The 142,082-nt window shown below is 46.2% G+C and overlaps 6 protein-coding genes across 12 annotated transcripts in view; 3 read left to right on the forward strand and 3 right to left on the reverse strand.

The window, feature by feature from the left end:
• Nucleotides 1-14,379, reverse strand: part of LOC308661406 (DDB1- and CUL4-associated factor 12-like) — a gene marked incomplete at its 3' end in the record, with an annotated part of 19,769 nt that extends 5,390 nt beyond the window's left edge. Inside the window, exons 1-4 of the mRNA XM_081316328.1 lie at nucleotides 14,220-14,379; nucleotides 9,134-9,388; nucleotides 3,995-4,201; nucleotides 2,842-2,902 (exon numbers count right to left, since the gene is read on the reverse strand). Of these exons, the coding sequence (XP_081172454.1) occupies nucleotides 2,842-2,902; nucleotides 3,995-4,201; nucleotides 9,134-9,388; nucleotides 14,220-14,288 (592 nt within the window). The 5' untranslated portion in view covers nucleotides 14,289-14,379. The remainder of the gene's footprint in view (nucleotides 1-2,841; nucleotides 2,903-3,994; nucleotides 4,202-9,133; nucleotides 9,389-14,219) is intronic.
• An 18,698-nt stretch (nucleotides 14,380-33,077) lies between these two features.
• On the forward strand, nucleotides 33,078-66,596 carry UBAP1 (ubiquitin associated protein 1). Of its 4 annotated transcripts, none has more exons than XM_081319231.1 (7): nucleotides 33,078-33,247; nucleotides 48,901-48,941; nucleotides 51,710-51,834; nucleotides 53,372-54,268; nucleotides 61,826-62,029; nucleotides 63,661-63,762; nucleotides 65,347-66,596. In XM_081319231.1, exons 2-7 carry the CDS (start codon nucleotides 48,908-48,910, stop codon nucleotides 65,485-65,487), a joined length of 1,503 nt encoding a protein of 500 aa, XP_081175357.1. In that variant the 5' UTR covers nucleotides 33,078-33,247; nucleotides 48,901-48,907; the 3' UTR covers nucleotides 65,488-66,596. The 4 variants fall into 4 exon arrangements, with proteins under 4 accessions (XP_081175357.1, XP_081175360.1, XP_081175359.1 ...); XM_081319233.1 differs by lacking the exon at nucleotides 33,078-33,247 and adding an exon at nucleotides 33,282-33,298; XM_081319232.1 differs by lacking the exon at nucleotides 33,078-33,247 and adding an exon at nucleotides 42,598-42,619.
• A 4,297-nt stretch (nucleotides 66,597-70,893) lies between these two features.
• On the reverse strand, nucleotides 70,894-99,193 carry KIF24 (kinesin family member 24). The gene is made up of 12 exons (XM_081316210.1): nucleotides 98,164-99,193; nucleotides 95,278-95,467; nucleotides 94,376-94,473; nucleotides 91,215-91,430; nucleotides 88,942-89,029; nucleotides 85,529-85,650; nucleotides 84,916-85,021; nucleotides 81,455-81,526; nucleotides 80,189-80,298; nucleotides 74,957-77,119; nucleotides 73,534-73,627; nucleotides 70,894-71,561 (listed from the first exon to the last, which is right to left on the reverse strand). The coding sequence occupies exons 1-12, from the start codon at nucleotides 98,730-98,732 to the stop codon at nucleotides 71,421-71,423; spliced, it is 3,969 nt and encodes a 1,322-aa protein (XP_081172336.1). The 5' UTR covers nucleotides 98,733-99,193; the 3' UTR covers nucleotides 70,894-71,420.
• Nucleotides 99,194-113,250: 14,057 nt separating this feature from the next.
• NUDT2 (nudix hydrolase 2) lies at nucleotides 113,251-117,639 on the forward strand. Of its 3 annotated transcripts, none has more exons than XM_081316927.1 (4): nucleotides 113,297-113,357; nucleotides 114,134-114,279; nucleotides 115,794-115,988; nucleotides 117,037-117,639. In XM_081316927.1, the coding sequence occupies exons 3-4, from the start codon at nucleotides 115,853-115,855 to the stop codon at nucleotides 117,348-117,350; spliced, it is 450 nt and encodes a 149-aa protein (XP_081173053.1). In that variant the 5' UTR covers nucleotides 113,297-113,357; nucleotides 114,134-114,279; nucleotides 115,794-115,852; the 3' UTR covers nucleotides 117,351-117,639. The 3 variants fall into 3 exon arrangements, with proteins under 3 accessions (XP_081173052.1, XP_081173053.1, XP_081173054.1); XM_081316928.1 differs by having other exon boundaries at nucleotides 113,353-113,423; XM_081316926.1 differs by lacking the exon at nucleotides 114,134-114,279 and having other exon boundaries at nucleotides 113,251-113,357.
• A 16,110-nt stretch (nucleotides 117,640-133,749) lies between these two features.
• Nucleotides 133,750-135,863, forward strand: LOC308660852 (myogenesis-regulating glycosidase-like; the record flags this gene model as incomplete). Its single annotated transcript, XM_081315477.1, has 1 exon — nucleotides 133,750-135,863. Exon 1 carries the CDS (start codon nucleotides 133,803-133,805, stop codon nucleotides 135,861-135,863), a length of 2,061 nt encoding a protein of 686 aa, XP_081171603.1. The 5' UTR covers nucleotides 133,750-133,802.
• A 4,686-nt stretch (nucleotides 135,864-140,549) lies between these two features.
• The window catches only part of LOC308663097 (myogenesis-regulating glycosidase-like), a 43,657-nt gene continuing 42,124 nt past the window's right edge, over nucleotides 140,550-142,082 (reverse strand). For both annotated transcript variants that reach the window (XR_014025285.1, XR_014025286.1), the window contains exon 2: nucleotides 140,550-142,082. This exon is cut by the window's right edge and continues 2,537 nt beyond it. The gene's annotated coding sequence lies outside the window, so the exon portion shown is untranslated.

Consider the following 142,082-nt stretch of genomic DNA (forward strand, 5'->3'; position numbering starts at 1 on the left):
GGAAACCACCAAGCCCACGTCACCCTGCGCTACCAACATTCTCTTCTAATTTCCTCCTTCTCTTGCAACTTCTGCCTGGTTTACAATACCCACAGTCCGTGCAGAAGCAGGCAGGAAGTTTCAAGGCCCAGGTGGGTCGCAAGCAGGCTGGCAGGGAGCTTAAGTGGTCACGGCGAGTTGGCTATGGTGAGTTGCCGCAGGCCCAGTGGCTGCTACCGGGTGAGAGAAACTAAACCAGGCAATATGAATCCTGCTCTCTGCAGATCAGCACCCCAGACTGCAATTCTAATTACAGGAAGTCCTCGACTTACAGCCGTTCATTTAGGGTAGGGGTCTTCAAACTTGGCCCTTTTCTGACTTGTGGACTTCAACTCCCAGAATTCCTCAGCCAGCCATGCCTGGCTGAGGAATTCTGGAAGTTGAAGTCCACAAAAGTCAGAAAAGGGCCAAGTTTGAAGACCCCTGATTTAGTGACCCTTCAAAGTTACACCACCACTGGGAAAAAGTGACTTATGACCGGTTTTCACGTTTACAACTGTTGCAGCATCCCCATGGTAGCCTGATCAAAATGTGAACCCTTGGCCACTGGCATGTAATTTATATGTCAGTTGCACAGTCCTGGGGTCATGTGATCACCCCTTTGTAACTTTCCCAGCTGGCTTCCGACAAGCAGTCAACAGGAGAAGTCAAGTTTCACTTCACAAACCGCATTCCTCGCTTAAAAACTGCGGGGATTCACTGAACAAGTGCCACAAGAAAGGCTGTAAAATGGGGCGCACGGCTCACTTAACAACTGAACTTGCTTAGCAACAGAAATGTGGGGCTCAATTGTGGTCGTACGTCGAGGACTGCCTGTATACAGTACTTAATTTCTGTTTAATATTTAATCCATCGAGAGCACTTGCCTGTAACGTCACACAGCTGAATGGTTAAAAAGAACAATGCTGCTATGTGTGTACCTCTTTGTTTTTCTTAGGCTTGCCAACCTCCCAGAATCACTTAAGAGGGAGATGGGAGACATACTGTAAATTTAATAAATCAATACCTAAAGAGGCCAGCCGTATGTCCTGATTCATCAGTCCCTGGCCGTTTGAAAATGCCACATCAGGACATCAAAAAGAGAAAAGGAAGCGAATGAGATGGTACAATACTGTACAGAGGGGGGGGCATCCAGCTTTCCTGCTCTGCAGACACTGAGCGGCATTTAAAGGAGAAATGCTAAAAGCTATATTTATTTGTTTTATTTATTTTATTTTATTAGTTTTATATACCGCCCTATTCCCGAAGGACTCAGGGCGGTTTACAGGGCAAAGTTAAAAGACAAAATAAGAGTTGAAATAGAATTAAAATAAGATTAAATAACAATTAGTAGCCCAAAGTTTAAAAATTTAAAAAGTTCAAAAATTCAAACCCCTCACTCCAGGCCAGATAAATCAAATAACCAAGTTTTTAGGTCCCGGCGAAACGAAAGAAGGTCGGGGGCGGTCCGGAGTTCCACAGGCAGATAGTTCCACAGGGCAGGCGCGCCCACAGAGAACGCCCTTCCCCTGGGGATCACCTGCCAGCACTCACTGACCGGCGGTACCCTAAGGAGGCCCTCCCTGTGGGAGTGCACAGGACGATGGGACGATGCTGGCAGCAGGTGGTCCCTAAGATAATCCGGACCCATGCCATTTAGGGCTTTATAGGTCATCACCAGCACCTTGAATCTCACCCAGAGGGCAGTTCTTAGTTTCATATACAATTAAAAACGATTAAAACTAAGATTAAATTAATCCCTGAACTTAACTAAAACCCCATTAATTAAAAATTAAAACCCCTCAGTCTGGGCCAGACAACTCAAAAAACCAAGTTTTCAAGTCCCTACGAAATGAGCAAAGGTCGGGGGCGGTCCTAAGCTCCGTGGGAAGCTGGTTCCAAAAGGCCGGCGCGCCCACAGAAAACGCCCTTCCCCTGGGGATAACCCGCCGGCATTCCTTAACCGGCGGTACCCTAAGAAGGCCCTCCCTGTGGGAGCGCACAGGACGATGGGAAGTTGATGCCGGCAGCAGGTGTTCCCTTAGATAATCCGGACCCAAGCCATTTAGAGCTTTATAGGTCATTACCAGCATATAGTTCCCTCAATACTGTATATAAGGATAGACCTTTATACACCCTGACTTGAAGGAAGTTCCAGGCATTTATTTAATGCTATTATTCTCAGACAGGGACTGAAAAATAAGTTGTTCCGTTCTATGCAACTATTTGTACGATACACTGCATAATTTCTTAGGACTGAAACTTCTTTTAAAGTATTTTATTGGGGTTTATTTTAGTAACTATGCTCTTTTAATTATTTGTAGACTCCATTATACTTGTTTTTCTTTTATACACATATATGTATATATACACATACACACAAACACACACACATAAATAAATATATATATATATATATATATATATATATATATATATATATATATATATATATATATATATATATATATATATATATATATATATATATATATATATATATATATATATATATATATATATATATATATATATATATATATATATATATATATATATATATATATATATATATATATATATATATATATATATATATATATGGGGGAAAACAGGAGTCTCCAACCGTGGCAACTTGACAACTTCTGGAGTTCAACTCCCAAAATTTCAGAAGTCTTAAAGTTGCCACAGTTGGAGACCTCTGATAGAGAAGGTTGCAATATTTTTATTCAATCTTTTTGCTTAGAACTGGCTGCAATGAATAAATCCAAACACATCTCCTATAAAAATTATGATTTGAAAAAATAAAAGTTTGAGTGTTACCCGAAACAGCCATCGTATCACTGATCCATGCAATAGAAAATATCCAATCTTTGTGCCCATCCTAAAAAAGGGAAAGAAAGAAAGAATAACATGGGAGGCAAAAAATAAAAAATCAGGTTTCTGTAATGCTGTCAGTTCGACCGTTGAGGAAATTTTAACATTATTTTTACAGTACTTGAGCACAGGCAGTCCTCGACTTACAACAGTTGGGACCAGAATTTCCGTTGCTAAGCAAGGCATTAGTTAAGTGAGTCACATCTGATTTTACGACCTTTTCTGGCACTGGTTGTTAAACAAATCACTGCGGTTGTTAAGTGAATCACATGGTCATTACGCGAATCCGGCTTCCCCCATTGGCTTTGCTTGTCGGAAGCTGGCTGGGAAGGTCACAAACGGTGATCACGTGACCTGGGGGGGCAGTGCTATTGTCACAAACACACGTCACATGCCAAGCACCCAAATTATGATCACGTGACTATGGGGGGGGGGAAGGACGCTGCAACGGTCGTAAGTATGAAAAATGATCGTGGGTCACTTTTTTCAGTGCTGTTGTGACTTTGAGCAGTCACTAAATGAACTTGTATAAATCGAGGACCAACTGCAGAATCCAAAAGAGAGGAAGCTGACTCAATCCATTACCTTTCAATGCCTCAACAATTTGGAAGGATTTTAACCGACAAGTTACTTAAGTTGGCAGGAGAATAGTCCTCGACTTATGATCACAGCCGAGCCCCAAATTTCTGTTGTTAAGTGAGGTACGGGTTACGGGAATTTTGCCCTGCTTCATCGACTTGCCTCCCTTGTTTAAGGGCATCCCTGCAGTCGATGAGTTAGTGACCCGGTTAAGTGAATCCAGCTTCCGCATTGACTTTGCTGGTCAGAAGGTCACAAAGGGGGAAATCACGTGACCTCGGGACGCAGCGACCTTCATAAATGTGGGCCTGTTGCCAAGCAACCAAATTTTCATCACATGACCCGGGGGGGGGGGGTGCAGCAAAGGTCATTAAGTGCGAAACACGGTCCAAGGTCACTTTTTTTCAGCGCCGTTGTGACTTCGAACGGTCGCTAAACACACTGTCGTAACTCGAGGACTATCTAACCTCTGACAGCTAATATCAAACCTGTCCCACCGTTGCCGTTTGCAGAAACTTACGTCTCCCACACAGACGGGATCAAGGGTCGGCAGGCGATAAACTGCAAGGCTGTTTGGGTTGTCCCCTCCGGTGGCCAAGAGGGTTCTGGAAGGGTTGAGTTCGATGGCATGAATGCCGCAGCCCTGCTGGTTGACTATGTGGGGTTCCCGATCCTTCAGGATGGGAATCTTGGTGATCTGCCCAGTCTGGACATCAACGACGAACAACTGCAAGACACAGAGAGTGGAACGTGTCAGGTAGAGGTTATATGTTAAGAGAGCTACATGAAAAAAGAAGAAAGACAGGGTCTTTTCGTAGCTCAGGGTTGAATAGTGGGGTCCTTAACACTCTCTGAGCTGGGTGGTTTTCTGGCAGTTTTATGCCGTAACTAAGTAACATCATCAATGCTAGAAGGGAGGGGTTTGCAGAGAGGAGAATATTCTGAGAAGATATTATACGTTAGAAATCTTCTAATATAGAGGAGAAGGGGGGGCGACTATGAGGTCCTTGGTGCTTTATGAGCTGGGTGGTTTTCTCGCAGACGTTTCATGACCCAACTAGGTAATGTCATCAGTGCTAGAATGGAGAGGAATTTGCAGAGTGGAGGAGGAAGATTGAGGGATCCTTGGTGCTCTCTGCGCTGGGTGGTTTTCTCGCAGACGTTTCATGACCCAACTAGGTAATGTCATCAGTGCTATAAGGGAGGAGGGCGAAGGAGGGGAGGAAGAGGAGGAGGAAGAGGAGGAGGATTGAGGGATCCTTGGTGCTCTCTGCGCTGGGTGGTTTTCTCGCAGACGTTTCATGACCCAACTAGGTAATGTCATCAGTGCTATGAGGGAGGAGGGCGAAGGAGGGGAGGAAGAGGAGGAGGATTGAGGGGTCCTTGGTGCTCTCTGAGCTTGGTGGTTTTCTCGCAGACATTTCATGACCCAACTAGAAAGGAGAGGAGTTTGCGGAGTGGAGGAGGAAGATTGAGGGATCCTTGGTGCCCTCTGAGCTTGGTGGTTTTCTTGCAGACCTTTCACATCCCAACTAGGTAACATCATCAGGGCTTGACGGGAAAGGGGTTTGTAGAGTGGAGGAGGAAGAGGAGGGTGACAACTGTGGGGTCCTTGGTGCCCTCTGAGCTTGTTTTCTTGCAGACGTTTCACTACCCAACTAGGTAAGACCATCAATGCTAGAAGGGAGTGGGGCTGCTCTTCACCAAGAATACTCCCTGCCAGCAATAACAGGGCAAGCCACTAGTATATAATGGGGAAATTAATTGCCCACCCCTGTTCTAAGGTAGGTACAGCTTTCCCCTTCGTGCGTTATAAGGATGATGGTGCCCACTTCTGCACGGTGCGCATCGTCTCCCAAGAAACCACATTATTCATGTACAAAATACAGCAAATGAAATTCAGGAGCGCCCAACCTATGTTTAAGCACCCTGAGGCAGAAACCCAGATGGACGTTTCCGATTGTTCTAAAGGAAGTCAATAACAACAAGTCAGGTGTTGTAGTCAACAAGGCACCATAAAAACTTAAGCTTCATACAGCCCGAACCTGTTAAGCTGCATTTTCTCCAGCCCTGCTCAGGAACAGTCAACAAGAAGGAACACACCTGTTGTGTTTACAGGGCAGACCAATTCATCTGAGCTCCTCTACGACGACGCAAGCAAGATGCAGAAAGAGAGGAATTGCAAAAACAACCAGGACGGGGTGGCAAAGTAAGGACAATTCTGCAAGGCTTCTGCCCCCCCCCCTTTCGGACAAGTTGCTCAGACGCCGCAATTGCAGGTACTCCTTGACTTATATTCATTCACTTGGGCTATATCTGGCGTACAGGAAGTCCTCAAATTACAGCCACAGTTGAGCCCAAAATTGTTGTTGCTAAGCGAGGCAGTTGTTAAGTGAGACTTGCCCCATTTTACAACCTTTCTTGACACAGTGGTTAAGCGAATGATTGTGGTGGTTAAGTGAGTAACACGGTCGTTCAGTGGACCTGTGCTTCCCCCTGGACCTTACTTGTCAGGAGGTCGCAAGAGGGGATTCACATGACCCCGGGACACTGCGACCGTCATAAATACGAGTCAGTGGCCGAGCGTCTGGATTTTGATCACGTGACCCTGGGGATGCTGTGAGGGTCGTACCTGTGAAAAAGGGTCACAGGTTGCTTTTTTCAGTGCCGTTGCAACTTTGAACAGTCACTAAACAGACGGTTGTTAAGTCAAGGACTATAAAAGACTTTATAATCGGTATAATTTTAGGCCAAAGTAGTACAGGTAGTCCTTGACTTACAACCATTCATTCAGTGACCAAAGCTACAATGGCAGTGGGGGGGGGAAAAAGTGAATTACGACCCTTTTTCACACTTGCAATTGTTGCAGCGTCCCCAGGGTCACGTGATCAAAATTCAGATCTTTGGCATCCGGTTCATCTGTATGACGGCTACAGTGTCCTGGGATCAGGTGATAACTTTGGCAACCTCCTGACAAACGAAGTCAATGGGGAAGCCAGATTCACTTAAGAACCTTGTGACTAACTTAACTATGGCAAAAAAAGTCCTAAAATGTGGCAAAATCACTTAACAACTCTCACTTAGCAACCAAAATGTTGGGCTCAATTGTGGTCATAAGTTGAGGATTACCTGTAAACACCATTGCGACATTACTAAAACAAGGCAATAGTTGTCAGCTTTGCAGAACAGTCTCTCTCTCTTTCTCTCACACACACACAAGCACACAATGTAGAAACCAAATGTCCCCAGCCTACATGAGACCCAGACAGCACATATACTGTGATTAATCATTAATCATGCTTCCCAACTGCAACAGCTGGCTTCACAACAAATGCTAAACCTAAAATAAATCAGGCATGTTATGACTAGGAATCTCAGAACTGCTCCTTCTTATTTTTTTAATAAAAAGTAAAAAAAATAAAAAAATAAAGTCCATTACTGGGCAGACAAATTTCATTTACCACTTTAATAAAAGAGCCTTGGTGGAGCAGTGGGCTAATGCCTCCTTAAGTAACACCAGCTGCCTGCAATTAGTGCAGGTTCGCATCCCACCAGGCTCAAGGTTGACTCAGCCTTCCATCCTTCTGAGGTAGGTAAAATGAGGACCCAGATTGTTGGGGGCAATTATAAGCTGACTTTGTAATAATGCCGCTTGGGGGTGTGTGTGAAAGCCCTAATAAGCAGGCATATACATAGAATGAAGGCTACTGCTAAGCTTGTAAGCCGCCCTGAGTCTTCGGAGAAGGGCGGGATATAAATGGAATTAAAATAAAATAAATAAAAAATAAAATACAAGGGTTAGAAAATGAGCTACTGAAGAATTTACAGAGTTAAACCACAGTTGGTTAAATTAATCAACTCACCAAGCCAACTTCAAGCAAGCCAGAATCCATTTGATTTGGGCAGGCAATCAATTTAAATCATAATTTGAAAAAGAAAAGGGACATGGCTAGAATATTTGAAGGGCAGAGGAGAAGAAGAAGCACTGAAATTAGTATATCAGGAAGGCTTACTGACTACTGGGCAGACCAAACTGGCTTACGAGAAAGACCAAATGAAGAACAAAATGGAAGAATGGGAAGACAAAGTATTACAGGGCCTCTCCATTAAAAAATGGAGAGGAAAGCAGGTAACAAGACCTGCCAATAGCCTAAGAGCAGAAAAGTGAAAAAACAGACCGAGGGACTAATACTGGCTGCACAAGACCAAGTCTTGAGGACAAATGCATGCAAAGCCAGAATTGAGAAGACAGCAACCGACAGCAAGTGCCACCTCTGCAAAGAAGCTGAAGAAACAGTGGATCACCTACTAAGACGATCACCCAGACTGACTACAAGCAGCGGCATGACAAAGTAGCAACAATGGTGCATTGGAGGATCTGCAAGAAATATCATTTGCCAGCAAGCAAGAACTGGTGGGACCATAAAATAGAGAAAGTCATAGAAAATGGAAGAAGTTAAATTGCTTTGGGACCTTAGAATTCAAACAGGCAAGCACCTGCCACACAACACCCCGGACTTAACAATTGTTGAGAAGCAAGACCAAAAAGTCTGGATAGTGGATGCGGCAAGTGCCTGGAGACAGCAGAATAGAAGAGCAAGAACTGGAGAAGGCCATAAGATGCAAAGACTGCAAAGAGAAGTAGAACGATTGTGGCAAAAGGAAGCAAAGGTAATAAACTAGTCCTAGACACCTTGGCTGCAATCCCAAAACTGGAGCACCGCTACAGCACCATCAGCATGGACAAAATCCCCGCCAGCCAATTGCAAAAGGCAACTTGACTCAACAGTTTACATCAGACATGTCAAACACAAGGCCCGGCGGCCGGATGCGGCCCGCAAAATGGTTTCATGCGGCCCGCGAAGCCATCCTGGAAACAGGGAGGGAACGGCCCCCACTGCCTTGGCCCTGGCCCAGAGACCCTCCTCCTGCCAGAGACCCTCAGATCTGTCCCACTCCTGCCCAGGCCCCCATAGGCACCCTTGATGCCAACGATGTAGAGCTGGCCATGCCCACCCAGTAGGCCATACGCACTCTAGCCACGCCCACCCAGTAGGCCACGCCCACCCTGGCCATACCCACCCGGCCCCCTGAGGGAAACCGCAATGCTGATGCGGCCCTCAGTGAAATTGAGTTTGACACCCCTGGTTTACATCCTGCAACGACCCCTTTTAACATCACAAAACATCAGCATCTGCCTATCCAGGTCCTTGGGAAGGATTCAACACGTGGATAAAATTGCCAAATCCTGTTTGAACATCTGGTGGGCTGTGATGAGCCATAATTTACAATTAAAACAGGAGGAGGAAGGGAGCAAGATGCACAGAGGGAGAGAGGGGTCTTCTCTTAATCCAGTGGTCTTCAATCCTGGCAAGTATAAGGCTTGTGGACTTCAACTGTCAGAATTCCTCAGCCAGCCACGCTGGCTGGGGAATTCTGGGAGTCGAAGTCCACAAGTCTTAAAAGTTGCCAAGTTTGCAGATCCCTGTCTCATTCCTATAGCCACCTCCAGCCACCACTATAATCCGGAGTGATTTACAAATTCGCAGCTTCAGAATGTTACCATTTTTCCTCTCGCCCTTCTGCCTCCTTCACCTCGGAGGATTAACATCGGGCGTTAGGTTTCATACCATCCGACCCCCGGGGAGCGCGCACTTACCGTATTGCATTTTGTCCCGCACACCACTTGCCGGTGGTTCAACCACTGCGACGCAAAGACCTTATTAAGAGTTCCCAGGTGAAATTCTCTTTCCTTCAGCAAACCGGGCAGCTGCTGAGCTGCGTACGCGTGCAACAAGCGATGGTAGCTGGACTCGTTGGAAAGTCGCACCTCGCGCCCTTTCAGGTAACACACCAACGACCGCTTCACCGGCGGAAGCCTCTTCCTTTTGTGAACCGAGTGGTCCCAGCCGTACTGCGGGAAAAAGGACCGACAAGACATCTCTAAGCAGCGTTTCTCAACCTTGGCCATTTTAAAGGCACGTGGGCTTCCACCCTCACAATTCCGCAGCCAGCATGTTAATCCCATTTATATCCCGCCCTTCTCCGAAGACTCAGGGCGGCTTACAATTTAAAGCACAAATCAATGTGCTTAGCCATAGCCTTCATTCTATGTAAATGCCTGCTTATTAGGGCTTTCGCCCCCCCCCCCAGTGGCATTATTACAAAGTCAGCTTATTGCCCCCAACAATCTGGGTCCACGTCCACGTGTCTTAAAGTTGGCTGAGAAAAACTGCTCTATGGGGTTGAAGTTAGGACTGTTTGATTAGATCAGGGGTCTTCAAACTTGGCCCTTTTATGACTTGTGGACTTCAACTCCCAGAATTCCTCAGCCAGCATGGCTGGCTGAGGAATTCTGGGAGTTGAAGTCCACAAGTCATAAAAGGGCCAAGTTTGAAGACCCCTGGATTAGATCCAGAGGAAAGATCTGCTTTCTAGGCTCTATGGTACATTTGCCCCACAGGAACCCCCCCTCCCCCCGGAGATCCATTTGTCCCCTTAATGGACAATAAGCTTGAAAAATAAAAATCGGAACTCTGATGTTATAATGTGCTGACGGCAGCAAGAAGGATCGATGCACAAAAATGGAAAGATACAGTCAGTCCTCAGCTTACGACCACAATGGAGCCCCAAATTTGTGTTGCTAAGCGAGACGTTCGTTAGGTGAGCTGTACCCCATTTTACCACCTTTCTTGCCACAGTTGTTAAGTGAATCACTGCAGTCGTTAAGTTAGTCGCAGGGCTGTTAAGGGAACCTGGCTTCCCCATTGACTCTGCTCGTCAGAAGGACGCAAAAGGGGAATCACGTGATCTTGGGACACTGCTGCGACCGTCATAAATCTGAGTCAGTTGCCAAACCTCCGAATTTTGATCCCGTGACCATGGGGATGCTGCATCAGTCGAAAGTGTGAAAAATGGTCCTAAGCCACTTTTTCCAGTGATGTTATAACTTTGGGGGGGTCCCTAAATGAACGCTGGTAAGCTGATTCCCACAATGGCTGCAAAAACTGGTGGAGTAAGCAGAGATGGCTAAATCGACTGCTTTAATTTTTAAAAAAAGAGTATCACTTGACTTTGTTTTTACTTGGAAACCGCTTCTGGACTCTGTGCTTGAGGTGGAAAATTAAACTTGGGTTTTATCGATTGGAGAAGTTTGTTGTTATAGAAATGGTTTGTACATATTATAAGGCCAAAGTAAAAACTTAAAGAGTGAAAAGTCTATCCTTTTTTTTCTAGTTTTCTTGAATGGTTTTAACAGTTTGCCCAGAGCTACCTGTTGATCAGATCAGGTCAGAAATATAGATAGTCCTCCAGTTACGACCACAATTGAGCCCAATTTTTTCTCTTCCTAAGCAAGACAAGAGTTAACTGTATTTTGCCTCACCGCCCTGAGTCCTTCGGGAGAAGGGCGGTATACAAATGAAATTATTATATTATTATATTATATTATTTTTACGATCTTTCTTGCCACCGTTGTTAAGCAAATCACTGCAGCTGTCAAGAGTCATACGGTTGTGAAGTGAAACTGGCTTCCCCACTAACTTTGCTTCTCAAAAGGTCGCAAAAGGGGATCGCGTGACAGTGGGACACTACAACTGTCACATATATGCGTCAGTTGCCAAGTGTCCAAATTTTGATCACGTGACCCTGGGGATGCCGCAAGAGTCGTAAGGGTGAAAAATGGTCTTAAGTCACTTTTCTCAGGGCCGTTGCAACCCCAAATGGGCACTAAACAAACTGTTGTAAGTCGAGGACTACTTATAGATAGCAGAAAATAAATAAAAATATAACAGAACAAGCCAGTGCAGAAATTAACTGACTCTAAAACTATTATGTTTTATAACTAAAACTAATGTTTGCAAGCTGCTCAGTCTCTCTAGATGAGAAGAGCGGTATATACATCTAATTTATTATTTACTATTATTTAGTTATTATTAAATTTATTGGCCACCCATCTTACCCAAGGTAACTGTGGGCGATTTACAATATTAAAAAAAAGATAATTTTACAAAAACTAGGCACAATACAAACTAAATAATATCAAAAGATAAAATACTCAATTAACTCAGACAGAATTTTTTTTTTAAAAAAAAGAATAAAAATAAAACATGGAAGGGGCCAAGCCAAGATGGCTGGCTGTAGCTTAGATCAAGCCAAACTCTCCTGTGCTTCCTGCAACAGGGCTTTGGCTAAACCAGCATTGCTCAACCTTGGACAGCTTTCAGATGGAGTAGGGGACTCCAACTCCCAGAATTCCTCAGCCACCTTTGCTTACCAAGTCCATTTGTTTTAGGGCAGGGCTATCCAACCTTGACAACTTTTAAGTCTCATGGACTCCAACTCCCAGAATTCCTCAGCCACCTTTGCTTACCAAGTCCATTTTTTTTAGGGCAGGGCTATCCAACCTTGGCAACTTTTAAGTCTCATGGACTTCAACTCCCAGAATTCCTCACCCAGCCATGCTGGCCAGGGAATTCGGGGAATTGGAGTCCACCGAGGTTGAGCAATGCAGAGCTAAACCAGAGCTAAGCTATAATTAACTCAGGAGCTCATTAAATTAGCCCAACTCTTCTAGCCCCGCCTCCTCACCAAAAGAGGCGTTAACCCTTTCCTGCTACTCTGTTTGATTTGTTTGGTCCAGACCAGGGGTCTTCCAACTTGGCCCTTTTATGACTTGTGGACTTCAACTCCCAGAATTCCTCAGCCAGGCACGCTGGCTGAGGAATTCTGGGAGTTGAAGTCCACAAGTTACAAAAGGGCCAAGTTTGAATGAAGACCCCTGGTCCAGACTGTGGGGTTGTTAATTTAACTGGGTTTTAGATTTACTCTTGGGGCTTGAATTTAATCGTTTTAATTGTTTTTATTTTTTTTTTGTATTTCATGGTTTTTAAGTGCCCTGTAAACCGCCCTGAGTCCTACGGGAATAGGGCGGTATACAAATTCAATAAAATAAATAAATAAATAAATAAATAAATAAATAAATAAATACATACATACATACATACATACATACATACATACATACATACATACATACATACTCCCTCCAGGCACCCGGAATAGACAAGACCGGCATTCACACGACCACAGCCCTAACCCGGCGCCCCAGAGCGGTGCAAGAACTCCTTCCCCGTAAAAGGAGCCCCGCCGAGCCGGGCTCCAAGGGCCGCCCACCTTCCCCCGGGCCGGGGCGCTCGATCCCCGCCGCCGGCACGGTTCCCTCCGCCGCCAGCCGCCGCCGCCGCCGCCCCGAAGCATCGTCGCCTGGTCGGTTACGGGGCTCCGAACGCCGAACCCGCCCGCGGCGGACCCCGCGCCGCCGGCCCCCAACGGGGTCGCCGGGCGATGGGCGCTGTAGTCTCGGCTGGGATTCCCCTCTCCCGGTTGGGAGCGATGGGGAAGGGGTCCAGAAGGCCACCGCCCGCGGGAAGGATGGGAGCCGCAGTCCTGCGGCCCCCACCAACACGGTTAGGAAGAGGGGAGGGGCCGATGGGCGCTGTAGTCATCCCATTCACTTGAACGGGAGCGATGGAGTCTGTAGTCCGCGGAATCCCCCTCCCTGGTAGGAGTGAGGGGAACCACCCCAGAGCCAATCCCCCACCCCCCAGCAGCGAGCGATGGGAAAGGCTGGGAGCGATGGGCCAGGGGTTCGGAAGATCACCGCCCGCCGGGAGGATGGGAGCTGCAGCCCTGCGAGCGCAGACTCGGTTAGGAGGAGGAAGGGAATGATGGGGGCTGTAGTTGTTCCATCCCCTTGAATGGGAGCGATGGACGCTGTAGTCCCCTCTGGGAGCCGCAGGCAAGGGGTTCGGAAGACCATCGCCTGCGGGGGAGGATGGGAGCTGCAGCCCTGCGGACCCCCCCCCCCTCAACGCGGTTAGGAAGAGGGGAGGAAGTGATGGGGGCTGTAGTCATCCCCTTGAATGGGAACAATAGGCGCGGTAGTGCCGACTGGGATTTCCCCCTCCAGGCTGGGAGCGATGGGGAAGGGGTCTGGAAGACCAGCGCCCGCAGGGAGCAGTATTGCCACCCATCGCTGTTAGGGGGAGAGGAGGGAGCGATGGAGACTGTAGTCCCAGCCGGGAGTGGTGGGAAAGAGGCCGGTGGCCCCTCCCCGCGGGGTGCATGGAAGCTGTAGCTCCGAGACCCCCAGATGCGGTTAGAAGAGGGGAGGAGCGATGGGAGCCCTAGTCATCCCACCCCTTTGAATGGGAGCCATGGGCGCTGTAGTTCCGACTTGAATTTCCCCCTCCTCCCGGCTGGGAGCGATGGGGAAGGGGGTCTGCAAGACCACCGGCCGCGGGGAGCATGGGACGTGCACTCCTGCGACCCAGACACGCTTAGAAGAGGGGAGGGAGCGACGGGGGAATGTAGTCATCCCGTCGAATGGGAACGATGGGCAATGTAATCCCGGCTAGGTAGGATTGCCCTTCCGGCTGGGAGCGATGGCAACGACGGTTCAGTACCCCTCCCTTCCCGCGAATGTCCTTAGCAGAGCGAGGGGCCCAATGGACGCTGCAGTCATCCCATCCACTTGAACGGGAACGATGGAGTCTGTAGTCCGCGGAGGACTCCTCCCAGCTGGCAGCGAAGAGAGCTGCTACCCCGAAGCCATGGGAAAAGGTACCCCGGCGACAACACAACCCGCCGAGAAGCTCATGGGACCTGTAGTCCCGCGACCCTCGGAGCACAGAGCCGGGGCCGATGGAGCTGTAGTTCCGCAGAAGCCAAGCCCCGCAACCCACCTGCTCTCCGCCGGGCCCCGACGCGGGGGCGGCCGCTCTCCTCTTCCTGCTAACTGTCTTCCTGGCCATAACGGGCGGGGAACACTCGGGCGCGGCCCCGGCCCGGGCCCCGCATGAAGGGGGAGGGGAAGGACAGGGACGCCCGCCGCCGCCGCCGCCGCCGCCGCCACCGACGGAGCATGGGAGGCCGCCGGTCTCCACCCGCCCGCGGTCGCTCCCGCGCCGTCGACCAGCCGGATGCGACTCACGACATTTCGCGCCCGCCCGCGGCGGGAGGGCAGCAGAGCAGGTCGACGGCGTCGCACTTTACGGCAGCCCGGCTGGGAGAGTCTGCGCAGGCGCCAAGCGGCCACGCTTCGGTTGCTCGGCAACGAATGCTGCTCTCCGGGCCCGAGTTGCTTCCGCCTCAGGGCTACAGTCCCGCACTGAGCAAGCGCGGGAGAGCGAGCTGGGTTCGACCGCGGAGTCGTCTCTGATTGGTCAAAGCGCGCGTTGGGGGGGGGACGCGCCATTGTTTTGTTATGGCGCCTCCTATGCTCGTCAGGCGGTATCCAACGGCGGAGGCCCAGTCAGGATTTGCTGAAGTTCAATGATTAGCAACAGCGGTTGTTAGACTTGTATACCGCTTCACAGTGCTTTACAGCCCTCTCTAACCTGTTTACAATCATATTGTCCCCAACTGAGTCCTCATGAAGAAACACATTACTCATTAATTAATTAACCATTAACACACACTCTAATTAAGAAACACCAAGCGAGGAAAGCCATGGCAAATCTAGACAGCACACTAAAAAGCAGAGACATCACCCTGTCAACAAAAGTGCGTATAGTCAAGGCTATGGTCTTCCCAGTTGCAATGTATGGCTGTGAAAGCTGGACCATAAGAAAGGCTGAGCGCCAAAGAATTGAGGCCTTTGAACTATGGTGCTGGAGAAGACTCCTGCGAGTCCCTTGGACTGCAAGGCGATCAAACCGGTCAGTCCTAGAGGAGATCAACCCTGACTGCTCTTTAGAAGGCCAGATCCTGAAGCTAAAACTCAAATACTTTGGCCACCTAATGAGAAGGAAGGACTCACTGGAGAAGAGCCTAATGCTGGGAAAGATTGAGGGCAATAGAAGAAGGGGACGACAGAGAATGAGGTGGCTGGATGGAGTCACTGAAGCAGTAGGCATGAGCTTAAATGGACTCCAGAAGATGGTAGAGGACAGGAAGGCCTGGAGGAACATTGTCCATAGGGTCGCGATGGGTCGGACACGACTTCGCAACTAACAACAACAACAACAAGCGAGTTGCATATTTGTTACTGCAGTTATAAGCATCTCAAATCACTCGTGAAGCGTTCATTGGTCCCAGCCAAAGACCCTGCAAAGCTTTGCCATATCAATTTATTATCTTCCACTCCTCTCCCTATAGATCTTACAGCTGAATTCCCATGTTTTAAAACAGGATACATTTATGGTTTCTGGAAAAACTCCCAAGTGGACCACATTATATGGATTAGCAGGCAGACTCCATGCAGCCAACCTTAAGAGTGGCATCTCTCTTCCCTTCCTGATTAAGAAATGGGGGTTCTTGCAAACCTCTCCCCACTTCTGCACCTATGGGATAGATCCAAAGATTGGAAAGCACTGATCTGCTTCATCCTTTTTCTTTAAATTGTTTTAGGGGAAAAGTTGTGTTGCAGGATGTTCAGCTAAAGGAGGAAAAATCTTCAATTTGTCCTCATGCGCTAAGTCAGTCAGGCAGACCCTTAATATCAAGTACAGGTAGCTAGTCCTCGACTTACAACCACAATTGAACCCAAACTACTTTGCTAAGCAAAGTAGTTGAGTTTTGCCCCATTAAAATTACTATTGTAATTTCAGTCACTAAATGAATGGTTGTAAGTCAGGGACTACATGTGTGTTCTTTACATACAAATTCTGATCATGTGACCAAGGGGATGCTGCAATGCTCTGAAAAATGGTCAAAAGTCACTTTTTACAGTGCCATTGCAACTTTTAGCAGTCACTAAGTGAACTTTGCAAGTTCTAACCTTTGTTAGAAATGTGCAGACAAGCCCATGTAATCAGGAACAAGCAAAATATAACAAAAGCCATTGGTTATTAATACAAAAAAGGAACTCAGTGTTTGCACAGAATTCTAAACAAAATAACCAACTTTACTATACATTATAGTTTGGTGCATGCTATGGATCTGGGCTGCCTGATTAATTCTGCAGCATTTTGCAATCCCAGAAAATCATTGACCAAATTATTCTTGGGTTAATCATGGTAAGTATGTCATACAAGACAGCTAGCAAGTGGCTGAGTGGGACCTACTTTCCGCTGAGCTAATTAGAAAAAAATTAGGTTACTGACAAAAAAAAGGATTTCCAAAAGCATAATTTACATAGCAGTGAATTATATTCTTTTTGAAACATTAGGTTGAAATTGTAAGAGATGTTTTGGTCCACATGGAAATATAAATCCATCACCTGCTTGTGACTCATTTACTGGTATTTGTTTGCTGAATTTAGAGAGTGCGGCAACTTGAAACTCAGGGTGCTTCCTAACACTTATAATGCATAGCAATAAAATGGCTGTGGCAAATTAAATTCAAATGAAGTTGAATTAAAATTTAAAGCAAACAACACTGACACAATTAGTCCATCAAGAATAAATCGGTTTTAAGGAATTCCTGGAAGGTTAATTGATGGAGTTGATTGAAGAGGTATGTGGTCTTCGGTGGTCTCTGATCTTGGTTGTTACCTTGCAGACATTTTATAACCCAAGTAGGTAACATCATCAGTGCTAGAAGGGAGTGGGGTTTGTGGAATGGAAGAACAAGGGGCAGGAAAGGGAGCAGGAGAAGGAGGACGACTGTGGGGTCTTGATGTTCTCTGTAGACCAGGGGTGTCAAACTCAATTTCATTGAGGGCCGCATCAGCATTGCGGTTGCCCTCAAGGGGCCGGGTGGGTATGGCCAGGGTGGGTGTGGCCTACTGGGTGGGCGTGGCTAGAGTGCGTGTGGCCTACTGGGTGGGCGTGGCCAGCTCTACATCGTTCACATCAAGGGTGCCTATGAGGGCCTGGGCAGGAGTGGGACAGATCTGAGGGTCTCTGGCAGAAGGAGGGTCTCTGGGCCAGGGCCAAGGCAGTGGGGGCCGTTCCCTCACTGTTTCCAGGATGGCTTCGCGGGCCACATCCGGCCCCCGGGCCTTGTGTTTGACATGTCTGCTGTAGACGATTCATGACCCAGCTGGGTAATATCATCAGTGATAGAAGGGAATAGGGATTGTGGAGTGGAAGGAGGGGGGGGAGGAGGGGGAGGACTGAGGGGTCCTTGACGCTCTCAGATGTTTCATCATTGCACTAGGTAACATCATCAGTGCAAGAAGGGAGGGAGGTTGCTCTCTGTATACAATCAAAACAAGAGCTGGAAGAGACCTTGGAGGTCTCCTAGTCCAACCCCTTGCTCCAGCAGGAGACTCTATACCAGGGGTCTTCAAACTTGGCCCTTTTATGACTTGTGGACTTCAACTCCCAGAATTCCTCAGTCAGGCATGCTGGCTGAGGAATTCTGGGAGTTGAAGTCCAAAGGTCATAAAAGGGCCAAGTTTGAAGATCTCTGCTCTATACCATTTCAGACTGGTGGCTGTCCAGTCTTTTCTTAAAAGCCTCCAGTGATGAAGCACTCACAACTTCTGAAGGCAAACTGTTCCATCAGTTAATTGTCCTGTCAGGATGTGTCTCCTTGATTCCAGGTCACATCGCTCCTTCATTAGTTTCTATCCATTGTTTCTTGTCTTGCCTTCTGGTGCTTTGAAAAATAAGTTCACCCCCTCTTCTTTGTGGCAGCCCGTCAAATACTGGAATACTGCTATTGGGTCTCCCCTAGTCCTTCTTTTCTCTAGACTATGTTTTTGTCTCCAGACCCTTAATCATCTTAGTTGCTCTTCTTTGCACTTTTTCCAAAGTCTCAACATCTTTTTTTTTAATGTAGTGACCACAACTGGATGCAGTATTCCAGGTGTGGCGTTACTAAGGCGGCACTAATACTTCACGTGATTTTGATTCTATGCTTCTGTTTATACAACCAAAGATTGTATTAACTTCTTTTGGCTGCCGCCACACACTGCTGACTCATGTTTAAGTGACTGTCCATTAAGACTCCAAGGTCCCTCTCACAGTTACTGGTTTTGAGCCAGGTTTTGCCTAATCTGTACTTGTACCTTTGGTTTTTTCCTGCCTAGGTGTAAAACCTTGTTTTTCTCCACATTAAATTTCATTTTGTTAAATAGGGCCCATTGTTCAAGACTGTCAATGTGAGGTGTTCTCACGAGTGAATCGTTAAAGGAGCTTCCAAGCAAAAAGCATCACGCAGAGATGCAATCATATTAGCTTTATTCATGATAGATCAAAGAGAAAGAAATACTTGGCATGAAAGCATTCATGCCTGCATGTGAGAGAGAAATAAAATAAAAGAAAACAAGCTAGCATTACATGACTAAAATAGAGGTTAGGAGTAGAGATAGAACTAGAAGCAAGAAGGCTAGAACAAAGAGCAGCCCCTCGTGCAGAGGTATTTATGGGGGGTCTTGGTCCCTCCCTAACCATAAAACTCTCTCACCAATGGGGCTGTCGGGTCAGGGACCCTTGGCTCATCAGTGGAAGCAAAGAAGCCTCTTTGCCTCCATCTGATGACCTTTTTGGGGAACTGCCAATGGCTGGCACTAAACATCTAACAATTCCCCTTCTTGCCAGCCAATGACAGGGACCAGTGAATGTATGTGAGGGGTGAGCAGGTGTCATAGACATGCATAAAAACATTCAGAAGGCCAAACACAAACGCTTACACAGAAGGTTGTGCCGGTCAATGGGAACAGGTTTGGTGAACAGATCAGCTATCTGGTCAGCTGTGTTACAGTGCTCAACATGTATAAAACCCTTTTTGGTAAGCTGCCTGACATTTTTATAGCGTATGTCTATATGGCGAGATCTGGAGCCTACTGCATAAGCCTCCGAGATTGCAATTGCGGCAGTGTTGTCCTCTAGAATTTGGATGGGCAGAGGGGGAGATGCCCAGATGCTTGTTATCAGTTCATTGAACCAAGTCAAATCGTTGGCCGTGTCTGACAGGCTGGCATATTCAGCCTCGGCCGTGGAGCAAGAAATAAATTTTTGCTGCCTAACATGCCAATGTATTGGGCAGCCATTTAGCAATATGATGAAACCAGAAGTGCTCCATCTAGTTTTGGTGTCGCCAGCCCAGTCTGCGTCTGAGTAAGCGGAGAGCTGGGCCGTCTTCCCCTTCTCTGGTTCTAGCATAAGGAGAGCATCAGCTGTGCCCTTTAGGTATCTAAGCACCCTTTTAACAGCAGTCCAGTGGAATTCCTTTGGGTGTTCCACGTGCCTGGACAATAGATTCACAGCTAAAGCTATGTCAGGTCTGCTCCAATTGCTGATGTATAGCAAGGAGCCAATCACAGATCTGTAAAGCGTGTTATCTGTGAACTCAGGACCGTCCTTATGGGTGTGGTTGTAAAAGTCGCTTTGCATTGGGCTATGCGTAGGATTAGATTCTGTCATTTTGCATTTGGCCAGTAATTCCTCTATCTTTTCTTTTTGAGATAGAGCGAACCCCCCCTTAGTGGCCAAAATATGCACACCCAAGTACTTGTCAACCCGCCCCAAAGACTTCAGAGTAAACTTTTCTTCCAGGGCCTTGGCAAATTCATCACACCTTTCCTTGTTAGGCCCTACATATAATAGGTCGTCCACATAAACTAACACCCGTTCTGTGGTTCCCTTGGAATTGCGTGTGAAAACACATTGATCTGCATGAGATTCTGAGAAACCAACTCGTTCTAAACTCTTTCTAAGACAGTCATACCATAATTTCCCTGACTGCTTAAGACCATATAACCCTTTGTGAAGCAACCATGTATTTCCCCCTTCTTGCTGGTAGCCAGGAGGAGCTCTCACGTAGATCTGCCGGTCCAAGTTGGCATGGAGGTAAGCCGTCAGGATGTCAAATTGGAAGACTTCTTCTCCCAGGGTGGCTGCAGTCACGAGGGCGGCCTTGACGCTCTCTGCCCGGACGGTTGGAGAGTAAGTCTCCGAGTAGTCCTCCATGTAAAGCTGAGCGAAGCCCTGGGCTACCAAACGGGCCTTGTATAGGTAGAGGCCATTGGCAAGTGGTTTGGCTTTGTAAACCCACCTTGTGCCAATGACTTTCCTCTCCTTTGGAGGTTGCTGGGGGGTGAAGACCTTGAGTTGTTTTAAGCTCTGCATTTCCTTCTCCATCGCGAGCTGCCATTTTTCCTGCTCTTCGATGGGCAGCTCCTGGATGTCAGAGAAGGATTTTAGGGTGACCACAACGCTGTTGACAGACGCGATGTGGCCAATGTCAATTCTCTTTGGCGGGACCCCTTTGTTGGACTGCTTTGACCTCCTTACCTTCTGCCACTCACCGCTCTTTTCTTCCGCGGGTCTCTGAGGTGTCGCTGGGGGTGAAGACGGCGTGTCTTCCTCCATGGGACTGGACGCATCTTCGTCTTGTTCCTCACTTTCGTCGGTGGCAGGGTATGTGGTCATCTCAGGTGATGTCGTGGTCGGTGTGCCTCTGCTGGGTCGGTTGGCATATGGGCTCAGATCATTTGAGTGGATCTGGGTCCAATTGGAATCCTCTTCGAAAGAGGCAGATTGGGAAGTCACAGGCCTGCCCCCTTCTCCCAGGAAACGATAGGCCTTGGAGCCAGGAGCATAGCCCAAGAACCTTAGTCTCTGGGAAACAGATCTCCCCTTCTTCCGCAGCTGCTTGGGGATGTGCACCCATGCATAGGAACCAAACACACGCAAATGTGCCAGATTTGGTTTCCTGCCGTGAACCAGGAAATATGGGGTCTGGTTCACAACACTGCTCCAGGTGCGGTTTAAGGTGTAATTGGCATAATGGACCGCCTCTCCCCAGTATGATTCTGCGACATCTGCGTCTGCAATCAGACTACGCATCATGGTTTGCAGGATTCCATTTCTTTTCTCAGCTACACCATTTTGCGAAGGCGTGAATGGTGCAGTTAGAAAATGGCGGATGCCCTTACGCCTTACCCAGTCCTGGAACTTCTGAGACATGAACTCAGCCCTGCGATCGCTCTGCAATTGTGCGATCTTGGTCTTGTACTGGGTCTCTACGAAGTTGTACAGTGACTTTATGGCGTCAAAGGCTTCAGATTTTTCTGTGAGAGTATACACATGCCCGTATCGTGAAAAATCATCAATGGCAGTGAGGAAATACTTTTTCTTTCCTAGGGATGGTATGAAAGGCCCAACCAAATCAACATGTACTAGTTGGTATGGATATAGAGACTTACGTAGTGACACCTTTGAGATAGGTGCAGCCTTCCTCTTTGTTTTCTTGCAAATGGCACAGTCCAGAAACACGTCACAGTCCTTGAGCTGGACTCCCTCAGCAAATTCTCCCATCTTTTTAACTACAGGGAAGCTTGCATGACCCAGCCTTCTGTGCAATAAGTGGGCGCACTTATCATGAAGCCGCTTCCCCACTGACACCCTCTTGGCTCTAGTTGCTTTGAGTGGTGCTGTAGGTGCCTGCTGAGATTCAGGCTCCTTGCCCACACTGCCCTTGGAAAGCCTTGGGGCAGGCTGTGGTGGCTTGGGAGAAAAATATGGTAAGCCGTTTATGTAATATTTCCAATGACCCTCTGGTCTCTGGTGACATGACCTCCCCCCTTGCGAAATAAAACTTCCACTTTGTCATCGTCACACAATTTGGTAATGCTTAATAGGTTGTTGGCTATGGAGGGAGCGTGCAAGACACCTTCGACTTTCCCAAGACCAGGTACAGAAACAAACCCCTCCCCAACAACTGAAGCAGTATCTCCATTTGCCACTTTGACAGATGAGTTAATTTTCTTTAACCTTTTAAAACCTTGACTCATATTAGTAATGTGAGAAGAAGCTCCAGAGTCCAGTAACCATAAGTCAGTGGAGCTATCAGCCTTTGTTGTGGGGGTGAGGGAACAAGTATGCAGAGAATTTCCCTTGCCCCTGCCACGCCCCCTTCCTTGCCCCTTGCCTCTTACTTGATTGGGACCACGTTTAGGGGCTTGATGTTGATGGGGGCAGTCTTTCTTGAGGTGCTCCTCAGAGCCACAGATGAAACACTTAAGCAGAGCATTAATTTGCTCTGAGTTGTGGCGCCCCTTTCTGGCTTGCTGAGTGGTGACTCTGGCGTATTCTCCGGCATCTCTTCTCCTTCTATCCTCTTCGATCAGTCTTCCTGTGAGGTAGGACAGATTTATGTTTTCCCTCTTGACCGCTTCGAGTGAAACAATGAAATTGCTCCAACTCCTGTCTAGGGAAGCGAAAATGATCGCAACCATGCTCACATCATTTACAGGAAAGTCTCTGGATATCAATTCTGACCTGAGTGCCTTTAATTTTGCAAGATGTTCAGGCATGCTGGCACCAAACCTCAGTCTGGTTGTATAAAGCTCAGTTGTAAGTCTGGTGATGGAACCAATGGTATCGCTGTTAAATAAATTGTATAATAGGCGCCACACTTCATCAGCTCTGAGCCCCGCTGGTATGCTGGAGAACAGGTTATTATCCAGGGAACTGAGCAGGGTCGAGTAAGCCTGCAAATGTCGCCACTCTTCTTGACGTCCCCATGGGGGAGGGGGTGGTTTCTGAACCATTTGTAGAGTCCCATTCTTTAAGAGATATAGCTGTATATCTTTACTCCAACTGCTATAATTTTCCCCTCCCAGTTGTAGTTTTTTAAAATCGTTTGGCAGATTGGCTGCCGGAATATAGTCCTTATCAGACCCACTTTCAAAAAATTTTGAAATGTCCATTGACATAAATGGGAGAGGGAAAGTGGTTCCTACAGTGAAAGGGGTCCCTCTAGTGGTCGAGGAGGGAATCCTTTCTTGACTATTTAGTAACTCCAGATGGGCATGCCCGGAAACCATGTGATCCGGGGGAGGGCGTTGTTCAGGATTTCTCCCTTCTTCCCATGAGGCATTGGGGGGGGCGGAGCCCAGATTTGCCGGCTCGGAGTTGCTTCAATGAATCCTCCCGAGAATTCCAACAACATGGATTTTCATCATTGCCTGTTTTGCCCTGAGGAGCCCATTGCTGGTCCTGAAGACCTGGAGAGAAGGTGGGAGGCCGCGGGGGTTGATTGTTGGGAGGCTGCAGGCTGGATTCCCCCTGGCAGTTGGGCCCTGGGGAGAGGATGGGAGGCCTTGGGGGGGGTGGGCACCCCCGACGTCTGCTTGGCCCCCAGGGCCGTAGTCAGGACTTGGATGGCCGTTTTAATTGCATTTGTATTTGTATTAGTATCGGCTGGGCAGATCTCATCGCCATCATAGGGCTTTAGGTTTTGTGGTGGGGAGAACTCAGGAATATGCATGCTGCCTTGGTCGGATGCCAGGAATTGCATGTCATTTCTGCTGTATGCCAGGGACTGCTGGCTTTCCAGGCTTAAAAAGTCTTTGTCTCTGTTAGACCGTGTGGGGTTATAGGGGGCCGCCATCTTGTTTCCTGTGCCAGACCACGTGGGCGGAGCAATCTTGTTTCCGCTTGCCCCAGGAAGCTGTAGCTCACAGCTGGGAGGGCGGGTTCACGCCAAAAGCCCTGGGGTCCCGGGGTCACTAAGGGTGAAAGGCGCCATATTTGGAGGCCTCGTGGCCGCTAGGGAAAGACTCACCGTGTGTTCGGAGGCTTCCTGCGCGGTTTCCTGGGCTGCCCCCCCTTCTCCTGCATTGCAAAGATCTCTTTAAGCAGCTCTTCACGTTCCTGTGCAGTCAGCTTACTCACGCAGCGTTTGGTTTCAGCCAGGTCCGTCTCTGCAGCATCTGAGCAGCCTTGGGCAGTCTGCAAACCTTCTATGCTCTCCTCTGTGGCGTTCAGTTGTAGAGAGACATGTGAAGGGGTCCTAGACGCTCTGCTGGATCCTCCGACGGGATGAAGGCCATTTGAGTTCTCATCTGCAGCTGAGGTTGCATCAGGGGCTGTTGATCTTGATTGAAGACTCCTGGTCACAATCTGGGATCTCCGGCCATCCATTTCAGTTTCAAATCTTCTGCAAGCTTGGAAGCTTTCCTTTAAACCATCCTCTGGCTACCAACTTGTGAGGTGTTCTCACGAGTGAATCGTTAAAGGAGCTTCCAAGCAAAAAGCATCACGCAGAGATGCAATCATATTAGCTTTATTCATGATAGATCAAAGAGAAAGAAATACTTGGCATGAAAGCATTCATGCCTGCATGTGAGAGAGAAATAAAATAAAAGAAAACAAGCTAGCATTACATGACTAAAATAGAGGTTAGGAGTAGAGATAGAACTAGAAGCAAGAAGGCTAGAACAAAGAGCAGCCCCTCGTGCAGAGGTATTTATGGGGGGTCTTGGTCCCTCCCTAACCATAAAACTCTCTCACCAATGGGGCTGTCGGGTCAGGGACCCTTGGCTCATCAGTGGAAGCAAAGAAGCCTCTTTGCCTCCATCTGATGACCTTTTTGGGGAACTGCCAATGGCTGGCACTAAACATCTAACAGTCAAGATGTTTCTGGATCTTGAGCTTGTCTTCTGGGGTGTTGGCTATTCCTACCAGCTTAGTGTCATCTGCAGATTTGATGAGTTCACCTCTAGATTCTAAGTCATTTATGAAGATATTGAAGAGTACTGGGCCTAAGATGGAATCTTGTGGTACCCCACTGCTTACTTCCCTCCATGTTGATGTAGTACCATTAAGGACGACTCATTGAATACGGTTTGTCATCCAGTTACAAATCTATCTGGTGGTGATGCTGTCTATCCTGCATTTTTCTAGCTTACCAAGAAATAAGTTGTGGCCTGCTTTGTCAAATGCCTTGCTGAAATTTAAGTATACCATGTCCACAGCATTTCACCAGTGTACTAATTTTGTCAAAGAATGAAGTAAGATTAGTTTGGCGCAATCTGTTTTTAACAAACCTGTGCTGGCGACTTCCGGTGGCGGCGCGGCGCTGGAGACAGCCGTTTCGGGCTGCCCGCTGCTCAGCTGAGTTGTTTTCACCCGAAACAGCGCCGATCAGCTGTTCGGGTGGATTTGAAGCCCCCTCCTCGGGAGAAGAGGAGGGGGTGAGGCCCCAGGTAGGGGTTGAGTTCTCCGGGGCCGCCTGAGCTCAAAGCTTGGGCGGCTGAAGGATTGAACTCCCCCGTAGCCTGGGTTGCTCCCAGCTGTCCAGCGTCTCTGCTCCGGGATTTTTGGAGCAGAGCCAGGCGTTTGCGACCACCCCTGCCAGAAGGAAAGACCTTGGAATAAAAGGAGCAGGCAGAGCGGTACAGGAGGTTAAGGTGAAGAGGACTTTTATTTTTACTCTCTAGCTTAATGGACTTTATAAACTTAAAGTGAAAGTGCGCAACAAGTGAAAGTGAAAAGATGGCGGCTAAACCTCCCTCAAAAACTCTTCGGAGTGCGGGAACTTCCCCGGTGCAACAGACATCGTTGCAAGCTTTGCTTCCTCCTGCTGCACTGACATCGAAGGATTTAGAAGATGCTTTGGAAAAACAATCCCAGGTAATATCAGAAATGCTGGGTGACAAGTTGGCAAAGGTGGAGGAGAAATTGGAGAAATTGGAGGAGAGGATAGAAGAGAAGTTTAGTGCGATGAGGGTAGACATTTTGTCTACAGTGCAAAGCGTGGCTGAATGTGTGCAAAGTTTGGACGAAAAAGTGGAGGATCTGAGTCAAAAGAATGCTATATTAGAAGTAAAGGTACTGGAGAATGAAGATTTAAGGGATAGAATGGACGGAGAATTGAGTCTTGTCCAGTATCACCAGATGCAGTATGCTATTAGAATCAGGGGCTTAAAAGAGAATCCTAAAGAAGACCTAAAGCAGCTGATTTCTGAGGCTTTGGAAGAAGTATTGGGTCAGCCAGCATCTGAAATAAAGGGATGCATGGATAAAGTCTTTCGTGTAAACTCATGGATTGCTAGACAGAGAAAGCTACCTTTGTGGTGGTTTATTTTACAAAGAGAGAAACCAGAGATGAAGTTATTCAAGCCGCTTATGATACTAAAGTTGTGATTGCTGACCAAGAAGTTTTGGTTTTAAAAGAAATTCCTCCAAAGATTTTAAGGAGAAGGAAGGATTTTGCATTTCTTGTGCAAGAACTTAAGCAACGTGAAATAAAGTTTAGATGGGAGATTCCTGTTGGATTGGTGGTGATGTATGAAGGTAAAAGATACCGTCTGGTTACTGTGACACAGGCACGTGACTTCTACAATAATGTTTTAAAAGCGACCCCACTATCACTTCTGGAAGCTGCAAAGGGATTTGGAGAAGGGAAATCCCAAGAGGCTGAAGGTGGACAGAAAGAGGAGAATGGTGCTGGAGGGGATCAAATTATAGCCTCGTTGGCTGTTGCTGGAGAGCAGAGGGTGACACGTGCCGCTTTAAAACGAGCAAAACAAATAATAGAGCAAGACCAACAGAAGCTTATGGAACTTTCAAAGCGTACTTACAGTGAAGCAGTGGGAGGAGCGCGGCCCAAAGAAGACAGAGGGGCTATTAAAGATGTGCTCCAACAGCTTCGGGATGCCACGCATGGCGACTAAATTTCTAACCTGGAATGTTAATGGACTAAATTCACCACAGAAGAGAAAGAAAGTTTTTCAATATTTAAAACAATTCAAGATTGATGTTATATGTTTGCAAGAAACGCATATTAGGGCTATGGACCAAAAGTATTTATCGAACTCAAGATTGGGCACGCAATTTGTTGCATCTGCGATGAATAAGAAAAATGGAGTGGTTGTTTATGTTAAAAGCGCTTTATCAGCGGAATTAATTGAAGCAGATAAGCATGGAAGATATGTTATGATAGATTTGCTGCTTGAAGGCAAAAAAACGCTTTTAGTTGGACTGTATGCTCCTAATCAACAGCAAGCTGATTTTTTTAGTTCACTTCATACAAAGCTTACTCAATTGGATTACAAATCGTTTATTTTTATGGGGGATTGGAATGGTGTTTTGGATGTACAGATGGATAAGGCTGGTTCTTTTAAGCGCTCTCCGAGTCATGCCAGATTGCCTAAATCTTTTTTTGAAATGAAGGATGATCTGGAACTGCGAGATATTTGGCGTGACACTCACCTGCATGAAAAGGATTACACTTTTTTTTCTGATAGACATCAATCTTTTTCCAGGATTGATTTTATTTTGCTGACTAATGATTTTTTTTCTAGGATTAAGAAGGTAAAGATCTGTGCAAGAGCTATTTCTGACCATAGTCCAGTTTGGTTAGAGATCAATAAGGACAATAGAGATAGGCGCTCGTGGCGCGTAAATGAGAACTTGTTTAGAAATCAGAGAAATGTGGAAGAATGTAAACAGCGGATGAAGGATTTTTTTGAAATTAATATGAATAAGGATACTTCTATGGATATGGTTTGGGATGCTAGCAAGGCCTATATGAGAGGGGTGTTGATATATATGAATAACAAACACAGACGTACTTTGGAAGCCAGAAGGAAAGAATTGGAGAACGAAATTAGGGAAAAAGAAAAGGCCTTGATCTTGAACCCATTGGATGTGAAGGCTAAGGAGGTTATTAAGCTATTAAGAGGACAATTTGACAAATTAATGGCTGACCAAGTGGCAACCAATTTGCGGTTTGCTAGGCATAATACTTTTTGCAATGCTAATAAGCCAGGTAGATGGCTAGCTTATAGACTTAGGAAAAAGCAAAGGGCTTCTAATATAGACAAAATTGAACATAAGGGAAAGGTGGTGTTTCAACAGGATCTCATTAAGGAAGCCTTTCTGGACTTTTATTCTAAGTTATATGCTAAGGAGAAGATTAATGAAAAGGATATTGATGTATATTTGGAGAATGCTAGCATCCCGGTTCTTACGCAGGCACAAAAAGAGATTAACCAATGAATAACAGAAGAAGAAATTCTTACAGCAATTAAGGAATTGAAGTTGGATAAAGCACCAGGTACGGATGGTTTGACTGAGGTTTATTACAGAAATTTACAAATGGAGTTGATAAAGCCATTAAAGGAACTGTTTCAGATAATTCAGAGAGGGGGAAAGGTGCCTCCGTCTTGGAGAACTGCTTTTATTTCTTTGATTCCGAAGGAAGATCAAGATGTTACTCAAGTAAAAAATTACAGACCGATATCACTTTTAAATACAGATTATAAGATATTTGCTAAGGTGTTGGCTAATAGACTGATGAGGGTTCTGCAACAGGTGATTCATGGGGATCAAACTGGGTTTATCAGTGGTAGGCAAATGAAAAATAATGTGAGGCATATAGTTGATGTGTTAGAGTTTTTGGAAAGGAATAACCAGATCCCTGCGGCGCTAATTTTTTTAGATGCGGAAAAAGCTTTTGATCAATTGAATTGGCAATTTTTGATGAAAGTTTTAGATAAAATGAATTTTGGGGATAAATTTTTGCAACCAATTAGGGCATTATATCAAAAACAAACTGCCCAAATAATAGTTAACAATAGTTTGACTGAAGCATGTAATATTGAGAAGGGCACAAGGCAAGGGTGTCCGTTATCGCCTTTACTATTTGTGTTAACATTGGAGATATTACTAGTAAAAATACGGAGTTCGGAAAGAATTAAGGGTATACAAATTAGAGATCAGGATTATAGATTGAGGGCGTTCGCAGACGATCTGGTTGTTACAGTGACCCAGCCAGAGAACTCTGTTGTGGACCTGATGGAGATAATAATGCAATATGGGAAGGTTTCTGGATTTAAAGTTAATGTACAAAAAACTAAAATTCTGGCCAAAAATATGACAGTATCGCAAAAGGCCCTTTTAGAAGGACTAACTGGATTTGAGATTGTTAAAAGGGTCAAATATTTGGGGGTGTTTTGTCACCCTCTAATACAAAGTTATATAAAAATAACTATGAAAGATTGTGGGGAAAAATCCAAAAAGAAATGGAGAGCTGGGAAAAATTGCAATTGTCTTTGTTGGGGCGAATTGCAGCAGTGAAAATGAATGTCCTGCCTAAATTTTTATTCTTATTTCAAATGATACCGGTTCTTAAGAAAGATTCTAATCTGGAGGAATGGCAGCGAGGTATCAATAAATTTGTTTGGGCAGGGAAAAAGCCACGAGTTAAACTTAAGATTATGCAGGATACTCGTGAAAGAGGTGGTCTTAAAATGCCCAATCTTAAATTATATTATGAAGCTGCTGCGTTAGCAGGAATAAGTGATTGGATTAATTTGACACAAGAGAGATTATTAAATCTTGAGGGCCATGACTAGTTGTTTGGCTGGCATGCATATTTGTTGTATGATAAAAAGGTAGATAATGTGTTTAAAGCGCATATTTTAAGACAAGCATTGTTGAGAGTTTGGAAGAAGTACAGACATAAGTTAGGTTGTAAGATACCATTGTGGGCAATCCCAAAACACGCAATAGAAAATATAAATGTTGGTTTCAAACATGATGTGACTACGTATAAGGAGATTCTAAGTTTGGAAAGAAATGTTTGGTGTCTGAAACCGTATAGTCTCTTGCGAGATGAGAAGATTGTTCAAACTTGGTTCCAATATATTCAGCTACGGGCCAGGTGGAAAGAAGATCAGAAAACTGGTTTTACAATGACTGATGAAAATCTGATAAAGCAAATTAGAAAGCAGGGTCCAGCACATATTAAACGGATATATCTTGCATTGATAGAAATTGACTCAGAAACAGAACTTGTTAAAGATTGTATGATAAAATGGGCCCAAAACATTCAAGAAGTTATTACAATGGACACGTGGGAAAAGATCTGGGTGAGGAACGTAAAATTTACACAAGCTCAAAACTTAAGAGAGAACTTTTATAAAATGTTTTATAGATGGCATCTAGATCCTAAAAAGCTTGCAAGTATGTATCCGAATTATCAGCCCAAGTGCTGGAGGTGTGGCGATGAAGATGCAACATATTTTCACATATGGTGGATTTGTAAAAAGGTTAAGGCCTTTTGGATAAAAATTTGGTGGAACATGCAGAAGATTTTCAAGCAAAGGATAAAGTTTTGCCCGCAATTTTTTTTGTTAGGTATAATTACAGATGCTGCGGTTGTGGACACTAAGTTGATGTTGAATTTAACTACGGCAGCAAGACTCTTAATAGGTCAATATTGGAAGAAGGAGGAACTGCCGACTATAGAAGAATGGACTTTAAAGGTTTCTGACCTGGCAGAGATGGCAAAGATTTCGGCTTATTTGAAAGATCACTCGCAAGAACGTTACATTATGGAGTGGAGAAAATGGATTGAGTATATCCAGAACAAATATGGGATTAAAAAGTTTCATGTAGCATTTGAATAAGTCTTCCTTTCTTTTCTTTTTTCTTTTTTTATATTTAGTAGTAATAGTGTTTGTAGTTATCCTATATGAGCTAGAGAGTGATAGATTTTAGAGTTTATGGTTGTTAGCATTTGGATGTTTATGAGTGTTTTTTTTCTTTTTTATACCCTGTACTTAGCTCTGGGAAGTCGGGGGGGGGGGAGGGGGGAGGGGTAGGGAGGGATGGGTATGGGAGGGGGAGGGGGGACTGTTAAAGATAAAATGTATGTTAAAACTTTTTAATAAAAACAAAAAAAAACAAACCTGTGCTGGCTACTAGATATAATTTTGTTTCTAGATGTTTGCAGATGTTTTTTTATTTTTTCTAGTATCTTCCCAGGCATTGATGTCAGGTTGATCAGTCTGTACTTTCCTGGGTCTCCCCCCCACCTTTTTTTTTTTTGAAGATGAGAACCACATCAGCTCCTACCAGCTCCTCTGGTATTTTTCCAGTGTTCCAGGATTTTTGAAAGATATACAGTGGTTCTGAGATAACATCTGCCAACCCCATGAGAACTCTGGGATGTTATCCATCAGGTCCCAATGATTTATATTGAAGATCAGACAGTGTTCTCTTACCATTTTCTTGGTTATCTTTGTTATGTACTGGGCTCTTAAAGAATACCAGCTAACGGCTCTCCAGCAACCCAGACTACAAGTCTCCTGTGCTGCAATTGGCTATCTCCAGGAGGCAATGGTTGATTCAAACGTATTGGCTGCCACCTAGGGGCTAGACTATATATTGCAGCTAGTTGCAGCCTTTTCCCCAGTACAGTTTCTGCACGAAATAAACTGTGAGTTACCTTGTACTCACCTTCACGTCTTCATTCCTGCTCCAAAGAACCCGCTATTTAACAATCTTAATTTTTATTTCTAGTCTTTTACAGTTATGTTTTTGGTTTGTTGGGCTATAGTTTCTTTTTGTATGAAGGCTGATGGAAAGAATGAGTTAAGCAGTTCTACTTTCTCTCTACTGCCTGTTACTTCCTTGCCATCTTTTCTCTTTAGTGGACCAATTGTTTCCTTCACTTTTTTTCTTGTTATTTATATGTTGAAAGAAACTTTTTAAATTATCTTTGACATTTGTTGTCAATCTTTGTTCATTCTGAGACTTTGCTTTCCTGACTTCATCTTTGCAGATTCGGGCTATTTGCTGATATTCTGCCTTAGTTATGTGTCCCTCTTTCCCTTTTTTGTACTTATCCTTTTCATCTTCCAGTTTATCAGAGATATCTTTGTGCAACCATGCTGGCTTTTTCTTGGATTTCTTGTTTTTCTACAAATGGCTTGTCGGTATTAATGGAAGTGTTCTTTGTATTTCCTTGAATATGGTGCCGTTTAATGCTTGTTTGTTTGAGTTAGTCGTTTCTTGATCAGGGTGTCATTTACTGCTTTGTTGATTGTTGGTATTAATCCTGATGTTAATCCCTAATTATCTGACAGTTGATTATTGGCAAGGAGCTGTTTTGGTCTTTTTGTTTCCATTTTAAATTTAAGAGGACTAGTAATCTCCATGATTCATCCTGTCCAATGTTTTGTTTGTTTGTTTGTTTGTTGGGTGCCTTCATGTCAGTTTTGACTCCTAGCAATTATCTGAATAAATCCTTTCAGTTTTCTTGGCAAGTTTTCACAAGTGCTTTGCCCTAGCTTTCTTTTTCCATGGCTGAAAGTAACGGACTGACACAAGATCATACAGCTTTGGGCCTCAGGTGGGATGCCAACCCCAATCTCCCTACTCCAAGTCGACTACTACAGGTGGTCCTGAATTTACAACCATTTATTTAGTGACCGTTCAAAGTTCCAACAACACTGAAAAAAGTGACTTATGACCAGGGCTTTTTTTCCTCATAGAACGCTCAGAACGGAGTTCCGGCACCTTTTTTGGATAGAACCTTGTAGGGTAGGCAAGGCGGGTTGTATGACACGTGTGAGTTCCGGCACCTTTTTCTTTTACAAAAAAAGCACTGCTTATGACCATTTTTCACATTAACGACCGTTGGAGCATCCCCGGGGTCAAATGATCAAAATTTGGATGCTGGGGATGCTGCAACGGTTGTAAGTGTGAAAAATGGTCATAAATCACCTTTTCAGTGATGTAAATTTGAATAGTCACTTACAAACGGTTGTAAGTCAAGGACTATCTGTACATCTTTATATTAACCAATAGAATAAATAAATATAATATATATACAATAATAATTATTTTAAATCCCAAAACCCAACAAATTCCCCCCCCCATCAGGGAAAAAAAAACCCTAAAGGAGTTTCCCCAGCGCCTCGTAAAAAGGTTGAACCACATTTCCCATCATCCCCTGCGAACGATGGGCGTTCCCCGCCGGCAACGCCACTCCGGCTGAAGAACACGCCTCCTTCCTCCCTTGCTCTCCCCTCTCTTATTGGCTCCCTCCTTCCGCGTCGCGCGACCGAGGTGGTGACGCAACGCGGCGCCGTTGGAAGGCGGAAGCGGAAGAGGCGGGGCGCGGTTGGACCGGAGAGACAAGATGGCGTCGCCCCATTACCGAGGAGCGTCGGGAGGAGGGAGCCGGTGGGCCGTCGCCGTCGTCGGTCGCGAGTTATAACTCGGAGACGCCGCGCGGGGCGAGGAGAAGGAGGAGGAGGAGGAAGAGCCACCGCAAGGTCCGAGGCAGAGCCGCCGAAGTGAGTAGGCCTCAGCCGCGGCGTTCTTTTCACTTCTCGGGCGGTGCTGAGGTGAAAGGCCGTTTTCTCCTCAGGGAAGGGGGAAAGCGCGGAGTCTGCGCAGGCGCAGTGCACCCGGGGAGGTGTGACGCCGCCTTGCTCGTCGCCCGGGGTCGTGAGAATCCGGTTCCTCCGGCTTTTCCTTCGGCCCAGCCCTGCCGGAGCGCCCGGCCAGGCTCCCCCGGTCGTTCCCCGGCCCCCTGGATCCGCCCTCCGCGTTGAGATTGGACTCCTCCGGCCCTTGAATGGGCCTCCTGCCTCCCTCTCGGCCCGTCGCAGCCGGATCCGCCCCGCTGAGAAGGTGGCTCCCCTTTGCCTCGCTGCCTTTCTCGAGCCGTATTTGGGGGCGGAGGGGGGGGGGGGCTGCCCGGCCTTCTGTTTCGGGGTGGGGGGAAAAGAGGTTTGGGGTTTCTAAAACACACCTGTTCCACCAGGCTGACCTAGACTGACAGGCATTTTAATTAATTTATATTTAGTATTTTTAATTCATTTTTTAAATTCTCTAATTTTAATTTACTGCACTAATGTTCTCAATTTCATTTTTATCTTGATTTCTGTACTTATTATATGTTTTGTTGTTAGCCGCCCTGAGTCCTTCGGGAGATAGGGCGGGATATAAATCCCATCAATAAATAAATAAATAAATAAATAAAGCCTGACCTTGGCGTGTGTGTGTGTGTGTGTGTGTGTGTGTGTGTGTGTGGATGGGGGCTAGGCAGAGAAGCGGGCAGGTTACTTCCTGGTTTGTGGTTGCTGCTTACTGAAAGGTTTGCGTGGCCTGATTGGTGGCAGGATTCCCCCCCCTACCCCACAATAGTTGGTCTTAAGGAGGCCCCAGCCTTGGATCTGGCTTGGTGCTTGTGGGTGACACTAGCGATCTACTTGCAGGGCCTGGAAATCGGGAAACGGATAGTACGCTTAGGATCAGCCCTGAAGGTTATTAATCAAAAGGGAATGCGGTACTCACAGCTCAGGCCTGGAATGTGCAGTCCTTGGTGCTCTCTGGGCTTGGTTGGTTTTCTTGCAGACGTTTCATGACCCAGCTAGGTAGCATCATCAGGGTTAGAAGGGGTTTGTGGGGAGGAGGAGGAGGAGGAGGGGGGAGATGGGAGGAGGAGGACTGAGGGGTCCTTGGTGCTTTCTGAGCTTGGTGGTTTTCTTGCAGACGTTTCATGACCTGACTAGGTAGCATCATCAGTGCTAGAAGGGAGTGAGGTGTGTGGAGAGGAGGAGTAGGAGGAAAACTGTGGGATCCTTGATGGTCTCTGAGTTTGGTTGTTTTCTTGCAGACATTGCATGACCCAACTAGGTAACCTCATCAGTGCTAGAAGGGAGGAGGAGGCCTGTGTAGTCTTTGTTGCTCTTTGAACTTGGTTGTTTTCTTTCAGTCATTTCATGACCCAATTAGGTAACATCTTCAGCGTGAGAAGGAAGTAGGGTTTGCTGTCTGTTTATATACAAGGGGTTCGCCTGGTCAGCAAATTTATATACAAGTATTTAGCCCTTCCACTCCTGGAGGATATCAAGTTGGAAACCATTTTGACCAGTACAAAAGAATATTTGTAGATCAAAGTTGAACTGTGGGGTCCTTGGTGCTCTCTGAGCTTGGTGGTTTTGTTGCAGGTGTTTCATGATCCAACTACTAGGAAATGTCATCAGTGCTAGACGGGAGTGTCATTTGATCCTTGTTTATGCAGACCAAGATACAGCTATCCTTGACTTAAGACCTCAATTGAGCCCAAAATTTCTGTTGCTAAGCGAGACATTTGTTAAGTGAGTTTTGCCCCATTTTACGACCTTTCTTGCCACAGTTGTTAAGTTAATCACTGCAGTTGTTAAGTTAGTAACATGGTTGTTAATTGAATCTGGCTTCCCTATTGATTTTGCTTATTAGAAGGTCACAAAACGGGATCACCTCAGGACACTGTGACCATCATAAATATGAGTCAGTTGCTAAGCATCTGAAATATTGGAAGATTATAGGAAATGTTGACATTCAAAACTGGCATAATAAATACCTTGAATGCATAAATCTATTTTAATTTATACTATTTTTATATCATATTTTATGTTGCCCTGTAAACCGCCCTGAGTCCTTCGGGAATAGGGCGGTATAAAAATTTAATTAAATAAAAATAAATAAATAAATAATAAAGATGAATTCTATTCTTTAAATTCAGAGGTGAAAAATCTTGCTGTCTTGTGACAGATTTCAGGAACTGTTATGAAAGCTTTTAAATGTTATAATTTATCTGTGGGATGATCCTTGGAAAAGTTAGAAATTGGGGGATATTCATATTATAATATATTCATATTATAATATAATATGAATATTGGAATATGAATAGTACATTCCTTTTGACGTATGTCTGACTGATTTTATTCAGTCCTTCAGTTATTGAGTAACTGCAGATAAGATATTTAAATTTTCCTAAACAACTTGAGCACGGACACTTTTTATAGTACCATACATTATTTCCAATGTAAAGGTGTCTGCATTAACATGCTTCAGGTTCCATTTGACTATTCTGGTTTATATTGCTGCTTACACGTTTATGTATTTTCTACCCCCTTAATTATAGATTAAAAGATCTATATAAATCAGTGTGCTTTTAGGTTTCTGCTAAAGTTTTATTTGCTTGAAACTTCCCTTTAAATTAAGCCATAGTCCACAAACCTATATGTAATACAATTTGTTTAAAGTACAGGTAGTTCTGGACTTAGAATTACATTTGGGATGTACAATTACATTTGGGACCAGAATGCCAGTTGTTGAGTGAAGCAGTTGTTAAGCGAGATGTCACATGACTGACCCTTTATCACAAGTCTGCCATACCTCATTACAGTTTTTTAAGCAATCTTGCCTGTTATTAAGCAGACAGATACTCAGGTAAGGAATGGGAATTGCCTCAGGGAGGTGGGGGAGACCTGCCAGAGACTATTTTGGAATGTCCCTCCGCTGAGCAGCTGAAAATATTCACTGTTGAAAACAGGATTTTCCAGCCTTTGAGAAGAGAGTTACTTTTGTGTGATCTACACTGGAACTTACCACCACCATCCACACACACACACACCTCCAGACATCCTGCGCTCCTTATTTATTGTACTGCCTTTCTGTTGAACAGCTTAAAATCCTACTTGGATTTCAACTCCCTCTGGCCTCTGCGGCTAGCTAAATTCCCTGCTAAAGGAATTCAGCTCTACACCTGCTTGGATTTCAGCAGAAAACTCTTCAGCCAGAGCTGAAAGAGGTCTTTGACAAAATCCAAACAGGCACAGAGAGTTCTTTTAATCAGCCCCCAGAGGCAAGAGGGAGTCCTCTCTGCAGGCAGCAGCAGCTTGCAACTTTTCCTGTCTGCTTCCCCTATGACTTTCTGGGCCAACCGGCAGAGAAAATTCCAAAACGCGATCACATGATTGCAGGGCACTTGGCTACCTATGGCAAATGGGAATAGGTTGCCAAGCACTCAGATCGCAGTCACGAGGTGTTTGTGTGTAATGTTTTGTAATAGCTGGAAGTTCTTTACGGGCCATAAAGCACCTTTTCCGAGGCTGTCTTTCATTTGAACTATGGTTAAGTAAAGTCAGAAGGCAAGGCCTGTCTTTATTGCACAAGACCTTGTTGTCACAGCTGGAATTATTTTTTTACGGTTCTTTTTATTTTTCTATTGGTTAGAATAGGAAAACTAGACTTCCAAAATGCTTACTACAAGAGATTTAAGAGACTTAAAAAGGTAGATTGTGTAACAGTTACAACACACAACAGGTTTTGGAAGTTTGTGATAAATTCTCACTGTGATACGTAAGCTGAACGGCAAATATCCCGGGGTTTACCAAACGGAAGTTTGTTCTCAGTACAAATTTGCTAGGGTAAGCATTAATCGGTAAAATAAAGTAGTCACCTTTTGAAGCCTGACACCTAGTAATCATTCTCAGTCATGAAGATTTCTGAAGACAGATGTGATGCCAGATCTGACTGAAACTTTCCAGGAAAGTTAAGATTGCTAATTAGCAGTGTCAAAAAGTATTTTCAATTTGAATTTGAAACACTTAACTTTAAACGCGAAAAAGAATGTTTTGATCCTTTTGGAAACGTCTTATGCTGAAAGTAGTATTTTGAGCTTCAACGTCTTCCAAAATGATCTATCAGTAAGTCTTGAGAGGAAAAACATTAGTTTTTTATTCAAAATGGGCTGTTTGCCATGCTCTGTGCTGTTTTGGAAAATAATAACAACAGCAATAATTGGGTGGCCTTGGTAGGAACAGCTTCCATCCTGCAATGATATGTGTAGTACCATCAAACATCCACATCTGCCTATCCTAGGTCCTTGGTAAGGACTCAATAGGTAGAGAAAAATGCCAAATCCGAACATCTGGCTGACTGTGCGATGATCAACAATATAATAATGTATTTGCCACCTATTTCTCTGTGGCGCTACTGTAGGCAGCTGGCAACCATAAAAAAAAGAAGAAATAAAAGTTTAAAAAGCAAAAGTAGAATAATAGAATAATAAACAATGCTGTGATTAAGGACTGAGTCATTGCTGCCACGGTTTTCCCCTGGTTATTGTTCCAGTTATAAAATGGATAATTTTGTAAAGTATTTTCTCAAAAGGGCAGAGGTTTTCTTTCTGTGTTTTTTTTTAAAAATTCTTGGCTTTTAGCTTTGCATGAAAGAGATGTCGTAACAGTTTGTCACGTTTCTGGGGATTAAGGATTGTTCAGCATTATGTTCTTGCTGATTAGACCAAATTTGAGATTTATCTTCACCTTTTAATGGGGATAAAGATCACAGTCTTTGATGTTCCCACATTTATCATAACATATGTTATACTAATTCAGTTGCTTAAGGTTAATATCAGATTGGCTAATTCACCCTTCCCGTTTGCAGTTTGAATGCTACAGGTTTTTTTTACCTTTGCTTTGATCTGAAGCATCCCAGTTCAGATTTTTTTTTAACCTCTCTTTCATATAACTGGCACAGTTCCCAATGTTGTCCTCTATGTCAGGGGTGTCAAACTCAATTTCATTGAGGGCCGCATCAGCATTGCAATTGCCCTCAGGGGGCCGGGTGGGTATGGCCAGGGTGGGCGTGGCCTACTGGGTGGGCGTGGCCAGCTCTACATCGTTCGCATCAAGGGTGCCTATGGAGGCCTGGGCAGGAGTGGGACAGATCTGAGGGTCTCTGGCAGAAGGAGGGTCTCTGGGCCAGGGCCAAGGCAGTGGGGGCCGTTCCCTCACTGTTTCCAGGATGGCTTCGCGGGCTGCATGAAACCACTTTGCGGGCCGGATCCGGCCCCCGGGCCTTGTGTTTGACATGTCTGCTCTATGTAGATAGAATTGCTTGTATGCCCTTTTTAATAGTAAGTGCTTTAGGAGCAGCTATTCGATGCTGTGTAAATAAGAGATTCTTACACCCACCCAGAAATAAATTTGGCTAAACATAGACACTGGTTTCAGTTATTTGCCCTTTTAATATGAAAGTACATGGCAAAATAGTACAGAGTTGAAACACCAAATTATTCAATTATTTCTCATTGGCGATTGTTTAGCTAACCAAGTAGAATCCAGTTATCCCTTTTATCCTTGGTTCAAGTCTGTGAGTGTAAATATATGTGGACTGTATGCATCAGAGAAGTTAAATTCCTTGAGCATGATTTTCTTGTATCTTTTCTTGAACGTACATACACCCCTGTATGCTCATAAAGTACTATTTTCTTATAGTACAGTGTCATTTCTGTTCAGTGCTGTAATCACAGCATGGCGTACGATGGGATAAAGCTACATTTTAATGAGCTGGAAAATAGTTGCATAGATTAGAAAATTGATTTTATTACAGGTTGTCTAGCCTAATTTTCCTGTGATAACTTTTTATCAAGACAGTGTAGTGACAGTCGAGCTGGGTGTGTATCAATGCAAGGAATACAGGTGGTCCTCGATTTACAACGGTTTGTTTAGTGACTGAGGTTACAACGGCACTGAAAAAAAGGGACTTATGACCCATTTCTCACACTTGTGACCATTATAGCATCCTCATGGTTACGTGATTTACATTTGTATGCTTGACAGCTGTCTCATATTTGTGACAGTTTCATTTTAATTCCATTTATATCCCGCCCTTCTCCGAAGACTCAGGGCGGCTTACAAGCTTAGCAGTAGCCTTCATTCTATGTATATGCCTGCTTATTAGGGCTTTCACACCCACCCCAAGCGGCATTATTACAAAGTCAGCTTAATTGCCCCCAACAATCTGGGTCCTCATTTTACCTACCTCGGAAGGATGGAAGGCTGAGTCAACCCGACCTCCTGACAAGCAAAGTCAATGGGGAAGCCAGATTCACTTAACAACCGTGTTACTAATTGCTAGGTGCAAAATTCACCTAGCAAAATTTCTCACCACATAAATTCTGGGCTCAGTTGTCATAAGGACTAACTATACTGCGTGCCTTTAAATTTGCTTTACACCGGGTGTAATTTCCTATTTTGAACTCTCTGTTTTCTATCTGTATGAGTGATCATAGAGTAGATAGAGTTCAGCTCCTTATATGGAGATATTGTCTGTCTCTAGGAGGTTAGGGTTTGCATAGAGGTTATGTGAGAGTGGGCACATAGGTTTCTCCATAGTTTTTAGTTTGGATTTTCTACTTTTTAAAGCCAGGTTCTTCGGTTCATGAGATAAGGAGGTCTTTCATTAGCTCCCTTTATTCCACTATAGTCATGGTGAGATAAGCGTTGAAATAAAATGCAGGTAGTCCCCAGGTAGTCCCCAATCACAGTAGGGACCTGCAACTCAGTTGTTAAGTGAAGGGGTACCTAAGCCAGCCTCCCACAGTGTTTATGTTCTTACTCCAGCCCTCCTTGGCTTTACAGACCTGCCATGGTAAATGCAGGGGGTGGTCACAGTTACTTTTTCATACCCATCGTCACTGCAAACAATTGCTAAATGAGGACTCTCTGTAGTTGGTTTTACAAGGAAAGCAGGCATGGGCAGAATAGTTTCTATTTTGCTCCGTATTCCACATTTTCGTCATAGAATCGTAAGCCTAATAGTTTCTCATCCACTGTCACTTATAAGTCAAGTTTACGTTTATCAAGATGTAACCTGAAGATGCAGTACGACTTGCTAATAAGCTTAGGGTTGAACTATAGAGTCATTGATGTCCTCTGAGCTTGTTTGTTTGGAGAGATAGGTAGACTTCGACAATGGCCAGAATTGAGCCCAAACGTTTTGTTGCCAAGCGAGGCAGTTAAGATAGTTTTGCCCCATTTCCCAACCTTTCCTGTCACAGTTGCTAAATGAATCACGCAGGTGGTACGTCAGTGACATGGTTGTTAAGTGAATCTGGTTTCCCCATTGACTTTGCTTGTCAGAAGGTCGCAAAAGGGGATCACGTGACCCTCGGGACACCGCAACTGTCATACATATGAGTCAGTTGCTAAGCATCTGGATTTTGATCTCATGACCATTGGGATGCTGCCAAGGTTGTGAGTGTGAAAAACAAGTGCTGTTGTAACTTCAAACAGTCATTAAACCAGGTTCAGGGTGCTAGTTCTTACCTATAAAGCCCTACATGGCCTAGGCCCGGGATACTTACAGGACCGTCTGCTGCCAGGAACGACTTCCCTCCGCCCTGTGCGCTCACACAGAGAGGGTCTCCTCAGGGTGCCGTCGGCTAGACAGTGTCAGCTGGCGACCCCCAGGGGGAGGGCCTTCTCTTTTGGGGCGCCGGCCCTTTGGAATCAGCTCCCCCGAGAACTTCGGATGTCCCCAGATCTCCGGTCCTTTCGTCGCGACCTAAAGACGTATCTTTTCCAACTGGTCGACCTGGACTGAGGATGGGGGTTTTTAATATTGTTTTAATTTATTGGTTTTAGTAATTAATTATGGGGCTTTGTAATTTAATTCTTTTTTAAATATTTGTATTACTGTTTTTTTATAGCTGTTTTATTGTGAGCCGCCCTGAGTCCTTTGGGAGATAGGGCGGCATATAAGTCCCATAAATAAATAATAAATAAATAAATGGACTGTTGTAAGATGAAGACTACCAGTATTTCACATCCAAGTAGGGTAATGTCATCAGTATGGGGTTTTTCCCCCTACTGATATACACTAGCTTGCACTGCCAGTGGTGATGGTTTTCTCCTTGGTAGCTCTAAGATTAGGTTATTGTTTTCTGCTTGTTTATCAGGTATTAATCCCTGCTTATCTAAGTGTTGGTTCCTGGAGAGTGTGTGTTCTGGTCTCTTTGTTTCCTACTTAGCTTTTTTATTAGCTCATATGAACAGTGTGTAAGTGTGATTTATTTCCAAGTGTCAATTGTTGGCCAGTTTGTCTGAATGCCAAGCTTCTAGGAATTCCGTAACATTTTGGGATTTAGCTTGGTTTAGAATGCTCACAGTTTACAGTTGAAACTATGGTTGAAACTGTCCATTTGTTGTGAGATTTAGGAGTTTTCGTTGTGTCTTCTGGCCGCTAGTTGGTGCATGGATGCGCTCTGCTAGTTTTCTGCCTGTCCTACATAGGTGAGATTGGCAGCATATAAATAATAGTAGCTGATACGGAATGGAATGGAACGGAATAGAATAGAATAGAAAATATGGAATAGAATAGAAAATATGGAATGGAATGGAATGGAATGGAATAAATAGAATAGAATAGAGTAGAGTAGAGTAGAGTAGAGTAGAGTAGAGTAGAGTAGAGTAGAATAGAATAGAATAGAATAGTTAACTGAGTCACTACACTTGTCAGTAACCCGGTTATTAATTGAATCTGGTTTCCACGCTGAGTTTGCTTGTCAGAAGGTCCCAAAAGCTGAGCATGTGACCCCAGGACACCGCAACCATCATAAATATGAATCAGTTGCCGAGCGTCCGAATTTTGACCACGTGACTGCAAAGGTCGTGTGCAAAACTATCATAAATCCTTTTTTCAGTGTTGTAATTTTGAACAGTCACTAAACCAATGTTTGTAAGTCAAGGACTACCTGTATCTTGGGGAGAATTTCAAGATGCTGTTACCCAGGTTTTAGCTCTGTCTCATCTTGTACCAAACAGTAAAGGCAGGATTATTTTGAGTTTCTTTCCCACGCTTCATTCAGCCTCTGAATTGTGTAATGTTTTTTGCAAGTTCCTCCTTAACAGTTATTTCATATATTTCCCCAAGGTGCTTTCCATATTCCTTTACAGAGGGGAAAGGAGGTGGGGCAGAGAGCCTTTGTCCTTCTTGCTTTTTCCTTTTAATTTGATCTGCCTGGTGCTTTTGCCCGTCAGCTTTCAAGTCTCATAACATATGGCAGCTTGCAGTTGAAGAGTTGGACATGCTGACTTAGTGCTGTAAGTAAGCCTTTTCAAATCCGTGCCTCGGTTACCGATCTCATGTCTGTTCTTCAACTTCTTCATTGTTCAAGGTGGTGAAAGGTTTTCTGAACATCTCCTGAGGTAAATGCCTTGGTAATTCCTTATGGTTAGTACAGTTAAATCAGCGGAACAGCTCGCCTTCAGAGGTTGTGGGCGCTGCATCACTGGAGATTTTTAAGAAGAGACCGGACAGCCATTTGCCCAGAATGGCATAGGTCTCCTGCCGGAGTAGCGGGTTGGACTAGAAGACCTCCAAGGTCCCTTCCAGCTGTTCTTATTCTGTAAAGGAGAATTTCCTTAGGGAGTCCATGGAAATATTTTATTGACTTTAGTATTTAGCATTTAGCATTTACCTAACCCTAGCAGTGTACTAGGGACGCGGTGGCTCAGTGGGTTAGGATGCTGAGCTTGTCGATCAAAAGATCGGCAGTTTGGCGGGTCGAATCCCGAGTGCCGCGTAACAGGGTGAGCGCCGGTTACTCGTCCCAGCTTCTGCCAACCTAGCAGTTCGAAAGCACGTAAAAATGCAAGTAGAAAAATAGGGACCACTCCGGTGGGAAGGTAACAGCGTTCCGTGCACCTTTGGCGTCTAGTCATGCCGGCCACATGACCACGGAGACGTCCTCGGACAAGCGCTGGCTCTTCGGCTTTGAAACGGAGATGAGCACCGGCCCCTAGAGTCGGAAACGACTAGCACGCATGTGCGGGGGAACCTTTACCTTTTTAGCAGTGCACCACTTCGATTTTGCTTAAACCTGCAGATAGCTTTAAAAAAAAAAAGAGCCATGGCAACTGGACCAAAGTTTATAAAACTGAGATGTTTCATTACTCACCCAACTAACTTCTTTAGTCAAAATGAAAATTTTGAGTAGGCAGAGAGTTGTCTGGTTTTGAATAAACTTTGCTCCAGCTGCCATGATGTAACCCTTTTTAGGGTGCTTTTGGCCTGGATGACTGAGTCTTCATTTACATCTTAAAACTGTAGAGGTAGCAGATTTTAATAAGTTCAGTTGTAGTGAAAAACCGGATCTCACGGGAGGGAACGCCCTCCTTCTCAAAGGAGGTAGTAGTAAAAGCAAGCTTCCAAAGGGGGGGGGTAGCACTCGGAGAAGCTAAAGCTAAGTGCTGATTTGAGGAAGGTGGAGGGAAGGACACATACAGGAAATAGAAAGAGGAACAGGTTATAAAGGAAGGCTATAAAGGAGGAGAACGGATAAATAACCTGGACTGCAGAACTGGTATCAAAAGTGCCACCTTGATGACTGCGTCCAATTTTCAGCCTCACACTTAAGAAGGGTTCAGAGAAATCAGAACAGATTGAAGACTCAGAAAGGGGATGGATGAACTAGGCCAGGGGTAGGCAACCTTGGCTCTTTTATGACTCATGGACTTCAACTCCCAGAATCCCTGAGCCAACGCGGCTCAGCTTGGAAACCTCTCTCTTTTCCCCTCAGTATGGCTGGCTCAGGAATTCTGGGAGTTGAAGTCCACGAGTCATAAAAGAGCCTAACCTTAATGACCACAATTGAGCCCCAGATTCCCACTGCTAAGCGAGACAGTTTTTAAGTGAATTTTGCCCCACCTTTCTTGCTATAGCTGTTAAGTGAATCCCTGCAGCTGTCAAGTTAGTCACATGATTGTTAAGTGAACCCGGCTTCCCCGTTGACTTTGCTTGTCAGAAGGTCACAAAAGGTGATCACGTGACCCCAGGACCCCACATAAATACATGCCATTTGCCAAGCGCCCAAATTTTGTTGCACCACGGGGATGCTACAACAGTCATAAGTGTAAAAAATGGTTGTAAGTCAGCTTTTTCACTGCCACAGAAGCTTGGCGCAGTCACTATACCATTGTAAGTCGGGGGCTATCTGGGATTTTTTAAAATTCTCCTTAAGAGACAGTTCGATAGCTCAAAATTAATTGAGGTGACTCCAAGGTTATTGTTGGAAGGCCTGGAAGAAGGTTAGGGACAGATCATCATGGACAAAAATGCGTTCACGAGCACTGGCTTAAGATGGTTGTTCTCCAGCAGATCAGGACTGCCCTAAGTTTCCTGGTTCATCTGGAATTAGACCAGCAAACGTCATTCTCATGGTTTGCCCCAAACCATGAATACAGCCATTGTTGTGTGAATACAGCTATTGGCCTGTGTATTTTGTGGTATCTGGTTGATTGTCCTTGCAGATTGCACAGACCAGGTCCTCAATATGGTTTGTTTTAGTGTAATGTTATTGCATGAACACCACAGATTTTGCCAACCCAGATTTAAAGTTTCCTGAGCTGAGCTCCAGTCTAAGCACCACAGTTGCTCGTTTAATCATCCCCAAAAGATTTTTTTTTAAATGTTTGGACTGCCAAGGAGTGTCAGGAAATAGCTTGAATAGCGGCATCTTCTCATAATTCTTGGGTTTGGGGGTGTATGCCAAGAACAAAGAAGCCTACTTACAAGGAGAGTCACCACATCTCCGAAATCTGCAGTGGGCTGGGGTTGGGAACAAAAAGGCCTTTGAGCTGAGACTGAATAGAACCTTTTAAAGTTCTATTTCTCCCATGTTTGGGCTACTGGGACGCTATCAAATGGCAAAGCTCATAAGATCCCATGTTTAGTTCGTTTTCACTTGACAAATAGATGGAGGGATTCCCGTGAAAATACAAGAGTTAAAGGGCTGTCGAAGGCCTTCTAATTGTGTTTCACTTCCCCAGAATCCTTAAGAGGTTTGTAGAAACCGAATGCTGCCTTGTACACAGCTCCAATGAGGCTGAAAGGAGGCGATAGTCTTTATAGGTGGTACTCAAGTTACAGCGATTTGTTTAGTGACCATTCAAACAGAGCTGAAACGTACATAGCTTATTTCCGTTTTTCATCCTTTCGACCATTGCAGCCTCCCCCGTGATCACGTGATCAAAATCTGGAGGCTTGGAAACTGGCATGTACTTTTGACAGTTGCAGTGTCCTGGGACCACGGGATCCCCTTTTGGGAGCTTCTGACAAGCAGAGTCAATGGGGCAGCCAGATTCACTTAACAGACCCTGTTCCAAACCAGCAGCTACAGCGTTTCACTTCAACGACTGCCACAAAGAAGGGTCGCAAAATAGGGCAAAACTCACATTCGCTTAGTCATGGAAACTTTGGGCTCAATTGCAGTCGTAAACCGAAGACTCCCCATAGTACAAAATTGGGTAGCCACGGGAAGACAACCGGAACTTAATGTTTCCTGCACAAGATCGATTTCACCTGGAAGCATAAGTAGAAAAAAAAAAGTATTGAAAATTAAATGATTTGGTGACCAAATCTAAAAAGAAAGTATATGGGCAGGAAGTCGAGGATGGAAGTGGGATGGACTGGTTCCTTAAACAAGGAAGAGCAACTCAGGATGCAGCTGGGGGGCGGGGCGGGATCCTTTCCCAGCGTTTCTGTCCTTCATTGATTGCAACAGCGAAGCAGAGAGCCTTCCCTTTGTCTGTCTGTCTGTCTGTCTGTCTGTCTGTCTGTCTGTCTGTCTGTCTGTCTGTCTCTCTCTCTCTCTCTCTCTCTCTCTCTCTCTCTCTCTCTCGTCTAGCTTCTTGCTGTCATTTTCTTTGGTTTGACTGGGCCACGTGCTTTGAAAGTAGCCGGCAGAAAGGAGGCTGGGCCATCTCTTCTCCCTAGCGGGACCTTCCCTGCGGTTTATATTGAGGGATGCCGGCCTAGCCGGCTCCTAAAGACTCCAGGATATCTCTAGCTTGATGCTAACTCATATTCCAAGTTTTAATGAAAACGAATATGAAAAAAAATCCGATTAAATCATTGTATTGCATACAATTCAATAACTTCTGAAAATGAACTCTCTGCACAAACACTAAATAATTCATATCCTATCAGACGAGAAATATATATTACTAGAAACAATTGTAGTTCCCTGCTGACTAATGAATAAACCATGATTTAAAGCATTCAATTGATGCCACCTGATCAGCGATTTAAATAAAATCCACCCTGGTTTGCCACTTTAGTGGGATTTCTGTTTTATTTTCGTGTCTGTCCTTATAAGCCCTCCAACTTGTGTGTCTGTGTGTGTGTGTGTGTGTGTGTGTGTGTACACACACACAAAATTCAGTGGAATTAAAACCAGTCTATTGCTGAAGAGGTAATTTGATGTACAAATTGCCTATTCTGTGTTCAGTTAGAAATGTACATTAATGGGAAAATAATTATTGCAATATTGAATTAATATTGTGGTTATATTATCCAGAGGTACCAACTCTTCTCAGAATGTTTTCTGTTCAACTAAATCCTGTACTTTGCTTCTTCTTGCCAATATAGCATGGTGAGGCCTGCATATGCATATCTTTGAACAACGGTACTTGCTAAAGTGATAAAAGCTCTTCCATTCACACTTACTGATTACAGGTAGTCCTTGACTTATGACTACAATTAAGACCAAAATTTTGGTTGCTAAGTGAGACAGTTGTTAAGTGAGTTTTGCCCCATTTTACAACCTTTCTTGCCACCGTTGTTAAGTGAATCCCGGCGGTTGTTAAATTAGTAACACAGTTGTTAAAGGAATCTGTCTTCCCCATTGCGTTTGCTTGTCAGAAGGTAGCAAAAGGGGATCACTTGACCCCTGGACACTTCAACCATCGTAAATACAAGCCAGTTGACAAACACCTGTAGCTCGATCAAGGGGATACTGCAATGGTCGTAAGTGTGAAAAACGGTCATAAGTCACTTTTTTCCGTGCCATTGTAATTCTGGCCACTAAGTGATTTTAAGTTGAGGGTTGCTTGTGCTAGATTCTGGACTAGTGTAGAGGGATCTGTGCTGGCTACCTCTAGGTCACGGGTGTCAAAAGTCGCCGCGTCACATGACTGGCCACGACATATCGCGACGTTTTGTATTGCCGGAGCTGGAGTGGGCGTGGCCTCTTTAAGGTGCAACCGGCCCGTGGACCGGCAGTTTGCCACCTCTGCTTTAGGTCTTGATTTTGGTGTTTGAATGGCTCATATTTGAAACACGATGAATTAGTCCACATTTTAAGAAGGACAAAGTTACTGTTAGTGCACAGCCCCTAAGAAATGCAATTCCTAATTTGGACTGATTGATGGTAAGATTTGAAGGAAGCTTTCAAAAGAATGCAGTGATAATCGGCCTTTCGAGATTAAGGCTAAAACATACGAAGAACGATTACAGGAACCGGGCATGGCTACTCTAGTGAAGAGAAGGACCAGGGGAGACAAGATAGCTGTTTTCCAATACTTGAGGGGCTGTCACAGAGAGGAAAGGGTCATACTGTTTTCCAAAGCACCTGAAGGCCAGACAGGGAACAATGGATGGAAACTGATCGAGGAGAGATTCAACCTAGAAAAATTTCCTGACAGTTAGACAATCAACCAATGGAACAGATTGCCTTCAGATGTTGTGGGAGCTTCAACATTGGAAGCTTCAACATTGGAAGCTTTCAAGAAGAGACTGGACTGCCGTCTGTCAGAAATGGTGTAGGGCAGAGGTCCCCAACGATTTGGGCACCAGGGACCGGTTCTGTGGAGAGAGGTTTTTCTGCGGACCGGAGGGTGCGTGATTTTGTGTGCTGCCTGCATCTTGTGGATGAGGCTTTGCTTGTTTGTGCGGCCTGCTTGCTGGCATGCCATGGACCGGTAGTGGTCTGCGGACCAGGGGTTGGGGACCCCTGGTGTAGGGTTTCCTGCTTGGGTGTGGGGTTGGACTAGAGATGACCTACAAGGTCCCTTCCAACTCAGTTATTCTAATTCTAATAGCTTATAACCCACTAGATACCTGGATGGACTTTAAGTTAGACTAGGATACTGATGGTGAACCTTTTGGGCTCAATGTGTCAAAAATTTAGAAAATGCCTAATTTGACTCTGCCTCTCTCTCCCTCTCTCTTTCTCTCCTATCTCTCTCTCTCTCTCCTCACTAGGGTGTGAAAAGCATGTAGTTGAAAACCACATGGGCATGTCCACATAGCCGCCAGCAGCAAAGCTGCACTGTTAAGTTTGAATAATCTCATTTGCAGGATATCTGGGCCAGTCCAATCAGCTGTCTGGGCAGAGCACCGCTCTCTTAATCTGACTTAGAGTTAAAACGGATACCCGAGAATCAAAAGTTAAATCCAAAACCATACAGTATTATAAAAAGCAGGGCTTTGAGGAATACCCGCTGCAAGCATTAAGCTGAACCAATACCTACAGTGGAGTTTGTCATATGCTGGGTTATAACTGTGAAGGTTGCTAACTGTGCTTTTTTAAAATGTCTTTCAGATTCTCAATGGCTTCTAAGAAGTCGGGGTCTGATTTTCATGGTAAGTGAATGGCAAGGGCTGGATGTAGTTCCTCCATGGTTGTTAAATGAAGGATTCTGACCACGGGATTTAATTATTCATGGAAACTTAATAGGCTTTATAGGTTGTCTTTGACAATTGAGACCAACATATCCATTGCTAAGCAAGACACTTGTTAAGTGAGTTTTGCCTGGTTTTGCCACAGTAGAACTAGCAATAGCACTTAGACTTACCATGTTTCCCCAAAGGTAAGGCCTACACCAACAAGCCCTAGCTTGTTTTTTGGGGGTGGGCCTAATATAAACCTTGTTCCAAAAATAAGCCCTAGTTTTGGGGCGCAAGGCACACACCTAAAAATCAAGCTGGGGTGGGGGTGTAGAGCTGCCCCACCCACCCCGCACCCACTCACCTTGCACCAGGCTTCTCCTTGTGGGCCCACTTCTTCTGAGGCCGCTTCTGCAGCCAGGCTTGCATTTCTCAGTCACAGGGCTTTCCGGAAGGCCCGTGCAGCCAAGAACCGAGCTGTGGATTCAATCCACAGCTTGATTCTGCAAGACCTCAGCAGACGAGCACCAGGCTATGGATTGAATCCATAGCTCAGTACTCAGCTGCTTAGGCCTTCTGGAAAGGCCGGACTGTAACATGAAGGCCCGAATGCAGCTGCACAACTTCGGCCCCAAAAGAAGTGGACCGGCTGGGTAGAGCTGTCAGTGCCAGAAGTGAGGTAAGGCCTATCCCAAAAATTAGACCTGATGCCTCTTTTGGAGGCCAAAAAAGGAGACCTGGTCTTATTTTCGAGGAAACATGGTATATACCTCTTCAGAGTACTTTACAGCCCCCTCTAAGTAGCTTAGAGAGTCAACATGTGGCCCCACACAATCTGGGTCCTGATTTTACCAACCTTGGAAGGACAGAAGGCTGAGTCAACTTTGAGCCGGTGAGACTCGAACTCCAGGCTGTGGGCAGTGAGTTAACCTGCAGTGCTGCGTTCCAACCATTGTGCAACCAGGTCTTAGTACTTAAGTGACTCACTTCAGTAGTTAAGTTAGTCACATGGTTAGTCATTAATCCTGGCTTCCCCATTAACTTTGCTTGTCACAAAAGGGGGATGACATGACCCCAGCACACTGCGACCGTCATAAATATGAGCCAGTTGTCAAGCATCCGAATTTTGATCACGTGACCGCAGGGATGCTGCAACGGTTGTAAGCGTGACAAAATGGTCCTAAGTCTCTTCTTTCAGCGCTGTTGTAACTGAGTGGTTGTAAGTTGAGGACTGGCTGTACACTGAAGCGGTGACCATTTTGCAGATGTGCAAGTTGCCAGAGGAATTTACAGCAGGTTGGAAATGAGCAGATCGAGATTTGAGGGATCAAATGACAACAGGGAACAGCTCAAGCCAGATAAATCTTGTCAGTTGAATCCAAGCAATCTGGAGAACGAGCCACTTTTGCAAGTCAGTTCCCGAGATGGGACCAAACGACAGAACTGGCGCTCTGCCTTGGGTCGCCTCCTTCTCAGGCACCTGTAACTCGAGATGGCAAGAGGCATTACGGGTAGCCCATAATATCCCATTTTGTGTTACAGTCTGGCATATTTGTGCAGTCTGGCTGGGCTTAACCTTCGAAACGGCCTAGTAGCTGCTCATCATAATAAGCATCCTTAGTCTGGAAAAAGCAGGAGAAAATGCTGCGATTTCTTAAGTTTTCTCTCGAAGCATCATGAGCTCTCGAAGCCTTGTGGACGATGTTCCACAAGGAGGGAGTCGCCACAGAGAAGGCCCTTCTTCTTGATCCCAGCAGATGGGCCTCCTTAAGAGAGGGGATCCATAACATTCCCTGCCTCTCCGCTCTTGGAGGGTTGGGTAGAGAGGGCCGGGGGAAGCCTGATGCCTTCGCCAGACTCTAGACTGGCTCTTAAGCTTTCAGCTCTAGACTGAGTCAAAAAGTTTTAACCATTGTACCACACTGAGCAAACTGGATAAGTAGATCAGGGCTTTTCAACCTTTTCACCCGTTGTACCACTTTTAGGATATGGCAACATCCGAGTACCACCAGTCACCTAGCAAGGTGTCAAAAAATTGATCACCAAAAAAAAAAAAAGGAAAAAAGTGATGAAGTACAGGTAGTCCTCGACTTACAACAATTAGCTTAGTGACTGTTCGAAGTTACAATGGCACTGAAAAAAGTGCCCCACAAGCCACAGCCGAGCAAGACACCTGCCTGCCCGCCCGGCGGCGCTCTTCCTCCTGTCTGAGGTTTTCATTGTTGTGAGCATTTCTGTTGAGGATTGGCAGCGGGGGTGGGGTGGGGGGCTGTTTGGTTTTTATTTCTCCCCCTCTGCTGGGTGGTTGCAGCAGGTTTTGGTCACTTCACATGACCCTGGGACACTGTGACCGTCATAAATATGAATCAGTTGCCAAGCCTCTGAATGTAAATCACAAGACCCTGGAGATGCTGCAACATTCCAGCTGATCGGCGCTTCTTCTGGGCTCAAAAGCACCGGGATCAGCGCCGAGCTCCAGCTGGATCCTGGCGCTGATCCTGGCGCTTCCGCTGAGCCCTGACAGCCCTGCAGCTCCAGCCATGTTTCGCTCAGGCTTGTGCGGTGCTGCCACCGGTCCAGCTCATTCCCCTCCCCCGCTACCACTTTTCTAGGATGGTCGTGTACCACCTGCCAGGTGCCAATGTACCACAGGTGGTACCCGTGCCACTGGTTGAAAAGCGCTGAAGTAGAAGATCTACGTTGATCAATATCTGCTAAATCACTATCTGTCTTCTTCCTTTCAGGGCTGGTCAGTTACCTTGACGATGTTCCATTTAAGATAGGAGAAAAGTTCAGAAGACCAGCTAAAGTTGGCTTGCCCGTTGGTTTCTACTTGCCAGACTCTCCACAACTGATAAGGGAAGCCCAGGTGAGTCATAGATTCTGAACAATTTTTTTAACATGGTGCTTTCACCTGTTTAACCCGCTGAGTCACAATTAGGAAAAAAAAATAGTACATTGAAAGATGGCTGGTTTCTAACTGACATCTCTCAATTAAAACTCACTGCAGTCTAAAGCCCTTCTCTCGTTGACCTCGTTGGGCCCATTCCTTCCGTTTCCGTAAAAGAGATCCGTTCGTTTTGTCTGCGTCTCCGCCGTGTTGTTTGTAGAAGCCAAATAACAAAACAGTAGATCCGCAGCCCAAGTTGTCTGTATATATTTGTTAATCATCAGGGAGAACGTCTGTAGAAGTTGCAGTTGAAAGGCGGAGATCCTCTTTCGTTTGAAGTTCCTCTTTCTTTGGAAGATTTTCCGATTGGTGGGTAAATGGTCTGATGTGTCCTCACAGCCACGCTGTTTTGAGTTCATGCTTGGTCTTTGCAAAAGTTATCTTAATAAGGGCTCCTTATCTGGTTCTCAGTAAACCACCCAAAAGGATCTGACGGTGCCTTTTATCAATAGGTGCTTTTCCTTCGGAGGAAATATCTTAGCTCTCGGAGTTTCCCAACGCAAAGTCCTTGGGTGCTCTCTGAGCTGGGTGATTTTCTTGCAGACGTTTCATCATCCCAACTAGGTAATGTCATCAATGCTAGAAGAGAGTGGGATTTGCTCTTATTTTATATACTAGTATATAAAAATGAGAGGAAACCCCACTCCTTTCTGATGCTGACGATGTTATCCAGTTTGACAAGGAAACGTCCGCAAGAAAACAACCAAGCTCAGAGAGCACCAAGGACCCCACAGTCCTTCTCCTCCTTTTCCTCCTCCCTCCCCCACATATCCCCTCCCTCCTAGCACTGTTGATGTTCCCTAGTTGGGTCATGAAAGGTCTGCAAGAAAGCAACCAAGCTCAGAGAGCACCCAGGACCCCTTGGTCCTCCTCCTCCTCTCCGCAAATCCCCTCCCTCCTAGCACTGATGATGTTCCTTAGTTGGTTCATGAAACATCTGCAAGATAACCAACAAGCTCAGAGAGCACCCAGGACCCCACAGTCCTCCTCTTCCTCCTCTCCTCCCTCTCCCTCCTCTTCCACCTCTTCCTCCTCCCCCCCCCCCGTCTACCACCACCACTCCTTCATTTTTCAATATCCCCCCTCCCTTCTAGCACTGATGATGTTACCCAGCTGGGTCATGAAACGTCTGCAAGAAAACCACCAAACTCAGAGACCACCAAGGACCCCTCAGTTCTCCTCTTTCTCTTTCTCCTTCTCTCCTTTATTTTCTCCCCCTCCCTCTTCTTTTTCCTCCTCCTCCCTCTCTTTTTACTTCCTCCTCCTCCTCCTCCTTCATTTCTCAATCCCCCCTCCCTTCTAGCACTGGTGATGTTACCCAGCTGGGTCACGAAACATCTGCCAGGAAACCAAGTTCAGAAAGCATCCACGACCCCACACTTCAGCCCTGAGCTACAGATCTTCTCTTCTATTGGTTCTCCAGCCGGTTACCCTGATTCCTTTCTCTCTTTTTCAGTATGACTTCTCCCTCGAAAAGAAAACAATTGAGTGGGCCGAGAACATTAAAAGAATGCAAGCCGTCCAGGAAGAAAGCGAGCGGAAAGCTAAGGAGGCCTTAGCCAATGTGAAGGTGGCCTCGGAGGAGCAGCGCGCCGAGGGTTGTGTCCCAGGGGCTGCCCTGCCTCTCCCCTTCAACCCCATCCTGGCCGGCCTGCATCACAACTCCATCCTTACTCCCACCCCAGCCGACAGCCGTGCTCTGAAGCAGAAAGTCTTGAGCCCCTCTCACACCAAGGCCGACTTCAACCCGGCAGACTTTGAGTGCGAAGAAGACCCTTTTGACAATCTGGAGTTGAAGACGTTAGACGATAAGGAAGAGCTGAAGAACATCCTTCAGATCCACGTCGACACCAGGGGGCCCATCGTCGCCCAACTGCTCGACCACGGCTTGCCCAGAGGGGCATCTCAGTCGGTTTTGCAAGACCAGGAGATCTTGGCCTCTCTGGAAAGGGCGACTTTGGACCTCAAGCCCCTGCACAAGCCCAACGGTCTGGTGGCCTTGCCTCAGCTGGGCGGGCGCGAGAAGATGTCCCTGCCGTCCAAAGGGTCCCTCTCGCCCGTCACGTCGGTGAGCAACATCAAATCCCTCTGCTTTCCAAAGCTGGATCTGGACGAGAGCGAGCTGCAGACGGCAAGACTGGCAAACGCCTACCGTATGCCCAACGGCACTCTCCTCGGCTCTTTACCGGACAAAGCCAACGAACTGAATGGACATCACGCGATCGGGGCTTCCACCTTCAGTGCGGACCCTGGCCTGGACCCTCGAACGTTATCCTCCGGTTCCAGAGGTCCTTCCCAGCCCGCCTCCGTAGCATGCACAGAAGACATTCCGGACCTCGCTACAAGCACAGCGGTGAGCACTGCACTCTGCGGGCAGAGAAGAGGGGGAGGGGGGCTGTATTTTTCCCCCCCTTTCACAATTTTTATTGTGTTCAAAAGATTAAAATGCAAAATCCAAAGGGGGAGGGGGGAAATCAGACACACACAAACAAAAAAACTGGACAAAAGCCATATATTTTGTGGCTGTTTTGTGCAAAATAAAGCTGTGTTCCCTAATTGGGACTGAATTTTGGAAGGCTGAAACTAAGTGGCTGATGGAATCCAGATAAATGCTCGACTTATGACCACTCGTTTAGTGACCGAAGTTACAGTGGCACTGGAAAAAAGGGACTCCTCACCATTTCTCACATTTATGGCTGTTGGAGCCTCCCTCTGGTCACATGATCAACTGGCTCGTATTTATGACAGTTGCAGTGCCCCGGGGTCACGTGATCCCTTTTTGCAACCAAAAATCAATGATGGGGGGGAGTCAGATTCCTTTACAACTGTGTTAGTAACAACTGCAGTGAATCACTTAACAGCTGTGGCACGAAAAGTCATCAAGTGGGGCAAAGCTCATTTAACACTTGTCCCGTTTAGCACCCGAAATTTAGGGCTCAATTGTTGTAAGTTGAGGACTACCTGTACTTCTGTTACTTTGGGGGAAATTATATTTCTGGCTTCATGGACTGATGTGATTGGAGTATAGAGGGCGTTGAGGATTTCCAGATTTTAAAATACAGGCAGTCCTCGACGTACGACCACAATTGAACCCCAGATTTCTGTTGTTAAGCGAGACATTTGTCAAGCAGGTTTTGCCTCATTTTACGACTTTTCTTGCCACAGTGGTTAAGCGAATCATTGCAGTTTTCAAGTAACCCTGTCGTTAAGCGAATCGGGCTCCCCCCATTGACTTTGCTGGTCAGAAGGTCGCAAAAGGGGGATCACGTGACCTACCAGGATGCTGCAAACGGTCATAAGTATGAAAAACGGTCCTAAGTCACTTTTTCCAGTGGCCGTTGTAACTTCAAACGGTAAATAAACGAACTGTTGTACGTCGAGGACTACCCGTAACCGTTTGGGGTGTCTTTTAAATCTGGGGATGGAAGACTAGGACTTCATTGGAGAGGGGGGAAAAACCCACATCAAACCCGGGCAGCTGAGATGTGGTGGCAGGATTGCAGAAGACTGGCGTGGGCGGGCCTGAATGGTGTGTTCACACAGCTCAAGGGTAATGGGGTGGGGGTCGTCCTTGATGCCCGTTTTTTTCAGGTACCCACCCAAACCCTAGTTTCACCCCTGCGGCGGAGAGAAGTGCAGAGAAAGGCAGCTAAAATAGGGGACAACATTTTCCATATTAAAAAAGGATCATTTTTAATTATCCCTAACATGCTGTCAGTTTTTTTTTTTGCAGTGGGTGCACATGGTATCGACCCTTTCATTGAACTGTTTACCATTGGTTCCAGATTTCCTTCATCAGTCAGCTGTTAGCTCCGATCTTGAGTTTTTACAGGATCAGAGCTAATGGTTACAACAGCACTAGGAATAGAATAGAATAGAATAGAATAGAATAGAATAGAATAGAATAGAATAGAATAGAATAGAATAGAATAGAATAAAAATATGAAAGAGAATAGAATAATAGAATAGAATAGAATAGAATAGAATAGAATAGAATAGAATAGAATAGAATAGAATAGAATAGATGGAGTGGTGTGGAGTGGAGTGGAATGGAATGGAATAGAATAGAATAGAATAGAATAGAATAGAATAGAATAGAATAGAATAGAATAGAAAATATGAGAATAGAATAGAAAAGAAAATGTGGGATGGAATGCAATAGAATAGAATAGAATATAAAATCTGAAAGAATAGAAAAGAAAATCTGAAAGAATAGAAAATATGAAAGAATAGTATAGAATATAAAATCTGAAAGAATAGAAAATAAAAGAAAATCTGAAAGAATAGAATAGAAAAGAAAATATGAAAATAGAAAATAATATGAAAATAGAATAGAATAGGATAATAGAATAGGATAGAATAGAATAGAATAGAATAGAATAGAATAGAATAGAATAGAATAGAATAGAATAGAATAGAATAGAATAGAATAAACAGAGTTGGGAGGGACCTTGGAGGTCATCTAGTCCAACCCCTTGCTCAGGCAGGAAACCCTATACATTTCAGACAATTGGTTGTCCAGACGCTTCTTAAAAACCTCCAGCGTTGGAGGAATAGTTGTTAAGTTGAAGACTAACTTGTATTGTTTTTCATCACTCTGAACAATTTGTTATCATCAGCAAACTTGATTATACCACTAGTCACCTCCGAACCCAGGTGTTTCATAAATAAAGTCAGTCCTCAACTTACAACAGTTCATTTAGTGACCATTCGGAGTTACAACGGCACTGTTTTTCATACAACCCTTGCTGCGTCCCCGCGGTCTCGTGATCAAAATTCAGACGCTCGGCAACTGACTCAGAATTAACGCCGGTCCCAGTCCCCGGGTCAGGTGGTCCCCTTTTGCTACCTCTGACAAGCGAAGTCAACGGGGAAACGATATTCACTTAACAACGGTGTAACTAATTTTAACAACTGCAGCGATTCACTTAATGACTGTGGTATGAAGGTCGTCAAACAGGGCAGAACTCATTTGATAACTCTCTCGCTTAGTAACAGAAGTTTTGGGCTCAATCATGGCCGTAAGTTGAGGACTCCTTATCTTTTCCTTCCCTGAGCAAGACCCATTTCTCCTGTTTTACCACATGAGCCATTGGGGTTTCAGACAGATTGAAGAGAAAAAGATGTCAAGTGTGCTTCAATTTTAGGTAAATTATCCAGTGTAGATTAGTATTTTTTTTCAATCCTGGCAACCTGAAGTTGTGTGGACTTCAACTCCCAGAATTCCCCCGCCAGCAGAGCTGGCGGGGGAATTCTGGGAATTGAAGTCCAGAGTTTCAAGTTGCCGAGATTGAGAAACACTGGTGTAACCTATGCCCAGATATGGCCAGGGGAAGTAGTAATTGTTGAGTTGTCCCAACCCCTGCAGTGAAGGGAGAGTGGATTTTCCTACAGAGATCCTCTTTGCTATGCCTACGTGGATTAAGCCCTAATCCTACGGATCTTGTGGGTGTTATTAACGCTGCTTCTTCTTCTCTAAAAGTCAGATTTTGTTCCCCGGATTTGGTCTAGCGTTTTTACCTTGTGGAGGTTTTTTTGGGGGGGAGGGTTGGCTTTTTCACTGGCGGTTCTCCAAGCTTTTTGGAAAAATCTTGGATCAGCTTCCTGCTTTCCTCTTCCTTGTTCATGAAAGGGATTTATAGCATGAAGTCAACCCAGCCTGCCCTGGGGACCTTCCTGCCAGCAGTCCTGGCTTCAGGGAAGCCTTGTATTCAAGACACAAGGCACTTGGTGTTTACTTCATGTGTTTGTTAGATTTTTATCCCGCTTGGATTACTTTATAGGTACCTCAAGGCAGTGAACACATCCAACACGGCTCCCTCGTCCTATTTCCCCCCCCCCCAACAATATCCCTGTGAGGTGGATTGGGCCAAGAGAGAGGGTTGGCCCAAAGCTGCCCAGACAGCTTTCATGCCTAAGGTGGGACTAGAACTCACCATCTCCAGGTGAACGACCCTGCTGGTTTTCATGCCTAAGGTGGAACTAGAACCCACAGCCTCCTTGTTTGTAGGCCAAACGTTAACCACGACACCAAACTGGCTCTCTGGTATCGTAGGCCTCTGGCCTTATTATTAGCCTAGCGTGCTTTGATATGAAGACTTGGGCAAACTTGGGACTGTGAGGAACCATGGTGGTGTAGGGGTTAGAATGCGGTACTGCAGGCTAATTCTGCCGAATGCTAGCAGTTCGATCCTGACCGGCTCAAGGTTGACTCAGCCTTCCATCCCTCCGAGGTCGGTAAAATGACCCAGATTGTTGGGGGCAAGAGGATGATGATAATAATAATAATAATAGAATTGGAAGGGGCCTTGGAGCTCTTCCAGTACAGGTTTCTCCAACCTTTCTGGGCTCACGGCACGGAGGGGAAAGCAGCTTCCAAATTACTGTGTGCGTGCGTGCGTGCATGCACGCAATCAGGGCCACACCCACTGGTGCATTACTAGCGTCCATGTTCACGCATGCGTGAACGGCTGCGCATCCTTGCAACAGCTAGCACCCATTCGTGCATGCACAAATGGGCCACGCAAGCACACACGCGCTAGCATTCCCGTTCGCAGCCGCAAGCATGCGAAACAGGGCCATGGGCACTAGCGCGAGTGGGGGAGGAATGCGCCCCCATGTGTACGGGTCCTGGCCAGCAATTTCTGTGGCTCACTGGCCAAGAGCCTATAGGTTGGAGACCCCTCTTCTAGTCCAACCCCCTGCTCAGGCAGGAAACCCTACACCATTTCTGACAAATGGCTTCCCAGTCTCTTCTTAAAAACCTCCAGTGTTGAAGCATTCACTGCTTCTGGAGGCAGGTTGTTCCACTGGTTAATTGTTCCAACTGTCAGGAAGTTTCTCCTTAGTTCCAGGTTGCTTCTCTCCTTGGTTAGTTTCCATCCGTTGCTTCTTGTCCTGCCTTCAGGTGCTTTGGAGAACAGCTTGACTCCCTCTTCTTTGGGGCAGCCCCTGAGATATTGGAAGACTGCTATCATGTCCCCCCTCGTCCTTCTCTTCATTAAACTAGACATACCCAATTCCTGCAACCGTTCCTTACATGTTTTAGCCTCCACAGTCCCTGATCCTGTTTGTTGCTCTTCTCTGTACTAGTCTCAACATCTTTTTTACATCATGGTGACGAAAACTGGATGCAGTATTCCAAGTGTGGCCTTACCAAGGCCTTGTAAAGTGGTATTAACACTTCACTTGATCTTGATTCTATCCCTCTGTTAATGCAGCCTAGCACTGTGTTGGCTTTTTTGGCAGCTGCAACACACTGCTGGCTCATATTTAAATGATTGTCCACTAGGACTCCGAGATCCCTCTCACAGTCACTACTCTTGAGCAAGGTACCCCCTATACTATACCTGTACATTTGGTTTTTCTTGCCTAAACGTAGAACCGTACTTTTTTCACCATTGAATTTCATTTTGTTAGATAGCGCCCAGTGTTCAAGTCTGTCCAGATCCTCCTGGATCTTAAGTCCATCATCTGGAGTGTTGGCTGTTCCTGCCTGCTTGGTGTCGTCTGCAAATTTGATGAGTTTCCCATCTAATAAGCAGGCATATACATAGAATGAAGGCTAGTGCTAAGCTTGTAAGCCGCCCTGAGTCTTCGGAGAAGGGCGGGATATAAATGGGAATAAAAAAATAATTAAAAAAAATCTATCCCCTCGTCCACGACTCTCTAAACCGCTTAGAGAAGGGCTGTAAAGCACTGAAGTGGAATATAAGTCTAAGTGGTATTGCTATAACTCCGGCTTGCCTTGCTGGCAAGTGGTTTAGTCATGTTCTTTGGGATCTACCCAATATAAGACTGGAATACAAAGGGAGCTCCAGGGGAGAAATTGAGGCTGCACTGCCCAGCTGCCACCTACACAAAGAGGGGCGGGCGAGGGTTGTGCTGTCTATAAAATCCTGGCTCTGTATGGACAGTGAGCGATTTTGGGGCACTTAAAGGAGGGTTGTTGCTATTTCAGGTGTTTTGTTGGCCTCTCAGGACAATAAAATGGAACATCCCTGAATCAGGAAGTGCATGTTCTCTATCTGGCAGCTGTTCTCCAGTATGATCGAGGTCGCTCTCATCCTGGTCATGCTCTGGAAGGCTTTAAAATTTTGTCGCGCTCCCAGGCCTTAGTTGTGTTTTGTGCAGCAGGGAGTGTGGTTCATCCAGGCACGGGATTGTTGTTCTTTTCTCACATTTGGTTTGCTTTCTTTTTGTTGTGGGGTCCTTGGTGCTCTCTCTCTCTCTCTGTCTCTCTCAGCTTGATGCTTTTCTTTCATGAGCCCCACTAGGTGACATTGTCAGTATATCATTTCTTTGTATTCTTCTCTCAAACAGTTCTGGAGTTGCGCGGCAACTACATCTCTGTTGTGATTCAGGGTCAGCCTGTGGGTTCGGCAGTTGGGTCGGACGACTCAGAGGAGGAGGAGGGGGGTGTTGAAGACCTTGCTGAGGGGGTTGAAGATCTTGCTGATGAGAGCCCTCAGCCAGGCCCCTCCCACTTGGTCACCACGGAGACCCAGCTGTGTGAGCCTGACAGCATAGATGAAGATGACCCACAGCTGGCCCTGTTCAAGGACGCCCGACGCAGGAGGCAGTCAATTAGGAGTAAACAGAGGAAGGCAATGGGGCTCCTCGGAAGGAGGCAGAGAGAAGCCACGCCCTGAACTCTATATAAGGGGAATCTGTGGGAGGGCTGGTTTGCTGAAGGCAACCGCTTGGATAGTTCCTGTTTCTTAAAGCTCCTGTTTCTTGGTTTGTCTTGTTCCGTTTGTTTTTGTAGTAATAAATTTGGCAGGCGTAATTCCAGCCTCTTGCCTTCTTGTAAAAGGGGTTGTCCCTGCCTTTTCTGCAGGGCCGGTAGCAGGCTGGTACAGAACAATCTCAAACACATGCTTTCAGGAAGCAAGCCAGCAGCTGAAAGCTAATGTCTGTTTTTTATTTCTACCTTTGTAGAAGTTTTATTTTTTTTCTTCAAAGCCCAACTCCCAAGTGCTTGCAAATGGCTTTCTGCGAAGCTCAGACCTGCAAACTGTTTTCCCTTTAAAGTTTGAGCTCATGGCCATTTCTCCGCCCCCCTCCTTCAAATGGGCAAGGTGGCTGAACCTCAAGCCAAGTTCTTCTATCTTTTGGACTACATTCCCCTGTGAGAGAAATGAGCAGTTCCAAAATGTAATAGATCAATAAATAGATAAGTAGATGGATGACCGGGCGCAAGAGACCTGGGGGCAGTGTCTGGTTCAAAAGCACCGCAGGTTTATTTCATACTCCCTCTGCAAGAATCTGATTTAGTAACGGTCAGTGCGAATTGGCGTCGGGATAAGAGTCAGTAGAATTCAAGGTGGGCTGGACTTAGATCTCTTGTGAGCGCGAAGGGACGCGAGATTGATGACGCATTTGACCTCTTCCTTGGGCTTGGCCTGATCTTCTCCTACACGGATGGGTGGATGAATAGGTAGGTGCAACTAGAAGAGCTGAAGAGATAGCTATAGTTAGAAGAGAGAGGTAGATAGATAATAGGTGACCAAAAAGATAAAATATAAGTAGATAGATGATAGACAATGGACGGATGGATATAGAAGAGATGGTTTGGATAGACAGATGGAGATAGAACAGATAAAAATAGAAGAGAGAGTTTGGTAGATAGGTAGACAGTAGACAGGTAAATGAGATAAATTGAGAGGTAGGTAGGTAGAGATAGGCAGACGATAGATGGAGATATAGTTTGGATAGATAGAGAGAGGCAGAAGAGATAAATAGAAGAAATAAATAGGTAGATAGTAGACACGTAGATGAGATAAATAGGTATGCAGATAAGAGGATAAGATAGACAAAATGCCTGGATGAAGGCTTCCACTTTGACTTAGGAGCAGTGCCAGTGTTCTGCCTTCCCCTCAAGAAATTCCCACTCTTTACCTTTTGTTAGGTAACTCACCAAAGTTTCCCGACCTCCCAAGTGCCCAAGACCACCAGCAGCTGTGCAAAAGGGCCCGGCAACTTTCTCTGTGGGGAGGTGCTGCAGGCCCTGTCGTCCAGCGAACGAGAGTGTCTCGAATTCATCGTGGGCATGGGCTATTCTTACGAAGATGTCTTAAAAGCGATGAAGAGGAAGGGGCAGAGCGTAGACCAGGTAAGAGGAAGATCTCATCCATACATCTGGGAAAGGGAGCAAGCCACACCCGAGTCAACATTGGCTGTGGTTTTGAGTGCTCAAAGGTGACACCCCAGTTTGTTCCTGGTCATTTTGGCGTCACACCCCCCCACCCCGGTATTTGCAGGATTGTGTCTCGTGTTACAGCATAGAAAAGGCTGGCAGGGGGTCAAGAACTTATGGTGGGAGAATTGTACTTACCTACCTATTCGTCCAATTTAAATCCCACCCTTACTATTTTTATAAGTAATTCAAAGCGGCGAACATAGCTAATGTCTCCTATTTTCCCTACCATAACCACCTTGTGAGATGATCTGAGCTGAGACAGAGAGACTGGCTCAAGGTCATCCAGCTGGCTTTCGTGTCTACGGCAAGACTAGAACTCCCTGTCTCCTGGTGACTGGCCCAAAGTCATCCAGCCAGCTTTCATGCCTAAGGTGGAGCTAGAACTCACCGTCTCCCGTCATTTGGCCCAAAGTCACACAACCAGTTTTCATGGTTAAGGCAGGACTAGGAACATGCTGTCCCTTGGTGACTGCCCAGAAATTCTCCACCCAGCTTTCATGGCTAAGGCAGGATGAATTCACTGTGTCATTATCTTGACCATTAAACCAAATTGGCTTGGCCCCATTTTGTTGCCCACAAAACAAAAACAGAAAGGCAGGACAAGAAGCAAAGGATGGAAACTAATCAAGGAGAGAAGCAACCTGGAATTAAGGAGAAACTTCCCGACAGTGAGAACAATTAACCAGCGGGACAACCAGCCTCCAGAAATGTTGGGTGCTCCAACAGTGGAGGCTTTCAAGAAGAGATTGGACAACCATTTGTCTGAAACGGTATCGGGTTGCCTGCTTGAGCAGGGGGTTGGACTAGAAGACCTCTAAGGTCCCTTCTGTCTCTTGTTATTCTGCTAAATATTTTTGGAACTGGTCATGCCTGATGATTGCTTAGATCGAAAGGTGGATACTGCCCCGTGTTCATATTCTACAGGTAGTCCTCAACTTACGACAATTGAGCCCAACATTTCTGTTGTTAAGCAAGTCATTTCTTAAGTGAGTTTTACTCCATTTTACAAACAACTTTCTTGCCAAAGTTGTTAAGTGAATCACCGCAGCTGACAAGTTAGTAACCCGGTTGTTAAGTGACTCTGGCTTCCCCCTTGAGTTTGCTTGTGAAAAGGTCGCAAAAGGGGATCACGCGACCCCGGGGTACAAGCGTGCTCATCGAAAACATTGAACCGGTTGCCAAGCATCTGAATTCTAACCCCGTGACCCCGGGGATGCTATGCTGCAAAGGCCATAACTGAAAAAACAGTTATCACTCAACATTTTTCAGTGCTGTCGTAACTTCGAAAAGTCGCTAAACGAACTGCTGTAAGTCAAGGGCTACCTGTAGATAAGTGGGAATCGGAACCGGAAAAGCATTGGAAATAAAATTTGGGGAATAGCGCGAGCAAAACCCGTAAGCCTTTTTTTCCAAAACAGTTCAGAGTTAGGGGTAGAATCAGGCAAGAAGGATCCTGGTCAGTTCAGGCAACTCAACTCGAGAGATGACATTTGACTCACAGAACAAAATGTCCCAGCTTGTTTCTCTCTGGTTTCTCCGTGTAGATTCTGGAATACCTGGTTGTCCGGGGTCAACTTTGCGAGAAAGGTTTTGATCCGCTCCTGGTAGAAGCTGCTCTTGAAATGCGTCAGTGCTCAGAAGAGAAGGTGAGAATTCGCTTTTTATCAGCTTCTCAAATCTCTCTCTCTCTCTCTCTCTCTCTCTCTCTCTCTCTCTCTCTCTCTCTGGATCAGCTTAACACAAAGGTGCAGCTGTCACTCTAGCCACTGCTGGGTTTGTGGCTTGTTCTTTTGTGTGTGTGTGTGTGTTTTATTAAGTTGTATCATCAACACAAAGGTGCAGCTGTCACTCTAGCCACTGATGGGTTTATGGCTTGTTCTTTTGTGTGCATTTTCCTTTTTTTATTAAGTTGTATCATCGACACAAAGGTGCAGCTGTCACTGTAGCCACTGCTGGGTTTGTGGCTTGTTCTTTTGTGTGCGTTTTCCTTTTTTTTTTTTTTAAGTTGTGTCATCGACACAAAGGTGCAGCTGTCACTGTAGCCACTGCTGGGTTTGTGGCTTGTTCTTTTGTGTGCGTTTTCCTTTTTTTTTTATTAAGTTGTATCAGCCATAGCAATAGCGCTTCGACTTACCTACCGTTTCACAACGCTTCACAGCGCTCTCTAAGCGGTTTACAGAGTCAGCCTCTTGCCCGCCCCCCCCCCAAAAAAAAACACACCAATCTGGGTCTTTGCTTTACCGACCTCAGAAGGGCGGAAAGCTGAGTCGACCTGAATCAGGATGTAAAATACAAATTTTCCATCTTTTCGTTGTGTTTCATATAATCCAATGATAACCCCCAGTGTGTATTGTTGAGTTCAACCAGCAGTTCTTCTAGTCGAGCGTCCGTTTTCATTGTTCAAATGTGGACCAGTCCTATGCCCAAAGTCAGCTTGATTTAATCCGGTGAATCTTAGCACCCTCTGCCTTTGGGGGTGGGGTGGGGGGGCAAGTCTTTCCGCTGCCATGGATAGTTGCCCTAGGGTCCCCTGGGGAAAGAGAGCCGTTTTTGGAGGAGGAGGAGGAGAACAAAATGAAAACAGTGGAAGAGTGGGGAAAGAAAAAAGGGAAGGGAAAAGGGGGGAAAGATGGGAAAGAAAGAAAACATTGATTTCTGGCTCTATTTGGCGCAATAAAACGATAACATTGGAACCTCAGCTTTTTTACATTTAGAGGCTAACGTTTCAGACTTGTGGACTTCAACTCCCAGAATTCCCCAGCCAGCAAGTCTCCAAACTTGGGAACTTGTAAGACTTGGTGCCCCAGTGGTTAGAATGCAGTACTACAGGCGACTTCTGCTGACTCCCGGCTGCCAGCAGTTTGGCAGTTCGATCCTGACCCGGCTCAAGGTTGACTCATCAGCCTCCCATCCTTCCGAAGTCAGTCAAATGAGGAGCCAGATTGTTGGGGGAATAAGAGGCTGACTCTGTAAACCGCTTGCAGAGGGTATTTAAGTATTTAAGTCTAACTGATATTGCTAGTCCTATTGTGGACTTCAACTCCCAGAATGGCTGGCTGAGGAATTCTGGGAGTTGAAGTCCATAAGTCTTAGGGTTCCCCAAGCTTGGACACTCCTGATGTGAAGTCCCTCCAGACCATCTTTTTTCACTACTTTGGGCCTCCCAAAGCCAAAAGCTCAGTCACCCAAGATTCCCGTAAACTATCCTATTCCCTTTTTTCTTTTCTCAGGCCACCGAGATTCTCCAGCTCATGAGCAAATTCCAAGAAATGGGATTCAAACTGAAAGACATTAAAGAAGTTTTGCTATTACACAACAACGACCAAGACAATGCCCTGGAAGATTTAATGACCCGAGCAGAAGCGAGCTGAAAACACGAGCAGGGCAGCCTCGCTCGCTGCTTCTGGCCACCGGATCCTGCCCTCGCCAGCTGGGTCTCTCTCGTGCTGCGGGAAGGAGAATGCTATGAGGATCCTGGGTTCGAGATACTGTCGCAAAGAGCTGGTCCCTTGCCACGCCCTCACTCTGGTTCGCTGTGCCCGCCCACCCAAAAGAAGAGTCCAAACTGCTTTCTTCGATTAAAGTTTTAAGTGCCCTTCCCCACGTTTGTTTCTTTGGGTAGGCCAGAGACTCTGGACTGAGTTGTACAGACGGTGTCAGGCTAGTTGTTTTTTTTCTCCTCCCGATACCCCCCCACCTCCCCATTTGACACACATACACACACACCCTTCCCAGTCTCTTTGGACCGGACTCAAGAGAAGCATCAACCCGACTCTGACAAAGAACTATGCTTGAGTTCCTTACAACCGCCGTCATTTGTGTGCCTGCTCGTACCGCAACATTTGACTTCTTTAATCTGTCTTGGTAGAAGTGCAATGGAAGAGTCAGTTTTACTCAAGGTGGGGAGGGTCAAAAGGAGGAACTTAGTGCAACAGTGGTTCACTAACGGCCGCTTGCACGCCCCAGAGGAACATTACGGCTTTCTCAGGCGCGGCGGCCCTGGTTGCTCGTGAATTTCTGCCACCACCACCCCACCCCCCAAAAAACCAGATAATAAGCTGTGAAATCTTTTGCCCCTTGGCTTTTCTGTCTATCTGACCCAGGAGCTTTTGGATCTGTCCCGTCTGAGCTGGTCGAGATCCTATTTAAGCCACGTCCTGGAGAAATGAAGTGACTTGTCAGTTTTTAACATAACCGTGTGAAATTGGGGGTCTCTCTCAAGCACTTTCTTTATATTAATATTCACTGCGTTGGTTCAGGGTTTTTTTCCCCCCTCACACAGTTATAATTAATCTAGTTATAGGAATGAGACTTTGGGTTTTGATAGCAAAAAAGTATTGCATTGTACATGTTTAAAGATTTAAATTCATAAATATATATATATATATATATATATATAATAAGCAGTCTCGATCCTCGGAAGTAATTTGCTAAATATTTTGGCTCTGCAGAAAGATAACTAATAAAATCTTAAAATGTGTCTCGTCGTCTTCTCAGGCTTTAGGGGAGATGGCACTCATTTTTTCCTTTATGAAAATCCAGTTTTATGACTTCCCCATTAGCATTGTGTGAATAATAAGGGATTGCAAATATTGTTCAACAGTCAATCTCATGACGGCTGGCTGTCTCTTTCAAAGAACTGCCAAACTTTGCCCCTCTGGGTTTCGTTATTTGAGATTTAAAAAGAGAGCCACCTTCCATATCTACAGGTGTCCCTCGACTTAATGACTGTAATGGAGCCCTGAAAGTTGGGATGTGAAGCAGGGTCACCCTTGACAGGTCTGCTTTTCCAAGCTTTCCTGCAGTGGTCCTTAAGTGAAGCACTGCCATTGTTAAGCAAATCCACTCTCCACAAGAGGCATTTTTTTTTTACTGGATACTGAAAGTAAACATTGGGTTCAAGCAGAAACTCGTAAATTGTGGTTGCACGGTTGGTGGGAGGGGGTTGCCCATGCCTGTAAATGCAGTGCGGTTGCCAATAGCAATAGCACTTCAGATTTAATCTACCTCTCCACAGTGCTTCACAACACTCTGAATGGATTACAAAGTTAGCATCTGGCCCTCCCAACAATCCGGGTCCTCGTTTTACTGACCTGGGAAGGATGGAAGGCTGAGTCAACCTTGAGCCGGTCAGGATCCAACTGCTAGCGGTCGGCAGAATTAGCCTGCAATACGGCATTCTGACCTCTGTGCCACCCGGGCAGTCTGTCTGTTTCTATCTCCATCCATCCATCCATCCATCCATCCATCCATCCATCCATCCATCCATCCAATCTATCTATCTGTCTATCTATCTATCTATCTATCTATCTATCTATCTATCTATCTATCTATCTATCTATCTATCTATCTATCTATCTATCTATCATCTATCTATCTATCATCTATCTATCTATCTATCTATCTATCTATCTATCTATCTATCTATCTATCTATCTAATCATCAGCACTGAGACTTATATACCCCTTCACAGTGCTTTACAGCCCTCTCTGAGCAGTTTAGAGTCAGCTTGTTGTCCCCAACAATCCGGGTCCTCGTTTTACTGACCTGGGAAGGATGTAAGGCTGAGTCAACCTTAAGCCGGTCAGGATTGAACTGCTGTCAGTTGGCAGAATTATAGACTGCAATATTGCGTTCTAACCACTGTTGCCACCAAGGGCTCTACATCCATCCATCTCTCTCTCTCTCTCTCTCTCTCTCTCTCTCTCCCCGCAACAGCACTTATATACTGCTTCATAGGGCCTTTTACAGCCCTCTATAGAGTCAGCCTGTTGCCCCCAACAATCTGGGTCATTTTACCGACCTTGGAGGGATGAAAGGCTGAGTCAACTTGCCAAGCACCCGACATGCGATCATGTGGCCAGGAGGGCATAGTGTCAGAACTTCAAAACCAGGTGGTAAGTCAAGGACTGCCAGTTAATTATAAGATACTAAAATTCTGTAAATCCCAAGATGTTTCTTTATAGAGTTACACCTGCCAAGCTCGTGGTTTTTAGCTCCTTAACCCAGCCCTAATGGAACTTGAACCTGGGAAGAAGAAAAACATTTCTCTCACCGAGTCATTTCCTGTACTCCCTACCCATCATTTCCTGCATCACGAGGGCATTTTCTTACTGAGTAATCATGAATCAGTTTTCTGGGATAAAGCGCCCCATGAAACTTGGTTAGGATTTACTTGCCGGGTTTGGGGGTTTTTTTTTAGCCCTTGGGGATCTGCAAGCTGCTATAGAATTTGCTGGCCCAGTTATTTTGTGTTTTTTTAAAATTGTAATTGTAAACAACTAATAGAAAACCATCCATTTTAGATGGCCTGGGCACAGAGCAGACCTTTTTTTTTTAAAATTGTTTTGAAAGTACAGGTTCGAAGTTACAACGGCATTGAAAAAAGGGACGTAGCCATTTTTCGCACTTACGAACATTGCAATGTCTCCATAATCACGTGATTTACATTTGGATGCTTGACAACTAGTTCGCGTTTATGACGGTCGCAGTGTCCCAAAGTCACGTGATCCCCTTTTGCAACATTCTGACGAGCAAAGTTAATTGGAGAAACCAGATTCACTCAATAAAGGTGTTCCTAATTTATCATCACGTAACAAATGAGGCAAGTGAAATAAAACGGGGCAAAACTCACTTTGTTAAGATGACTTTCGACTAGGTTGTTTACGATTACACACTTAGCTCCTGGGTCAGCAAATTTCTCACTTAGCAACATAAATTTGGGGCTCAGCTGTGGTTGTAAGTTGAGTACCTGTACTGACCAAAAACAAACATTAAAAAACTCCACAAACATAAAAATGCAGTGGCAAAGACAAGTAGAAAGTGCCTTTTTTTTGGGGGGGGGGAAAGGAAGAAAAAAAAAGATAATGCAGAATCTACACCAGTCTACTTGGCCTGGGACCATGGCAGAATTTGGAGCAGGGAACGTTCACACCCGTCCTAAAGCTGCAGAGAGGTAAATAATAATAATAATAATAATAATAATTAATAATAATATAATGATGAAGTTGGAAGGGACCTTGGAGGTCATCTAGTCCAACCCCGCTCAGGCAGGAAACCCTACACCATTTCAGACAAATGGTGGTCCAGTCTCTTCTTAAAGACTTCGTGTTGGAGCATTCACCACTTCTGGAGGCAGGTTGTTCCACTGGTTAATTGTTCTAACTGTCAGGAAGTTCCTCCTTAGTTCTAGGTTGCTTCTCTCTCTGATCAGTTTCCATCCGTTGCTTCTTGTCCTGCCTTCAGGGGCTTTGGAGAATAGCTTGACTCCCTCTTCTTTGGGGCAGCCCCTGAGATATTGGAATCTGCTATTGTTGGGAATACTGCTATCACTGTATATAAACCAGTAGATTCTTGAAACAGCTTATAAAAATGAGAAAAATGTGATTCCTCTTAGAACCTGGGTGTAAAAAAATCATCAGAAGAAAAACCACCAAATCCATGGCAAGTAATCATTAACAATTTTTATTTAATGGGTAAGTCATGTTTAGTTGTCGAGAGCCCCACCTATTTTGGCCAATATGTCCCCAGTATGTCAACATTCCTCTTCTTAAAGGACCGGTTGTGCTGAGACGTCACATCACTCAGTTCCCCGATGTGAAAGTCAGAAGCTGGAGGAAATTTCTGGCGCCACCCCACATTGGCATAATGGCTTATGCCGCCCTCCCCTCCCCCCCGGTGCCCTTCTTCTCACTTGTGAATTATTCTTGCAATCAAATCGTGGAACTACACTCGATCTGGGTACTTAATTGAAAGGACATCATCCACAAACACGGCAAATTTTGAAGCTAAAGTTCAGTATAAAATGACATGCATATTCAAACTCATTCTAACTTAATTCACACAGCATTGCCACAACTGACTCTTTGAATTACCTTCACTTTAATTATAAAGTTACTTAAAGACACTTTTTTTTTGGTATGGTGAGGCAAAGTGCTTATGCAATATAACCAAGCTATCTTTACAGTTGTTGTTTTTTTCCTCTTTAAAATTTAGGTGTGTTATTCTCGATCCATCTGCTGGGCGGACATCTATTTTATGCATTTCTAGCAGTCTTGCTAAAAAAGCACCGTTTCCTCTTTTTAGCAACCACTTTCTATTGTCCCGGTTCTTGACTGTTGAAGAGTATGCGTGACCGTTGGCCTTCCGGGCCCTAAAACATAAGTGTAGGCTTGAAGTGAACTAGACGCGTTTCACAGCCTGCGTGGTGGGATTAGTCTGCGATCTCCGTGACCAAATGACACCTAATACTGGAATTAGTCGGAATAGTAGCCAGGATGGGCTACATGTTTAGGCAAACTGAAGTCACATTATTAACCGATCCGGATGGTGGTCTCCGTGACTGGCTCCCAACTCTGGCTGAATCGCTTTCTCGTCGTCACCACCAGCCCTGTTCTACTTCTGTCACCTAACCCTAACCACTTAGGAACCCCCTAGCAGGAAAGACTCGGACAATCTATGGCGTATCTCCTGACAATTCGAGGCTCAAGGCCCACCAGGTTGGAAGATAAAACGGGCTCCATATCCTCGGCCCCAGACTGACCGTTTCTTTAAATGTTCTTCATCGCTCTGATCTTTGAAACTGCAGAAGCAGGACCTGAAGGGGGGGGGGACTCTTAGCCCGCCGGGAGAACCTTAGACCAACTGCGCAGCTAGCTGCCAAGTTCCTAACTCCCTCGGGCAGCTGCCGTTTGTAACAACCGTGGAACCCGTGGGTAAGAATCGGGGACTCGTCCAGCGAGCGTGCGCACCAGCGCAAATACTTAACAGAAGCGATGTGAAGATTTCCGGGCTGCCTTTTTATTCCGCCCGCAGGCTTTTCAAGTCGTCCCTTCGCCACCTTTCGTCCTTCAAATCCCAAGTGACTTGGGTGGTGGGCATCTCGGAGGACTGACAGCAGGCAGGCGGTAGGGGAGCTGAAGTATTCGCGTAGAATGTTTGTTAAGCAGGGAAACGGGGAGAGAGGCCAATTCAGGAAGCTGCCCTTGGGTTTCACTGTTGTCGAACGCCGGCGTTTGCTCGCAGCTCAGACATTCCCCGGACCACACAATTAGGCCCGTTAGGAAAGCTGGATGATTTTGGGGAGCAGGTGATATCCCCCCTCCTTTTCTTTCAACAGATCCTGGAAGATCCAGTCTGAAGCAGTTTGGAAGGAGAGGAAACTTCTCCGGCATCCGCCACGTTTAACTGACAGGTGGCTTCAGCTTCTTCCTAAAACCTGCTACGCAGCCTGAATCGGATCACGTCTTTGGTATTTTGAGTCGCCGTCCGCGGGCAGCCTGGCTCACGTGCTCCACTCCTATACTACGTGGAGGAAACCGGTAGAAGCGAGGCACCGCTTGGAGGAGCAGCAAAACAGAGCTGCAGCCGGCTTCGTGCCCGGTGGATGCATTCGGCTTTCAGCCGGAGTATTTCGTCGAGTTTCATCAGACAGTCCTCAATTTCCTTAGCAGAAAAAGAATCGCAAGAAATAAAAGACAGCGGGGGTTAAAAACCGTCTGGCCGGAAATGTTTGCAAAAAAACCAGAAGTTGTTCAGCTACCTACAGGGAGTCCTCGACTTGCAACAGTTCACGGAGTGACTGTTCAAAGTTACAACAGCACTGAGAAGAATGACTGACAACCATTTTTCAGACAACCATCGCAGCATCCTGATGGGTCGGTCATGCGATCAAAATTCAGGCACTTAGCAACTGACTCAAATTTACGACGGTCACAGCGTCCCGGGGTCACGTGACCCCCCCCTTTTGTGACCTTCTGACAAACAAAGTCAAAGGGGAAGCCAGATTCACCTAATAACCGTGTTACATACTTAACAACCCCAGCGATTCACTTGAAAACTGTGGCAAGAAAGGTCGTAAAATGGGGCAAAACTCACTCAACAACTGTCTTGCTTAACAACAGAAATTTTGGGCTCAATTGTGGTCATAATTCAAGGACTACCTATATTAAGATATCAAGCAGGGCAAATTCTGGCTTTGAATTCAGTTGTTGTTTTTTTTTTACAGATCAAGAACGTCAGTTTTCTTCACAACTTTTCCGAATTTAAACTGGTGGTTCCTTTGCTGCTGGCATAAACTTACCTGCTGGAATTCTTCATTAAAATACAGGTAGTTCTCAACTTATGACTACGATGGAGCCCAAAATTTCCGTTGCCCTTCCTCCGTTTTAAGACCTTCCAAGGTCCCTTCCAAATCTGTGATTCTATGGTCTATGGCCGTGGTGGCAAACCTATGGCACGTATGCCACAGGTGGCACGCAGAGCCCTCTCTGTGGGCATGCGCACCTAGGCCTTCGGCTGGCTTTTATAAAACCTTTTCGCTTTAGGCCTCCACCGCCGTGTGCAAAAACAAAAAGGTTAAATCAATCAATTTCAACTTCTCACGGGAAAAAAAATGTTCTCGTAAAGTTGGAATTGATTGATAGAACTTTTTAGTCCCAGCCAGTCTGCTGTTACCACTGCAGCCACGCCCACCCAATGGGCCACGCCCACCCAATGGGCCACACCCACCCGGCACTCGACAATACGGAAGTGGGTTTTGGGTTGCAGTTTGGGCACTCGGTCTCTAAAAGGTTCACCATCACTGGTCCATGGTCTATGATACGAGATGGGTGGCAAGTACCAAAATAAAATAATGTCATGTTAATATAATAATACATTAGAATGTAATGTAATGTAATACAATGAAATAATAAAATGAAATAAGTCAAGCAAAATAGTAAAATAAGTACACTCAGCTAAAATAATTGGATAAACTAAGTCAAGTACAATAATAAAGGAAGTAAACTAAACTAAAATAATAAAATAAAATATGAAATATAAAATAAATACAAAGGCACCCCAGGGCTTCTACTGGGAGAGGGATGGCATTGCTGCTCTCTGGAGCCTCCTCCTGACTGTTGGAAAAGGGGACCAGGAAGGTTTTGATCCCCTTCCTCTTCCAGGGAAGGAAACTCCCTTTATAACACACATGTCAAACACAAGGCCCGGGGGCTGGATCCGGCCCGCGAAGTGGTTTCATGTGGCCCGCGAAGCCATCCTGGAAACAGTGAGGGAACGGCCCCCACTGCCTTGGCCCTGGCCCAGAGACCCTCCTTCTGCCAGAGACCCTCAGATCTGTCCCACTCCTGCCCAGGCCCCCATAGGCACCCTTGATGCCAACGATGTAGAGCTGGTCATGCCCACCCAGTAGGCCATATGCACTCTAGCCACGCCCACCCAGTAGGCCACGCCCACCCTGGCCACACCCACCTGGCCCCCTGAGGGCAACCGCAATGCTGATGCGGCCCTCAATGAAATTGTGTTTGACACCCCTGCTTTATAAACTCTACTAGCTCGGCTGTCTTAATTAACCCCCAGGTTGGGACGGGACCCCCGGAGCTCGGAGGGCCCCCGGGTGCCCAAACAGAAGACTTACCAAATCTGACATCCTGCCGATCAAGCTTTCCTCTCGAGAAGACAGCGTGGCCATTTCCTCCAGTTGTTCCCGGTGGGCTCGAAGGACCAGCTGCCTGCGGGAGGCGAGGAAACGGAGCTGGCTTACCCAAATGCTTTACTGGCAAACCCTCGAGTTACCGCCGCTCAATTGGCGACCGTTCGAAGTTAACAACGGCGGTGGGGGGGAAAAAAAGGGACTTACGACTGGGTCCCTGTACTTATGACTTATGACAGAGTTCCCGCCCGTCACGTGACCGGGATTCAAGACCCTGGGCGAAACCAGCACGGTTTTACGACCGTTGCAGAGTCCCCGGGCCAAGGGGCTTGGCAACCGGCATGCGTGCTTAGGATGCTTGCCGTGTCCCGGGATCCGGTGAAGGCCCCTCGTTGACTTCCCAGCTGGCTTCTGACGAGAAAATTTCAAGGGTGCAAGCTGGGGTTCATTTAACGGCCTCGCCATTCACTTCACGGCTGCCGTGATTGATTTAACAGCCAGGGCAGCAAAAAGTTTGTAAAAATTTGGGGTGTGTGTGTGTGACTCCCTTAACTGCCTTGCTTGGCAAGAGAAATTCTGGTCCCGAGTGTGCTTGTGAATTGAGGACTACCCGTACAGCAGTTCCATTTAGTGAAATGGAACCTACGGCGGTTTTTCACCCTTAACGACCGTTGCAGCATCCCCACGGTCGCGAGATCAAAATTCGGAGGCTTGGCAACTGACTCACCATGACGACGGTCGCTGTGTCCCAGGATCACCTGACCCCCTTTTGCGACCTTCTGACAAGCAAAGTCAATGGGGAAGCCAGATTCCCTTAACCCCCGTGTCACTAACTGAACAACTGCAACGATCCATTTAACAACTGTGGCAAGAAAGGTCATCAAATGGGGCAAAAGGTCATCACTTTAGCAATAAAAATGGGCTCAAGTCGAGGACGACCTGCGTCCACTTTGAGCATTTCAGTCACTGCCAGCTCTCAGATTTGGGCAGCACAGGTTACCTAGGAACCATCTAGGGCAGGGGTCCTCAAACGTGGCCACTTTAAGACTTGTGGACTTCAACTCCCAGATTTCCCCAGCCAGCAAGGCTGGCTGGGGAATTCTGGCAGTTGAAGTCCACAAGTCTTAAAGTGGCCACGTTTGAGGACCCCTATTCGAGGGCCATTGGTGGTCTCTCCTCTTTGACCAGCCCAAGCCTGTCATTCACCTGATTAGTAACCAGGACAAAACTTTGAAATTCCCCTGTGATCTCTCTATTGATTGCCGATGGCTGCAACTCAGGCCGCAGTTGCCTGACGGCATTGGGCAGAAGCCCGGTTAAACCAATCCCAGATCCTTTGCTATGGAAACACAAAGGGATGTGCTGCCCGCCTCCTCAGCCTATCCTACGGTGGATCCAAACAACTCACCTTCCCAGCACGTCCTTCTCCTTCGGGGAACCTTCGGCCAAATCTGGTTGCCCACAAGCCTTCGGCGAGTTCTTTGCCGTCTCGGCGACGGTCGAGTCAAGGCCCAAATCCCGCTCCGGCTCTTCCTGATGGTGGCTGCTCTGGGGAGACCCCGTTTCCCCCTCCCGGAAGGCTTCCTCCAAACGGCGCAGCTCCGCTGGCCTGTGGGACAAATCCGATTGCGACGGGGCGCTTTGTTCCGAGAGCTGTTCATTTCCTGCTTCGTCAGAGCTGGATAAGGGGTTTGGACTCGAAGACATTCTTCCTTGGTCAGCCGGGCTGCATGGGGCCAAGGCCTCCGGGCCTTCCTTTCCCCCCAGCCTCAGATGATCCGAATAGCTCCACGAAACAGCCACCTTTGCCACTTCAGAGTCCTGGACGCTTGAATTTTCGCTTATCGGAAGGTCTCCACGAAGCAAGGCGCTTCCCTCCGTGTGCCAAGGAAGGAGTTCAGCCAGGGGATCTTCACTAGCGTAGCCACAAGCACAGTCACCAAAAGCTGTGGTGGCTCCCAAGATGGGAGCGCCACCTGGACAGGGACAAGACTGCGGGAGCCACGTGAATTTGGCCCACGGAGACAGAACCTGCTCACTTGTCCTCCTCCAGGGGTTTATTTCATAGATGTGGGATGCAGAGGGGTGGCTGCCTTCGCGAGCGTGCCCAGCGTCCTCATCCCAACATTTGCCGGGGCCGATGACTTCTCCTTCGGTCATCTCCTTCCCTTGACGATCTGCTGATCCTGAGTTAAGGAAGGAGACGGTCAAAGGTGCCACCGAGTCATCCGTGAGCTCCATGGGGAAGCCTGAAGCTCCGCAAAAGTCTGTTCTTTTGGGGAGAGCCGTTTTTTCAGAAAATGGGGGTTCCAGTAAGAGGGTGGAGAGAGGTGGACTTTGCGTTGTTTTCCTTGGTGCGGAGAGGTGTCCATTGGGGCAACCGTGAGGCGGAGCCGAGGATCTCGGCGACTTCTGCTCAATGGGCAAATCTTGACAATTTACCTTATTACCCAGAAGCCCGTCTTGCTTTGAGCAATAAGGTTTCTCCGGGATGCCCCCGTGCAGGGAAGAACCCACCGTGGATATTTCTCCTGAGCTCCAGTCACCCAGACTCCTATGGCCTTCTTCGTAGCTGCCGGACTCTTCGTCGCGTGGAAAAGCTCTTCCCTCCACCTCAAACTCGTACCATTTACAAAACAGCCTCTGCTCATCTTGTCCGCCCTGTCCTCGAACCCTCTGGTGGAGGAAAAAGGAATTATGGGGGCTTTGCCTGTTAGCTTCCGTCTCCGTCTTCTTCTGACTGGGCCCAGGAGAGAAAGAGTCCTCGCTGAAGTCGCTGTCATCCAGTTCCTCGAGCTGCATGGTGTCGTCCCGGCCCTGAGGGGACACCCGGACAGGGCGAGGGGCCTCTGGCCTCACCTGGATCTCCTGAGACTTGTACTGGCCTAAGAACTTCTCCAAGGGCTGGTAGTTTAATTTCTGCTGCAGGAGAGGAGGCTGTTGGAACTGCTGGTGGTAAAGCCGCAGGTGGTGCTCTCGGTCCTTCTGACACGAGGAAGCACCTGTCCAGGCGGCAACGCACTGATCCGCAAATGGCCTGCCGGCACCTTCCTCGTGGTCTGACGGGCCATCCGAGCCGTGATGGGAAAAATTGGCCCTGGGAACCCGTTGCTTTTGCACCGGCTCAACTTTCAGACATCTCGCCCGCTGCCTCTCCACCTGGCCGCCTTCTCTCCTGCCCGCCAAGTCCTTCCTGAGGCGGCTTTTCTCTGAAGTTCCCGGAGGCTCCTCGGCTAGCTTCTTGGATGAAGACTCGGTCTTCGCGATCCCTTTTTCTGGGCTGGTGCAACCGAGCCAGGGAGTCCCCAAGGGTCCTTTGCATCCCTGCCCTTTCGGAGTGGAGGAGAAAGGTAGGTGGGTTGGCTGAAACAGCAAAGCGGTCTTCGTCTTTGACCCGGGGGTTGGCATGGGAGGGTGCAGCAGCCCCAGCTTGGCTTTTTTGGGAGAGCTCTTTCCTCCCACTTGGACGTAAGGAGAATTCTGGATACGCTTAGGAGAGCTGTGTCCTGTTGCCCGGTGCCTGCTGGCCACGGGGGTGGAAGACTTCATTCCTCTCTTCAGCTCTTTCACTCTGTACAACGAAAAAGCCAAGAATGAGGTTACTCATTTACATATGAAACTTCTTAACTGTCCGCTTCCCTCATTGGAGGGGCTCATGTCGTTGGAAAGAGGTCCAGGCTGTCACGAGTATTATGAAATTTGGGAAAAATTTTACGAGTGGGTGAAAAAGAGAATATGCTTAAAAGACAGCTAACGCTAATTTAGATGGAAGAAAAATGAGGAGATAAGGATATTATCATACCTAATATAGACATTGAAAATCCAAGGAGAGGAGCTGCTCGGACATCACCCCTGAACTGTATCGGAAGAGGAATGGGAGGGAAGAAAGGAGAGGAGAGAGGGAAGAGAGTAGAGGAGGGGGAAGGAAGTAGGAAGGTTGTGTTCTGTACCAGCCTACTACCGGCCCTGCAGAAAAGGCAGGGACAACCCCTTTACAAAACGGCAAGAGGCTGGAACTAAGCCTGCCAAATTTATTAACATAAAACAGAGCAAACAGAGCAAACACGAACCATGAAACAGGAGCTATTCAAACAGTTGCCTTCAGCAAACCAGCCCTCCCACGCATGCCCCCTTTAAACAGTTCAGGGCGTGGCTTCTCTCTGCCTCCTTCCGAGGTGCCCCATTGCCTTCCTCTGTTTACTCCTGATTGACTGCCTCCTGCGTCGGGCATCCTTGAACAAGGCCAGCTGTGGGTCATCTTCATCCACGCTGTCAGGCTCACACAGCTGGGTCTGCATCGTGACCAGATGGGAGGGGCCTGGCTGAGGGCTCTGCGGAGCCTCAGGGCTATCCTCTGGAGGCTCTCCAACACCCCCCTCCTCCTCCTCTGAATCGTCCGACCCAACTGCCGAACCCACAGGCTGACCCTGAATCACAACAGGTTGGAGGGAAAGAGGAGGAGAAGTGGGGAGAAACGGGAGGGGAGCGGTGAGGGAAAGAGGAGAGGAGAGGAAGAAGAGGGAAGTAGGAAAGAAAGGAGAAAGGGAGAAAGAAAGTAGGGAAGAGGGAAGAGAGAGAAGGAGGGTGGATACAGTGAAAGGGGAAATGGACGAGCAGCACCCAAACTTAGGTGTATGCATTTATCTATGGCGATATATAATACCTACAGCATTACTGATATAACAAATGTTAAATACCTGAAAAAATGTTTATATTTCATTGGTTAGTTTGTAGTATATTAAAGGAACTGTGAAAAATAAAATAATAAAATAAAATAAAAATAAAATAAAATAATTAAAATAAAACAATAAAATAAAATAAAATAAAATAAAATAAAATAAAATAAAATAAAGGAAAGAGATCCAGGCCACTTTTTAAGAGGCCGAGTTGTCTCAAGGTGAGGCCGCGTAAAATGCAGGGGCCGTCCAGTGCAGTCACAGCACGTCTGGCTCTCCAATGAATGAATGAACCTTTATTGTCAAAGTACAACCATGTATACGTTGAGATTGGCTGAGTCTCCCTTCGTGCCCCCACCACCAGAACTCAGAGTGACAACAAACCCTCCATCTTATTACACCGTGTGAGCTAATTGCACCACACCAGCCTCGCAAGTCAGTCACGCATAAAATTCCCACAAATGTATCAGATTTTAGGCAAGGGAAAGTTGGCAAAAGATTTGGTGTAGCTCTAGGTCTTCCAAGGGGTTTCGGAGACGTTTCAGCCCTTTGAAGTCGAACCAGGTTAGGAAACAAGACTCCATAAACATCCTGGAGTCTCGGCTTCCTGTCCTTTGTGGCCACCCGTGAAAGCTGGAGATTCTGCTTTATAAGCAAGGCTTTTTTTCTCATAGAACGCCCAGAACGGAGTTCCGGCACCTTTTTTGGATGGAACCTTGTAGGGTAGGCAAGGTGGGTTGTATGACATGTGTGAGTTCCGGCACCTTTTTCTTTTAGAAAAAAACCACTGTTTATAAGTAAGATCTCCTGCTGAGCAAGAGAAGCTGTTTGCATTCCAGCCTAAGGTCTGGGTCATTTAGACCAGCCAGGGTGAATATTTTGGTCGTGGTGTGTCAAAAATTCAGAAAATGCCTTTTATTCTGCTGACATATTACATGCCCGGATAAAACAGGCTCCTTCCTTCCTTCCTTCCTTCCTTCCCTCCCTCTTCTTTCTTTTCTCCCTTCCTCCTCTCCACTCTTTCCCTTTCTCTCTTATCCTCCATCTTTTCCTCCGTTCCTTCCTTCCTTCCTTCCCTTTTTCTCCTTTCCTCCTCTCCACTCTCCCTTTCTCTCTTATCCTCCATCTTTTCCTCCCTCACTCCTTTTATTCCTGTAGTCCTTCTCTCCCCCCTCCCTCCCTTCCTTCCTCCCTTCCCTTCCCCTCTCTCCTCCCTCCCTCCTACTCTTCCTTCCTTCCCTCCCTCCTCTCCACTCTCCCTCTCTTATCCTCCATCTTTTCCTCCCTCACTCCTTTTATTCCTGTCGTCCTTCTCTCCCCCCTCCCTCCCTTCCTTCCTCCCTTCCCTTCTCTCCTCCCTCCCTCCTACTCTTCCTTCCTTCCCTCTTCTTTCTTTTCTCCCTCCTCTCCACTCTCCCTCTTTCTCTCTTATCCTCCATATTTTCCTCCCTCACTCCTTTTATTCCTGTAGTCCTTCTCTCCCCCCTCCCTCCCTTCCTTCCTCCCTTCCCTTCCCCTCTCTCCTCTCTCCCTCCTACTCTTCCTTCCTTCCTTCCCTCCTCTCCACTCTCCCTTTCTCTCTTATCCTCCATCTTTTCCTCCCTCACTCCTTTTATTCCTGTCCTCCTTCTCTCCCCCCTCCCTTCCTTCCTTCCTCCCTTCCCTTCCCCTCTCTCCTCCCTCCCTCTCTCCTACTCTTCCTTCCTTCCCTCCCGCCCTGTCCCTCTCCTTCTCCAGAGCCTGTGGAAGTCACATAAACGGGCCCTGAACAGGGACTCTCTGGAGCCTCAAAACTTTGCACGATTTTCAGATCTCTCAGAGGTTACATCGGAACAAGGCCAACCTCCAGAGGGTCGGGAGGCCTGATATATCCCCCCCAAAAATGCACAGGGTGTCCCCCGAGTCCCTCGTGACGTACATAGTTCCACCCTCTTCTCTGGTTTTAAACCCGTTCTGACCCTAACCTGTCGGCATAGCGCAAGGTATTTAAGGTGTGCTCTGTGGCAATGTGGCTGGGTGACACATTGGCGATCATGCACGTCTTGGAGTTGCCAACAAAAGAGTCCTTCAGGACCTGGAGCGGGGAGAGAAGAGACGTAGAATTATTCTCAGCTCTTTGGCACATTAATTACAGATAGTCCTTGACTTACAACCGCAATCGAGCCCAACGTTTCTGTTGCTAAGTGAAACCCCCGTTAGGTCAGTTTTGCCCCATTTTACCCGCTTCCTTGCCACCACTGTCAAGTGAGTCACTGCAGTTGTTAATTTAGCAACACGGTTGTTAAGTAAATCTGCCTTCCCCGTTGGATTTTGCTTGTCAGAAGGTCACAAAAGGGGATCACGTGACACACACACACACCCCCGGGGACACTACAACGGTCATAAGTAGGAGTCAGTTGCCAAGCGTCTGAATTTCGATCATGTGACCATGGAGATGCTACAATGGCCATAAGTGTGAAAAATGGTCGTGAGTCATTTTTTTTCAGTGCCACTGTAACTTTGAACAGTCAATAAATGAACTGCTGTAAGTCGAGGACTCACTGTATTTCTTGGTTATTCTGTTTTAAATTTTTGGAGAGAGAGAGAGAGAGAGAGAAAGACACACATACACACACAGAGAGAGAATGAAACAGAGGGAGAGAAAGAGAGAGGGAGAGACAGAGGGAGCGAGAGAATGAGAGAGGGAGAGAAAGAAAGTGGGAGGGAGAGGGAGGGAAGGAGGGGAGAGAAAGGGAGAGGGAGAGAGATAGAGGGAGGGAAGGGGAGAGAGAGAGGGAGAGAAAGAGAGGGAGAGGAAGGGAGACAATGAGGGAGAGAAAGAAAGAGGGAGAGGGAGGGAGAGAGAATGAGAGAGAGGGAGAGAAAGAGAGGGAGAGAGGGGGAGACAATAAGGGAGAGAAAGAAAGAGGGAGAGGGAAGGAGGGTGTGTGTTTGAGAGAGAAAGACAGAGAGAATGAGAGGAAGAGAAAGAGAGAGAGGGACAGAGGGAGAGAGAGAGGGAGAGAAAGAGGGAGAGGAAGGGAGGGAGAGAATGAGAGAAAAAGAGGGAGAGGGAGGGAGGGAGAGAATGAGAGAGAGGGAGAGAAAGAAAGAGAGAGAGGGAGGGAGAGGGAAGGAGGGTGTGAGAGAGAGAGAATGAGAGAGAGGGAGAGAAAGAGAGAGAGGGGGAGGGAAAGAGAGAGATATGTTTGTAGAATTTGGGGGAAAGCTGAGTCAGTCTCTGGTAGTACCTGGGTCAGTTTGCTTTGTCTGAAGGGAGTGTGAGCGTGCTCCTGATCGAGCGCACGGATGCATTCTTTCAGCTAGAGACAGAAGAGAAGAAACAGGGAGTATCACACAAGACTCTACATATCAACACTGACATGGGGCCGTTTCCTCACAAAACCCTGCTGAACCCAACAGTTGGAAGCTCCTAAAGACATGAGAGGCCGTTGCAATCTGTGTCTCTTCCTCCAAAGTTCTGCAAGAGCTCTGCCAAGGTCTTCATATGGCAAGGGGTTAGATGGAGGAGAAACCCTGTAGTGCAGGGTTGAACCGTGGGACCCTCGGTGCTCTCTGAGCTTGGGGGTTTTCTGGCAGATGTTTCATGACCCAACTAGGGGACATCATCGGTGATAAAAGCGAGTGGGCTTTGCAGAGTGGAGGAAGAGAAGTGGGGGGGAGGAGAAGTGGGGGAAGAGAAGATAGAGGAGGACTGTAGGGTCCTTGGTGATCTCTGAGCTTGGTGGTTTTCTGGTAGACGTTTCATGACCCAACTAGGAGACATCATCGGTGCTAGAAGGCAGTGGGGATTGCAGAGTGGAGGAGGAGGGCGGGTAGAAGGTAGAGGAGGAGGATTGTGGGGTCCTTGGTGCTCTCTGCGCTTGGTGGTTTTCCGGCAAACGTTTCATGACCCAGCTAGGTAACATCATCAGTGCTAGAAGGCCGTGGGGTTTGTGGAAAGGGAGGAGGAGGAGGAGGAGGAAGAGGACTGTGGAGTCCTTGGTGCTCTCTGAGCTTGGTGGTTTTCCGGTAAACGTTTCATGACCCAGCTAGGTAACATCATCAGTGCTAGAAGGGAGTGGGGTTTGTGGAGAGGGAGGAGGAGGAGGACTGTAGGGTCCTCGGTGCTCTCTGAGCTTGGTGGTTTTCTGGTAGACGTTTCATGACCCAACTAGGAGACATCATCGGTGCTAGAAGGCAGTGAGGATTGCAGAGTGGAGGAGGAGGGGGGGTAGAAGATAGAGGAGGAGGATTGTGGGGTCCTTGGTGCTCTCTGTGCTTGGTGGTTTTCCGGCAAACGTTTCATGACCCAGCTAGGTAACATCATCAGTGCTAGAAGGCCGTGGGGTTTGTGGAAAGGGAGGAGGAGGAGGAGGAGGAGGAGGAGGAGGAGGAGGAGGAGGAGGAGGAGGAGGAGGACTGTGGAGTCCTTGGTGCTCTCTGAGCTTGGTGGTTTTCCGGCAAACGTTTCATGACCCAACTAGGTAACATCATCAGTGCTAGAAGGCCGTGGGGTTTGTGGAAAGGGAGGAGGAGGAGGAGGAGGAGGAGAAGGAGGAGGAGGAGGAGGAGGAGGAGGAGGACTGTGGAGTCCTTGGTGCTCTCTGAGCTTGGTGGTTTTCCGGCAAACGTTTCATGACCCAGCTAGGTAACATCATCAGTGCTAGAAGGGAGTGGGGTTTGTGGAGAGGGAGGAGGAGGAAGACTGTGGGGTCCTTGGTACTCTCTGCGCTTGGCGGTTTTCTCGCAGATATTTCATGACCCAACTAGGTGACATCACCGGTGCTAGAAGGAAGCGAGGTGTTGAAATGGAGGAGGAGGAGTCTGAGGTTCTTGGTGACTCTGAACTTGGTCACGGCTGTCAGTGTCGATGGGAGCGTTCTTGGCGGTTCCTTGATTACATGCCACTTGTAGAAAAACGGAGAGCAAACTCTAGCACTGATGAGAGTACCTAGTTGGGTAATGAAATGTCTGCAGGAAAAGACATCGTGTGGGCACCAACAACCTCACACAAAGAGTTAAGCGTGACCGTCTTGTTAGCTACCAGTGCTTCTAATCAGTGGAACAGAGCTCTGCTTTCCTATCCCAAAACATTTGTTGTTGGGTGGGTTGTTTTTTTTTTTTTGGAGGAGCACGTGTGCATGTAATCCCTCTTTGTAAGTTAGCTCTTACTGTTTGAACTAATTCCTTCCTTCTCCTGGTTTTCCTTTTCTTCTTCTCAAAACATATTTTTGCATTATTTTTTTAAACTGAAACGTTTAACCATCCCTGCTTCTATGAATCTATGAAACTGCTTCCTTTGTAAACTCAGACTGGCAGCTGATCAGCTTAGCTCTACAGGCTGTGTGGCTCTGTGGAAGTCTTGGCCTCTCCCATCTCCAGAGCTAGAGGGATGAAATTTATATTTTACTAGGCTGGACAGATGTTTTACACTGGCAGCTCTTTTTTTTTGGACAGGGCCCTTTCCCGTCCTAACCCAGGGCTTTTCAAGTCAGAAGCCACATCTTTTTTCAGGCAAAATAAATGTTTTGACCCATCAGGGCAAGATTCAGCGGTCCATCTTCATTTGAAAGACAGAGGCCGCTCTTTCGAAGACAGCAAGGTCCACATTTTGGACAGAGAGGACTGCTGGTTTGAAAGAGGGGTCAAAAAGGGCATTTGTCTCCTTTTAGAGAGGCCTTTGAACTGTGGTGCTGGAGAAGACTCCTGTGAGTCCCTTGGACTGTGAGGTGATCGAACCGGTCAGTCCTAGAGGAGATCAACCCTGACTGCTCTTTAGAAGGCCAGATCCTGAAGTTGAAACTCAAGTACTTTGGCCACCTAATGAGAAGGAAGGACTCACTGGAGAAGAGCCTCATGCTGGGAAAGGTCGAGGGCAAGAGAAGAAGGGGACGACAGAGAACGAGGTGGCTGGATGGAGTCACTGAAGCAGTAGGTGTGAGCTTAAATGGATTCCAGAAGATGGCAGAGGACAGGAAGGCCTGGAGGAACGTTGTCCATGGGGTCACAATGGGTCGGACACGACTTCGCAATTAACAACAACAACAGAGTCCTTGAGACCCACCTGGAGCTTTATCTGTGTCCTCAGGGTCACCTGAGTAGTTGAAATGGGTGTAGAGCAGGGGTGTCAAACTGCCGGCCCACGCGCTGGACGCATCGCAACAAAACCGTGCCCACCCCATTGCTGGCAATGGGGAAAAAGCTCCGATACGTCGTGCGACGTCACGTGACGTCGCGAGTTTGACATGTCTGGTGTAGAGCCTTCTTCAAAGAGGCCATCTAGGTCAAAATTGAACAGCCCTCTCTCAACAGAGGGGGAGGGATACGACATCATCTATCTCCAGTCTACGACACAGTCCTTTCAGCAGTTCCAAGAAGGCTCCACGCCCATCTGCACCACTCAGGTGACCCTGAGGACAGAGACAAACCTCCAAATGGCCTCAACGGCTCTCTAAAAGAACGCGAATAACCAGCTGTCTGCAAGGAACATGAATCCTTCCATTCCCCACCATCCGGTCAGACCTGAAGAAGCTTCTTGGATGAAAAGCGAAGTGTCTTCAAAGAAAGAACAAGGAAGTCCAGTTGCCTCGTGAAAAAAAGCATCTTTGGGACATCTGTGACTTGGATGACTGAGAGTCTCCACAGTCACTTGACCCATAAAGTGCAGCCTTCAGAAGAACTCATTAGGGAAGAACCTGTGTTTACTTACTGCTAGAAGACTCTGATTGATTTCTGCTCCCTCCATTTTTGTCTGCCGGTCAGAGTCTTTGGCATCAGCTGCCCTCTCACTGCCAGCCAGATCAATAAATGAGATTCTGGAAGACAACATTCGGGATGTTAACCTGCCCAATGAAGTTTCAGTTCCCACAGCCAGGTAGAATTTATTAATAAATGGTGTTTAGCTCAAGGGTATGGAAGTTTACCTCAAATCAACTTAAAAAAAGTATACTACTCTCCAATTCCATATTTCAAGGAAGGTACAATGACCAATAAAAGCAGCAAAGGATTGTGTTAATGCTTCCGGCTCAGGAAAGGAAATCAGAAATTAAATGGGAAAAATGGCCCGCTATCCAAAGGTCTGGATGTCTTCTCCCAATCCTGCAGATGGTGTACCATTAGGCAGGCACAAACTATGTGATCTCCTTGAATTCATTTAGCAAACTCATACCTAGTAAATGACTGGCTAAGTTGAGCTGATGTTCAGGTGTCCCAATTACCTACGTGTGCTGAAGGAATTGGTAAGGACACCCAGCCAGCTTACGCCTTTGTGGACCGCGGAAAGTTCAGGCAAAGCCTGTTCTTTCCACTTCTTCTCTGCTCACCTCCCAAACACTCTGTTGGCAGGATCTTTCATTTGAATCTGGACAATGGCGTGGGATCGGGAAGAATCGGAGTTGACTCCAGTCGCCCCTGTGCTGCGTTCCTTGCCTCCTTTCAGAATAACCTGGGGGGGGGGATGGAGGAGGTTGAAAGCAGAGAAATGAGAGAGGGGGAACTTGCACAGTGATAAAATGGTGGGGGTCCTTCACTGTTCTCCGAGCTTGGCTGTTTTCTTGCAGATGAATCGTGACCCAGTTGGGTAAAAAATGCAAAAAAAAAAAAAAAAAAGGAATGGGATTTGCTCTCTGTTTAGAAGTGGCTTGCCCTGACAGCATGGGCAAGCCAAACAGGGAGCAAAATCCCCTTTCCCTTCTAGCAGTGATGACGTAACCTAGTTTGGTAGCGAAACGTCTGCAACAAAAAAACCAAGCTCAGGCAGCACCAAGGACCCCTCATTTCAACCCTAAGCTACAGATATTCTCTTCCATTGGTTGGTCTCTCCCTCCCCCCTCCCCCGCTTCTCTTCTTAATACTAGATCAATAATCAAGCAATAAAACTACCAAGAACCCTCCCACCAGCACTGACAGGGCAGGGCACTTGTGTATAAATAGAGAGCAAATTCCCCTCTCTTTCGGCACTGTTGATGATCTCTAGTTTGGTAGTGAAACGTCTACAAGAAGACAACCAAATTCAGAGACTACCAAGGATTCTTTCCACGCTTATCGCTATTATGCCAAGCACGAGGAAGATCTGAGACATTTTGGGGTGTGTGTGTGTGTGTGTGTGTGTGTCTCCCAAGCCATAATTCCACTTCAACTTTCGGACTGCCTCCCCTCCCAATGTGTGTCAGAATCCATTTACGGTATATTTCATTTCTAACTGTGCAAATCTAAATCTCACCCCCTTACTGGATTCTGCCATATCCAAGGAGGGGAAGAGAAGGCAGGGTCGTAAAAAGCCATCTCTATCTCTTAGAGCCATGGTGGTGAACCTATGGCACGCGTGCCACAGGTGGCACGCAGAGCCCTCTCTGTGGCACACGCGCCGTCGCCCCAGTCCTAGGCCTTCGCTTTTTCACTTTAGGCCTCCGACGCTGTGTGGGGAAAAAAAAAGTTCAATCAATCAATTTCAACTTCTCATGGGGAAAAAAAAAGATCTTGCAAAGTTGGAATTGATTGTTTGAACTTTTTAGTCCCAGCCAGTCTGCTGTTACCACCGCAGCCACGCCCACCCAATGGGCCACACCCACCCAATGGGCCACGCCCAGCCGGCACTCGACAATACGTAAGTGGATTTTGGGTTGCAGTTTGGGCACTCGGTCCCTCTAAAAGGTTCTCCATCTCTGTCTTAGAGGGAAGGTTTGTGTATTCAGCCTGCCTGGAGGCCATTACAAAAGACCAGGGAAAAAACCCTTTGAACTAAGAAGAACAAAGAAAGAGGGAGAAGGGGGAACTCTGGTTTGTATCTCCGACTGGAACGTGAAGGGGAGGAAGTAATAATATTGCAAATGATACTGGGGCTCTCTTTTCCCACGAAGAGTTTGACACCTGATAATTGACTGATCTTGCGGTGTATGGCAGTGAAAGTTGGACCATAAGAAAGGCCGAGCGCCAAAGAAGTGAGGCCTTTGAACTCTGGTGCTGGAGAAGACTCCTGCGAGTCCCTTGGACTGCGAGGCGATCAAACCGGTCAGTCCTAGAGGAGATCAACCCTGACTGCTCTTTAGAAGGCCAGATCCTGAAGTTGAAACCTCAAATACTTTGGCCACCTAATGAGAAGGAAGGACTCCCTGGAGAAGAGCCTAATGCTGGGAAAGGTTGAGGGCAAGAGAAGAAGGGGACGACAGAGAATGAGGTGGCTGGATGGAGTCACTGAAGCAGGAGGCGTGAGCTTAAATGGACTCCAGAAGATGGTAGAGGACAGGAAGGCCTGGAGGAACGTTGTCCATGGGGTCGCGATGGGTCGGACACGACTTCGCAGCTAACAACAAGAAATTGACTGATCTGGGACTGACCAAATGCACTGAGGGGAGGTTTTTTTTTTACTCGGGGACACTTTAAAAGTATCGACCTGCGAGATAAGTTTCCAGATCCTGTCTAGATTATCCACTGTCAACCATGTTTTAGTAAAAGTTCCTGTTTGGACAATCCCATCTTCTTTCCTAAGAGTTCTTCTTTCCTAAGGTGTGGACTGGGGTGGGTCCTGACAATGTGCTTCCAGAGCAGTTGAACTGGAGCTTCCAAAATTCTCCAGACTTTTCCTTCTGTCCTGACTGGTTACCTATTTCCCCAAATTCATCTGATAAGGTAGGAGGCATAAGAGCAGCAAGAGCCTGAAGGCAAACCTTCCCATTACCATAAATAAAGGTAAAGGTTCCCCCGCACATGCGTGCTAGTCGTTTCCGACTCTAGGGGCTGGTGCTCATCTCCGTTTCAAAGCAGAAGAGCCAGACGTCCGAGGACGTCTCCGTGGTCATGTGGCCGGCATGACTAGACGCCAAAGGCGCACAGAACGCTGTGACCTTCCCACCGTAGTGGTCCCTATTTTTCTACTTGCATTTTTACATGCTTTCGAACTGCTAGGTTGGCAGAAGCTGGGATGAGTAACAGGCGCTTGCTCTGCTACGCGGCACTCGGGATTCAACCCGCCAAACTGCCGACCTTCTGATCGACAAGCTCAGCGTCCTAACCCACTGAGCCACCACGTCCCTATATTACCATAAATACAAGAAGCTAAATAGAACTCAAAATTACCCTGGAAATTAGTTGAAAATAAGGATTTTATCTGCGCAATATTTAAACATTAGACCTAAAGGGGAAAATAAAATTATTATGAATATGTTTGATTTATTGATTAACCTTGGTAATATACATAATGGTTTTGATTTATTAAAGGGGATATTGTACTATTAAGTAGATGATTTAATATGGTGGGAAATGGATAACTTTTAGGAAATAGAACGAGATTACATTTAAATAGATAAAAATGTCTATTTTGGATATTATATTTTGTTATGAATTGAGACAAGGGAAATCTTGGGAACCCAAAGACTGAAAATTATAAATATCAAAGGTTAAATTGGAATATTGATGAAAAACTAAAAAAATGGGTGAAAATTAATAACAGGATATGGATTGTTTTATGAAGATTGAATGTAATTAAGATACGTATAAGCTAAAAATTTATTGATAAATGTAATAATGATGTTTTTATTGAGTTGATGTAACTAGAACTGTACTGGTTTGAATATGAGACAGTGAATGTTAAGGGAAAAAGAGAAGAAATATCGGAGGTTGTAACCTGAGATTTGCACTAAAGATTTTGTTATCGAACTATTGATTAAACCAGTGGCCACGTTGCTTTTTTAAAGGTAAAATGGGAAAATTAATAAAATATTATTTAAAAAAAAATTACCTCCAGAAGCAAGCTGACCGTATTCACGTGGACCTCGCGCAGCCCGACTATCTGCACAACGTGCTTGCTATCTTCCCTTGCAAAAAGCCTGCAGAGAAACCCTCCGAGGTTAGTAGAGAAACTTGGAAAGAAGTGCAACAAAGTGCTCTAAAAAATCAACTTTTGAAAAAGTACTGGGTACAATGATTTCCCATAAAATACGGTCTAGGGCAGATTAAAACAGTTCACCTATTTGGAAATTATTATGACGTACCGTAAAGGAATAACCAGTCAGCAGCGGTACTGATAAAAAGAAATACAGCTAGCCCTCCGCTTAAAACCATTCGTTGGGTGAGCCCTGAAGTTTCAGTGGGACTGGAAAAGTGACTTACGGCCGTTTTTCGCTCTTATGACTGTGGCAGCGTGTCCACAGTCAGGTGGTCAAAATTTGGGTGCCTGGCAACTGGCATGTGCTTATGACAGTTGCACTGTCCCTGGGGTCAACATGATCGCTATTCGCAACCTTCCCGGCCGGCTTCCAACAACCAGCTCAATGGAGGAAGCTGGATTCCCTTAGCGACCACATGTGTCAGAACCCATATCTACAGGGTTCCCCCTCCCCCCTCCTAACCTAATCCTTTTCTTTCATCCTGACTCGAACCTTGCTCTCTTCTCTTCATGGGTTCTGCCATACTCCTGGGGGGGTAGGGGGGTGGGAGAGCTTGGGGTTATAGCCTTGACTTCCTCTATCACTACAATGTAACTCTTTGCTTTCCTATTTCCATATTTCTTCTGGGTACTTTCTCTCCCCTTATTGTCAGCTAGTAAAGGGGGGAGAAGAAAGGAATGTAACCTCCGGCAACCAGTTCATCTCCTCACTCCCAGGAGAAGGTGCCAAAATCCTATAGCCCTTTTTCCCCCACAACGGACTTAACACCTCGGGATTGGCCTGTTTGAACTGACCGGATGAACAGCGCTTGTCCGAGGACGTCTCCATGGTCATGTGGCCGGCATGACTAGACGCCAAAGGCGCACGGAACGCTGTGACCTTCCCACTGTAGCGGTCCCTATTTTTCTACTTGCATTTTTTTTACCTGCTTTCGAACTGCTAGGTTGGCAGAAGCTGGGACGAGTAACAGGTGCTCACTCTGTTACGCGGCACTCGGGATTCGACCCGCCAAACTGCCGACCTTCTGATCGACAAGCTCAGCGTCCTAACCCACTGAGCCACCGCGTCCCATTTTACTTCACAACGGTGGCCAAAAAAAGGTCATAAAACAGGGCAAAATTCAGTGAACGGCCTTGCTTTAACAATGGAAATTTTGGCCTCAGGTCTGCACTGATTCTGATGGGGGGATGAACCAAAAGTTGCATTTTGCCCGACTTCTAAGTGATAACCAGGTGAATGAACAGCTGCTACTGGTGGGATGTTGACTGAATGGATCTCAGCTCTAAATGGTCCAATGGGTCTCTGAAAGATGTGGAATACAGGTAGTCCTCAACTTACGAACACAATGGAGCCCAAAATTGATGTTGCTAAGGTTGTAATAGGGGATCAGGTGACCCCGGGACACTGCAACCGTCGTAAGTATGAGCCAGTTGCCAAGCGTCTCAGTTTTGATCATGTGAATATGGGGATGCTGCAATGGCCGAAAGCGTGAAAAACGGTCATGCCACTTTTTCAGTGCTGTTGTAACTTTGAATGGTCATTAAATGTACTGCTGTTAAGTCGAGGGCTACGTGTAGTCCTCGACTCACAAGAGTTCATTTAGTGATTATTCCAAGTTACAACAGCAGTGAAAAAATAACTTAGGACCGTTTTTCACACAACCGTTGCAGCACCCCTGTGGTCAGATGCTTGGCAACTGACTCATACATATGACGCTTGCAGTGTCCTGGGGTCACGCGATCCCCTTTTGCGACCTTGTGACAAACAAAAAAGTCAATGGGGGAAGCCAACCGTGATACCAATTTAACAACTGCAGTGATTCACTTAAACAGCTGTGGCAAGAAAGGTTGCAAAATGAGTCAAAAGTCACTTAACAAACGTCTCAGTTAGCAACATAAAATTTTGGGCTCCGTTGTGGTCGCAAGTTGAGGACTATCTGTACATCAAGCCACTTGCACTATTCTGCAAACATTATTTTTTAAAAAAAGCAAGTTAGTCTCCTTAGCTTTGGGGGGGGGGGGTCTTCCACGAAGCTGTAATTCCACCGAACTTCATCTGATTTATGTCATTTCTCCCCCCCTCCTCAAAAAACAACAACCCCTTTTGTGTTCTCAGAGTTAAATACCTCTTTCTTTCATTTAGCAAGTCATAAAGCTGCCCGCAGTAGATCTCGTAAAAGCTGATCCAGACATGGAGGTCTTTCTTAGCCTGAGTGCTTTCCAGTTGACTGAAGATCTCTTTAGCAGCCAAGGCGTAGAGGCCGGGCGTTTTTTGAGTGCCAAACATCGTGTAGGTCTTCCCTGCCCCTGTTTGTCCGTATGCAAAGCAGGTGGCATTTCCTCTGCAACCAAGGAAAGATGAAAAGTAATCATGACAAGCTTTCGTTAATGACTTCAGGACGTTCCATTCTAGGTGTACGCTCTTTATTTATTTGAATAGCTGTTATCACCGACAGAAGATGAAAGGGGGAATAAAGACCTCACAAGAGATTTAAAATGTCCAAGGATATTCCTCTTGGTTGGGACACAGGAACCCAAAGTGATACTTGATTACACATTTTTATACAACACTTCCATTATTTTATTTATTTTTATTTTAATTCCATTTATATCCCGCCCTTCTCCGAAGACTCAGGGCGGCTTACAAGCTTAGCAGTAGCCTTCATCCTATGTATATGCCTGCTTATTAGGGTTTTCACACACACACTCCAAGCGGCATTATTACAAAGTCAGCTTATTGCCCCCAACAATCTGGGTCCTCATTTTACCTACCTCGGAAGGATGGAAGGCTGAGTCAACCTTGAGCCTGGTGGGACTCGAACCTGCACTAATTGCAGGCAGCTGGTGTTACTTAAGGAGGCATTAGCCCACTGCTCCACCAAGGCTCAATACACGTATTTACACGTTTTTATATGTGAATAAACAGCAGGGGCAAAATAAGTCTGGAAATTGAGGTAAACCACAATGATCGGAGCTGGCAGGGATTTTTCTCAGGGTTTAGGACACCACGTTAATTTTGGTCGTTTCTCCTGCAAAATAGATGGGATTAAAAGCCATCAATTTCCAAAGATACTAAGCGGAACAGACTGCAGAATTTGAAATCCATGAAATCCATTCGGATCCCTGTACAGCTATATTGAGGAACTGACAGGTCCATTTCCTCAGAGATGACAGAGGAAATCCAGTCAGGCCCAAACCTTTCTTACACCTTATGGACAAAAATCTGTGCTTGACTGTGGTTTCGCAGATATTTTGTTATCGAAATTAGGTAACATCATCAGCCTAGCACTGATGACGTTACCTAGTTGGGTTATGAAACGTCTGCAAGAAAACAGCCGAACTGAGAGAGCATCAAGGACTCTTTCATTTCAACCCTGAGCTATAAAAACAGGTAGTCCTCGACTTACGACCACAGTTGAGCCCAAAATTTCCATTGCTAAGTGAAACATTTAAGTGAGACAGTTCAGTGACGTTTGCTCCACTTGATGACTTTTCTTGCCACAGCCGTTACGTGAATCAGTTGTTAAGTTAGTAACATGCTTGTTAAGTGAAACTTCAAACTTCGAACAGTCACTAAATGAACTGTTGTATGCCAAGGACTACCTGTATTCTCTTTTATTGGTCAGAATCTTGAGAGACTAAAACTATAACCTTCTCACCTACTAAATACAGTATAAAAGGCAGTCCTCAATTTATAACCATTTGTTTAGCAACCAACGTCACCACAGAACTGGAAAAACTTACTTGTGAGTTACGACCAGTCCTCATTTTTATGACCATCGCAACACTGCCATGGTCATGTGATCAACATTCGGTGGCTTGGTAACCAACATGCATTTACAGAGTTTGCAGCCTTCTGGGTTCGTGTGGTTGCCATTTGCAACCTTCTCAGCCGGCTTCTGACAAGCAAAGTCAATGGAAGAAGCCGGATTCGCTTAATGACCATGTGATTCAGTTAACTGAACATTCACTTAACAACCATGGCAAAAAGGTCATAAAATTGTGCAGTGCCATAAAATCATTGGAATGTTAAATTCGGAGCAAAAATAAGTACAAAGAGTACTCAATGTGACTTTTCTTGCCACAGTTGTTAAGTGAATCACTGCAGCTGTTAAATTATTAACATGGCTGTTAAGTGAATCTGGCTTCCCCCTTGACTTTGCTTGTTGGAAGGTCGCAAAAGGGGATCACAGGATCCCCTTTGTGCAACTGTCGTAAGTATGAGTCTGTTGCCAAGCATCCATGTCAGAGCATGCAGTCTTATTGCACTGAGATAACCCAGGAGTAAATACAGTAAACAGTGGTCTATATTAAATGGTGGTTTATCTTTCACTATCTACAATATCATACACCACAAACAATATACATACATGTGTTAATACAGAGGCTCCAACATACAGCAGTTACAGCAGGAAATGGAAGAGAGAGCACATATCTGCAAAGCCTTCCCTTTTATAAAAGGCTCTTAAAGAGACAGAGACCCAGCTGGCTCTTAAAGGGACACAGACCCTGCTTATTCATTCCCATCATTGCATCATACTTCTTACATCAGCTAGTTAGCTTCTAAATCATTACATGTAAATTGCGTGACCATGGGGATGCTGCAATAGTCGTAAGTGTAGAAAAACAGTCATAAGTCACCTTTTTTGGTGCCACTGCAACTTCAGTCACTAAACCAAAGATTATAAGTTGTGGACTACTGTACTCATGCTGATGGCTTCCTGAGCCATGTATATTAAATTCATTAGAAATCAGAAATGTCCTTATGTCTTGGGCACTAGGATAAATGCCAGCCAGCAAAGTTTTTCAGAGGCTGGGTTCATGAGTTATAACCATGACGTGGTTTCTTTGCTCTCAGTGTGATGGGAAGCTTCTAGCTTTGAAGTGTGCCAAAGCACAAATGTAATATTTGACTATGTCTCTTTAAGGCAGCTGCATCTTTTGCTGGGCTGGCACAGTAGCAGGCAGGTATCACAACTGGGCCTAGCAAAAGATGCAGCTCCTTTAAAGAATTGCAGTGTCCGAAACAGGACACAATTCCATCATTGTGTGTGGCAGCAAAGAGTAGACAACTTTCATACTGAAGGAGACCCATTGTCTTGAAGCTCCATCCACATCACTTCCTTTGGTTTTTTAAAGTGATAGATCAGTCTTCCCAAAACTGATCCTCTTGCGTAAATTAGATTTCAGTTCTCAAAATCTCTCCAAAACTGAAGATTGCTGAACTTGAGGCTTTGGAAGGCATAAAACTGAAGGCTGAGAGAAATATTCAATAGGGATACTCTACCCACTAAATACATGTTGAATAAGAGGATGGGCGGTCTTCATGTACACATCTTCATTGGAACATGTCTCCCCAAAGACCTCGTCGAAATAAAACACATGCTGAAAATGACAGAAGGCATATTTAGTGCAAGGGAAAAAAAATTTAATTCCTTTAACTAGGCATAATGGTAGTGGGCATAACCAGGAACATGGTCCCTTTAGCCCTAGCAATGGCACTTAGATTTATATACTGCTTCACAGTGCTTTCCAGCCCTTTCTAAGCAGTTTAGAGTTAGCCTTTTGCCCCCAACAATCTGGGTCCTCATTTTACCGACCTCAGAAGGATGGAAAGCTGAGTCAACCTTGAGCTGGACAGAATTGAACTCTTGGCTGTGGGCGGATGCCTGCCTGCAATACTGCATTCTAACCGCTGCGCCACCACGACTCTTTTAAAGTTATGAGAAGCTACATTGGTCTGATAAAACAAAGCCACATTAGACCCACTGAGAAGAAACACCATCAGCAACAGCAAATAGATATAGAGTATAGGGGGGAAAATGATCTGTCTCATTTTATTTCTAAGCTCCATCAAGTCGCTATCTCTGGGGAAGAAAGCAGTTGGTATAGCTATAGAAAGATGGCTGTGGAAATTCTTAGTCATCCAGGTGATGCTTGTCCCAAAGGCAACTGGAAGTCCAGTTGCCTTTGGGAAAAGCATCTTTGGGATATAGATATAGGGATATAGAAAGATGGGAAAAAATAGATATTCCTAAAAATCAGTAGTTGTAGTAGTAGTTCACTGAATTGAACATTCTAAAGTTATGCTAGGAATTGTAAAGATCTCTCTCTCTCTCTCTCTCTCTCTCTCTCTCTCTCTCTCTCTCACACACACACACACACACACACACACACACACACACACACCTGCAAAATGTACTGAGTGAGGTCAACTGCCTCTTTCTTCTCATGGAGCAGAAGAGTTTCTTTGCCTTCCACTGTGAGGATGTTCACTTCTCCGCGCCTCTCTTCTCGTAAACTGAGGGGGCGTTTTCGTACACACACCCGGATCTTGTCGGTTTCGATCCACAGTCTCTCTTTTTCAGAAGCACCCGTTCTACAAGAGAGGGATTTCAAATGTGCTGCCATCACATCACACGGATGAAAGCCCACAAAAGGACAGGCACACAATGCTCTCTTCGAATAGCAGTTCAGAATCTCTGGTACCCAACTTTTATTTCATTGTAGTAAATTTAACCTCCCATCAAAATATACTTGCAATAGTGACTGTGAGAGGGATTTAAGTGTCCTAGCGGACAGCCTCTTAAGTATGAGCCAGAAAGTGTGCTGTAGCAGCCAAAAAACCCAATGCACTCCTAGATTCCCTCAAAAGGACAGCATCAACATGACGTGAAATGATAGTACCGCTTTGTATTGCACGGCTGAGACCACCCTTGGAATAATGCATCTAAAATTCTGGTCGCCAGATACAAAAAAAAAAAAAAGATGCCGAGACTCTAGAGCAGGGGTCTTCAAACTTGGTAACTTTAAGACCCTCAGGGCTGGCTGAGGAATTCTGGGAGTTGAAATCCACAAGTCATAAAAGGGCCAAGTTTGCAAACCCCCTGCTCTAGAGTCTAGAAAAAAGAGCAACAAAGATAAGGGGACTGGAAGCTCAACTGCACGATAAGTGGCCAAGGGAACTAGGTATTTATTTTAGTTCGGTATAAAATTGATCAGCTGCCCATATTACCACAGGGTAATTCTGAGCGATTTACAATCATAAAAATATATATATATATATATATATATGGAATAATAACAACATCAATAAGTTAATACCAGGAAACTGTACGATCCAATTACAGGTGGGGAGGGCAGGAACAGAGTGGGGTGGTGAGGTAGCATCTGCTGTTAATGTTGTGATTCAGTGTCAGCCTGTGCTCCCAGCAGCTGAGTCCGATGAGTCTGAGGAGGAGGAGGGGTTGGGAGAACCTTTGGTGCCGGAGGGGGGGAGGCTCTGATGCACTGCAGGACTCTCATGTTCCTCATGAGGCTCAGCTGTGTGAGTACGAGGTGTCGGACTCAGAGGAGTCACAGCTGAATCTGTGCAGAGACGCTAGAAGCAGAAGGCAATCCAGCAGAGCACAGCAGAGAAAATCAATGAGGCAACTCAGTGAGAGGAGGAGAAGGCAGTGAGAAGCCACGCCTTGGGACTGATAATAAAAGGGGAAGATGTGGGCGGGGCTGGTTGCTGAAGGCAACCGTTTGGAGACATGCAAAGAGAATCCTGGTCGGTTCTTGCTAATCTGTTTGACTCTTGTTTGATATTTTGAATCATTTATTTATTTATTTATTTAATTGGATTTGTATACTGCCCTTTCCCGAAGGACTCAGGGCGGTTAACAGGGTAATTAAAACAAGAAATACAAAAATTAAAAACAATTAAAAAGATTATAACAGTCCCTGAAAAAGTAAAAACCCCCAATTAAAATTAGAATTAAAATTCTCAGCCTGGGCCAGAGAGCTGGAAAAGCCAGGTCTTCAGGTCCCGGTGGAATGAACGGAGGTCGGGGGCAGTCCTCAGCTCCACGGGCAGCTGGTTCCAAAGGGCAGGCGCACCCACTGAGAAGGCCCTCCCCCTGGGTGTTACCCGCCGGCAATCTTTTACCGGCGGCACCCTGAGAAGACCCTCCCTGTGGGAGCGCACTGGATGAAGGGAACTTGATGGAATCGTTGGAATCACTTATTGAAGGAAATATTCTGTTGCCTTTTTGTTTGAACTGTAAATAAATTTGGGTTCGCTTTTTCCCCAGCCTATTGATTGTTTAAAGGAAGAAGGGGTTGTCCCTGACACACAAACAGGGCCGGTCGTAGGCTGGAACAGAACAGTTAACTGATCAACCATCTCCGATGTATTGGGGCCCCAAGCAGGGCCAGATCTTTAGGCTCTTATGAAAGATCAGGAGGGTTGGGGCTGACCTCACCTGGGTGGGAGGGGGCGTGGGACGCAAGATGTTCCACCTGCCTATGTCTAGCCTAATGAAGAGAAGGCTCAGGGGAAGACTTGACAGCTGCATTCCAGTACTTGAGAAGCCATTTCTTGACCTATTCTACTCAGCTCTTGAGGGCCGGACAAGAAACAAATGGTTGGGAAATGATTAGAGAGAGATGCCTTATGGAGACTCTAAGTCATCCGGATCATGGTTGTCTCAAAAGGTGCTTTTTCAAGAGGCAACCGGACTTTGTTTTTTCCGAAGACGTTTCGCTTCCCATCCGAGAAGCTTCTTCGGCTCTGAGCGAATGGTGGGGAATGGAATACTCCTTGCAGACAGCTGATTGTTAGCCCTCTTTTAGAGAGAACTTGAAGCCACCTGGAGGTTGATCTGTGTCCTCAGGGTCACCTGAGCAGTGGAAATGGGCGTGGAGCCTTCTGGGAACTGCTGAAAGGACTGTGTTGTAGACCGGAGACAGATGATGTCATATCCCTTCCCCCTCTACTGAGCTGAAGAAACTTCTTGGATGAGAAGCCAAATGCCTTCAAAGGAAAACAAGGAAGTCCAGTTGCCTCTTGAAAAAGGACCTTTGGGACAGTAAGGAGAGATCCAAACCTAGAAACAAAGGGAGGTTTCCTGGCAGTTAGAACAATTCATTAATGGCTCGCCTCCAGAAGTTGTGGGCGCTCCATCACTGGAGGTTTCTAAGAAGAGACTGGACAGCCACTTGTCAGGCATGGTATAAACCCTATTATTCTGTGTTCTCCACTAGCCTCTTCTCCATGAACAGAAATGCAAAGAACGAAAAAAAGATCACCTGGTATAAGAGTGAGGCACTCCATAATTGTAGCCTGAGATATGAGCTACCCTCTGCACAAAGGATATGTCGGTATCTCCTAAAACATCGTTAGAGGAACTTCTAGCCGGAACAACAAGCTGATCCTCTGCCCAGTCTATGGGTCTTTTGTAGACCAGATCAAGGCTGAACTCAGCTGCAGCCTCCTCTTTACTCTCGTTGGAAGAGCTGTGAGATGAAGTGCTCGACTCGGGTACCAAGTCCTTTCGTTCCGCTTTTTCCTCGGAATCAAAATGAAGCTGCCTCCGTGGGCCAGATCGAGGGAGCTGGGGTCGTGGACGGCGGGCACTTCTTTGGAAATCTTCCTCTTTTTTCCTGACCGCTTCCTCTTCGGCCTGCAACATCTTGATAATCCGAATGAGCTGGAAGAGACGCTTGCGGTCCTTCATGTTGTGAACCCCGAGTTTGCTGTAATCCTTCATGGAGACCTTGGCCAGTTCATCGATCTTCTGGAAGCCGCGGGCGGTAAAATGGGGATAGTACTTTTGAAGCTCTGCCTCACAGAGGCATTCGTACAGACAGGAGGCCATCTTCTAATCGCGGTTGCCTAAGCAGTTAAGAAAACAGTTAAGACAAAATGAAATCTTTCTATGCCAGAGAAGTGGTTTTTCAAAAAAGGGGGAGAAAAACATCAACAGGCATTGTTGGGACAGAATTCTAATTTCATGCTAACAGATTGACTGGAAATGCAACAACCTGCAAGGCTACGGGTAATCCTTGGCTTTAACAATGGTTTTGTAGGAAGTCAGCACTCTCCCCACCCTCGAGAGAAGGAAATATTTAGGGGGGGGGAATATTTGAAAAGGCAGAATATTATATTTCACAAAGGAATAATGGGAGAAAATCTTAAAAGGCAGAAACCTCTCCGTCTCCCCCAAGCGGAAACTCAGCAGGCCAGCTCTGCAGAAATGAAGATTTGATAATCCTTTCAGAAAGATTGGAGCCAGGAAGCTTGAAGCTGATGGGATTAGAAAGACAAAGATCCCTAAAAATCTACGTACCCACCCAAAATCTAAAGACATGACCTTTAGTACATAATAGGATTAATCCACCACTCCCACCTCCATTTTGTCAGCCACCCCAGAAATATGCTGCTGTCACTGAAGTTTCTGGCAACTAAATAAACAAGAACCTTCTTCCTAAAGCGGTCTCCATTTTGTTTATTCCCGGCAACAGTTTAAAATTAGAACGGTCTTAGTAAAAGTGACTTAGGATCCGTCCTCAAAGTCAGGGCTTTTCAACCTTTTCACCCACTGTACCACTTTTAGGATACGGCAACATCCAAGTACCACCAGTCGCCTAGCTCCAGCCATCTCTCGCTTAGGCTTGTGCGGTGCTGCTACCGGTTCAGCTCATTCCCTTCCCCCGCTACTTTTCTACGATGGTCGCGTACCACCTGCCAGGTGCCAATGTACCACAGGTGGTACCCGTACCACTGGTTGAAAAGTCCTGCTCAAAGTTACAACCGTTCCACAACTCCCACAGTCATCTGATTGCAATGTGGACGCTTGGCAAGAGGCTCAGATTTACAACGGGTGCAGGATCTTGCAGTCACACGATTATGACTACAACCTTTACAGCCGGATTCTGCTCACAGCCTGGAGTTTGATCCTGATGGGGCTCGTGACTGACTCAGCCTTCCATCCTTCTGAGGTTGGTAAAATGAGGACCCAGATTGTTGGGGGCAATAGGCTGCAATCTTTGTAAACCACCCAGACAGTGCTGGAAAGCACTATGGGGCAGTCTAAACATTATTGCTATTGCTATTCTGACAAACAAAGTCAATTGGGGAAACCAGATTTGCTTAACAATTACATGTTTCGCTTAATGACCATACAACTTGCGTAATGGCTGAATAAAAATGGTTCTAAAATCAGGTCTGGTCACGTGACAGCTTGCTTAATGATCAAAATTCCCATGCCAATTGTGGTCATAAGTCAAGGACTATGGTATATCAGGATAATGGGAAAGTTCACTGGCGACAAATCCATTGTTAAGTAATCCCCCACTGTCAGTTTCCATCATTCAGGTCTGTAAATGGTCAATATTTGTCAAAACAAAAAGCAATTTCATACCATGTGAAAGTAATACAATACAATAGTACCCTTAGAATTTCAGCGAACTTAAACAGCAGAACTACATCAGCAAGGAAATCGTATTTTATTATGAACCCTGGCAGAATAAAGGTGAAATAATATGTATGAAGGTGTGTTTTTTAAAAAAAATCTCAGTTGCTTTTGCACTACTCTGCAGCAGATAAACAATTCAAGAATTAGAGGATAAAAGCTTGCCAAAATTACCCCCTAAACAAATGGGTAAAGAGTTGTGGAAATATAACTTAATATCATGTAGAAAGATTCTAGGGTATATTTATACCCCTCCTAATATTTTCCCGTCCTTTATAAATGCACCCAATTGGGGTAACATTTTATATGGCTAGAATGTTTTATATGAATAGAATTTATTTTATTTATTTTTATTTTTATTACATTTATATCCCGCCCTTCTCCGAAGACTCAGGGCGGCTTACAAGCTTAGCAGTAGCCTTCATTCTATGTATATGCCTGCTTGTTAGGGCTTTCACACACCCCCAAGCGGCATTATTACAAAGTCAGCTTAATTGCCCCCAACAATCTGGGTCCTCATTTTACCTACCTCGGAAGGATGGAAGGCTGAGTCAACCTTGAGCCTGGTGGGATGCGAACCTGCACTAATTGCAGGCAGCTGGTGTTACTTAAGGAGGCATTAGCCCACTGCTCCACCAAGGCTCTTGTTAATGTCTTAGCCATTAAGACATTGTATAACAATTTATTTCTTGTTGGTGCAGGAGTCCTTCTAGAAAATGCACCAAACTAGTTATGTTTGAAAATTTAATACAACAAAAAGTGTTGGTCTTGTTTATTTTGACTGAAGTTCTCATTTAGATCTATTTTTTAAATAAAATTTTACAGATACCGGTAGCTTCATAGATCATTCCCACCTCAAAATGTATATACAATTGCAACTGTTTTGACCCTGCTTTTAAAAAAAACACCAATATCAAAGAAAGACAACTATCAAATTGCCTTAATACACATAAAATCTATTCAGCAGAACTCTCTTCATCGTCCTGCTTAGATTAACAAAGAGAAGCCTTCAAAATTACAGCCACAGAACATCAGTCAGTGGAGAAGAGAGATTCCACCAGCCTCAAGCCTCCCACTTTAATTTGTAAACTTTAAAAAAAAAGCAGAAGAAATTACATTCCAACTTTTTTAAATGAAAAGATGGCTTTCATTTCTCTAACCGACCACATCACATCTATAAAAACCATCACCGTTGTTTAGGAATCTCAAAAGCAGCACGCAGCATGCATATTGCAGGGCATATAGAAAAATGAAATAATCAGTCAATCCAACTGAGATAACAACACTTCACAAGAGAACTACAATCACTTACTTGTTTTCCCTTGCTTTCCCACAGAGTTAAGTTTAATAATACAAGCAGCAGAGATCAGAATGCCTAAATTTAGATGCATCTTTTCTAGCCAGCTGTTTGCCCCATGTGCTATGGTGGTTAATGACCAAAGACTATGAAATGGATATGGACGGATGCATTCAAGAAGAGACTGGACCACTTGTCAGAAATGGTGTAGGGTCTCTTATTTTTGGGGGGTGGGATTGGATTAGACGACCTACAAGCTCCCTTCCAACTCTGTTATTCTATTCGATTTCATTGTATTCTAAATAAAAAAATGTTTTTGCTTATACTGTATTAAGAGATAAGAAACTGCTCCTGTCTTAAGTATAGAACTGCTAGTTCTCAAGTTTAGTTTAGACCAAGCACATCTAAATGGCTTCAGTGCAAAACGTGCAAGAAGAGCAACTTAGAAGGCAGAAGAAGTCTCAACTAGTGGGAGATTTCTCCTTGTGGTAAGGCGCACACGTAGTTTTTAGTTTAAATTTAACTGAAAAAGAAGTTTTAATTACCGTATATACTTGAGTATAAGCCGACTCGAGTATAAGCCGAGACCCCCAATTTCACCCCCAAAAACTGGAAAAAGTTATTGACTCGAGTATAAGCCGATCCGCCGTTCTGCAAGCCTGAATACACAGGAATACCCTGTGTGGCCGCGGCTCGTCGGCAGGTCTCCGTTCCTCCTGCCGACCTTTGGGGAGGTTTGGGCGCCTCCCCAAACCTCCCCAAACCTCGGCAGGTCTCCGTTCCTCCTGCCGACCTTTGGGGAGGTTTGGGCGCCTCCCCAAACCTCAGCAGGTCTCCGTTCCTCCTGCCGACCTTTGGGGAGGTTTGGGCGCCTCCCCAAACCTCGGCAGGTCTCCGTTCCTCCTGCCGACCTTTGGGGAGGTTTGGGCGCCTCCCCAAACCTCGGCAGGTCTCCGTTCCTCCTGCCGACCTTTGGGGAGGTTTGGGCGCCTCCCCAAACCTCCCCAAACCTCGGCAGGTCTCCGTTCCTCCGCGCAGACCTGCCGACCTTTGGGGAGGTTTGGGCGCCTCCCCAAACGTCCCCAAACCTCGGCAGGTCTCCGTTCCTGTTTGGGGAGGTTTGGGCGCCTCCCCAAACCTCCCCAAACCTCGGCAGGTCTCCGTTCCTCCGCGCAGACCTGCCGACCTTTGGGGAGGTTTGGGCGCCTCCCCAAACCTCCCCAAACCTCGGCAGGTCTCCGTTCCTGTTTGGGGAGGTTTGGGCGCCTCCCCAAACCTCCCCAAACCTCGGCAGGTCTCCGTTCCTCCGCGCAGACCTGCCGACCTTTGGGGAGGTTTGGGCGCCTCCCCAAACGTCCCCAAACCTCGGCAGGTCTCCGTTCCTGTTTGGGGAGGTTTGGGCGCCTCCCCAAACCTCGGCAGGTCTCCGTTCCTCCGCGCAGACCTGCCGACCTTTGGGGAGGTTTGGGCGCCTCCCCAAACCTCCCCAAACCTCGGCAGGTCTCCGTTCCTGTTTGGGGAGGTTTGGGCGCCTCCCCAAACCTCCCCAAACCTCGGCAGGTCTCCGTTCCTCCGCGCAGACCTGCCGACGTTTGGGGAGGTTTGGGGAGGCGCCCAAACCTCCCCAAAGGTCGGCAGGAAGAACGGAGACCTGCCGAGGTTTGGGGAGGTTTGGGGAGGCGCCCAAACCTCCCCAAAGGTCGGCAGGTCTGCGCGGAGGAACGGAGACCTGCCGAGGTTTGGGGACGTTTGGGGAGGCGCCCAAACCTCCCCAAACAGGAACGGAGACCTGCCGAGGTTTGGGGAGGTTTGGGGAGGCGCCCAAACCTCCCCAAACGTCGGCAGGTCTGCGCGGAGGAACGGAGACCTGCCGAGGTTTGGGGAGGTTTGGGGAGGCGCCCAAACCTCCCCAAAGGTCGGCAGGTCTGCGCGGAGGAACGGAGACCTGCCGAGGTTTGGGGACATTTGGGGAGGCGCCCAAACCTCCCCAAACAGGAACGGAGACCTGCCGAGGTTTGGGGACGTTTGGGGAGGCGCCCAAACCTCCCCAAAGGTCGGCAGGTCTGCGCGGAGGAACGGAGACCTGCCGAGGTTTGGGGAGGTTTGGGGAGGCGCCCAAACCTCCCCAAACAGGAACGGAGACCTGCCGAGGTTTGGGGACGTTTGGGGAGGCGCCCAAACCTCCCCAAAGGTCGGCAGGTCTGCGCGGAGGAACGGAGACCTGCCGAGGTTTGGGGAGGTTTGGGGAGGCGCCCAAACCTCCCCAAACAGGAACGGAGACCTGCCGAGGTTTGGGGACGTTTGGGGAGGCGCCCAAACCTCCCCAAAGGTCGGCAGGTCTGCGCGGAGGAACGGAGACCTGCCGAGGTTTGGGGAGGCGCCCAAACCTCCCCAAACAGGAACGGAGACCTGCCGAGGTTTGGGGAGGTTTGGGGAGGCGCCCAAACCTCCCCAAAGGTCGGCAGGTCTGCGCGGAGGAACGGAGACCTGCCGAGGTTTGGGGAGGTTTGGGGAGGCGCCCAAACCTCCCCAAACAGGAACGGAGACCTGCCGAGGTTTGGGGACGTTTGGGGAGGCGCCCAAACCTCCCCAAAGGTCGGCAGGTCTGCGCGGAGGAACGGAGACCTGCCGAGGTTTGGGGAGGCGCCCAAACCTCCCCAAACAGGAACGGAGACCTGCCGAGGTTTGGGGACGTTTGGGGAGGCGCCCAAACCTCCCCAAAGGTCGGCAGGTCTGCGCGGAGGAACGGAGACCTGCCGAGGTTTGGGGAGGTTTGGGGAGGCGCCCAAACCTCCCCAAACAGGAACGGAGACCTGCCGAGGTTTGGGGACGTTTGGGGAGGCGCCCAAACCTCCCCAAAGGTCGGCAGGTCTGCGCGGAGGAACGGAGACCTGCCGAGGTTTGGGGAGGTTTGGGGAGGCGCCCAAACCTCCCCAAACAGGAACGGAGACCTGCCGAGGTTTGGGGAGGTTTGGGGAGGCGCCCAAACCTCCCCAAAGGTCGGCAGGAGGAACGGAGACCTGCCGAGGTTTGGGGAGGCGCCCAAACCTCCCCAAAGGTCGGCAGGAGGAACGGAGACCTGGGGAGGTTTGGGGAGGCGCCCAAACCTCCCCAAAGGTCGGCAGGAGGAACGGAGACCTGGGGAGGTTTGGGGAGGCGCCCAAACCTCCCCAAAGGTCGGCAGGAGGAACGGAGACCTGGGGAGGTTTGGGGAGGCGCCCAAACCTCCCCAAAGGTCGGCAGGAGGAACGGAGACCTGGGGAGGTTTGGGGAGGCGCCCAAACCTCCCCAAAGGTCGGCAGGAGGAACGGAGACCTGCCGAGGTTTGGGGAGGCGCCCAAACCTCCCCAAAGGTCGGCAGGAGGAACGGAGACCTGCCGAGGTTTGGGGAGGCGCCCAAACCTCCCCAAACGTCGGCAAGTCTCCGTTCCTCCGCGCCCTGCCTGCCTGCTTCTTTCCGCTGCGGAAAGAAGCAGGCAGGCAAGGCGCGGAGTTTGGGGAGGTGCGCGCGCACCTCCCCAAACCTCCCCAAACTTCGGCAGGTCTCGGACGGCGGTGGCTTGGGAGAGGTGCGGGCGATCCCGGAAGCACCAAAGCCTCGGCCGCGCACAAGTCCTCGGTAAGTTTTTTTTGTTGACTGGAGTATAAGCCGAAGTGGAATTTTTCAGCCCAAAAAGTGGGCTGAAAAATTCGGCTTATACTCAAGTATATACGGTAAAAGGAATGTACAATCATGGACATTTGCAGAGTGGACATCTCTGCTACTGATGTTAAGTTTTGCCCTCATCATCTTCAAGGAGCTTGAGCAGTATAACAATATCTTTATAGTAATAATAAAATTGCATATGATGATAAATGGGGCTGCCCTTGAAATAAGTAGAAAGTTGCAGCTAGTCCAGGATGTAGCTGCACAGGCAATTTATTATTTTTTTTATGCCGCCCGTCTCCTCTAAAGGGCAACTCTGGGTGGCCAGAATATAAAAGACAAACAGAAAAATAATGTAAAAAAAATCTAAAGCTATGCAGATTAAAATTATACTAGATCCATTTGCCTTTGAACTATGGTGCTGGAGAAGACTCCTGCGAGTCCCCTGGACTGCAAGGCGATCAAATCAGTCAGTCCTAGAGATCAATCCTGACTGATCTTTAGAAGGCCAGATGCTGAAGTTGAAACTCAAATACTTTGGCCACCTAATGAGAAGGAAGGACTCACTGGAGAAGAGCCGAATGCTGGGAAAGATTGAGGGCAAGAGAAGAAGGGGACGACAGAGAAGGAGGTGGCTGGATGGAGTCACTGAAGCAGTAGTAAAAAGGTAAAGGTTCCCCCGTATGTGCGTGCTAGTTGTTTCCAACTCTAGGGGCCGGTGCTCATCTCCGTTTCAAAGCCGAAGAGCCAGCGCTTGTCCGAGGACGACTCTGTGGTCATGTGGCCGGCATGACTAGATGCCAAAGGCCCATGGAACGCTGTTACCTTCCCACCGCAGTGGTCCCTATTTTTCTACTTGCATTTTTACGTGCTTTCGAACTGCTAGGTTGGCAGAAGCTGGGACGAGTAACAGGCGCTCACTCTGTTACGCGGCACTTGGGATTCGACCCACCAAACTGCCGACCTTCTCTTCTGATCGACAAGCTCAGCATCCTAACCCACTGAGCCACCGCGTCCCTTTTTATTCTATTCTAATTCTATTCATGTCTTCCAATTTAAAGCCCCAAAGCTTTGCCCTCCTGTGCTTTAGCTGTTGCTGATAACAGCCTCCCTATCATCTCTACAAATGTTACAGTTGCACAAGCAAATTCTTCAGAAATACAGTACAGCTAGTCCTCAATGTACCACAATCAAGCCCCAAATTTTTGTTGCTTAAGTGAGACATTTGTTAAGTGAAGTTTGTTCCATTTTACAACCTTTCTTGCCACAGTTGTTAAGTGAAGGCTTGTGGTTGTTGCATTAGTTGCACAGTTCTTAAAGGAATCTGGCTTCCCATTGACTGTTTGTCAGAAGGTCACAAAAGGGGATCCCGTGACCCAGGGACACTGCAACGGTCATAAATGTGAATCAGTTGCCAAGTGTCTGAATTTTGATCACGTGACCACGGGGATGCTGCAACAGTCGTAAGGGTGAAAAATGGTCCTAAGCCACTTTTCCCGTGCTATTGTAACTTCGAATGTCACTAAATGAACTGTTGTTAAGTTGAGGACTACCTGCAAACGGTCTGTTTGCAAATTTTTTTTATTAAAAAAACCCTTCCTGCTTTGGGTGCCTTATGCTGGTGCATAAACAGGGTGTGTGGATTTTTCTTTATGTGTTTATTAAACCCATATTATCTGATATGGCAAAGATACCCACAAGCCCACGAAGATTTAAAAAAATGGCCCCAAGCCGACTCCTAAAAAAAAAATAACATTACATCCACATCACTTAGGTTTCCTAAAAATGATTTGAGTGCTGAGAGACGCTAAATTCCTCTTAGGAATAAATGGCAACTCGGATGGGAATATGTGTTAGGGAGGGGCGGTGAGGAGGAATTTTGCATCCAGATTTAAATTTCCCTTCCACCAAGAGCAGCTGTTGTCCTTTCGGTCTATTTTTCTTCACGAAAAATGATACCAGCTCTCCTAGCAATAGCCTTGCCTCGTTCAAAGGAATCCCATTCCATCCCATTCTTCACAATAGGTAGCCCTCAACGTATGGCCACAACAGAGCCCAACATTTCTGTCGCTAGGTGAGACATTTGTCAATTGAATGTGTCCTCGTTTTACGATCTTTCTTGCCACAGCTGTTAAGTGAATCACTTCGGCTGTTAATTTAGTAACAGGGTCGTTAAGTGAATCTGGCTGCTCCCCTTGACTTTGCTTGTCAGAAGGTCACGAAAGGGGATCATTTGACACACACACACACACACGAGTGCTGCAACCGTCATAAATATGAGTCAGTTTGCCAAGCCTCTGAATTTTGATCGTGTGACCCTGGGAATGCCGCAACGGTCGTAAGTGTGAAAAATGGTCAGGAGTCACTTTTTTCCCCAGTGCCGTTGTAACTTTGAGCAGTCACTAAAAGAAGCGTTGTACTTGCGCATTCCCCTTTTCAACCTGGCGCCTAATATTTGGGACGATAAAATACCCAGAAAATAACCTCGTTTCAACAGGTTTCCAATAATTGGGAGGGAGAAAAGAATAAACCAGTAGTCTCTATTCTACAGACAGTCCTCAGCTTATGAACAGATCTGGGACCAGAATTTACGTTACTAAGTAAGATAGTTGTAAGAGATTCCCCCATTGACTTTGCTTGCCGGACACCAGCTAGGAAGGTGGCAAAGGGTGACCCCAGGATGTGGCAACCATCCTAAACACATGCCACTTGCCAAGTTCATATTCATGACGGTTGCTGTGTCCCGGGGTCGCGTGATCCCCTTTTGTGACCTTCTGACAAGCAAAGTCAATGGGGAAGCCAGATTCACTTAACAACCAGGTGACTAAATTAACAACCGCAGTGACTCACAGTGTGGCAAGAAGAGAGGTCGTACAGTGGGGCACATGGCACTACTTTTTTGGCCACGTGACCGTAAGGATGCTGCAATAGTCCTAAGTGTGAGGACCGATGGTAAGTCACTTTTTTCAGTGCTGTTGTAACTTCAAACGGTCGCTAAATGAACGGTTGAAAGTTGAGGACCACCTGCATTTCCATGGAGGAACGTCACCTGACTGTTCTCTCCACAAGAAAACAACACAGCCAGGAACTGTTGGTAACTTCTTAGCCTTCCCACTTTATATCCAAACTCTTATAACTCTCCATTCTGCCCATTTTCTCATTTTTTTTTAAGTAACAAAGTTTGCAAAGAAGAATGGAGGAATAAAAAAACCTCACAGTTCTATAGATGTCAAAGCAACTGGAAATACTGCTCCAATAAAATGTCTATGGAGATTTTCAATCATCCACATCATGGTTGTTGCAAAAATGTTTTTTTTTACCAAAAGGCAACTGGACTTTCTTGGGGGTTTTTTTCCCTTTGAAAACATTTCGCTTCTCATTCCCGTTGCCTTTTGAAAAAAAAGTACCTTTGGGTGGTCCAATACAGGTACTCCTCGACTTACAACAGTTTGGTGACCGTTCAGAGTTACAACAGCACTGAAAAATGTGACTTACGAACGTTTTTCACACTTATGGCCTTTACAGCATCCCCATGATCATATGATCAAAATTCAGATGCTTCGCCACTGGTTCATATTTATGACGGTTGCAGTGTCCCGAGGTCACGTGATCCCCTTTTGTGATCTTCTGACAAGCAAATTCATTGGGGAAGCCAGATTCACTTAACAACTGTGTTACTAATTTAACAACTGCAGTGATTCCCTTAACAGCGGTGGCAAGAAAAGTTGCAAAATGGGGCAAAACTTACTTAACACATGTCTCGCTTAGCAGTGTCAATTTTGGGCTCAACAGGCGTTCTAAATCAAGGAGTATTCTGCAAAAGCAACTGAACTTCATCAATTTCCTGGTTATTCTTCCATACTAAGTTTAGCCCAATGATCTCACTGGAAAAGCCTCTGCACCACAGCTGATATAGAGCATCTGCTTTAAAGCAGCAGCTGCTGATGGGAGGTCTGGAAGCTTCTCATTTTCCTGGTGAATGAGTAAAACGAGTCTGGGTTATCCCAGGAAGCTGAAAATAGTAAATTCTTTCCTTCAGCAAAGCTTCCAGAAGTCCAAGGATGCTTTCTTCATTATTGTTCTATAAGCCGCCCTGAGTCTTCGGAGAAGGGCGGGATATAAATGGAATTAAAATAAATAAATAAATAAATAAATAAATAAATAAATAAAAGGAAGTACGTCATTGCATACATGATGTTTTTAATTGCTTCATTCTTGAACTGGAGTAAAGTGTCTTTGGACAATCTGTTTTTTTTCTTTTGGGTTACAGAACAAGATGAGGAATCTCCTCCTAAAAGTACAAAACATACTTATAACAGAATAACAGTTGGAAGGCACCTTGGAGGTCTTCTAGTCCAACCCCTTCTCAAGCAAGAAACCCTGTAACATTTCAGACAAATGGCTGTCCAATCTCTTCTTAAAAACTTTCTAGTGTTGGAGCATTCACAGCTTCTGGAGGCAAGTTGTTCCACTGATTGATTATTCTGTCAGGAAATTTCTCCTTAGTTCTAGGTTGCTTCTCTCCTTGATTAGTTTCCAATCCACTGTTTCTTCTACTTTACCAAGAGCTTGTTCCAGCTCAGAGAAAGAGATCCCAAAACTTAGTCATCATCTGGCGGACAAAATCGGTCAGATCCGGACCGGTCTGGACTCTGACTGGGCAGTCTGACGTGCAGGAATCGGATGGTCTTGAGCATGTTATCTGGACTGAGTTCAATCCTGTTTCCCCTGATGATGTGGATAGGATCATGGGGAGGCTGAGCACCACCACCTGTTTGTTGGATCCGTGCCCCTCCTGGCTGGTTTATGCGGCCCGGGAGGAGACACGAGGCTGGTTCCAGGCAGTAATAACTGCTTCTTTGAAGGAGGGTGTCTTCCCTGCCGCCTTGAAGGAGGCGGTGGTGAGACCACTCCTCAAAAAGCCTGCCCTGGACCCGGCTGTTTTAAATAACTATCGTCCAGTCTCCAACCTTCGCTTTTTGGTGAAGGTTGTTGAGAGTGTGGTGGCGCATCAGCTTCCTCTGTTGCTGGAGGAAACTGATTATCTGGACCCGTACCAATCGGGTTTCAGGCCCGGGCACAGCACGGAGACGGCATTGGTCGCGCTGGTGAATGATCTCTGGCGGGCTCGGGACAGGGGTTGTTCCTCTGTCCTAGTCCTATTAGATCTCTCAGCGGCTTTTGATACCATCGACCATGGTATCCTACTGCGGCGTCTCAGGGGGTTGGGAGTGGGAGGCACAGTTTTACGGTGGTTCTCCTCCTATCTCCTGGGCCGCTCGCAGTCAGTTGACGGGAGGGCAGAGACCCACCCCGAGGCCTCTTGTTTGTGGAGTTCCTCAGGGGTCGGTTCTCTCGCCCCTCCTGTTCAACATCTATATGAAGCCGCTGGGTGAGATCATTCGTGGTTTCGGGGTGGGGTATCATCAGTACGCTGATGATACCCAACTTTTTCTTTCCACCCCGGACCAACCCAGCGATGCCCTTGCCGTGATGTCCCGTTGCCTGGAGGCGGTCCAGGTCTGGATGGGGAGAAACAGGCTTCGTCTCAATCCTGCCAACACTGAGTGGCTGTGCATATCAGCATCTCAGGTTAACCAGACCATTCCACCTTTAACGATGGGGGGTGAGGTGTTACCCCCCGTTGATAGGGCTCGCAACTTGGGCGTTCTCCTTGACTCCCGGCTCAATTTTGAAGACCATATAGGAGCCGTGACCAGGGGGGCTTTTGCCCAGGTTCGCCTGGTGCGCCAGTTGCGACCCTACCTGGACTGAGATGCCTTACGCACAGTCACTCATGCGCTCGTGACCTCCCGTTTAGACTACTGCAACGCTCTCTACATGGGGCTGCCCTTGAGGACCACTCGGAGGCTTCAGCTGGTGCAGAATGCAGCCGCACGAGTTGTGATGGGGGTTTCCCGATACTCCCATGTAACGCCTCTACTCCGCGAGCTGCATTGGCTTCCGGTTGCCCTCCGGGTGAGATTCAAGGTGCTGGTGATGACCTATAAAGCCCTAAATGGCTTGGGTCCGGGATATCTGAGGGAACACCTGCTGCCAGCATCAAGTTCCCTTCGTCCAATGCGCTCCCACAGGGAGGGTCTGCTCAGGGTGCCGCCGGTAAAAGATTGCCGGCGGGTAACGCCCAGGGGGAGGGCCTTCTCTGTGGGTGCGCCTGCCCTCTGGAACCAGCTGCCCGTGGAGTTGAGGACTGCCCCCGACCTCCGTTTATTCCGCCGGGACCTGAAGACCTGGCTCTTCAAGCTCTCTGGCCCAGGCTGAGAATTTTAATTTTAATTTTAATTGGGGTTTTTATTCTCTCAGGGACTATTATAATCTTTTAATTGTTTTTAATTTTTGTATTTCCTGTTTTAATTCCCTGTAAACCGCCCTGAGTCCTTCGGGAAAGGGCGGTATACAAATCCAATTAAATAAATAAATAAATAAATAAATAAATAAATAAATAAATAAATAAATAAGGGAGCTTTCAGTAATCTGCTGGCAATCATGGGATTGGTAGTCCCAAAGGTGCTTTTTTTCAGGAGGCAACTGGACTTTCTTGTTTTTCTTTCTCCCATTTTACAACTTTTCTTGCCGCAGTTGTTAAGTGAATCACTGCAGTTGATAAGTTAGTAGCCTGGTTGTTAAGTGAATCAGGCTTCCCCATTGACTTTGCTGGGCAGAAGTTCGCGAAAGGGGATCACATGACCCCGGGACAGTGCAACCGTCATAAATATGAGCCAGGGGCCAAGTGTCTGAATTTTGATCATGTGACCACAGGAATTGCTGCAACAGTCGTAAGTGTGAGAAACGGTCATAAGGCACTTTTTTCAGCGGCGTGAGAAAATTTGAACGGTCACTAAATGAACGGTTGTAAATCGAGCACTACCTGCACACTGAGTGCTCTGTATCAGAGACAAATTCCTTCAATTCAATAGCTCCCAAAGGCAGCTGCCTGTAATTCCCAGGCAAGGAAAGCAAACGTTTTTGCCTCTTTCCCTCTATTCTCCCTGGAGATTCCAGGACTTTTCTTCCATCCAGGATTTTCTGCATTTTTTTTTCTTAAAAAAAACACACCAAAAAAACACTCCACTTTAAACAACTTCAATAGATTAAAACACAGTCTGCCCACCCATTGTTCACAGAAGGGAGGGGGAAAAATCCAGCGGGAAGCGAAGCATCACTTTTAAACGGCCCCACTTTCTATCTTAATAAATTGTGTATTATTAAAATTATTAATGTTTTCGCCTCAGACTCGACGGGCCGCACCCGTTGCTATGTCAACAGGGCCGCGGCCTGGATCGGCGAGGAAGAGAGTTCCCTTCCGCCCCGCCGTTGTTACCGGAGGGCTCCTTCCCTACCCTTTTCCCGGCGAACTCTCTCTCTCTCGGTCTGACTGTCTGTCGCGGAGGAGCTTCCGCGAAACCCCCGGAGCTTTTCTCCCTCTGAGCGCGGTGAGAAGAGAACCGGCGAGGCCGCGTTTCCATGACGACGCGACCAAGCCTGGCTTCAAACCCTCGCGCCGCTTGGCGCGCCGTTTACGTCAGTGCAGCGGTCCAATAAAACGCTGGAAGAGGAAGTAGGTTTGGCCTATATTATCCAATCAAAAAGGAGGAGGAAAACAAGCGGGAAAAAGACACACAGAAAGCGGCAGCGGCTGTCTTTAAAAGTCTATCTTTCTAGTGGTCTTCTTCCCGTCTGTCAAACTACTAAAGCCAATCATAATTCCATTCTCCAAATCGGCCACGCCTTCTATTATTGTCTCTCGCTGATTGGGTGGAGTCGACTAAGAAGGTATACCGTAAGAAGCAGGAAACATCGGTTTGTACTATCAGCGATAGCTGATTATGATTGGGTGAGAAGATGACCTCATTGAGATTGACAGGTATGAAAGCCAATAGAAAAAAAGTCTCAGTACTGCCGGGTTGTGTCTTGCCCAATCCGAAGCCTCCGAACTGCTGAACTTCAACTCCCACAAATTGACATCCCGCATAATCCTAGGCCCACAGGACCGTGGGATTATGGGAGTTGAAGTCCAGCTTTCCGGAATCTTCATGTTTTTTTTTTAGCAGAGTTGCTTGGACAGGTATGCCGGGTTGCTGCCTCGGGTGGTTCTCAATGGGGTCCGCCGGGCTCGCAGGAGTGTCTGGTTGTGCGTTGTTGTGTTGTGTTGTTCGGTTGAGCTCCCAATAAATTGTGCATCTTTTAGTGCAGCTGATTGCAATCACGTGCAGTTACTACTATTAATATTAAATATTAACATTAATATTAAAATATTATTAGTTGCTATTTGCTATTAGAATTGCAGCAAAGGAAGGGTTGCAAGGGGGAGGTGGCTCACAGCTTAACCTATAAAGGCTCCCAGAACCCCAGATCACAAAACTGAATTGGGAGGGAAGGTCTTGCATCGACTCCAACACAGCCCTTGTGGTATAGTAGTTTTACGTATGGCATAAGTAGATCCAGGTTCAAGACCACCTCCAACTATGGCCCTCAATGAGTGACTGTGGGCCATCATACACTTGTGAAAAGGACCAATAGAAGCGACCATTCGTAGCTCAGAGTTGAAATGTGGAGGGTGTTGTTTACTGATTGTTGGTCTAGTATTAGGTAGGTAGGTAGGTAGATGATAGATAGATAGATAGGTAGGTAGGTAGGTAGGTAGGTAGATAGATAGATAGATAGATAGATAATGATAGATAAATAGATAATGATAGATAGATAGATAGATAGATAGATAGATAGATAGATAGATAGATAGATAGATAGATAGATAGATAGATAGATAGATAATCAATAGAAGCAAATATATATATAGCTCAGGGTTGAACTGTGTAAAGATCAGGGCTTTTTTTCTCATAGAACGCTCAGAACGGAGTTCCGGCACCTTTTTTGGATGGGCGGGTTATATGACGTGTGAGTTCCGGCACCTTTTTCTTTTACAAAAAAAGCACTGGTAAAGATAATCCTTGAATTAACGACCACAATTGACCCCCAAATTTCAGTTGGTAAGTGAAACATTTGTTAAGTGTGTTTGCACCATTTTACGACCTTTCTTGCTATGGTTGTTAAGGAATCAATGTAGTTGTTAAATTAGTCAAACTGTTGTTAAGTAAAGCTAACTTCTTCATTGACTTTGATTGTCAGAAGGTCACAAAAGGGGATCATGTGATCCCGGGACACTGCAACCGTCATAAATATGAGTTAATTGCCAAGTGCCTAAATTTTGATCACATGAACATGGGGATGCTACAATGGCCGTAAGTGTGAAAACTGGTCATAAGTCACTTTTTTTTTGCTGCTGTTGTAAAACTATATAACCAGTTTTCACAATTATAACCATTGTAGCATCCCCATGGTCATGTGATCAAAATTTTGAACGGTCACTAAGTGAATTGTTGTAAGTCAAGGATTACCTCTATTCCTTGGTGATCTCTGAGCTTGGTTGTTTTCTTGCAGACATTTCATTATTCAACTAGGTAACTTCAGGGCTAGAAGGCAGTGAGGCAAGGAGGAGGAGGAGGACTGTCTAGTCCTTGGTGCTCTCTGAACTTGATGGTTTTCTTGCAGACATTTCATTACCCAAGTGGGTAACATCATCAGTTCTAGGACTTGTGAAAAGTGTTTAGTGAATGATGCTATTTCTTGCACATAGGCTGTGAGATGGCCTGCCCCTATCTCAGATCTTGCCATCTGCTAACACTGTTCCTTTGTGAATAGAATAGAATAGAATAGAATAGAATAGAATAGAATAGAATAGAATAGAATAGAATAGAATAGAATAGAATAGAATAGAAATAGAATAGAATAGAATGGAATGGAATGGAATGGAATGGAATGGAATATATGGAACAGAACGGAACAGAAAGAAAATATGGAATGGAATAGGAATGGAATGGAACAGAATAGAAAAGAAAAAATGGAATAGAATAGAACAGAACAGAATAGAAGCTGGAAGGGACCTTGGAGGTTTTCTAGTCCAGCCCTCTGCTCAAGAAGGAGAACCTGTGCCATTTCAGATAAGTGACTGTCTAGTCTCTTCTTAAAAATTCCGGTGATGGAGCATCCATGATTTCTGAAGGCAACTTCTGTTCCACTGGTTAATTGTCCTCACTGTTAGGAGGTTTCTCCTTAATTCCAGGTTGCTTCTCTCTTTGATTAGTTTCCATCCGTTGTTTCTTGTCCTGCCTTCGGGTGCTTTGGAGAATAGCTTGACTCCCTCTTCTTTGTGGCAGCCCCTCAAATACTGGAATACTGCTATCATGTCACCCCTATTTCTTCTTTTCTTTAGACTAGCTAGCCAAACCCAAGTCCTGCAGCCGTTCTTCGTAAGTTTTAGTCTCCAGGCCTATTATCATCTTAGTTGCTCTTCTGTGTACTTATTCCAAAGTCTCAACATCATTTTTGTAATGTGGTATCCAAAATTGGTTGCAGTATTCCAGGTGTGGTCTTCTTAGGATTTATAAAGTGGTACTAATACTTTGTGTGATTTTGATTCTGTGCCTCTGTTTATGCAACACAGGATTGCATTAAATTTTTTGGCTGCTGCTGCACGCTGCTGGTCTTTTGGGCAAGACCATCATGAGTTTAAGAGCCTGTGGCTTGATTATCTTCAGGAGGATGCCAAAGGCGTGTGCTACTGCTGCAACTGACAGCCACGTTGAGTACCTCCTTCTGCAAACCTCATATGGGACCCATCACTGGACACCCCCTAAAGGTGTGTTATTCACCCTGTTGTCTAAAATAGCCCTACAATTTCTTCTGGAGATTTTATTTTTTTTTATTTTAATTCCATTTATATCCCACCCTTCTCCGAAGACTCAGGGCGGCTTACAAGCTTAGCAGTAGATGGAGATGGAGCCAGTGAGATGTTCTGGGCTGGAGATCAACCAATAAAGAAAGCCTGCTGCCTGGGGAGCTCTGGTTAGGACGCTGAGCTTGTCGATCAGAAGGTCGGCAGTTTGGCGGGTTGAATCCCGAGTGCCGTGTAGCAGAGTGAGCGCGTTACTCGTCCCAGCTTCTGCCAACCTAGCAGTTCGAAAGCACGTAAAAATGCAAGTAGAAAAATAGGGACCACTACGGTGGGAAGGTAACAGCGTTCCGTGCGCCTCTGGCGTCTAGTCATGCCGGCCACATGACCACGGAGACATCCTCGGACAAGCGCTGGCTCTTCGGCTTTGAAACGGAGATGAGCACCGGCCCCTAGAGTTGGAAACGACTAGCACGCATGTGCGGGGGAACCTTTACCTTTACCTTTATCTTAAAGTCACCCAGGTTGAAAAACACTGAGCTACATTTCTGGCATCAGCTCTGGATCGACTCAACTCTCTGGAACTTTAATCATTTATTAGATTTTCTTTCCCCTTTACTATATATTTTATAGGTATCTCAAGGGGTCAAACATACCTAAAACTCCTTCCTCTCCTGCTTACCCTACAGCAGGGGTCAAACCTGGCCCTTTTATGACTCGTGGACTTCATCTCCCAGACTTCCTCAGCCAGGCACGTTGAGGAACTGGCCACAGGTCACTCAGCTGGCTATCAAAGCTAAGGCAGGACTAGAACTCACCGGCTCCTGGTGATTGGCCCAAAGCCACCTAGCATATCAAGAAAGCATGCGGGCTGGAGAATTCTGGGAGTTGAAGTCCACCCATCTTGCCATATTTGGACAACACTGCTCTAGAATCTCAGAGGGTGGGGAGGGGCTGCCCTGTTTTGAAACCCCTGCTTTGTCTTCTCTACCCCTGCTTTGTGTTCTCTCATTAGGCCATGTGGACCCAGGGGAAGATGACCTGCACACAGCCCTGCGAGAGACTCAGGAAGAGGCTGGCCTGGCCTCCACCCAGTTCAGCATCCTGGAAGGTTTTAAGAAGGAACTGAATTACGTGGTCAGAGGCAAACCCAAAACGGTGGTCTACTGGCTGGCTGAGTTGAAGGACCGGGACACGGAGATCAAGCTTTCTTCAGAGCATCAAGCCTTTCGCTGGCTGACCCTTAGTGAGGCCTGCAGACTTGCAGAATATGAGGACATGCAAGGCACCCTCAGAGAGGTTGATCGTTTTCTCTCTTCCAAAGAATAAAGGCTGGCCTGGGATGCAGGAACGTTTTAGCAGATGTTGCACCGCTGTTTTTTGTTTTTTTTTACTCTTGTAGCAATGTTTCTCAACTTTGGTCACGTTGAGGTGGGTGGACTTCAACTCCCAGAATTCTGAGCTGGCTTGTCTTCTTGCAGACGTTTCATTACTACCCAACTAGGTAACCTCATCCGTACTAGTGAGGTCGGAGTTTCCTCCCAGTTTATACAGGGCAAGCTACTGTTCATAAAACAGGAGCAAAATCCCCACAGTTAATATCACTGATGATGTTACCTGATTGGGTAATGAAATGTCTGCAAGAAAACAACCAAGCTCAGAGAGTACCAGGACCCCTCAGTTTCCTCCTACTCCTACTCCTACTCCCTGCAAGCCACACTCTCTTCTAGCACTAATGATGTTACCTAGCTGGGTCATGAAATGTCTGCAAGAAAGCAATCAGGCTCAAGAAATCACCGAGGACCAATCCTACAGTCCTCCTCTCCACAAACCCCACTCCTTTCTAGCACTGATGATGTTACATAGTTGGGTCATGAAACCTCTGCAAGAAAAAAAACCAGGCTCTGAGCACACCAAGAACCCCCCCCCCCCCACATACACACACATTCTGGGACTTAGTGCATACTTCCGGAGGGTGCCATGTTGAGGAAGGCTAACGCAGAAACAGTCTTTCTGGATTCATCCCAAAAGCCCATACAGATCAAGTTGGATCTTTGTTCTCTCCCTTTGATAGGTCTTCGTTAGTTGGGCCCTAAGCAGAAGCTCACTCAAAGGGCATGAGCCTAATGAGAAAAACTCCAAGCTTAGATGGAGTTAATCACAGGAGATTCCACACCCATCTGTGTTTCTGAGACTCCTTAGCCTGGGAAGACTTTTGGGATGAATCCAGCAAGACTAATCTACTGGAGGCTCGATTTATGGAAAAAGTCAAATCTGCAGGACTATAATAGCATAATAGTAATAATAAAGTTGGAGGGGACCTTGGAGGTCATCTAGTCCAACCCCCTGCTCAGGCAGGAGACCCCATACCATTTCAGACAAATGGCTGCCCAGTCTCTTCTTAAAAACTTCCAGTGTTGGAGCATTCACCGCTTCTGAAGGCAGGTTGTTCCACTGGTTAATTGTTCTCACTGTCAGGAAGTTCCTCCTTAGTTCCAGGTTGCTTCTCTCTCTGATCAGTTTCCATCCGTTGCTTCTTCTCCTGCCTTCAATTCTGTGATAGGGTGTCTCCTTTTGAGAAATTGGACTTGTCTTTAAACAGGCTTTTTATTTTATTCTGACACAGATTTAAAACAAAGCATCCTGTCAATCAACACTTTACAACAGAAAACCAAAAAGAAAAAGGGAAAAGTTTTGTTTTATACAGGAAGTCGTCGACTTATGACCACAACTGAGCGCCAAATTTCTGTTGTTGAGTGAGACATTTCTGAAGTGAATTTTGTCCCATTTTACGACCTTTCTTGCCATAGTTGTTAAGTGAACCGCTGCAGTTGTTAACTTAAGTCACCCAGTTGTTAAGCAAGTCTGGCTTCCCCATTGCCTTTGCTGGTCAGGAGGTCGCAAAAGGGGATCACATGACCTTGGGATACAGCAATGGATATACGTATGAACCAGTTGCCAAGCATCTGAATTTTGATCACCTGATCCTGGGGATGCTACAAAAATCGTAACTCTGAAAAATGGCCTTAAGTCACTTTTTTCTGCACTGTTGTAATTTTGGTCACTAAATGAGCTGTTGTAAGTCGAGGACTACCTATACACAGTTCTGGAACTTGGTCTAAACCAGGGGTAGGCAACCTTGGCTCTTTTATGACTCGTGGACTTCAACTCCCAGAATTCCTGAGCCAGCATAAAAGACCCAAGGTTACCTACCTCTGGTCTAAAACACTATGGTGTTTCTCAACCTTGACTACTTTAAGGTCGGGACTTCAACTCCCAGAATTCCCCAGTGTGGCTGGCTGGGGAATTCTGGGAGTTGAAGTCCACACACCTTAAATTTGGCAAGGATGAAAAATACTGCTGACTTATACTTTAAACTTGGGATAAAGAAAGCCCATCATTGTTAGTTACCTCAGTAGCTATGCTTGAAGAAATAAAGCACATTTAGTCCTAGGATAGGTTTTTGAAGCTCCTTCAAGCCTAAAGTCTCCAAGCTCTGAACAATTATTGTGGGTTCAGGTATGCTGAGTATAGACTAGGGCAGGGGTAGGCAACCTTGGCTCTTTTATGACTCGTGGACTTCAACTCCCAGAATTCCTGAGCCAGCCATGCTGAGGGGAAAGGGAGAGGTTTCCAAGCTGAGCCATGGTGGCTCAGGAATTCTGGGAGTTGAAGTCCACCAGTCATAAAAGAGCCAAGGTTGCCTACTCCTGGTCTAGGCCTAGGCCGCTTTATGACTCATGGACTTCAACTCCCAGAATTCCTGAACCACCATGGCTCAGCTTGGAAACCTCTCCCTTTCCCCTCAGCATGGCTGGCTCAGGAATTCTGGGAGTTGAAGTCCACGAGTCATAAAAGAGCCAAGGCTGCCTATCCCTCGACTAGGCAAATTACTAATTTTTCTCTGCATTCATACAATCACACACTGAGGGCAATGCCATATCACAACGGCTAGCATCACCTTACTTCTTAATAAATGTGGTTGCCAGCATGTTAACAGGAAGTGGATATCCATCCAACAAGCAAGTTAAATATCTCTCTGCCAATAAAAGCTAACCTCTTCAAGTTATGCCTGGGGACTCCGTAGCTTGTCCAAATAGTTTCCTTGTCAATAGTGCAGAAGATGCTGGACCTCGTTCTCTGAAATGCTTTTGCAATATCCTAATCTAGTCCTGAGCATAACAGAATAACAGAGCTGGAAGGGGCCTTGGAGGTCTTCTAGTCCAACCCCTGCTCAAGCAGGGGACCCTATATCATCCCAGACAAATGGCTGTCTGGTCTCTTCTTAAAAACCTCCAGTGTTGGAGCACCCACAACTTCTGGAGGCAAGCAGTTCCACTGGTTAATTGTTCTCACTGTCAACAAATTTCTCCTTAGCTCCAGGCTGCTTCTCTCCTTGATTAGTTTCCATCTGTTGCTTCTTGTCCTGCCTTCAGGTGCTTTGGAGAATAGGTTGACCCCCTCTTCTTTGAAGGGATGGCTATACTTAGAATCACAGGGCTGGAAAGGGACCTTGAAGGTCTTCTGGTCCAACCTCCAGCTCAGGCAAGAAACACTATACCATTTCAGACAAAGGGTTGTTCAGTCTCCTCTTAAAAATCTGCAGGGAACGAAGCACCCACAAATTCTCAAAGCAAGCTGTTCTACTGTTTAATTGTCCTCACTGTCTGGAAATTTCTCCTTAATTCCAGGTTGCTTCTCTCCTTGATTAGTTTCCATCAGTTATTCCTTGTCTGGCCTTCAGGTGCTTTGGAGAATAGCTTGACTCCCTCTTCTTTGTGATCACCTCTCAAATATTGGAAGACTGCTATCATGTGTCCTCCCCCCTTGTCCTCCTTTTCATTAAACTAAGGTAAAGGTAAAGGTTACCCCCCACATGCGTACTAGTCGTTTCCAACTCTAGGGGCCGGTGCTCATCTCCGTTTCAAAGCCGAAGAGCCAGCGCTTGTCCGAGAACGTCTCCGTGGTCATGTGGCCGGCATGACAAGACGCCAAAGGCGCACGGAACACTGTTACCTTCCCACCGGAGTGGTCCCTATTTTTCTACTTGCATTTTTACGTGCTTTCGAACTGCTAGGTTGGCAGAAGCTGGGACGAGTAACAGGCACTCACTCTGTTACGCGGCACTCGGGATTCGACCTGCCAAACTGCCTACCTTCTGATCGACAAGCTCAGCGTCCTAACCCGAGTCACCGCGTCCCTTCATTAAACTAGACACATCCAATTCCAGCAACTGCTCTTTATATGTTGTCATGGTTCCGATTAATGAGACAGTTCAAACATTGACATGTTTTAGAAGTCCTAATGGTGTCTCATTCAAGAATTATACCCAAGTCTGCCCTTGTTTGGTCAACATATAGTAGCTACAATGCACGTGTGAAGGCCATTTCATCTTCCTTGCTTTTTTTTTTTATGAAAGTCTACATCAGGGGTCTTCAAACTTGCCCCTTTTATGACTTGTGGACTTCCAACTCCGAGAATTTACAGCATTAACCTTGTGAAATCTCAAGCTTCCTCCTTCCGTTATATATTTAAGATGGACGGTATTTAATTTTTGTTTTAATTCCATTTATATCCCGCCCTTCTCCGAAGACTCAGGGCAGCTTACAAGCTTACAAGTATTTAATATTTATTTGTTATGTATATGTAGGGGTGTGGGTCTATCCATATGTGTATAAAGTATGGTTAGGTATGTGTCATGTATGTGTTCCACTTTGAGAGCGGGCAACTAAATTTCATTTTTTAGGTGTGCCGTTGTGCCCACAGTAAAAAAAATGACAAAGTTTATCTTATCTTCCTCAGCTAGGCATGCTGGCTGAGGAATTCTAGGAGTTGAAGTCCACAAGTCATAAAAGGGCCAAGTTTGAAGACCCACCCCCCTGGTCTACATCATAATCCCCAGGAGAAAAGCTATATAAATGCGAGCAAAAGTGCTCTGCTAGGAAAAACAGGATTTCAAGAGATTCCATCAGGAGAAGATGGAGCAGGTCAGCTAGTATGAATGGTCAAAGAGCGAGGTGGTGGTCCCATCTTTCCATTCGATCAAGATCTCACCATGCTTGAGCGAAGGAGAAGGTGAGGAAGGGATGATGTGCATCTTGGAGGTGGGGCTGACCATTCCTGGTGAAGGTTGGTGTTCCTCATAGTTCATCTGCCGGCTTTTCAAAGCTAACAACTTCTTCTTCCTGCAGCCGCCAAAGCAGACCCCCTTGAGTCACCCAGAGTGAGGTTATGGTGGCCATATAAACGTCCCGTAAATAAAGGATAAGAATTCCTCCCAACCCCACATGGCCCTAGCCTAGCACTTACTTTTTGGATTGGATATTGAACGTCAGGATGATTATCCCCAGGATGAAGGCCAGAGGACACAGGACAAGCAGGGTTGTTCTCCAGCTGAGACCTACAGAGGGGAAGAAGATCACAAGCACCTTCTCACCAAGAGTTGCAGAGTTGGAAGTCTTCTAGTCCATCCCCCTGCTCAACTAGGAGACCTTATACCATTTCAGAGGAATGCCTGTCCTATCTCCTCTTAAAACCCTCCAGTGATGGAGCACCCACAACATCTGGAAGCAAGATGTTCCACTGATTAATTGTTCTCATTGTTGGGAAGTTTCTCCCCTGCTCAAGCAGATAATGGAATCTGTGGATAACCTTTGGGGGAAACAGAGTGGTTATCTAAGCAACAATCAGAGAATAGCAGGACAACAGAACAACAGAATTGGAAGGTACCCTGGAGGTTTTCTAGTCCAACCCCCTGCTCAAGCAGGAAGCCATTCCACTGATTGTTTTCCCTGCCAAAAAAATTCTCCTTAGTTCTAGGTTGCTTCTGTCCTTGATTAGTTTCCATCCATTGCTTCTTGTTCTGCATGAAGGTCCTTTGGAGAATAGCTTGACTCCCTCTTCTTTGTAGCAGCCCCACAAATATTGGAACATTACTCCTAAAGCAAAAAGGGTTTGGCTTAAGATACATTTATGCTTAGAGACGATGATCAAAAAACAAATAGAATTTAAACCAGAATTGTTTCTCTTAGGAACGATAGACCCTAACTATGATAAGGAGAGCAGATACCTAATGTTACATGTATTGACAGCAGCGAGAATTATGTATGCCCAATATTGGAAAAATGAAAAGTCACCGACTGAAGAAGTATTAATAAAGAAAATATTGGATTGTGCAGAAATGGATAGATTAACCCTAGAGATTAAAGAGAAAGAGCATTCAGTTTATTACAGAACTTGGAATACATTTTATCAATGGCTAGATAAACGAGTTAGAGCAGGGGTGTCAAACTCAATTTCATTGAGGGCCGCATCAGCTTTGCAGTTGCCCTCAGGGGGCCGGGTGGGTGTGGCCTGGGTGGGCGTGGCCTACTGGGTGGGCATGGCTAGAGTGCGTATGGCCTACTGGGTGGGCGTGGCCAGCTCTACAGCGTTCGCATCAAGGGTGCCTATGGGGGCCTGGGCAGGAGTGGGACAGATCTGAGGGTCTCTGGCAGAAGGAGGGTCTCTGGGCCAGGGCCAAGGCAGTGGGGGCCGTTCCCTCACTGTTTCCAGGATGGCTTCGCGGGCCACATGAAACCACTTCGTGGGCCGGATCTGGCCCCCGGGCCTTGTGTTTGACATGTCTGAGTTAGAGAGAAAGGAATGCGATATGCAACTTTGAATTTATTTGACTAAGAATGTTATCATACATTGAAAATTTAGTATTGTTTTTGATAATTTATGATATCCATCAGTATTACTGTTAGCCTCATTATCTTTATATATATATATATATATATATATATATATATATATATATATATATATATATATATATATATATATATATATATATATATATATAGGGACGGGGTGGCTCAGTGGGTTAGGACGCTGAGCTTGTCGATCAGAAGGTCGGCAGTTTGGCGGGTCGAATCCCGAGTGCCGCGTAGCAGAGTGAGCGCCTGTTACTCGTCCCAGCTTCTGCCAACCTAGCAGTTCGAAAGCATGTAAAAATGCAAGTAGAAAAATAGGGACCACTCCGGTGGGAAGGTAACAGCGTTCCGTGCGCCTTTGGCGTCTAGTCATGCCGGCCACATGACCACGGAGACGTCCTCGGACGAGCGCTGGCTCTTTGGCTTTGAAACGGAGATGAGCACCGGCCCCTAGAGTCGGAAACGACTAGCACGCATGTGCGGGGGAACCTTTACCTTTACCTTTTAAATAAATAAAGATAATGAGGCTAACAGTAATACTGATGGATATCATAAATTATCAAAAACAATATATATATATATATATATATATATATATATATATATATATATATATATATATATATGTTTTCGTATATATACCCAGACAACATGCTGTTTGCCAAATATTGAATGTTATTGGGGGAAACCCCAACGCTTATTCTTAACCGTTACTCTAGGTAAAGGTAAAGGTTCCCCCACACATGTGTGCTAGTCGTTTCCGACTCTAGGGGCCAGTGCTCATCTCCGTTTCAAAGCCGAAGAGCCAGCGCTTGTCCGAGGACATCTCCGTGGTCATGTGGCCGGCATGACTAGACGCCAAAGGCGCACGGAATGCTGTTACCTTCCCACCGTGGTGGTCCCTATTTTTCTACTTGCATTTTTATGTGCTTTCGAACTGCTAGGTTGGCAGAAGCTGGGACGAGTAACAGGCACTCACTCTTTTACGTGGCACTTGGGATTCGACCTGCCAAACTGCCGACCTTCTGATCGACAAGCTCAGCATCCTAACCCACTGAGCCACTGTGTCCCTAACCCTATCCCAAATCCCCATTTCCCTATCTTCCCTTTTAACCCTATAAAAACTAATAAAAATTTTTTTCAAAAAAAAATATATTGGAACATTATTATCATTTTTTTAATTTTTTAATTCCATTTAATTCCATTTATATCCCGCCCTTCTCTGAAGACTCAGGGCGGCTTACAAGCTTAGCATCATGTCACCCTGAATCCTTTTCATTAGACTAGAGTCATACCCAATTCCAGCAACTGTTCTTTATACGGTTTAGTCTCCAACCCCTAATCATCCTTGTTACTCTTCTCTGCGCTCTTTCTAGAGTCTCCGCATCCTTTCTTTGCTAGCCATTGTTCTTCATCATTAGGGCGTTTTTAGTTTCCCCAACAATGTTCACTCTCTTTTTGGTTCATCAGATGCTACCGAAGACCAGCAGGGTTTGGTACCCATTTGCTCATCTCATGATGACCACTCCCATCCCCCAGCTGGATGATGGAAGACAAAAATAACATGTGCCAACTTTCAGCCCCACCTTTTCCCCTCTGAAGACCCCACAAAAGCTTCTGCTGGTCTGAGATCTCCTGTGCAAAGTACCATGATTTGTGAGTTGTGGCTTAGCATGTGATAAGAACCCAGGGGCTTTTGTTGTTTTTTTTACAAGCCAGAGTTAAAACAAAGGGTGGCATAATGAGATGTGGGAGTTTCTGATTGAGGGGAAGACTTTTCCATATTTCTGTATCTCCAAAGAAATTGGTGCCAGGTTGGCAGCGGATTCCAGACAGACAAAAAAAAATCCTCTTCTTTGTCATGTCGTAAAAGGATGACTTGTGGAACTTACTGCCACAGGATGTTAGGACTGTAAGCTTAGATGGCCTTCCAGAGGCTAAGATAAGAGCAGGAAGGAGAAGGCCTCTGGGGTTGGCTAGTTGTCCATATGGTCAAGCAACATATCCAAGTCAGAAAACTCTTCCAACCCACCAAAGTGACTTAGAAAAGAGGGATGTGTGCATGTGAAGCTTCCAGGTAGACTTCTCTTGTACAGGGAAGTTCTCAAGAAGATCCCTATGGAAGTATTGGTTTTTCTTAAAAAAAACTTTTTATGTCTGCAACCATCACAACGTCTCTTACTTTTAATATCCACTTTCTTACCTAGATTTGGGGGACCAGTAGCCTTCTCCTGATGCTTTTGATGTGGAGGATATGTTTCTGGAGTGAAAAAGAAGAAGACAGAATGGAACAAAAATCTCCTGAATGGAGAGCCAGAAAGAATCTCTGTTTACTGAGGCCAAACTGACACAACACACCCAGATGAATCTACCATGTTGTTTACTGGATTTCAAACTTCCTCACTGTGCACACCCTGCTGATGTTGGCAAAGCCATTGTTTATGGCTTAGTAAGTTGTATAAACCCAGAGCAGACACATCATTCTAAGTTATTGTTTCTTTCAACCACAGCAACAAACCATACTACGCTTCAACAATTGTGGATGGTTCAGCAAACCATGGTTTGACAAAAGGGCTTTGTGCAATATGTCGATGGAGACAGAAGCTGGGTGGTATTTATTTTTTATTATTTTATTTTAATTCCATTTATATCCCGCCCTTCTCCGAAGACTCAGGGCGGCTTACAAGCTTAGCAGTAGCCTTCATTCTATGTATATGCCTGCTTATTAGGACTTTCACACACACACCCCAAGCGGCATTATTACAAAGTCAGCTTAATTGCCCCCAACAATCTGGGTCCTCATTTTACCTACCTCGGAAGGATGGAAGGCTGAGTCAACCTTGAGCCTGGTGTGATGCGAACCTGCACTAATTGCAGGCAGCTGGTGTTACTTAAGGAGGCATTAGCCCACTGCTCCACCAAGGCTTAAATGGGGCTGCTTCAGACGCCCCTCAATTGCAGGACTCAGCCAGCTTCATTTGGGCCAGATGGTTAACCTAAAACTAGGGAGATGCAGCAAGGTGGATGTTCAACTGGTTTTGCAGCCAGACTCAAGAGAGTTGATGATTAATGGGACAAGAACAATGTTTCTCAGCCTTATCAACTTTAAGACGTGTGAACTTCAATTTCTAGAATTCTCCAGCCAGCACGGCTGGCTGAGGGATTCTTGAAGTTGAAGTTCACACATCTTAAAGTTGATAAGGTTGAGAAACACTGATCTTGAGGAACCTACAGGAGTCCTCCAGGCCCACATTTCCCAGAAATTCCTCAAGTTTGACCCAAGGAGGGTCTTTCTGACCTTGCCACCCAAAAGATGAGGTCCAAATGAACAAGAGCTACCCCACAGTATTTGGGAAGTTCACAAACTCTGGTTCCCAACATTGCTCTTGGGTCTTTACTGATCCCTAAGCCCGGCTGTAGAAGACGCCAGCAAAATAAAATGGGTTTTGCTTTTGACGAACAAGCACATTAAGCATCTTGTACGCCATGTCCCTTTTTTTAGGGCAGGGGCGGGGTCTCTAAATCTGGCAACTTTAAGACTTGAGGACTTCAACTCCCAGAATTCCTCTGCCAGCCACCCCAAGTTTGGAGAGCCCTGTTTAGGGAAATGAATATTTCAATGACTAACTCAGCTATGGTCCTGCTGTTGGTGGCTTTAAAAGAAGGCCACGCAGGTTTCAAGAAGACGTGGCAGCCAATTTTTCCTCATCAGTGGCTGAGATAGAGTTGTGGACATGACACCAGAGCAGATCAAGAAGGAGTGTAAGAAGGAGCGCTTCTGACTAAATTTTTGGACTCTTTCCCTGGACACCCCTTAGCATCAAGGCTCAGCTAGTTTCTCATTGTCTTGGTGGCACCTCCATACTCACTGTTATCTGCTTCAAGGTGTCTGTTGTTGGACACTGGAAGTCTGCTGGTGACATAGGACTGGCTTTCCAAATGGATCATTAAGAATGTCGTGGCCTTCACAGGAGGGGTGTGGATCTCTAGGGAACCAACTGTTTTATCTGCAAACAAAAAAGCGTTCTCAGAAGATTCAGAAATTCTATCTTTTCTTCAGTGCATCCAAGACACAGAGAGAACAGAACAGAAGAGAATTCTCTGTTGGCCAAGTGTGAATGGACATAAGGAGTTTGTTTCCAGTGCGTAAGAAGAATTGCAGGGTCCTTGGTGCTCTCTAAGTTTGGTTGTTTCCTGGCAGATGTTTCATGACCCAACTAGGTAATATCATCAGTGCTAGAAGGAAGTGGGGATGGGGGTGGAGAGGAGGAGGAGGAGGAGGAGGAGGAGGAGGAGGAGGAGGAGGAGGAGGAGGAGGAGAATTGTGGGGTCTTCGGTGCTCTCTGATCTTGGTTGTTTTCTGGCAGTCGTTTCATGACCCAACTAGGTAACATCATCAGTGCTAGAAGGAAGTGGGGATGGGGGTGGAGAGGAGGAGGAGGAAGAGGAAGAGGAGGCAACTATGGGTTCCTCGGTGCTCTCTGAGTTTGGTTGTTTTCTGGCAGTCGTTTCATGACCCAACTAGGTAACATCATCAGTGCTAGAAAGAAGTGGGGATGGGGGTGGAGAGGAGGAGGAGGAGGAGGAGGAGGAGGAGGCAACTATGGGTTCCTTGCTGCTCTCTGAGCTTGGTTGTTTTCTGGCAGACATTTCATGACCCAACTAGGTAACATCATCAGCGCTAGAAAGAAGTAGGGATGGGGGAGAGGAGGAGGAGGAGGAGGAGAAGGAGAAGGAGGATCACTGAGGGGTCCTTGGTGTTTTCTGAGCTTGGTTGTTTTCTGGCAGACATTTCATGACCCAACTAGTTAACACCATCGGTGCTACAAGAGAATGGGATTTTTTTCTCTCTATATGCTAGTGTGGCTTGTTCTGTCTGTTGGTAAGAATATTCTTGGTGATTCCTTGATTAGGTTTCTGTTTACCATTTGATTGTTTATTTGAGCTGAGAGTTCGCGTAATCATAGAAACCAAAAGAAGGCTATAAAATTGGGTGTGCAAGTGACGTTGCAACTTCAAATGGTTGCTAAACGAATGGTCATTAAGTGGAGGACCATCTTTATTCTTTGAAAACATCCATCTTTGGCTTACTTTCGGGTTTCCCCTCCAAGCTGTCCGAGGAGGGCCCCCTTGGCTCGCCGATTCCTGCTGCTCTCGCCAGCTCCTCCGTGGCACAGACGATTGACCCGGTGCCCGTCCTCCACTTGCTGAACCGGTCTTTCTCCCGGGAGAGGAAGGCGTGACGTCCTCCCAGCTTCGTGCTGAGATGAAGGCCATGTCCTTGTAAGGTCAGGTGGCCTTTCTTGCTGCACAACCACCTCTGAAGTGACCCCTCCCCACAAGGGTCCAGCTGGGCACCTGCCAGCTCTTCTGCGTCGGAGACAGCCAGGCACTCCCTCGTGTGTTGGTTGACCAGGGCCGAGGCAGCCCCATCCCAGCTCCACTGGTGCTGTGGGGAGTGCGCCTTGCAGTCGGACAGACTGACCCTCTCAGCCTTGTGAGGCGAGGCGTGGAGGCATTTCTGCAGACGGACATTTTGGATGAGGAAGCTGCGCCCTCCGAGATCTGGGGAGAATAAAGAAAGCATTATATTTTTCAAGGGATGGGAGGAGCAGGAGAGGGGAGTCTCTTTGACTAGTGTTTTCAGCCACTAGGACCATGGTGGCGAACCTATGGCACGCGTGCCACAGGTGGCACACAGAGCCCTCTCTGTTGGCATGAGCGCCGTCACGCAGTCCTAAGCCCTCAGCTGGGTTTGTGTGCAAAAAATAAAAATAAAAAATGGCGATCTCCATTTTGCTCTATGAGTTGATGGTGACCTAACCCTAACCCTAAGTGGAATTTTCTTCCAATGGGATTTTCCCATGTATTTTACCAGGAAACATAGATAAGGCAGCCTAGAAAAGTAAGTGCCCTCCTAACCATACCCAAGACTCCGAGTTTGTTGGCGATGTCCATTTTGCTCTATGAGTTGATGGCGACCTAACCCTAACCGTAAGTGGAATTTTCCTCCAATGGGATTTTCCCATGTATTTTACCAGGAAACATAGAAAAGTAAGTGTCCTCCTAACCATACCCAAGCACTCCAAGTTTGTTGGCGATGTCCATTTTGCTATATGAGTTGATGGTGACCTAACCCTAACCCTAAGTGGAATTTTCCTCCAATGGGATTTTCCCATGTATTTTACCAGGAAACATAGATAGGGCAGCCTAGAAAAGTAAGTGCCCTCTAGTGGACTCTAGTGGACTCTAGTGGTTAAGGCACCAGACCAGAAACTGGGAGATGGTGAATTCTAGTCCTGCCTTAGGCATGAAAGCCAGCTCGGTGACTTTGGGCCAATCACCAGGAGACAGTGAGTTCTAGTCCTGCCTTAGCTGTAAAAGCCAATTGGGTGACTTTGGGCCAATCCTAAGGAGACTGAGTTAAGGTATTAACAACAATTTCACTGATTCACTTAACAGCGATGGCAAGGAAAGTCACAAAATGGGGCAAAATTCATTCAACAGCTGTTTCCTTTTGCAAAAGAAATTTTGGCTTCAGTTGTGGTCGTAAATCGAGGACTACCTTATAAATTTAAATTAAAAGCAAGCAATGTCTTCGTCTTCCCTCCCAATCTTATCTCCAGTGACCTACAGTGTTTGGAGAAAGGGATCATACCAGTTCGTTTATCATTGGCACAGAGAGGGCAGTGCCACCAATGGTTAATGATTTATTTATTTTTTATTTTAATTCCATTTATATCCCGCCCTTCTCCGAAGACTCAGGGCGGCTTACAAGCTTAGCAGCAGCCTTCATTCTATGTATATGCCTGCTTATTAGGGCTTTCATACACCCCCCAAGCGGCATTATTACAAAGTCAGCTTAATTGCCCCCAACAATCTGGGTCCTCATTTTACCTACCTCGGAAGGATGGAAGGCTGAGTCAACCTTGAGCCTGGTGGGACTCGAACCTGTACTAACTGCAGGCAGCTGGTGTTACTTAAGGAGGCATTAGCCCACTGCTCCACCAGTGATCAAGTCCATTTCATTATCAATGATCAAGTCCACTTCATTATCAGCATTAATCCGTTTGCAGTTCTTAAATCATGAACGCTTTAGATACCTCGTGCCAGATGTGGAGAATACAGAATATGGAATGACAGAGTTGGAAGGGAGCTTGGAGGTCATCTAGTCCAACCCCCTGCTTAAGCAGGAGACCTTATACCATTTCATACAAATGGCTGTCCAGTCTCTTCTTGAAAACCTCCAGTGATGGAACACCCACAACCACAGGAGGCAAACCATTCCACTGGTTAATTGTTCCAGGGAAATTCCTCCTTATTTCCAGGTTGCTTCTCTCCTTGACTAGTTTCCATCCATTGTTTCTTCTCCTGCCTTCTGATGCTTTGGAGAAGAGGTAGACCCCCCCTCTTCTTTGCGGCAGCCCCTCAACTATTGGAACACTGCTATCGTATGTCACCCCTAGTCCTTCACTTCTTCTTTGTTCATTGTATGGTTTCCCCTAATTTAGCTAAACTATTCCTTATTTTTGACAATTCTAACTGGGTCTCATGGCCAGCCTAAGCTTTCTCCTAGAGAGCTGGGGCTCTATCGCAAGGATTTGATTCTCATAATTTTCTTGACAGGTAAGCCAGCTGGAGAATTTGACATCCGTCAAGATTTCGTGATTGGTTTGGATTTCAAATCTAGAGTCCCCCCTTCGGCTCTGCGGACTTCAAATTGCTCGTTTAGGATGTGCTGTTCACAACACTTTTCCCTGCCTCGATTTCCTCTTAATTCAAATAGCCTTTTCCTGTACACAGGAACTCACAAAGTCCCTTCGTTGCCAGGGGCAGCCAACCCACAAGAAAAGACACAGAAGTTTCTGCCCCTCACGAATAAAAACCAAACAGGGTTCCTTGAAAAGGAAGAAAAACATTTCATTCGTGCTTCATCGGATTGATAAGCAGAATTAATAGAAAATCAATTAAAGAAGCAACAGTGGAATAACACACTTACCCTTCAGCCAAGAAAGGAGAATTATCCATGTTAAGCTTCCCGTAAAAAGGGCCATTGTTGCTTGCCAAAGAAAGTGTGTGTATTTGTGTGTGCGTGGATTGGTGTGTGTGTTTGCACTTGAGGGATGGGATGCGGGGGGTGGGGGTGGGGTGGGGGATGCGGGGGTGGGGGGTGGGGATGGGGGTGAAAAGCAGCCTTCGAAAAGGACAAATTGTACCGCAGGGGAGAAACTCTGGTGAGCTTCTTTTCATTCCCCGAACTGGCTGCACTTTAAGAAAAGATGCTAAAGAGCAAAATGCATCATTTAAGAAAAGAAAACATTTTTTTTCTTGAATAAGAAGAAAAGCAAGGAGGGGGAGTCCCATCAGAGGAAGGGACCAGTGCCATGGGAGGCAGGGAGGGGTGGAATTGGGAAAGAAATGCCAAGTTTTCTTCTTTTTTTGCGGGATGTGTGTGTGTCCTTGCTACTCTCTGAGCTTGGTTTTCTTGCAGACGTTTCATGACCCAATTAGGTAACATCATCAGTGCTAGAAGGGAGAGAATGAGTTGCAAGGGGGAGTGGGGGGAGGAGGAGGAGGAGGAGGACTGTGGACTGCTTGGTGCTCTCTGAGCTTGATGGTTTTCTGGCAGCCGTTTCATTACTCAACTAGGTAACAACATCAGTTTCTAGAAGGGAGAGAGTGAGTTGCAAGAGGGGGGAGGAGGAGGAGGAGGAGGACTGTTGGGTCCTTGGTGCTCTCTGAGCTTGGTGTTTTTCTTGCAGATGTTTCATTACCAAACCAGGTAACATCACCACCATGTTCTAGAGCAGTATTTCTCAACTTAAGCGACTTTAAGAAATAAGGCCGGCTGGGGAATTCTGGGAAGTGAAGTCCACACCTCCTGAAGTTGCTAAACGTGAGAAACACTGCCAGATTTCACCAGCAGAGACCTCCCCAATCTCTCCAGGGGATTCTGCGCCCTGTGGCTTTGCATGCAATTCATATCTGGAGCTATTTCTGCATTCAACCACCCTCTGCCAGGACTCTCTGTTTAAAATGTCTTCCCCTTTTCCCTCTGTCCACCCCACCAGTTATTTCCATGGCCCAGCTATCCTGGCACATCTTCAGCTGGGAAAGATGATTGCATAACCATCCTTGATCAGCTGAGCTGCATAGAGCTGAGGGCAAGAGGACACTGACTTCGGCCAGAGAAGAGGGGGAGGGGAGAACGGCAAAGAAACCCCACGTCCAAGAACCAGGATCCACAAATTAGGTAACAACATCTGCATTCTGGTGTGTTTGTGTTCTCACCGTAGAAGACAGAGCTAAGCCTTTTGGCATAAGGGTATTCAAAAGCCTCACCCTCAGAGCTACAATTGAGCCTACGGTACTTTTTTTTTTAAAGAATAATTTTATTAATGTCGTTGATGTATGAAATACAAATAAAAAATAGTGGGAAAAGGGCGGAAGGGAAAAGGGGAGAGAGAGAGAGAGAGAGAGTGGGGGGGGGAAGAAAGAAAAGCATTGGCTCCTCTTTTTAGTCGCAGTAGAATAAAACATGAACATTACAGCCTCAACTTTTTTACTTGATGCAAATAGTCCTTGTAACCGTTCAAAGTTAAAACAGCACTGAACAAAGTCACTCGGGCCAGTTTTTCACTTACGACCGTGGTCACATGGTCAAAATTCAGATGCTTGGCAACTGGCATGTACTTACGGTTGCAATGACCCGGGGCCAGGTGATCCCCTTTTGTGATCCCCTTTTGATAAGCCAAGTCAATGGGGAAGCGAGATTCACTTAACAATTGGGTGACTAACTTAACAACTTTACTGATTCACTTAACAACGGTGGCAAGGAAGGTCGTATAATGGGGCAAAACCCACTTAACAAATGTCTCACTTAAAAGCTCAATTGTGGTCGTAAGTCGAGGACTGCCTGTAGAATAAAATAATAACGTTACAGCCTCAGCTTTTTATCTGTACGGGCTTAATGTGGACTAGCCATTCCTGTAACAATAAATTTACCTAATCCGCAAAACCCCAAGTTTCGTTTTCCTTTTCATCTCAAGGGCAAAATCCAGACTGATCCACTGGTTCTGCTGAAATGAAAACTCAGCCCTTCCATCGTCGTGGGAAAGGAGAACGGATGGAGAAGGAGCAGCAACCCAGCCAGATGCCTCCAGCATCCTCACCGTTTCGTTTGGTGGTGTGCGCCTTACTCCTAATGGGATTATTTCTAATAGCGGTAGCAGTTTGGTGTCCCTATGCCACTGTTTTCCAGAAGACAATGATAGTTGAAAAACTGGAGTTACAAAAGGATGGGTTCACCATCAAGAACCAGGATGGAGACATGATCTTCAGGTTGACCTTTCGGTCTGGGGTCCTTGACCTGGAATCCTGCTTCCAGGAGAAGGACACGGTAACTTGCAGTAGGACAGAGAAAAGAAAGATTCATTTCACTATCAGGGCAATTAAACCAAAGAGGACTGTGATCTGCTACTCCATCACCTGGGAAGAGTTTTTAGCAGACACAGTGGTGGACCACAAAATGTTCTGTGGAGATGCCCACTGGTATGGAGGCTATGAGATGAGTGTCCAGCATTGGCCAATCAAGCTGCCAGGATACCAGGAACCCATGCCTTATGTGAACAGCGATGTGTATTCTTTTCGGAACAGCTTCGGAAGTGTCCTGGAGAGATATTGGTTGTCCTCCAAAGCAGTAGCTATCAAGATCAACGACTCGGTCCCCTTCCACCTTGGATTCAATGCCACGGAACTATCTCTTGTTTTCCAAGCCAGGTACAAAGATTCTCCATACGGTTCTTTGCTGGAAAATCAAGCTTTTCCAAGGTTACGTTACCGTGTCTGCACAGCTCCAGACATGACTTCCACCCATAAATTCATGTCACAGAATTCTTTCAAGAAACCTTTGAAAGTCCCTTCGGAACAAATGTTCAGGTTTCCAATCTGGTCCACTTGGGCCCTTTACAAAAAAGAGATCGATCAAAAGAAAGTTCAGGAATTCGCCGAAATGATCCTGAAGCATGGCTTTAAAGCCAGCCATATTGAAATTGACGACATGTACACCCAGAATTACGGTGACTTTGACTTCAACGTCTTGAAGTTCCCTCACGCGGCAGAAATGTTTGAAAAGCTTAAGAAGGACGGATTTCAGGTTACCGTCTGGATCCACCCATTTGTCCATGAGACGTCATCAAACTTTAAGGTGGGGATCGAGAAACAATTTTTTGTCATGCAACGAAACAAGAGGTCGCCTGCCATGGTGAAGTGGTGGAATGGAATTGGTGCCATATTGGATTTCACCAACCCTTCGGTCAGAGGTTGGTTTCACACCCACTTAAAGGAACTTTGCTTAAAATACGGCATATCCTCGTTCAAGTTCGATGCCGGGGAGACATGCTATCTTCCCAAAGAGTTCACCACCTTTCAACCCTTTCCAGATCCCAGCACCTGGTCCAGGTGTTATGCAGAAATGGCCAGCCCTTTTCACAAATTGGCAGAGGTTCGCGTGGGTTACCAAACCCAACACATCCCATGTTTCGTTCGTATAATTGACCGGGATTCAATTTGGGGATATGAACTTGGGTTAAAATCCATAATTCCCACAGTTCTAAGTATTGGCCTTCTGGGATACCCTTTCATCCTGCCAGATATGATCGGTGGCAATTTTATGGCAGATAAAACCAACGGAGCTGTGCAAATTCCGGACCGGGAACTGTACCTCCGTTGGCTGGAGTTGTCTGCTTTCATGCCGTCCATGCAGTTCTCCATCCCGCCTTGGCTCTACGATAAGGAGGTCATCGAAATTGCCCTGAAGTTCACTAAGCTTCACGAATCCTTGGTGGCCCCTCTCCTGCTGGAACTGGCAGGGGAGATCACGACCACGGGGGATCCCATCATACGGCCCATCTGGTGGATCTCTCCTGGGGACGAGTCTGCTCACAAGATCGATTCTCAGTTTCTCATCGGAGACACCTTGATGGTGGCTCCTGTCTTGGAGATGGGGAAACAGGAACGAGACATCTATATCCCGGCGGGCAAATGGCAGAGTTACAAAGGAGAGCTGTTTGAGAAGACTCCTACCTTGATCACAGACTACCCCGTGGATCTGGACGAGGTGGCTTATTTCTTTTTGGTTCCTTAATATTCACAGGCCCAAATAGATTGAAATTCTCTTGAAATTCTCTTAGAATCATAGAAGCGGAAGAGGGCATATCGTTCAGTCTTCAGATGATGTGGACTTCACTCGGAATGTTTCTTTTTAGATGAAGAATTATTTTTTGCTCACAATCATTTTCCTTCACACACGGCAAATGCACTTTTTTGTGTGTCTCTTCATTCTGCTGAACCTTCACGGCTTACAATCTCAGCTGTCCATGATGGGGAAGAATTGTTATCTTAGCACAGCAGATGGGGCCATCAAGACCAGGGTGACTAATCAATGAATAGGCAACAAGGAAAGAAGGACAAATGAATGTCATGAGGCCTTAATCTCAACTTCTTCTCGGGAATATTTTGGATTTTCTTTTCCAGGGAGGCATTAGGTCACTAGGTAACATCATCAGTGCTAGAAGGCAGTGGCAATTGCTCTCTGTTTATGTAAATGGATTGCCCTGTGAGTGTTGGTGGGAGGCATGGTAGGTACCTTCCTTGATTAGGCTGTTGTTTATTGCTGGGTTGTTGATCTAGTATTAAGATAGATGTATGAGAGATAGATGATACATACATAGGTAAAGGTAAAGGTTCCCCCACACATGTGTGCTAGTCGTTTCCAACTCTAGGGGCCGGTGCTCATCTCCGTTTCAAAGCCGAAGAGCCAGCGCTTGTCCGAGGACGTCTCCGTGGTCATGTGGCCGGCATGACTAGACACCAAAGGTGCACAGAACGCTGTTACCTTCCCACCGTAGTGGTCCCTATTTTTCTATTTTCATTTTTACGTGCTTTCGAACTGCTAGGTTGGCAGAAGCTGGGACGAGTAACAGGCGCTCACTCTGTTACGCAGCACTCGGGATTCGACCCGCCAAACTGCCGACCATCTGATCGACAAGCTCAGTGTCCTAACCCACTGAGCCACTGCGTCCCTGATACATACATACATATATATGAGAGAGAGAGAGAGATGAGATTGATCGATAGACAGATAGATAGATAGATAGATAGATAGATAGATAGATAGATAGATAGATAGATAGATGATAGATAGACAGACAGACAGACAGATGATGGATAGATAGGGATAGACAGGTAGATAGATGATTGATTGATTGATTGATTGATAGATATCAATAGAAGCGAATATCTGTAGCTCAGGATTAAACTGTGGGGTCCTTGGTGCTCTCTGAGCTTGCTTCTTGTCTTACAGACATCTCATGACCCAACTTGATAACATCATCAGTGTTTGAAAGGAGGAGCTGGTGGGGGGTGGGAAGGAGAAGGAAGACGAGATCTGTGAGGTCCTTGATGCTCACTGATCCTGGTTGTATTCTTGAAGACATTTCATTAGCCAACTAGGTCAGAGGTCCCCAACCTTTTGGGCGCCAGGGACCGGTTCCATGGAGAAAGGTTTTTCCTCAGACCAAAGGGTGCGTGGTTTTGTGTGCTGCCTGCATCTCGTGGATGGGCCTTTGCTTGTTTGTGCAGACCGGTTGCTGGCATGCTGTGGTCCAGTACTGGTCCATGGACCGCGGGTTGGGTAAGATGATGTTACCTGAACTAGGTAGCATTATCAACAGCAGAAGGAGAACTGTGGGGTTATTGGTGGTCTCTGAGCTTCATTGTTTTCTCGGAGAGGTTTCATCACATAATATCAATTGAGGTGCCATCATACAGACAAAAAAGAAGACTTTTTGATGGTGATGATGCCCATAGTTTGAACCATTATCTTACCATATTTCAGGCACCAGGTCAAAGCAATTATATTACTTTAATTGACAATTATTACACTAGTTACTATTGTTTGTATGACTGTTAACTTTATTGGGATTTTCATTTTTATATATGCACCTTCCCCGTATCCATTTGAATGGAAGCCAAATCTCAATTTGGCTCCCAAAAAAGAGATGTTTTGGGACATAGCTTATATTTCTAGAGGGAGAGGGGGGTGTTAGTCCAGACCTCTGATTTTTTTTTTTACTTTTCATAAGAACATAGAAGAGAATGTGGAATGACATTTGTGGTTCAAAGAACAGCTTGTACACAAAAGAACAATGTGAAGAGAGCCAGCATTCGTGTTTTCCCATCTGGCAATCCGGTTTCCAACTGTGTACATTGTATTAAAAATATTAACTAATATTTAACCGAGGGATTATTCTCATAGGAACCATCAACTAGGGCACATTGCCTTACAGTCTTCTAAAATGGGTCTGTTTGGGTGTTCACCCATTGGTTAAAAATTTGGGGGACCATGGAATATAATGCTTAGGCTGTGTTCACCCAACATTCAAGGCTACACTAAAATGCCTTTATGTGTTTGAGGTCAATACGAGGTCTAAAGCAGCCCATCGGTGAAAGACTTTATTTATTGGTTTGCCACAACAAATGATGTGAACACTCCCATTGTGTTTTTTTTTAAATCCCATTTATATCCCGCCCTTCTCCGAAGACTCAGGGCGGCTTACAATCTAAAGCACAATGTGCTTAGCAATAGCCTTCATTCTATGTATATACCTGCTTATTAGGGCTTTCGCCCCCCCCCAAGCGGCATTTTTACAAAGTCAGCTTATTGCCCCCAACAGTCTAGGTCCTCATTTTACCTTCCTCGGAAGGATGGAACCTCTCAGCGGCTTTTGATACCATCGACCATGGTATCTTACTGCGGCGTCTCAGGAGGTTGGGAGTGGGAGGCACTGTTTTTCAGTGGTTCTCCTCCTACCTTCTGGAACGTTCGCAGTCGGTGTTGGCGGGTGGGCAGAGATCGACCCCGAGGCCTCTCGTTTATGGAGTTCCTCAGGGGTCGGTCCTCTCCCCTCTCCTGTTTAACATCTATATGAAGCCGCTAGGTGAGATCATCCGTGGTTTTGGAGTGGGGTATCATCAGTATGCTGATGATACCCAGCTTTTTATCTCGACCCCAAACCACCCCAGTGATGCCCTCGACGCGATGTCCCGTTGCCTGGAGGCGGTCTGGGTCTGGATGGGGAAGAACAGGCTTCAGCTCAACCCTGACAAGACTGAGTGGCTGTACGTGCCGGCATCTCAGGAAATTCAGATTATTCCATCTCTTACTATGGGGGGTGAGTTACTACCCCCCGTAGATAAGGCTCGCAACTTGGGTGTCCTGTTAGATTCACAGCTCTCCTTAGAAGATCATATAGGAGCTGTGACTAGAGGGGCCTTCGCCCAGGTTCGTCTGGTGCGCCAGTTGCGACCCTATCTGGACCTGGATGCCTTGCGTACAGTCACTCATGCACTTGTGACCTCTCGTTTAGACTACTGCAATGCTCTCTACATGGGGCTGCCCTTGAGGACCACTCAGAAGCTTCAGCTGGTACAGAATGCAGCCGTGCGAGTTCTGTTGGTGGTCTCCCGATACTCCCATGTTACACCTCTGCTCTGTGAGCTGCATTGGCTTCCAGTTGCCTTCCGGGTGAGATTCAAGGTGCTGGTGATGACATATAAAGCCCTACATGGCATGGGTCCGGATTACCTACGGGAGCACCTGCTGCCGGCGTCAACTTCCCTCCGTCCAGTGCGCTCCCACAGAGAGGGCCTCCTCAGGGTACCACTGGTCATAGAATGTCGACTGGTGACCCCCAGGGGGAGGGTGTTCTCGGTGGGCGCGCCAGTCCTTTGGAACCGCTTACCGGCTGAACTCCGGATGGCCCCCGACCTTCGCTCCTTCCGGCGTGATCTAAAAACTTATCTATTCGAACAAGCCGGCCTGGTCTGATGGGTTTGGGGTTTTAACATTGTTTTTAACTAACTTACTGCATCGGGCACAATCATTTAATTTTAAATCTTGTATCCTGTATTCTTATTTTTATTGCCTGTACACCGCCCTGAGTCCTTCGGGAGAAGGGCGGTATATAAATCAAATAAATAAATAAATAAATAAATAAATAAATAAATAAATAAATAAATAAATAAATAAATAAATAAATAATATTGCAGGCAGCTGGTGTTACTTAAGGAGGCATTAGCCCACTGCTCCACCAAGGCTATTTTTTATTGTTTGGTCGAAATAAAGATTGTCAACTTACAACTGATCACTTAGCAAAATAATAGAGTTGGAAGGGACCTTGGAGGTCTTCTAGTCCAACCCCCTGCTCAGGCAGGAAACCCTATGCCATTTCAGATAAATGGCTGCCCAGTCTCTTCTTAAAAACCTCCAGTGATGTAGCACCCACAACTTCTGGAGGCAAGCTGTTCCACTGGTTAATTAACAGAATAAGAGTTGGAAGGGACCTTGGAGGTCTTCTAGTCCAACCCTGTGCTTGAGAGGAGACCTCATATCATTCTTACAAATGGTTGTCCAATCTCTTCTTAAAAGCCTCCAGTGATGAAGCACCTACAACGTCTAGAGGCAAGTCGTTCCACTGATTAATTGTTCTCACTGTCAGGAAATCCCTCCTAGACTGAATCTCTCCTTGATTAGTTTCCATCCATTGCTCCTTGTCTGGCTTTCGAGTGCTATGGAGAATAGGTTGACCCCCTCTTCTTTGTGGAAGCCCCTCAGATATTGGAAGACTGTTATCGTGTTTCCCCTAGTCTTTCTTTTCATTACACTAAATATATCCAATTCCTGTGTTCTTTGTATGTTTTAGCCTCTAGTCCTCTCATCATCGTTGTTGCTCTTCTCTGCACTCCTTTTAGCATCTCAACATCTCTTTTGTATTGGGGCGACCAAAAGTGGATGCAGTATTCCATGTGTGGCCTTAAAGTGGTAGTAATACTTCACGTGATCTTGATTCTATCCCTCTGTTAATGCAGCCTAGCACTGTGTTGGCTTTTTTAGTATCTGCAGCACATTGCTGGCTCATATTTTAAGTGATTGTCCAGTAGGACTCTGAGATCCCTCTCACAGTTATTACTATTGAGAAAGGTATCATCTATACTGTACGTGTACATTTGGTTTTTCTTCGCAAAGTGTTAAACTTTACTTTTCTCTATATTAAATTTCATTTTGTTAGATAGCACCCATTGTTCAAGTTTGTCAAGATCCTTCTGTATCTTAAGCCTATCTTCTGGAGTGTTGACTATTCCTGCCAGCTTGGTGTCATCTGCAAATTTGATGAGTTCCCGATCTATCCCCTCATCCGAATCATTGATGAAAATGTTGAAGAGTACTGGGCCTAAAACAGAGCCTTGGGGTACCCCACTACTCACTTCCCTCCATGTAGATGCAGTTCCATTGAGGACTACATGTCGGGTGCGATTGGCCAGCCAGTTACAAATCCATCTGCTGGCAATGCTGTCCGTCCCACATTTTTCTACCTTATCAAGAAGTAGGTTATGGTCTACTTTGTTGAATTCACTTTGTGAGGTTAGTCCAAATTTCTGGAAAGGGACAAGTTGGGGAAAATTCATTTCATAGCTTACAAACTGATCCCCTTCAGTCCAAGTTAGACAACACTTGACAACCTATGATAGTTTCACCACTCACATTGATTAACAAGGATATGGAGAAGTTGGAGATGTTTAACACTAAAGAAAGGAGATTTATATGGCACACTCTGCCATATATCAAAAACATTTTGGAAGCAGCAGAACGCAGCTGCTGAGATCTGCAAGTAGGCATTGCACACTGCCCAGAGGCTAGCATACAAGGACAAATTATGCACTTTAAAAATTGCTTGGAGGTGGGAGATACTTCCAATGTAATCTACCGGATCCCCTGCATGGATTGCCCCTTTGACTATGTAGGACAAACGAGGAAGAAACTAACTACCAGACTGCAAGAACATGACTGAGTAATTAGACAAGGAGATCCAAACTCATTGGTAGCCTCACATTGTAATAAACAAGGACACACATTCAATTTCACAGGTACTAAGATTGTTGGATGAGCCAGTACAAAAACAGCCAGGAATATGATGCTAGCCTAGGAAACGGGCCCCTTGTCAGTCAACAGGAATGCTGAATTACCACCAGCCTATCAAATACTCAGGAGCCGAGGGCTTGGCAGCCCAAGGAAATGACAGCCAATTGCCAGCCATCAACGCACCAATCAGCCAATAGGAAGGCACCTCATAAACATGACTCACGGAACAGCCCAAAGTACGAATTTCAGTAGACAGAAATTCCCCAAGGATGGGATCCAGCATGAGTCCGAAAGCTCATAAGATTAAATCTCTGGTCCTAGTGATCAACCCAGATTCGATTTCACACCATTATCCTGGGACACGTATATTTGCCTTCATTCAAG

This window comes from Vipera berus, assembly GCF_964194415.1.
Source record: "Vipera berus genome assembly, chromosome: 2".
NCBI classification, from domain to species: Eukaryota; Metazoa; Chordata; class Lepidosauria; order Squamata; family Viperidae; genus Vipera; species Vipera berus.

Coding starts and splice junctions, on each gene's coding strand:
- KIF24 (XM_081316210.1), bottom strand. CDS start 98,732: ATGGCCTCCTGTCTGTACGAATGCCTCTGTGAGGCAGAGCTTCAAAAG. Junction 85,022..85,528: donor GCCAACAGAGTGTTTGGGAG/GTGAGCAGAGAA, acceptor GTTGTCTTCCAG/AATCTCATTTATTGATCTGG. Junction 73,628..74,956: donor GAGAAGGACGTGCTGGGAAG/GTGAGTTGTTTG, acceptor CGCCTCCCGCAG/GCAGCTGGTCCTTCGAGCCC.
- UBAP1 (XM_081319231.1), top strand. CDS start 48,908: ATGGCTTCTAAGAAGTCGGGGTCTGATTTTCATG. Junction 54,269..61,825: donor ACCTCGCTACAAGCACAGCG/GTGAGCACTGCA, acceptor ACCTTTTGTTAG/GTAACTCACCAAAGTTTCCC. Junction 62,030..63,660: donor AGGGGCAGAGCGTAGACCAG/GTAAGAGGAAGA, acceptor TTCTCCGTGTAG/ATTCTGGAATACCTGGTTGT.
- NUDT2 (XM_081316926.1), top strand. CDS start 115,853: ATGAGTTTAAGAGCCTGTGGCTTGATTATCTTCAGGAGGATGCCAAAG. Junction 115,989..117,036: donor TCACTGGACACCCCCTAAAG/GTGTGTTATTCA, acceptor TTCTCTCATTAG/GCCATGTGGACCCAGGGGAA.